At 34.6% G+C, this 139,892-nt stretch overlaps 1 protein-coding gene across 3 annotated transcripts; it reads right to left on the bottom strand.

The window, feature by feature from the left end:
* Window positions 1-18,205: 18,205 nt before the first annotated feature.
* On the bottom strand, window positions 18,206-132,814 carry ATP11B (ATPase phospholipid transporting 11B (putative)). Of its 3 annotated transcripts, none has more exons than XM_032875437.1 (31): window positions 132,542-132,814; window positions 107,600-107,716; window positions 102,586-102,675; window positions 100,851-100,931; window positions 96,091-96,198; window positions 95,771-95,899; window positions 95,043-95,146; window positions 91,618-91,665; window positions 89,497-89,561; window positions 86,439-86,520; window positions 79,844-79,994; window positions 78,520-78,717; window positions 71,698-71,940; window positions 70,948-71,123; window positions 70,453-70,521; window positions 68,992-69,065; window positions 68,812-68,915; window positions 66,252-66,433; window positions 64,815-65,018; window positions 60,865-61,018; window positions 59,587-59,689; window positions 55,879-56,024; window positions 54,636-54,695; window positions 53,002-53,129; window positions 51,797-51,935; window positions 40,702-40,767; window positions 40,064-40,167; window positions 39,690-39,855; window positions 37,128-37,213; window positions 25,963-26,096; window positions 18,206-21,829 (listed from the first exon to the last, which is right to left on the bottom strand). In XM_032875437.1, the coding sequence occupies exons 1-30, from the start codon at window positions 132,566-132,568 to the stop codon at window positions 25,994-25,996; spliced, it is 3,507 nt and encodes a 1,168-aa protein (XP_032731328.1). In that variant the 5' UTR covers window positions 132,569-132,814; the 3' UTR covers window positions 18,206-21,829; window positions 25,963-25,993. The 3 variants fall into 3 exon arrangements, with proteins under 3 accessions (XP_032731328.1, XP_032731327.1, XP_032731329.1); XM_032875438.1 differs by lacking the exon at window positions 18,206-21,829 and adding an exon at window positions 34,093-34,218 and having other exon boundaries at window positions 25,985-26,096; XM_032875436.1 differs by lacking the exon at window positions 37,128-37,213 and having other exon boundaries at window positions 132,542-132,813.
* Between the last annotated feature and the right edge of the window lie 7,078 nt (window positions 132,815-139,892).

Raw genomic sequence — 139,892 nt, 5'->3', positions numbered from 1 at the left:
TCTTTCAGAGGATGGAAGCAGACAGAATACTTCCTAACTCATACTATGAACCTAGCATTACCCAAATACCACACCAAAGACATAGAAAGAAAAACAAAAACAAAAAACTACAGAATATTTGTTATGAACTTATATGTAAAAATCAAAATTTTAGCAAACCAGGAGTGATGTCAGTGTCATAGGAGCATGTGTCTTTTTTTTCCCCCTTCAATTTACAACTAATCACACATCCATAACCCCCCCAAAAAGGGCCTCTGCATACAAAAAAGGGACACACCTCAAAGACCCATGAGCCTGTACACCTCAGAGGAGGCTGAGGATCCAGGGAGTGGTAGGCAGCGGCAGACCAGCACAACCTTTCTGGCAGTGGATGTGGAGGGTGGAAATGGTGAGTGGGGGTCTACTTGGCCACACATGCTGCAGCTAGAGAAACTTGTTGCTCTGAGGACAGCTTACAATGATGGGTAGGGAAAAGGAAGAATGTAAAGAGAATGTAAAGAGAACTGAAGGAATGCATTTCCTGCTGTCTGCCCTGGGATTATGGCAAGAAGACTGCCTGTGAACCTCTAAGAACGTCCTCCTGTGGGGCTGTGGGTACACCCAAAGCCACAAACATCAAACACACACCTCCTACCTTCCCTGACGCTGTTGCCGCCCACCCACCCTTCCTTCCTCTCTTCCTTCCTTCCTTTCTTTTTCTTTCCTTCCTTCCTCCTTCTCTACCTACCTTTCTTCTTTCTTTCTTTTCCTTTCCCTCCCTCCCTCCGTCCCTCCCTCTCTTCCTTCCTATCCTTCCTTCCCCCCTTTCCTTCCTTCCTTCTTTCGTTCCCTCTCTCTCTCTCTTTTTTTCTTTCTTTTTCTTTTTTCAAATGCTCCCAACCTTAGCAACAAGTCAGTGCTGGTAAAAGAAACTGAAAACTTGTGCTATCATGCCACCTTGTGGAAAACAAAAGAAAGGCTCCTAATTGCAGAACTATTGAGTGGTTATAATCAAAATAAAAAAAGGCTTACCTAAATATGAATGGTGTTTGTGCTACTTCAGATGTGGTGATAGAGCACTCTTCATCAAACACCATGAAAAATCACAAAAATATGATATCATAAAAAGAAAATGACATTTTTTCAGCAACTGAACCCAAAGACAGAATACTGTGATCTGATAAAGGCTTCAAAAGAGCTGTTATCAAGAAATTCAATAACATACAAGAAATTTCAGGGGGCAGTATAATTATCTCAGGAATAAAATTAATGAACAGGAGTACTTTACCAAAGAGATTGAAACTCTAAAAACAAAAATCAAATCCTGGAGCTAAAGAACTCAATACATGAGATGAAGAATGCATTAGAAAGCATTAGAAATAGAGTAGATCAGTTGGAAAAGAGAATAAGTGAACTCAAAGATAGGAATACAGAAATGTTTTGGATGGAAGAGAAAGATTTTTTTTTTTTCTTTAAATGACGAGACCCTAGGAAAACTTTCAAACTGCATTAGGAGGGCCAACACAAGATTAATGGTACAACGTAAGGAGAAAAGAGGAAAACAGGAGCAGAGAGCTTATTTAAAGAAATAATACCTGAGAATTTTTCAAACCTAGGGATGGAACTGGACATGCAAGCCCATGAAGCTAACAGGACACCTTATCTCAACACAAAAAGACCTTTAAGACACATTAAGTTAAAACTGTCAAAAGTCCATGATAAAGAATTTTAAAAGAAGGGAGGGGAATAAAGACCGTAACCTACAAAGGAACTCACTGGGCTACCAACAGATCTCTCAGCAGAAACTCTACAGGCCAGGTGAGAGTAAAATGATATATTCAAAGTACCAAAAAATAAAAACTTCCAGCCAAGAAGACTCTACCTGGCGAGTTATCCTTCAAATCTGAAGGAGAAATAAAGGCTTTTCCAGATAAACAAAAGCTGATGGGGCTCACAATGACTAGACCTGTCTTAAATGTTGAGGGGAGCATTTCAAGGGGAAATGAAGGAAGTACACAAAATGCCAATTAAGGTGATAGAAAGCCATAGTCCTTTTTTAGAATAGTATATTAAACAATTTATAACACAAAGGTAAAAGGAAAAGAACATTTAAAATATCATTACTAAACTTAGGAATAAAGGGTGAAAAAGGCAAATGAACATAAATTGCTATCAGCCAAAAAAGGGCCTCGGTAAGTTGTATGTAAGCCTTATGATAACTACAAAGCAAAATTCTAGAGCAGAAATACCAAAAAAAAAAAAAAAAAAAAAAAAAAAAAAAAAAAAAAAAAAAAAAAAGGGAATCTGAGCAAATTACCATTAAAAAGCCACAAACTTAACACAGGTAGAAACAAGGGGGAAAAAATGGAGAAATAAAATAACCAGAAGGCAAAAGATAAAATGGCAGAGGTAGATCCTTACCAATCAATAATCACCCTAAATGTAAATGGATTGAACTCACCAATCAAAACAGAGTGGCTGGACAGATTAAAAAAAAAAAAAAAGACTCAACTATATGTTGTCTAATGGAGACTCATTTTAGTTCTAAAACCACACACAGGCTCAAAATGAAGATGTTATTCCAAGCAAATGGAAACCAAAGGAACCAAAGGAAACTTTGTCATATTTGACAAAATAGGCTTCCAGCAAAAAAGGGTAACAAAAAACAAAGTCATTAGATAATGATAAAGGGGTCAATACATATCAAGAAGATATATATCAATATATCAAGAAGATATAACAATCATACATATACACATTCCCAACACCCAAGCACCAAAATATATTGAGCAAATACTAACAGATCTTAAGAGAGAAATAGATAACATTACAATAATGGTAGGGAACTTCAATACCCCACTATGAGCAATGGATAGATTAAGCAGACAAAATCAATAAGAATGTTAGAATTGAACCACATATTAAAACAAATGGACTTAACAAATACATACATAACATTACATCCAACAGCAGCAGAATGCATTCTTCTCAAGAGCACATGGAATATTCTCCAGGTTAGACAGGACACAAAACATTTCTTAACAAATTTAAGAATATTGAAACCATAATAACTATCTTTTCTGACCACAATGGTATAAAACTAGAAATTAAGAAGAGTGAGATCTACAAATATATACAAACTAAACAACACACTTCTAAATAGTCAACGAGTCAAAGAAATAATCCAAAGGGAAGTAAGGGGCACCTGGCTGGCCCAGTTGGTGGTGTGTGTGACTCTTGATCTTAGAGTAGTGGGTTCAAGCCCCACACTGGATATGGAGCCTACTAAAAAAGAAAAGAAAAGAAAAGAGGTAAAAAACTATAACTAAACATATGAAAATAGAAATAAAACATATCAAATATGGAGTACAATAAAAATAATTCTAAAATTTCAGAGCAATAAACATGTATATTAAGGAATTAGAAAGATCTTGACATAACTTTACACCTCAAGGAACTATAAAAGGAACAAATTAAGTTCAAAGTTAACAGAAGAAACAAAATAATAAAGATCAGAGTAGAAATAAATTGCTGCTTCCCGAGGGCGCATGGGAGAAGAATGAGGCACAAACAAGTCAGCTGCAAGAGAATGGGAGCAGGGGTCGGCAGTAGAAAAGACTGTCGTCCCAAACAACTCCTCAGTCCCGTATTTATTAGATACAAGATAACAACTAAGAAAGGAGCAAAAGAGGGCTATACATTAACCATATGCCTTGTAGATAAACAAGAAGGAATATGCATTATACATTGATTACAAATCTTACAGATAAGCAAGAAGAGTAGGATATATAGGGTCAAGCAGTACAGAATTTATAGTTGAGCAAGCACATTTAAGGGGATTATCTTGATTAACTGATTAACGGTAGGCTGTCTCCCGTGCAGGGGAGATAACATCAAAAAATGAAGCAGGCAATGTTCCACCCAGAGCCGGGCCAGGCGATCCCGGCTGCTCTGCTTCCTAGACATTAATCATCTTCTCCCCTAGAGACCTGTTGCTAATGCATGTTTTTCTTAAGGTAACATTCAAGCATCCTTGCCAGGCTAGTACAACTTCTCATGGGTTATATTTTAAGTAGTACATTGTTTTGAGAGATGGTTACAATAAATGAAAGACCAGAAAAACAATGAAAAGGATCAGTGCAACTAAGAGCTGGTACTTTGAAAAGATAAATAATTGACAAACTGTTACTAGACTAAGAAAGAGAAAGAAGACTCAAAATTAGAAATGAAAGAGGAGAAAATACAACTGGGGCTACAAAAATACAAAGGATCATGAGATTACTATGAACAATTGTATGCCAGCAAATTACATAATTTCAAAGAAACTGATATAGTTCTATAAACCTAGCAAGACTGAATCAGGAAGAAATAAAAAAAAAAAACAGACCAATAGTAAAGAGATTGGCTCTATAATCAGAAAACTCCAGGACCAGATGCCTTCACTAGAGAATTCTACAAAACATTTAAAGAAATAACATCAATGCTTTTTGAACTTTTCCAAAATATTGAGGAGGAGGGAAACCTTCCAAACTCATTCCACAATGCCAGCATTATATTGATACCAAAACCAGACCAAATCCCTGATGAATATAGATGCAAAAATTCTCACCAAATATTAGAAAACCAAATTGGAGAACATATTAAAAGGATTATATACACCACAACTGAGTGGAATTTATTCTAGGGATGCAAGGATGGTCCCAGGTATGCAAATCAATAAATATATCACATATATAAAATGAAAGATAAAAATCACATGATCAATAGGTACAGAAGAAACATTTGACAAAATATAACTTTCATGATTGAAAACTCATAGCAGATTGGGTATAGAAAGAACTTATGTCATCATAATAAAGATTATGTACAACAAAACTACTGCTAACATATACTCAATGGAGAAAAATCAAAAGTGCTCAGGAACAAGACAAGGATGCCCACTCTCATCACTCCTATTCAATGTAGTACTGAAGTACTAGCTAGAGCAATTAGGCAAGACAAAAAAAATAAAAGACACCCAAATCAAAAAGCCATAAAATTGTCACTGTTTGCTGATATGGTCTTATATATGGAAAATCCCGAAAATTTAGTCCAAAAACTGTTGGAATTAATCAATGATTTTAGTAAAATGGCAGGATACAAAATCAACATACAGAAATCAGTTGCATTCCTTTGAACTATTGATGAAACATCTGAAAAAGAAATAAAGAAAGCAATCTTATTCACAGTGGCATCAAAAACAATAAAATACTTAATAAAGTTAACCAAGGAAGTAAAAAATCTGTACAATGAAAACTACAAAATTTTGCTGAAAGAAATGGAATAAGACACAAACAAATGGGTAGGTTTCCATGTGCGGGCATCAGAATTGTTAAAATGTCTATTCTACCCAAAGTCATCTACAGATTCAATGCAAGTCCCATTAAAATATCAAAGGCAGTCTTCACAGAAATAAAAGAAACAAACCTACATTTTTTTAAAGATTTTATTTATTTGACAGACAGAGATCTCAAGTAGGCAGAGAGGCAGGCAGAGAGAGAGGAGGAAGCAGGACCCTGCTTAGCAGAGAGCCCAATGCGGGGCTTGATCCCAGGACACTGGGATCATGACCTGAGCCAAAGGCAGAGGCTTTAACCCACTGAGCCACCCAGGTACCCTGAAACAATTCTAAATTTTGTGTGGAGACATAAAAGACCCCAAATAGCCACAGCAATCCTGAGAAAAATGAACAAAGTCTGAGGTACTACACCTCTAGATTTCAAATCATACTACAAAGCCATACTAATAAAAACAGTATGGTACTGGCATAGTAACAGAAACCCTGATCAATGGAACAGAATAGAGAGCCCAGAATTAAATCCTAGCATGTAAACTAATATTCAACAAGGAAACAAAGAACACCCAGTGGGAAAATTATAGGTCCTTCAAAAAAGGGTGCTGGAAAACTAGAGGACATATGCAGAACAATGTAACTGAACGATTATCTCATACCACTCATAAAAATTAACTTAAAATGGGGGCACCTGGGTGGCTCAGTGGGTTAAAGCCTCTGCCTTTGGCTCTGGTCATGGTCCCAGGGTCCTGGGATAGAGCCCCACATTGGGCTCTGCTCAGCAGAGAGCCTGCTTCCCCCCACCCCCACCTACTTGTAATCTCTGTTAAATAAATATATAAAATCTTTAAAAAGTTAACTTAAAATGAATCAAAGACTTAAACATAGACCTGATACCATAAAATTCCTAGAAGAAAAATGTAAGGAAGCAGCTCATCAATACTGGTCTTGGCAATGATTTTTTGGACATCACACCAAAAACACAAGCAACAAAAGGAAAAATAAACAAATGGGACTATTTCAAACGCAAAAGCCTCTGCACAGCAGAAGATACAATTAATAAAATGAAAAGGCAACCTACAGAATGAGAGAACATTTTTGTGAACAATATATTGGATAAGGGTTTAATATCCTAAATATACATAGAACTTATACAACAAAAAGCAATCTGATTAAAAAATAGGCAAAAGAACTAAAAAGGCATTTTTTCCCAAAAGAACACCAAAATGGTCAATAGGCACATGAAAAGATGCTCAACACCACTAGTCATCAGGGAAATGCAAATCAAAACCCTAATGAGATGTCACCTCACACCTGTTGGAATGTCTATCATCAAGAAGACAAAGAGGCAACAGGTACTAGCAAGGATGTGGTGAAAAGGAAATCCTCATACTGTTGGTGGGAATGTCGATTGGTCCGATCACTATGGAAAACAATATGAAGGTTCCCCCCAAATTTAAAAACAGATCTACCATATGATTCAGCAATTCCCAAAGGAAATGAAAACAGGATTTCAACAAGATATACACATTCCCCTGTTTACTGTAGCGTTATTCACAATAGCCAAGATATGAAAACAACCCAAATGCCCATCAACAGATGAACGAAAAAGATGCAGTACATAAACACAATGGAATATTACTCAGCCATGAGAAAGAGGAGTATCCTGCCCTCTGCAGCAGCATGGGTGGACCTTGAGAACATTAGTTAGGAGAGATAAGTCAGAGAAAGACAACTACTGTATGATATTTATATGTGATACCTAAATGAAGGAACTATAAAATATAAAAAAGTCAAACCAGTTTTAAAAAAACAAAATAGGGGCATCTGGGTGGCTCAGTGGGTTAAGCCTCTGCCTTTGGCTCAGGTCATGATCTCAGGGTCCTGGGATCAAGTCCTCCATCGGGCTCTCTGCTCAGCAGGGAGCCTGCTTCCCCTCTCTCTCTGCCTGCCTGCTTGTGATTTCTCTCTCTGTCAAATAAATAAAATCTTAAAAAAAAAACCCCAGAAGATAAAATAAAACAAACAGTAAATGGTGATTATCAGGGGATGGAGGGGATAAGATTGATGGTATTTAAGGGAACAAAATTGAAATGAGTAGTAAATAAGCTAGAGAGATCTAATGCACAGTATAATGAATAAAACAATAATATTATACTATAATTATATAATGTGATATTGTTACAGTGACAGTTATATTACAATATATAAAAATAAATGTATCACCTTAAACTTACACAATGTTACATGTCAAATTTATTCAAATAAGATGTTTGTAAAAGTGGTTAAAAAATGGGCAAATCAAATATATTTATCTTAGGAATCAAAGCTAAATCAATATTTGAAAATCAATTAATGAAGTTAAATCATTATGCTGTATACCTTAAACTTATACATTGCTACATGTCTCTCATATCTTAATAATTTTCCATTTTTTTTCTTTCAGTTTTAACATAATCCATTATATCATCAGGCTAAAGAAGAAAAATCACATGATCTTTTGAACAGATGCAGAAAAGGCATTTGACAAAATCCAACAACCATTCACAGTAAAAACTCTCAGTAAATAAACTCTCAGTGAACTGTAGGAATAGAGGGGAACTTTCTCAACTGGATAAGGAATATCTATAAAAAACCTACAGCTAACATACTTAATGGTAAGAAATGAAAGTTTTCCCACTAAGATCATGTAGAAGACAAAGCTGTCCCCCTCACCACCTCTTTCAACACTTTACTGAAGTTCCAGCTAATGCTTTAAGAGAAGAAAGAAATAAAACTCTCTTTGTTCACAGATGACATTATTTTTTATGAAGAAAATCCAAAAGAATCAAACCAAAAAAAACCCTGGAATTAATAAGTGATTATATTAAACTGGCAGGATACAAGGTTAACACACAAAAGTCAATTACTTTCTTACTTACCAGCAATGAACAAGTGGATTTTGAATTAAAAACACAAAACCATTTACAATAGCAGAAATGGAGTACTTAGGTATAAATCTATCAAAATATGTACAAGATCTAAATGAGCAAACTATAAAACTCTAATGAACAAAACCAAAGAAAAAATAGATTGGAGACATATTCCATGTTTATTAATAGGAATAATAAATATTGTCAAGATGTCAGTTCCTCCCAAATTGATGTACACATTCAGTGCAGTCCCAATCAGAACCACATCAAGTACACAATAGAATGTTTAGAATGTACCAGCTACAGACTGTGTATTCTACAGGTGTGGAATGTAATGTTCTATAAACACTGATGTTATCAAGAATCCACTCTGAATGTAAGCAGACTAAATGTTCCAATCAAAAGACATAGGGGGGGTGCCTGGGTGGCTCAGTCATTAAGTGTCTGCCTTTCAACTCAGGTCATGATCCCAGAGTCCTGTGATAGAGGCCCACCTCGAGGCCCACATCGGGCTCCCTGCTCAGTGGGGAAGCCTGCTTCTCCCTCTCCCACTCCCCATCCTTGTGTCCCCTCCATCTCTGTATCTGTCAAATAAATAAATAAATAAATAATCCTAAAAAAACCCACAAAAGGGGCGCCTGGGTGGCTCAGGGGGTTAAGCCTCTGCCTTCGGCTCAGGTCATGATCTCAGGGTCCTGGGATCGAGTCCTGCATTGGGCTCTCTGCTCGGCAGGGAGCCTGCTTCCTCCTCTCTCTCTCTGCTTGCCTCTCTGCCTACTTGTGATCTCTCTCTGTCAAATAAATAAATAAAATCTCAAAAAAAAAAACCCACAAAAGACATAGGGTATTAGAATGATTAAGGAAAAAAAGAACACCCATCTATGAGCTGCCTATAAGATACCCATTTTAGACTTAAAGACACCTGCAGATTGAAAGTGAGGGGATGGAGAACCATTTATTATGCTAATGGACATCAAAAGAAAGCTGGAGTGGCCATACTTATATCAGACAAACTGGATTTTAAACCAATGACTGTAGAAAGAGACAAAGAAGGGGACAATATCATAATAATCATAATAAAGGGGCTATCCAACAAGAAGATCTAACAATTGTGTATTTATGTCCCCAATTAGGGAGCACCCAAATATATAAATCAATTAATAACAAACATAAAGAAACTTATTGATTACAATAATAGAGAACCTTAACACCCTACTTACAGCAATGGGCAGAAAATCAATAAGGAAACAATGGTTTTGAATGACACATTGGATGGGATGTACTTAACAGATGTTTTCAGACCACAATGCTATGATACTTGAAGTCAACCACAAGAAACACTTTGGAAAGACCACAAATATATGGAGGTTAAAGAACATCCTACCAAAGAGTGAATGGGCTAACCAGGAATTCAAAGAAGATATTAAAAAATACATGGAAGCAAATGAAAATGAAAACACAACATTCCAAAACCTCTGGGATGCAGCAGAAGCAGACATAAGAAGGAAGTACATGGTAATACATGTACTTCATGTACCTGTACCTCAAGAAGCAAGAAAAGTCTCAAATATACAACTTAACCTTACACCTTCAGGAGCTAGGAAAGGAACAGCAAATAAAGTCTAAAGCCAGAAGAAGAAGAGAAATAATAAAGATTAGAGCAGCAATAAATGATACAGAAACAACCCTAACAAAAAAACAGATCAATGAAAACAGGAGCTGGTTCTTTGAAAGAATTAATAAAATTGATAAACCTCTAGCCAGATGTATCAAAAAGAAAGAAGACCCAAATAAATAAAATCATGAATGAAATAGGAGAGATCACAACCAACACCACAGAAATACAAAAAAAATTATAAGAATATTATGAAAAATTATATGCCAACAAACTGGGCAATCTAGAAGAAAGGGATAAATTACTATCAAAACTGAAATAGGAGGAATAGAAGACTTAAAGAGACCCATTATCAGCAAAGATTTTGAATCAGTAATCAAAAATCTCCCAACAAATGAAAGTCCAGGGCCAGATGGCTTCTCAGGGGAATTCTACCAAACATTTAAAGAAGAGTTAATACTGATTCTTCTGAAACTGTTCCAAAAAATACAAATGGAAGGAAAATTTCCAAACTCATTCTGAGGCCAGCATTACCTTGATTCTGAAACCAGACAAAGACTCAATGAAAAAAGAGAATTACAAACCAATATCCCTGATGAACATGGGTGCAAAAATTCTCAGCAAAATACTCACAAGTCAAATCCAACAAAACACTGATCATTCACCACAATCAAGTGGGATTTATTCCTGGGCAGAGTGGTTCAAAATTTGCAAATCAATCAACATAATACATCACATGAATAAAAGAATAAGAACCGTATGACCCTCTCAATAGATACAAAAAAGCATTTGATAAAGTATAGCATCCATTCTTGATAAAAATTCTAAACAAAGTAGGGACAGAGGAGACATACTTCAATATCATAAAGGCTATATATGAAAGACCCATCGCTAATATCATCCTCAATGGGTAAAAACTGAGAGCTTTTCCTCTATGGTGAGGAAAAAGACAGGGATGTCCACTCTCACCATTGTTATTCAACATATTACTGGAAGTTCTAGTCTCAGCAATCAGACAACAAAAGAAAATAGAAGGCACCCAACTGGCAAAGAAGTCAAACTTTCACTACTCACAGATGGCATGATATTCGACCTAGAAAACACAAAAAATTCCACCAAAAAATTACTAGAACTGACACACAAATTCAGTAAAGTTGCAGGATACAAAATCAATGTACAGAAATCTGTTGCATTTCTATATGCTCCAAAAATGAAGCAACAGAGAGAAATCAAGGAATCACTCACATTTACAATTGCATGCAAAACCATAAGATACTTAGGAATGAACCTAGCCAAAGAGGTTAAAGACCTGTACTCTGAAAACTATAGAACACTTGTGAAGGGAATTGAAGATGACACAAATGGAAACATATTCCATGCCCATGGATTAAAAGACATTGTTAAAATGTCTACATTACCCAAAGCAATCTCCACATTTAATGCAATCCCTATCAAAATACCACCAGCATTTTTCACACAACTAGAACAAGCAATCCTAAAATTTGTATGGAACCACAATAGACTCCAAACAGCCAAAGCAATCTTGAAAAAGAAAAAGCAAGGCTGGAGGCATCACAATTCCAGATTTCAAGATCTATTACAAAGCTACAGTCATCAAGACAGTATGGTACTAGCACAAAAACAGACACACAGATCAATGGAACAGAGTAGAAAACCCAGAAAGGAACCCACAACTACATGGTCAACTGATCTTTGACAAAGCCTGAAAGAATATCCAATGGAAAAAAGACAGTCTCTTCAACAAATGATGTTGGGAAACCTGGACAGCTACATGCAGAAGAATGGAACTGGACCACTTTCTTACACCACACACAAAAATAAATTCAAAATGGATATAAAGACCTAAATGTGAGACAGGAAACCATCAGAGTCATAGAGAACACGGGCAGAAACTGTTTGACATCGGCCATAGCACTTCTCACTAGATACATCCCTGGAAGCAAGGGAACTATTGGAACTTCATCAACATAAAACCTTCTGCACAGTGAAGGAAACAATGCAACGAAAAGGCAACCTTTGGAGTGAGAGAATATATTTGCCCATGACCTGAGAATGGATTGGTATCCAAAATCTATAAAGAAATCAGCAAACTCCACACCCTTCAAAACCAAACAATCCAGTAAAGAAATGGGCAGAAGACATAGTCATTTTTCCAAAGAAAACACACAGATGGCCAGCAGACACATGAAAAGATGCTCAGCACCACTCACCACCAGGGAAATACAAATCAAAACTACAATGAGATGTCGCCTCACACCTGTCAGAATGGATAAAATTAACAACCCAGGAAACAGCAGATGTTGGTGAGGCTGTGGAGAAAGGGGAGCCCTCTTACACTGTTGGAGGGAATGCAAACTGGTACAGCCACTGTGGAAAACAGTATGGAGCTTCCTCAAACAAGTTAACAACAGAGCTACCCTATGACTCAGCAATTACATTACTAGGGATTTACCCAAAGGATACAAGAATACTGATTCCAAGGGGCACATGCATTCCAGTGTTTATAGCGGCATTATCCACAATAGCCAAATTATAGAAAACCCAAATGTTCACCTACTGATGAATAGATGGAGAAGATATGTCTATATATACAATGGAATAGTACTCAGACATAGAAATGAATGAACTCTTGCTCTTTGCAATGACGTGGATGAAGCTAGAGGGTAGCATGCTATGCCAAACAAGTCAGTCAGAAAAAAACACATACCACATTGTTTCACTCATATGTGGGATTTAAGAAACAACACAGAGGAACATAGGGGAAAGAAAAAAGGGTGTGTGTGTGTGAGGGAGACAAACCATAAAACAGATTCTTAACTATAGAGAACACACTGAGGGTTGCGGGAGGGAAGTCGGGTGGGAGGGTGTCCTAAGTGGGTGACGGTGCATTAAGGAGGGCCCTTGTTGTGATGAGCACTGGGCGTTCTATGTAAGTGATGAATCACCAGATTCCACTCCTGAAACCAATATTATGCTAATATGTTAACTACCAGTTAAATAACAACTTGAAACAAACAAAAAACTACAGTTTTTTGTGTAAGCGTAAGATTACCTTACACTAGTTAGAACGGCTAAAATAAAGACAAGAAATAACAGGTGTTGGCAAGGATGTGGAGTAAAAAGAACCCTTGTGCATTGTTGGTGGAAATGAAAACTGGTGTATCCACTGTGGAAAACAGTATGGAGGTTCCCCCCAAAATTAAAAATATCATATGATCCAATAATTCCACTACTGAGTACTTACCCAAAGAAAACAAAAACACTAATTAAAGAAAAACTAACTTAAAATAAGCATCCTATGTTTATTGCAACATTATTTACAATAGCCCAGAAATGGAAGCAACATAAGTGTCCATCAATAGACGGATGGACAGAAAAAAATGAAATCTTGCCATTTGTAATGACCTGGTTGTAACTAGAGGGTATTATTATAAGCAAAATAAGTCAATCAGAGAAAGACAATTATTATATGATCTCACTTATATATGGAATTTAAGAAACAAAACAGAGGATCATAGGGGAAGAGAGAAAAAAATAGAACAAGATGAAATCAGAAAGGGAGAAAAACCATAAGAGACTCTTAATCATAGGAAACAAACTGAGGGTTGCTGGAGGGGAGGGAGGTGGAGAAATGGGGTAACTGTTGATGGACATTAAAGAGGGTACTTGGTGTAAAGAGCGTACTTGGTGTAAAGAGCACTGGGTATTATATAAGACTGATGAATCACTGACCTCTACCTCAGAAACCAATACATTATATATTGAATTTAAACTAAAAAAATGAAAAAGAAAATGGATGGATAAGGAAAATGTGGTACATACATACACACAAACGGAATATTATGCAGCCATAAAAAAGAGATAGTGCCGTTTGAGACAACATGGATGGACCCAGAGGGTATTACACCAAGTGAAGTAAGTCAGACTGAGAAAGATAAACACCATGTGGTTCTACTCCATACATGGAATCTACTAAAGAAAAAGTAATAAACAGCACAATCAGGCCATAAATATGAACAACGGACGCCAGAAAGGAAGGGTGTGGGAGGTTTGGGCAAAATGGGTGAAGGGGAGTGGGAGAAACAGGCTTCCAAGTATGGAATGAATAAGTTATGGGAATGAAAGTCACAGCATAAGGAATATGATGTAATGGGACAGATGGTAGCTACACTTGTGAACATAGTATAATGTATAAACTGATCAAATCACTAAGTTGTACACCTGAAACTAATGTACTACTGTGTGTCAATTATACAAAAAAATCTGTAAGCCTCAGAAGACAAATATGGTCCTGCTCTCACATCTTAATTTTATTCCAGTGAGACTTGTGTCAGACTTCTAACCTACAGAATTTAGGATAATAAATTTTTATTGTTTGAAGCTATTAAGTCTGTGGTAATCTGTTGCAGCAGCAATAAAAAGTAACACCTACTAAAAAATATTCCTATAAATAAAAAATTCTAGGCCCATATGACTTCCATGGTAATTCAAAATATTAAAAGAAATCATATTACCTTTTCAAAAAACAGAGCAGGGAGGAATACTCCCTAAATTGTTTTTTGAGGCCAGCATAACCCTAATACCAAAACCTGATAAAGACATTATAAAGAAAATGAAATTACAGACCCTATATCCTTCATAAGCACAGATGCAAAAGTTCCTAATACAATATTACTATACCAAACAGTAATATATAAAATAACATTTGATAGCAAAGTGAAATTTATTTTAGGGATATAAAGTTAGCTTTACATTTGGAAATAAACTGAGGTAATTTACCACAATACTGAACTAATAAACAAACAAATATGATCACTTGATAAATGGAGAAAAAGCATTTTCAAAATTCAACACCTATTCACAGTTCCGACCACATCTATTTAATTAACATTCCCCAGGGAAGTTCTAGCCAGAGCAATAAGGCAATAACAAGAAACAAAGAGCATGAAGATTGGAAAAAAAATCACTGAAACTGTCGCTATTTTCAAATGACATGACTGTTTTTGTGAAAACTGAGAAGATTCTGCACAAAATTTAAAAAAAATCTAGAATTGAATGAATTGAGCAAGGTTTTAGGTTAGAGTCAGAAAGTACAAAACTTAATTGCATTTCTGTATTCTAGTAATGAGTAATTTGAAAATAAATGAAAGAACAATTCCACTTACCATAGCATCAAAAAACAAATTTTAGTTTAAAAGAGGTTTGCCAGATGTCAACACTGAAGACTATAAAGCATTCCTGAGATAAATTAGGGATGACCAAAAACAAATGGAGAGATACGTGTTTATGAATGAGAAGGCTCAATATTGTTAAGATGTCACTTGTTTCCAAATTGAACTATACAAATCAAAATCATATGATTTTTTGTTTTAGAAATTGATCCTCAGCTGATTTCAAAATTTACATGGAGATTAAAGGACCTGGGATAGCCATAATAATTTTGACAACAAAGTTGGAGAACCTTGATTACCTGATTTCATATTTCAGTATATAATTATAGTAATCAAGGGGCACCTGAGTGGCTTAGTCAGGTAACGTCTGCTTTTTCTGGGCTCAGGTCATAATCCCAGCATCTGGGGATGGAGCTCTGGCCTGCTCAGTGGGGAGTCTACATTTCTCTCTCCCCCTGCCCCTTCACCCTGCTCATGCTCTATCTCTCCCTCTCTCAAATAAGTAAATAAAATCTTTAAAAAACCCAAAAACCTCTAGTAATCAAGATATTGTGTTATTGGTACAAGGACAAATGAATAGATCAGAGAGCCCCAAAATAGATCCACGTTTATAGTCAGTTAATTTTAAAGTTTTATTTTAGAGAGAGAGAGAGAGTGTGTGTGTGTGTGCAGGAGCAGGGGGAGGGGTACAGAGGGAGGGGGGATGGAAAGAATCTCAAGCAGACTCGGTGTTAAGCGCAGAACCCCACAGAGGGCTCAATCTCACAACCCTGAGACCATGACCTTAGGGTAACCAACTGAGCCACCCAAGTACCCCTACAGTCAGTTTATTTTAAAAAGAGACTCCCAATGAATTCAATGGAAACAGAGAATATTATCAACAAATGGAGCTAAACCAAACAGCCTTATGTGGGTAAGGAGGAAGGAAGATCCTTAATCCTTGCCTTCTATCCTACATATAAGTGAACTGGAGATGTATCATAGACATAAACATAAAAGTGAAAACTGTAATGTTTTCAGAAGAAAACAGAGGAAAATATTTTCATTATTTTGTGTTTGACAAGTGTATTTTAGACAAAACACAAAAACCATATAAACATAAAAAGAAAAAAAAAAAAAGGACTTCGTCAAAATACAACACTTCTTCTGCAACCCAAAGTCACCACTAAGAAAATACCCCATGAACACCACAGGGGTCAAGGGCACTGACCTCCGATGCACTTGAATATCCACTTGTAACTCTCGACTTCCCAGAACTTAACTATTAACAGACTGTTGGATTGGACAGCTTTACTGAGAACATAAAGTAGATTAACACATATTTTGCATACGTATTATATATTGTATTCTTACAATGTTATTAAAAATTTAAAAGAAAATACATTTATAGTACTGTGAAATAGCCACATGGTTGATTCATGCAGTTCAAACCCATGGTTTTCAGGGGTCAACTGTATATAGGCAAGCCACAGACTGGTGGGTAAATGTGAGCAATACAGTCACCTGGCACAGGACTTACATTCTTTTAAAAAGGATTCCAGCCATTCTGTAATGAGACAAGCAGTCTAATGAAAAAATGGTCAGAGACTTGAACAGGCATTTCAGACAAAAACCCCAAAACAAGAAACTGCCAATAAGCATATTTTGAAAAGGAGTTAAGCATCAGTAGTTATCACACTACAGATATAATAGAACTGGAACTCTCTTAACTGCATACAAATGCACATAAAATGGCATATACAATAACTTTGGAAAACTTTTCAGCAGGTTCTTATTAAACATAAACCGAACTTGAGACCCAGAAATTCCAGTGATCTTAAAAGAGAAATGAAAACATGTTCAGAAAGAGTGCTCATAACTTTATTTATAATCATACCAAACTGTAAATAACTCAAAGGTCCATAAATAAGAGAATGGATAAATTGTATGGTGTTCATGAAATCAACACTACTGAGTAGCAAAAGAAACCAAGTATATATTCCTCAACAATGTTGAGGAATCTCAGTCATTTTGAGCAATGATGCCAGATGTAGAAGCGAACATGTATAATTCCACTTATATGAAATTCAAGAACAGGTAAAATTACTCTATGACAATAAAAAATAGAAAAATGGTTGCAAGGGAGAAAGGGAGAAATGAATTCATTGGAAAGTGGAAAAAGGGAACTTTCTGAAATGGTGTTAAGTTCTCTATCTGGATTAGGTGAGTATCACACAGATATAAAGATTTGTCAAAAATGAAAGAATTCTAAAATCTATGCAATCAACTGTCCACAAATTTTACTTGAAGACAAACCATTTCCCCTGATTTATCAGAGGGCTGTCTACCACTTCCAAAGAGTTGTTCACAGAGACATGTTTACTTATCTCCATTTACAAGTTTGTCCTTGAGTCAGCTCTTTAAAATAAAACTTCAATTGTTTCTGAATTCACTAAATTTTCTGGTGAAATGCTGCTCATAAAGCTTTATTTTTTGTCCCAAATTTCTAATTCAAAGAACATTACTCCTCACATTGTATCACAGAAGTTAAAGACTTCTATGTAACTAGGGTAACTTTTAAAGTTACCCTAAAGATAGTCCAAACCCTCAGCTACTTTTTAAATAAAAACAGATGTCTGGGTATTATTTATATGCCAGGATATGATTTCATTTCAGAAATAAAAAAAAAATATATCATACATTGTCACTCTTTGCATATATAACAGTTGGGCAAATGTAATAGCTTACCTTATAATAAACATATATTAAACAGTTTTGTGTGCTTTAAATGGCAACTGAGAAAGCATAAAGAAAAATAATTGTCATTAGGAGGTCAGAATATTTTATATGAAAATAGACATCATATCAGGAGTATTTTTTAAAAAGCACATATTTTCATTTCCAAGTTCATATTGGCTGGTTTTTCATGAGTGATGAGTTGAAGTGTGTTGGTCTTTACAGCTGGGACATTTCTATCAGGCCCCTTTTTAGGAGCTGTACTGATCTATAAAATCCGGGTAAACCAAAAACTTACAGATTTTTGACGGTGGAGTCAGTGAATGGCGTAATAGCATTCCTGTACCATATGGAGGGTAAATGTAATACAATTCCATCAAAAAAGTTTTTAGCAATGTTAGCTGTGACAAGCAGAGAGAGGCTTAAAATGCTTAAAGAATGAAAATGAAAAAAAAAACACTTTTAATTTTGTAGGAAAATTTTTATTCAATAAATATAATTTCATAAACTTTAAAAAATTACTGAGAGCTATACAATAAGTAACTACACTTACTGACAATGCAGAGAAATTTTAAAGGATTTTATTAGACAGCCACAGTGTCTGAGGTCCTCGATTTTAAACCAAGTGTTGCTACAGTATTTCCAGCTACTAATTCCCCATAAAAATCTAACAATCACCATTAATACAAACATAACATTAGTTGTGATCTATTTTTTTTTGTAGGAAAATCATTCAAGTGTTCTCACATAAACAGCACTTTAATAATGTTCTATTTTTATGAAAATAGATGACTCATTTCAAGATAGAAATAAAAATGTCTCAGAAGCGGGACCAAAATTAATAAAACATGTTTTACATAACTCTTTGGTGGTTTGTTTTATGAATACCTCCTTATATCCTACTTCAATGGGATCTTTACAGGAAAACACAAGCATAGATGATTTTCCCTGCCCCCAATAACTTCTAAGAGTAGCATATTTAAAATGTTTTTGGCATTAACTGTAAATTTTTTTAGTGGCTTTGACTTGTGCCTATCAGATAGGAGTCTCAAGCTTCCCACACAAGCCCAATTCCACAATTCACAGTCTTACAGCAGGAATGGCCTGGTCTGAGTAAAGGAATTTCCTGATGCGGTGATTTGCCTCAGTTTAATCTCCTACTCAGGACAGTGCCAGAGTTTGGATTAGGTCTGGGAAACCTGTGGACATCATGGAGATTGAGACCCAAGGAGGAAGGTAGTTAAGAGAGATTCAAACTGTAAATTCTCCCCTTCTTTCTTCTCAACTCCATGGCAAGCCTAGTAGCTGTAGTTCTCCTGGCCCATACTATAATCCTCCTAAGGTGAACCTACTGCTTGCTAACGCTGAGGCAGGGTACTGAGTTATCTTTTAAAGCAGCTGATGGGCAATTTCGAAAACCATCTTGGTGCTTGCTACTATCCTCAGGGCTACAGCCTTCAGACTAGGTAGGCAAAGGTAAGAAAGTGAGGCAAATAGATTTGAGACCATCAATTAGTAAAAATACACGTAGCATCTTACTCTGGTTTTGGCAGGTTTAAGAGTTAAGTTAATTCCCAACATCATACTTTCCGAAGAATTTTAAAGAAATATGCAAAGGGGACTTTTTTTGTGATTACTGGCTAAATAATAAGTTTTAAAATATGAGTATTAGCACTAGAAAACTACTTAAAGCTTATAGACAATAGTTACTTTCTTAAATAAACTGAAGAAAGCTCTTTTAACTTTCCTTTAAAAAGAGGTTTTCAACAGAGTAAGATGAGCGTATCAGTACATGCCATCTACTTTTTTTTGACATAAAGTTCTTAAATAACTTTAAATAGTCAATGCAGACAATTACATCAATCCCACTGTCAGCACCATATAGACTGGCTGACCTCCACTGCTGCAGTTGGTCAGAGACTGCTTGATGGTTTTGTGGTCCTTCTCTAGTGTCAGTAGTCAATTTGGTCAATGGCAAATAAACACTGTAAACTGTTAAGGAAGATGTAATGCAGGACTATTACATGTCATTTTGTTATATAAATATTTTATAAGACATTCTAAGAAAAAACAAATTCTGAGTTATCTTCCACTAAACTACCCTAACTGAATATTTTCTGCAATATTTTCCTCTTCTGGAACATGAATTGGTAAATGTATACAATGTACAGTGTATAATCCCTTTAATGTATTGCCAGAATCATAGTATATTCTTATATTCAATTCTGGAATATCTAAGTTAAAGAAGGGCTATTAATGAACATTAATATTTAAGCCGAAATTCATAATCTAATATCCTTGCATTATTGAAACAAACGTTATGTTAGCAAGAAAATAAAACTTAAAAAGTTTATCAGCAAATAAGGTAAATTCTTAATTCTTGACTCTACCATTCTTTCCCTACCAGCCCAATTCCAGAAGTCTTATATTCATGAGATGGGAAAGAGGTGGAAGGTTGAAGAATAAATCTACAGAAAGGAATTATTATATTCTCAAGAGAAAATTTTAGAAAACCTTATTTAACCATTTCCATACAATTTATATGTATATGTACACAATCATATACTTAGAGCTTGGTAAGCTCTTTAGCCAATAATCATTTCCAAATTTTAAAATGACATTACTTTTTACCAAAACAAATGACAACATTGATCATATGATAAACTCAGGATGGCAATTAAGTACTGAAATACAGCAATATGTACCTGATTAATCATTCTTAGCATTTTAATTTATGTTGCCATTACCCCTTGATTTAGAATTTTAAACTTTGTTTCATTTACATCCTCTAGGCATGCCTGAAAATATACCTTGTAATGGGACACTGGACAGATTTCACTTTACTGTGGTAGTCTACTGTAACTTAGATAACATATACTAACCTAAAACTAACAGGATTCTTACATGAAATCCTTTATTCTGAATGCTAGCTTACTGAAAGGCAAGAGCAATTCTAAATTAGACACAGAAAGAGGCTCTTATCTTTTTAATTACCCTAATATTTTGATTTATATGATTAAAAATATTTGCAATATTTAAATACTGTCCAAACTTGTTTTTTATTGATATAGTTGAACTTTACAACAGTGTCATAAAATACTATAAACAGAGCTTTCAGATAGAGAGGACAAAAAAGGCAAATTTAAATATATTAACCAGATTAAAGCATGCAAAAGATCCAGTGATAAACACATTAAATAATAATATGCTAATGGTATATAATTTACCCACTATAGGTTCTTTGTATTCCATTACAAAAATATTAGTAAACATCAACTTGAAATTTGGTGAATGGACTTGATTCCTGATTTATATATATAATATACCCTTTGCATGAATATACTTAACTTTACTGGTTGTGTTATAGTATTTAGAGAAGTTTGGTTTTGGTATATATTTACTACCCACAATGCAGTAAATAATGATGGGAAATGCATTCTCCTAATTTGCTCTGTGAACTTAGAAAGCACTAAAGAATTAACAACATGGGTCACCGAGGGACCAAAATTCCTTTCTATTCACATTAACTTTTCGCATGAAAAGTTTCAAATATAACTCTAATAAAAAAATAGAGTTTTCAAGGCAAACTTTTCAGCATAATTTACAGAAGCAGATTTGAATAGAAGTCTCGATAACCAAACTAATACTAAAAAATACAATTAGCTAGGAATTACCTCCCTTTTCTACCTTGATATTAAAATATAGTGGCCTTAGCAAGAGGCTGAAATGCCATTAGGAGTCCCATAAGCATGAGGGACAACCCAAAGAGATAGAAAATGTCTCTTTCACAAATTCTAACATGTTCAGATTTAAATGAAAGGGGTTGAAAGGGGGTTATGTTAATGCTTTTTATTTGTTTTCCATTATAACTCTGAGTGGGTATGAAATACTTGAGAAATTTTAGAAAGTAATTCTGCAGAACTAGTGTGGCCATTACCAGGATGATCACACTGAATTTTAGGAAAGGAGTTGAAATGGTTCCCACAAAGTACTACTGCCCCTTTAACAAGTAGATGAGTCCATTGTGGAGAGAGTCAAGATGCTCCTGTCGTTGGTATAGAAAGGGTCCGATGCACTCCAAGATCTAAAGTAACAATAAGAGAAAAGTTTGGCTCACCAGTACCTATGTTTTAAGTGAGACAAAAATTTACTCTAAAACTAAGGATCAAAAATGCAATTTGAATATTAAAATAATCACGTATTGATTCATTTTTAAGAGCTAGGAGAAGTTCTCATACTAGCCTTGAATGACCAGTCTATTTATATAATACAAAAACTTGGAAAAAATAATGCTCTAGTCATTATATAAAATGTTAGCCAAAATTCAGACATTCATTAGCATTAAAACAATTTCTGTAAGTAGTAAAGCAGGAGATGCTCTTAAAATCTTAACAATACAATAAAAAATAAGTATGTTATAAGAGTTATGCACAACCAGTTTTACTGAAAAGCAACTGGGCTATATTTTGACATTACAGAAGCAAACATACATTCCACTTACCAAAAGCTTTAGAATGAAATGGTAATATGTTCATATCATATTACACTATTTCTTTTCAGCTATAAATTCTATCCTAAAGATTTTAGCATAATTAGCTTGAATGCAGTAAATGGTTTATTCAATAGGTATCAAAGACAGCTGAGACTCAGTAGGGTTTTCACTTAACTGAGAACAAATAAACCTTCAATGGTCTGGAAAATTTAACTACTGTCTGAATAATAAGGCCTATAAGCAATTAATTACATAACGCTTTATTTGCAGCTCTAGTAACTTAAGCTAAAATAACTCAAGGCCAGAAATAGCCTTCCATGCTTACAAGAGCCTAACCCATTTCAAGGACAGTTATCAGGATTTCCAAGTCAAAGGTGGCTTTTCTTAAAGGACTAAAAGTACTAAACAATAAATACATTTTATGTAACTTTTTCCAGGGCTTCCATTTTCCTAAACAAAGACGTTAGAGGAAGAGACTAGCATTTAAAATGACTTAAATTCACTCATCAAATATCCACTGTTTCCTTGAGGTTCTGTATATAGTTTAAGTTTAAATCAATTAAGCAAGCACAGTGATAATGAAGTTTGGAACCTAGAAATTTTACAAAGTTGGCAAAGAGGAACACAAATAAGCTACAACTATACTGGTAGTTCACAAATTCTCTAATTTTATTAGTTTCCAGAAAACCTTAAACGCTGCAGTTTAAGAAAGGGCCTGTTCACTACTGTCTCTCTTTAGTACCTAGAACAGCAACTGGTACATAGCAGGCAGTATTTATAAAATAAATGAATGAAATGAGTCTATGAACATTTCTTAAAAGTATTTATCCAAGAAAAAGTATGCTTAGATAGATATGACAAAACGTAACTCCCAACACCCTAATTATCAGGAGTCAAGTTTCCATTCCCAAATTGCCAATATTTTATATTAGTTTTTCCTCTTTTCCAACAATTGCTTACACAGGAGAATTTTATTAGTTAACGTTTCTTTTTATCTTTCAAAGCATGCATGTGCATTCATATGTTAAATGTCATATTTGACTGAACATTAAATATGGACCTACATATTAACTATTAAGTCCTTTCAATTTAGAAAATAGGTTTGATTAGGATAAAGTAATTGTTGGTAAAATGCATAAAGAAAATCATTTATTGCTTAAGTACAGCCTTTAGTGTACGACATGGCATATCCTTCATATAGCATCATTATACTACACTTGAAACAAAGCCTGCAATATGGCATATTCCTTTGAAAACATCAATTAATAAAATGTAACAATTTTTGTGCCTGGATGGTAAAAGTTTTTAATCAGTGGAATAATGTGCATATGAAAGCCCTAGTTGTATTTCTCAAGTGATGTTTATTACCTCTTAGGTTTAATAGGTTAATAGAACAAATATCCAAAGGCTTCTACATCTTGTAACAGAAGTATTAGTCTTGCTTCACCTTTTAAGTTAGACATGAAATAGAAATGTAGAACAAAGGCTGTTCCAAAATCAAAACAGAAATGCCAAAAGTCTTTCACTAATACAAATATATGTAAAAAAACAAAACTCTACATATCAAAATGACTTTCAAATTTTAAAGATAATGTTAATGGATATATGGCAATTTCCATATAGTCCTTGGAAAAGCACCAAGTGGTTTTTCATAATGTATGATTTTTATCCACTAGGAAAAAACTGAACAGATCTTAAAAGACTTTTTAAATTATTCACTTGAGGAAAAAAGGAGGATAACAACAGTACTAACCAATAATATGACCTGAGATGTTGGACAAAACTGGTAAGATATTTATAGTCTGTCAAATAAGATAATACTGTTAAACATTTTATTAGAAAAATAAAAAATAAAATCTTACAGAAGAAAATATTATGATACAATTTTAAGTGAAAAAAAGTAGAGATGATAGGAGAATGTGCTGAAATAAATCTCCTATTTCCAGGGGCAGGTTCAAAGGGATAATGCAGTATAAAAATGGGGGCATATTACCTGAATAATGGATATCAAACAATGAGAATATATATAAAGCAAAAAAACATTTTTGGCTTATTTAAAATTAATTACAGTTTTTTAATAGTTAGTGAAGATGTATACTTTCATTAAAGAGAACTTCCTGTTGAAGCAGAAATTTAAAAAATTCTGTGGAAATTCTATAGCAGTCTCTTAGTCTAACTCCCAGTTTAATCCTAAATAGTACAGCTGTCTTAATAAGTAAAATAACACTATAAAGTAGGTCCTTCTGAAACTTCATTTGGAAAACTTGGTGGCCTAGGTACATGACAGAGCTGCTTTCTAGTAATGCATTTTATAATACAATTGTGTAAGTCAAAATACGTAAGTTCCAATAAATTTAACTGCTCATAGTAATTCTTTTATATAGAATAAAAGTACTACAAAATGATACCACAGCACTATGGAAATATTTTTGATCACATGGTATAATCAATAAATGGAGACTGAAAACACAGATGTTAAAGAATGTTATTTATAAATGCAACTGTACCTTAAAGACTCGGCCATAACTAAAGGCAAAGTGGGAACTAATAAGTTTGCCAATAAGTGTTACCTGAATTTTATGATACATGAATGATAATTACTCATTTTAAAAACAAAATCTAAGCAAATATTAAGTTATTTTATCAGAAGGTAATAATAGTTCATCCTCCATCCTCTATTCCCTAACCCTGGGGTATTATCCAACCTCTTCCATGCCACGGCACACATAGAAAGTGATTATTCATGTGGTACATGGTGGACAATGTACATCTATCTATCCTTGCCCATCTATATATAACTCTTCACGCACACTGGTGCACTGCTGCTCTCATTTTAGGAATATGATAGAATTCATCTTAAGAACATCAAAGCATGAAAAAAGTTATTTCTACTTCTTAATGTCCCCTGAATAATAATATGTCTCTTGGAAACTATATGAAGAAATGAATCCATTTCACTTTTAAATAAATTTAAGTGGCATTTACCAAAACATGGCATTTTCTGTTATGATCCATAGAAGCAAGCACTGGTAAACCTAATTCAAGAAATAGATTTGGGAGGGGACAGAAATGCTAAGATTCTTCTAAACCATAATTTAATATGCCTGTTCTAACTTACAAACTTCTAATTAGACCGTGAACACCAAGTTTAAAAAAAAAAAAACACAACTCATTTAAAAAAAACTCATTACAGAGATAAAATGGTATAAGAGAGCAGAAATACAGCCTTCTGTGTTTATAAATACCTTAAAGTCTCAAATGGATGACCAGAAAATATACAAGGAGAGTAAGAAAAGCAAAATCCTTTGATTTTACTATTATGTGTAGACTATTTGGTAAATACAAAAAGCAAACAAATAAAAAAATACAGAAAATAAAACAGTAATATATGGTATAATCAAAAAAGGAAAGTTATAAAAACTAAGTAAGTATCATATACACACTCCTATTCACCACATTATAGAAAGACTGCAAAGCAAAAATTTTTGTTCATTAGATGAAGTCTCTTCAAAGGTGCTTTCTCTTCCTTTGTTAGTGAAAGAGCCCCCTACCCCAAAACCGCAAAGTGAAATCTACCATCAAAGAGTGCTAATAAATAGCACACCTCCCGCTTCAGTTGGTAAAACCAGCTGCTGATTTATTAGGTATCTAGAGACGCAGGTTCATCCTGTTCCAGTTTACAGGACACTCATCTGCAGCAAAGGCTACTTAGAGAAATTTCACACCTGCTGACATGGGTTGGACTACATCTTCCTACTACTCGTTCCAGCATTCTTCCAACAGATGCGCACGCTGTTTCTCCCTCTGAGAAACAGCACATGGAGTCCAAGCACTTGATACCTGAATTTGTTTCAGTAAGCTGGAGGAGTTAAAGCAGAAAAAAATTAGTTATATATAGATCTGGATTTCCAAAAAACATTAAAAAAAAAAAAGACAAGCACTGTAAAACCAAAAGTAATGCATATAAATGTTTTCTATAATATGAAAATATATGGAAGGCTTTAAGACTAACATACAAAAATATTTAAAAGGCACTGTGTCCTAAATTAAAAGATGAATAAAATAATTACATAAAAATAAGTAGCTGGCTTTTATTTAAATCTATAAAGATTTTGGATTTTAATGTCTCATTTTAATAATTTATTACAGGCAAAATGATTTACATCAACCACTCAAACTCAATGAATTCTAATTCTTGAGTTTTTGTTTAGGTGAAATGCTCCTGTAATTTCAATGAAAAATGTTTAGCAATTGAGAAAAACAGAGTGTGAACCATTCTGAAGACTGGGAAATGATAACCAGGCAGGACCTAACCCCAATCTTCAACAACACCAACAACAACCGTAGCAAATACTTATGTAATGTTTTCTATGTGCTGGGTTCTAAGCACTCTACATATATACACTGAAGTAATCCTCAAAAATTTATTATAATTTTATAATTATCCTTGAAAAAAGCATCATTTATCTTAAACTTGCTAAGCAATTACTAAGTGCCAATTATGCCCATAATCAGCTTACCTTGCTTTTAAAAAATTTACCGATTAATTTAATTTACTGTATTGAAATCCACTAAACAAATGACTTACTACTATTTTCATTAATTTCTGAAGGTATGCAAGAGTCATACTGATTCAGGCATAAATAACCCAGCAAAATAACTTAAAGCCAATGCTACTAATAATCTTAATCCCGTTAAAATGAGGGGAAGAAATGGTATGATCACATAGCCCAATGAATCCCAACCTTGGTTTTGAAATGGTCAGGTGTACTCCTTAATTTCCTCAGGGGGTATAATTTTAAACTGTTTTTCATTCATTTTCCTTTACATGTATAACATACTGTATAACAAATCTTTGGAAAGTATAGAGGAAGGAGAACAAAAATAGATTTGTTAGAGTGCTGCAATTCACAAAGGTTGGGAATCACCAAGTGTTGAGTGTGGGCGTGACAACAGGGGACATTTGTGGAGACGCGCACAATGGACAGAAGACGGATATGATGGAACATAAATAAACTGGTGCTCAGAATATAAGGAACGGGTGAAGTCCTGCAAAATACCTGCTTACGGTAATCCTGCCAAAAGCAAGCAGTGTGAGACAACATGATTCCCGTCTGGCAATGACCTAACTGTCCCAATGTCCTAAGGTCTGCTGAGCACTGAGAAACAGCCAAATTTTACTTGTTCTTTCATTACAATATCCTTGGTTTAGGACTATTTATGTTTGTTTCTTAAACTGTTTTTTGAGAGATGTTTACAGATGTCTCATGAAAAAAAGTTCTGTGGCCAATTAAGTTTCAGAAACACTATTTCAATGATGGTCTAAACAGACTTATTGAGTAAAGGACTGTCAAAAAGTCAGGACACATGGTCAGTCTCCAGGAGGAGAGCTAGACATACTGCAATTCTCAAATTGTATTTTTTTTTCCCCAGTAAAATCTTGCCCCTGGGAATCAATCAACACTAGGAAGAACATTAATATCCAGAAGAATAGTTTAGGAAATTTTATATGTCTCCCAGTTTTCTCCTTGGGTCCTTGGGCTCTAGTTTCCTCCATCTCAAAAATCACCCTCTACAGAAGCAGGACTTGAAAGATCCCACATGCTCAAGGTGGAAGTACAATACTGCAAGGGGGCCTTAAGGCCCTTTATAACCTGACCACAGTCTGCCTTTCTTGCTCAACTTCCCAATGCTTCTGTACAGTCTTCATATAGCCAACCAGTGCAGTGTTCCTTGCCTTCAGGCATATGTCAGGGCCTGTCACCAATTATGGTCAGAATGCTGACCCCTACAGCTACTTCAGTTTAAATACCATCGTCTCCATGAAACCTCCCTCACCTCTCCAACTATCAGTAATCTCTCTCTGGATTCTATTACCCTGATTGTTTGCATAACTTAATGGTATGAGCCCTTAGATTCAACTTGTATTTATTAAGCAAGACACTGTGCTGGTTCCTAGAGGGGATGGCAATCTAGTGAGTTAATAGGATGGGAGATAAGTCAGGAACAAATAATGGCAGTTACATTAACGGAATGTTTACTATGTATGTGCCAGTTCCTATGTAAGATGCTTCTCATGGATTATTCTCACTGAAAACTTACAACAAATTTTTGGGATAAGCACCATATTCAGAAGCATTTTATAGATGAGGAACTAGAGAAGTTGAGAATTTGTTCAAGATCACCCTGCTGAGGCTTGCGTCTCGGGTTCTTTAATTCCAGAGCTCAAATCTATCATGCCATTATACTGCCTTCTTATAATTATGGTAATGAGGCTGAATACAAATATTAAAAAAGAGGAAGGAAGGCTCAAACCCAGCTGTTGTTGTTGGTATTGGTGGGAGGGCATGAAAGAGTTGATGAAAGAGCATCTGAAACACATTTTAAAGACTGGGTGGGATTTCAGTAGCTGGAGATGGGAAAGAAAGGGCATTCTAGGCTAAGCAAAGAGAATGAGTAATTATGTGTGGGTAGAAAAGTATGATGTGTATTCAGCACATGTTTAGCCTAAGTGTAAGAAAGTAGTTGTTACACCTGCCCCTTTCCAAAAGGACCAGGGTGACTCAAAGTGTGATCCATGGGTCAGTATTGGTCCAAAAACATTTGTTACTGGCCTATGAGGAGATAAGTATTTCTAGTCTGTATGAATAAGAGACTAAAACATTTTATGGCAATTTGACAATACTTTTATAACTATTGAATCTAATAATAATTTTAAATCAGGGCTTATTTTAAATATCTTTTAAATTTAATTTCCTAGTACAGTTTGACCCTTAAACAAGATGGGTTTGGACTGCACAGGTCCACTTACACATAAATTTTTTTCAACAAATACACATACACTACTATAAATATATTCTTTCTTCCTTTTGATTTTCTTACTTTATTGTGAGAACAGAGCATAAAGCACCTATAAGATACAAAATGCATGTTAACTGGTACTTTAGTATTATCGATAAGAGTCCCAGTAAACAGTAGGCTATTAGCTAGGTTTTTGGGGAGTCAAAAGTTATATCTGATTTTTTTTTAAATTTATTTGACAGAGAGAGGGATTGCAAGTAGGCAGAGAGGCAGGCAGAGAGAGATGGGGAGGGAGGCTCCCTGCTGAGCAGAGAGCCTGATGAAGGACTCGATCCCAGGACCCTGAGATCATGACCTGAGCCGAAGGCAGAGGCTTAACCCACTGAGCCACCCAGGTGCCCCTATATCTGAATTTTTTACCGCACAAAGAGTCAGCACCCCTAGCCCCCACATTGTTCAAGGGTAACTGTAACTCATTTTTATTTTATTTTCCCAAAGAAATGGTCCATCATGGACTGGAAATTAAAAACAAGACAAGAAAACAACAAACTGGTCTTTCACATTTGGCTGGGGAACACTAAACTAGACCAGAAACTATAGACAGCAAGGAGTTTGCCTGGTACTTCTTAATTTAACAACTTGTGTTTTGCTTGTATAGCTGGAGCTCAAATTTCAAGGATTCACTGAAGATGAAATCCGTAAGGTCAGCAGCATTCGAGTGACCACATATGCCCAGAACACAGCTTAGGTTTGGATCTGACTTTAGGTAATTACTGTTGCTTTGCACTCATTACTTCTCACTTTAAAATCTCAGGACAGGTATTAATACGTGGACAATCCCTGACAGAGTAAACATCTCGAAATATCAAAAATATTATAAAGAAACGACTTAAGATGACCTTTTGAACTAAGCAAAAATATATTTCCTTTTTTTCTCTAGAAAGAAAAAGACTCCCAGCTGCTTTAAAAATGCCGAATGCTGGTTAACTGTGCTTCTGTAAAGCTGCTATTTATGTAAAAAAAACTACACTGTTCTCCAGCAAACTTCCAAGCTCTACCACTTTCTCATATAAATATCTTTGATCTCATATTCAGGACCTGGGAGACCAGCCAGATACACGCAGCCAGAGCTGCCAATTAAGTGGGAGTAGGAAAAGGGTGGAGCATTTAAATCTCATTTCATTCAAAGTAAGGAGAAGGAATTATTACTTTTGCGTGTGTTTCTTTTTCTTTCTTTCTTTCTTCCTTCCTTCTTCTTTTTTTTTGACTGCTTATAAATACTAGACAAGAAAAAAAGCAAAGCAATGGGAATGGAACCCTATCTGGCAGCACCTTAATTTACCAGAAATTCTGATTCCTTGGTAAGACTCTCTACCACATCTTCCCAGGAATGACCACATATCTTAGAGCTGAAAGGGCGGCCAAGCAAAACAACTATGGAGATTCAGCATAATTATGTATGGCTAATAAAAACTTTCATCTTTCTAGAACTCACCTTTTGAAATAAATTCTGACTCAGTGCTCTTATTTCCATTATTTTCATACCAGTGCTAGGAAACATTTAAAAATTTCTTCCAGTGCTTCTACTTCTATCTCCTATCTTTCTAGAATCCTCTAGATGTTAGAAAATTATCATACATCTTTATTTAGTCTTTCCTATGACCTCCTACCTATCAAATCAAATCAAGTTTTTTTTTTTTTTTAAGATTTTATTTATTTGACAGAGAGAGATCACAAGTAGACCGAGAGGTAGGCCGAGAGAGAGAGGGAAGCAGGCTCCCTGTTGAGCAGAGAGCCCGATGCGGGTCTCTATCCCAGGAGCCTGAGATCATGACCTGAGTCGAAGGCAGCGGCTTAACCCACTGAGCCACCCAGGCGCCCCAAATCAAGTCTTTTTAAGTTTAGATAAGAATTATTCAACTATTAACCATATTTGTTCTTTTGTCTTTAAAACAGTTTTATAATAAATATATAATCAAAGTGAGAATCTTGTATAGCCTTAAAGGAGATATTTGGAAACTGTAATTATGGGGAAAAAAAAAAAGGTGTACAAGGAAATGTTTTTCTTTTTAATGTGAAATCAAAAGCCGTCAAAAAGTACTGATTTCCAAATTTGGTTAAGAATAATAAAACCCTTAAAACAACCCTTAAAACAAATAGCTTCAACTCATTATTCAGAATTGCAAGAGGTAGCTGATTAGCAATGACATTTAGAAGACTGCTATCTTTCACTCAAGGCCCATTTCTTCAAATCATGCCTCAAAAGCACATTCACTCCTCTATATTCTCTCCCCTCTTTCCTTTTCCTCAAGGAAAATAAACAACTTCGGAAGATAGTTATAAGTACCTCCATACCATCTTTTAGGGATCTCCAGAGAGGAGATTTCTGTACATGTTGCCTAAATTTAACTATGAAAATAAGCATATAATAAGAATTACATTTATCGGGTATGTTTATTTTAATAATTTGGTTTATTCTAGTTTCAGAAAGAACTGAGGCCCCCTTTTAATGATGTGGTTACATAAATAAAATCTGAAGTTTAAGAAGAGTATCAGTATCTGCAAAAAATGGTATAATCACCAATTTTAATGGAGAGGGTAAATCAGAATAGCACTAATTAATGAACTAAACCATGGTATAGCCAATGTTAAGAATTCAGTTTTCTAAAAAAAAAAAAAAGAGAGAGAAAAGAGAAAAGGAAAAAAAATCAGTTTTCTAAGTATGAATCATAATATTTTTCTTCACTTCAACCTCCAGATTTTGCTCAAAGAAGTCAGAACAGATTTGAAAATAACATTAATTTTGTAAAGTGGTGTATTTATCAGGTATACATGCAGGTCTTGCTACTCATGGCAGCCTTATTAGTAGTTTTTTTAAAATGTTCAATTCTATTTGTTCACAGAATTTTATTCAGGAAAGTATAGCTTTTACTGGCAAACCGAATCCAGGCCATTAAAGTTTTCTGTTCCTTTTGTAGTTCACTTTGTTAAATGAGAGAGTAGATGTAAGTATCTTTGTCACAGAAGAGGAAGGTGACTTGTAGTTGGTTGAAACTATTCAATTTTTTTTTTTTTTTTTTTTTTTTTTTGCCATAGGTGATGGCAAGTTTCAGGTCTGGGGCTTAGCAACCAGGTCCACAATGAGAAAGGTCAACGACCTTAACAGTCTGTTGATATCCCTATAGTTGCTAGGTATAGTTGAAAAGAGAGCATCCAGAGCAGGCCAGGAATCTAGGGAGAGAAACGACAAAAAAATGGAGGCCAAAGAGGCAGGTCACAGTGGAGGGAGATGACTAGAAGGTCCTAGACCAGGACAACATTTAGGGATCAGCATCAACCTCTGCCTGATTTGGCAAGGCTGACCACCTTTCCATTAGAGGAAACAACTGCCATGTCAAGACAGAAAAAAACAGAAGAGGGATATTACATAACACTTACTTTTTTGAAGTGATTTTTATTTCAAAATATATGCCAAAGGCAGAAATATATAAGAAATATATTCAAGGTATACTTCACTCAATGAATGAAAATTCAGTGATAAGCAGGAAAAACTGCAGGTCAGGGTAATACAATTTTACTAAAGTCATATTCACGGTTTCAGGGTTCTTCTAGCTTCTTGTTTATAGGAAGAAGGACCAACTATCACAGGATGATGAAATATTTTCACTCATCAACCTTTTGTAAAAGTAACCATAACAAGGCCCCTGTTATTAGGAGCGTTCTAAGAACCCATCTCTCAACCGTATTATACATTTTAATGGACATATTAAAGCAACACAGTACCAGATCCATGTCTTATGAAATATTCACTTGAACTTGACCCTTTGGGAAACTTTTAACACAGAGGTCATAGTTTTTTAGGGTTAGTATAGTCAGGTCCCAAGTGGATTATCTGCTTTGTGGATTATCCAGGGAATAATATAAATCCAGGCCAGCTCCCCCTCTTTGCCCAGCTCAACCAGGGCATATTTTAAAAAAACTAAAAATTTTTCCAATTTATCAAAGCAAAATATAAGATAAATTTAGAGTAAAAATAATCATATAGAGCATCTGAAAACAAAAGTTCTGAATTCTTTTGAATTCTTTTCAATTAATAATAATAGAGTTGATCTTCAATATTTTCAACATAGTTAATCTTCAACATTTTTCATTTAGGGCAGTTCACTGAAGGAATCTAATTTTAAAAATATGTCTTCCAGAATAATCCAGGGTTTTCAAATTACTGTATCTGTTCTATGCTCTGATTTCATGGTAGAGTTAAGATTTATAATTTTCAAGCAGTTTTGTTTGAAAGTTTTACCATTTATGATGTTTTATCTCAAATGAGACAATAGCACCTTACTGATCAGTAATTATAATATACAAATGGCAAATAATCCATAATTACTACCAATCAAAATATTTTACATGTTCCAATAAGGTCTAGAAGTGGTTGTTAGGATTGACTCCTCAAGATGTGAGTGAGTCAAGTCCTCATCAATTCATATTTTTTATTACAAAGATATAAACTATCAAAGTTTATGAAAAATAAGAAGTGAGAGTCTGATGAATATTAGTCAACAGAAAACTATTCAGTACCATGTCTAAGCACTCATTCATTGGATCATTTAACTCAAGAGCCAGATTTAGATAAGTAATTTGGTGTCTAACTACATTTAGATGTATAAAATGATACACAATTGCCACTTCAAATGGGAAAACGGACTTCAGAAATAATAGAAATAGCATGACATATTTTCATCAAAAGAAGTGAAAAGGAATTTCTTGAATATAAACAACAGGTTGTGAGAATACCTTACTAGGCTAGAATTTGAGGTGAAGTATGATTTCACAGTTTAACTCCAAAAGAAGACTAATAAAATATTCAGGGATGGACATATAAAAAATGTAAAGATCACAAAAAAGGAAGACAAGTGAACAAAAACAGTAAACATATGAAGAACAATGAAGGATTAGGAAAGTAAAAACTGAAAGTGAGGCCAGTTCTCCCATAGCATGCCCCAAGTATGAGAACTTAGCGGATAGGTCCCCAGGAAGGTCCAGCGCAGTACTACCTAGTGCACGCAAGAACTGTCCTGCTGGCTGCAAGCCTCAGCTAGCAGGTGCCTACTGTCCTCCCCTCTGTGCTTGCTTTCAGCAAATTCATATGCTGAGCTGACTGAACCCTTATCTTCTTCCATCTGGAAGGACAGAAAAGCATTAAGTCTTATATTACAGAACAATACTCTTCACTGTAAAATAGGTTTAGAATCAAAACAGCAAGTTGGGATCCACAATCTGTGAGGTACAAATGAATGTTCATACAATACCACATTCATTTACTGTCACAAAAGAGAGCTAACAGCAGCTTCTTAAGGGGAATACAACAAAACACACAAAATTAAGCCATGATTTTCCAGTGCACAAAGTTAGATTAAAACCAGATTTCCTTCAATAAAATTCAATTTCTTCTACTAAATTCCTTGCCATCGAGATTTAGGGTTCTTATTGCAAAGGTATGTCTGCCCTTTTTCACAACTCTTACACTCCCTTCTCAAAAGATGTCTCTACTCTAAGTGAACTTTAGCAGAGTAGAAGGGTCACTCGCATGGCCTTTCAAATGCTAGACATGTGGGTAAAGGGTGGGGTGGGTTGACTTATTCAACAAAATTAATTTAATCCTTATTTTGAAGTGTATCTTTTTAGTGAGTGCTAATTTACACAAATTTTTATTCTTCACTTTTTTTTTTCTTCTTCTAGGGAGTATGTTCCCATAGCCATGCTAATCTGGGCCTTTTTTAAATTGTAAGAAAATGTCTTCAGTGAACAAAAAACAAATTTTTTCCTCATTATGTGTTTTCTCAGTCTTAGGACTGACCAACAATTATTTCTATCAAGAAAATGCTACCATGACTGTCTTACATGTATAAAAAATTAAGTAGTAGAAGTCCTTGGTTTCAAGAGTACAATAAGCTTATGTGAAGATAGCTTATTATTATTATTACTATTATTATAGCTTTGCCTATAACACAGAGGATGGAAAAATACTCAAAATGAGTTTTTTTCCATTAAAAAAGTTAATAGTTTTGTGTTAATGGTTCTTAAAAAGTACTAAGCTGATTGAAGGATATTTTATATCTGCATAATCTTCCTCTTTGTCACAATAAACAAACTACCATGGATCACAGCCAGGAATATTGTTTAATGCAATTAAAAAAAAAAGATGTATTTAAAATTCACAGGATGCATCAATAGATAGATGTATGTGAGCACTTGTCCTGCATGCAGCTATGAGCAAATGCCCACCCAGTGGTCACTCACTGCTTATTTAAACAACTGGCATTTCTGCTTGGCCTTTGGTTGAGCATAGTATTTTTTCCTTTTGTTCTCTGATGCTGACAATAAATAAAGAGACCACAGTATGTAAAATGATTACCTGATAGGTGAAGAACCTGGAGGCTCAGAGAGGTGAAATGATTTGGTTAGGACACATAAGTCGTAGGACCAAGGGTATCACTAACACCCAGGCCTGCTGTCTCCCCACCAGGGCTCTTCTCTTCCTGATATACTACCTGATTGGAGAGTGGCTTGCAGAAAAGGCAACCTGACCAGTATATCTGGTTCTCATTGTGCTTTTTCACAGATGAATGTTAGGCTTACTACCTTATCACATTGTTACAGAAACTAGGATCTCTCTAATTTATGGTATTTTTACCTCATTTTTTTTAGTTTATTATTGCTAAAAAAAAAAACAAAACCCAAAAAAAAACCCAAACAAAAAAAAAAAGCCTACATGGCTTGATTTAAGCCAATACGATACATGAAAATATGATTTCATAAAAACAGTGAGATTATTCACAATGCAAAAATTATCTTCACTTGACCAAAGAGTTTGCCAGGTGTTTTTTTTTTTTTTTTAAATAACAAGCTCTTCTATTATCTTAGAGTTAAATAATTAGATGTTCAAAGGCACATATGGATGAATTGTGTTACATGTATTTGACTCAACCAAAGGTGAAGACAAATCCTCAATTTGTTTTGATTTTAGTTCTTGTTTTAAACATAAAATTTAAACTTAAACACCCATTTTTATATTCATATATTACACCTTTGTAATTCAAAGTAGAATATTTCAAAATTGTAGATGATAATAAGAATAAAATCAAAAAGTGTGATAGAACTTTGGAACAGCTCAAAATTGTGAACTCAGAGAGTTTTGTAAGACATTATTTAAGCAATGTTCCATCAAAGCCATTTGCTTGATCAAATGAACACAGATAGAAACCTTTAGAATAAAAAAAATTAAAAAAATATAATTAAGAATACACAAGATACTGACAAGGTAAGAAAATGAAGAGTGCCAAAAGTTAAAAAAAATTTTTTTTAGTTATGTAATTTTTCCTCTTCAAATTAGACTGGAGTTAAAGTTAATAAATAGTTCTGGTATCTTAATATCAAATGTTTCAGGATTTAAGCTTTCATTCTCTTCTATTGAAAGACATCTCTATACATTATTTTTGTGGAAACAGACAGAATGGATCTGTCTGTGGAGATAAAGATATATGTTTAAGAGATACAAAATATATTGTGCAATTTATAGATGCACTAAACAGTAGCAAGGATATGAAATGCTTCAGCAGCCATTACAGTATACAAAGACAAATACACACATGTACTTACAGCAAAAATAAGGCAAGATAAAAAATGGGCAACTCTCACTTCCAAGTAACTGAAACTTAAAACTTTAAACTTTATGATGAATTTCTGTAGCTTAAGTTATTCAACATGCAGGAGTATCCTTAGTTATGAAAATAATATGACAAGCAGAAGCATTAGAATTGTACTATAAAAGATAGTTAAGGTGTAAAACATATAAGATACAGATCTCTGTCCTGTTATGCTGAATTTTCATCTGAATTTTCTTCTCAAAGAAGAAATGGATATATATTTTAAATTTTAATATACATATTAGTAAAGGTCAAATTAAAGACAGAGCTGTGCTAACAAAAATGCCCCACTCTTAATTCATGCCTCTGCCCATCTTTAAATATTGTTTCATTGACCTTTAGCATGCAGAAGAGTTAACAAGGTTCTACTTCTCCTACTCTACCTAAGTTTGCTCAGCTGATTCCTTGCCCTCGACAATGGCTGCAGTGCGATGAATTCGTCACTTAAAGCAACTGTGTTGGAGTACATCTATAAGTGGACAGAAAAGGGATGGTACATACAACAAGTCAGTGAACTGTATTCATCACCTAAGAGACAGACACAGGACAAACTTTGTAAAGACATCTGTTCCTCCAAGAATAGGAAATATCATACACGGTACACATACATGACTGACATTTGTAGGGCTGTTGGCTTTCTTATCAAAATAATTTATTCTTCACTCTTAATACCACATGATTATTCTGGAGAAAAACAGCTCAAAATAAATGCAGACAACTCTTTTTTTGATTTTTTTTCTTGCTACTTTTGGTAAACAATGAAGTAGCTGATCATTTAAAATCAGTGGTAATACTATAAGTCTGAAATAATAAATACTATTGCATGTAGCAAAGGAATGATGTCACACATAGGATATGAACGGACCATATACTGTTTCAGCAAAAAAGAAAAAAAACTCAAAAAACCCTTTTAGCAGTTTAGAAAATCTCTGAGTGGAAGAAGAGATTTCCTCCTTGGATTAGACAACAATAGAACATCTATCTGGGTCAAGTTATTTTAAAAGTGAGTTTAGTGGGACAAAAGGGAGATTAGCTTTCACACCCAGAAAAAATGATTAGGTTACCACACATTTCATTTTCAATCACTTTTAATCTCTGGTAAAAGAACCAAAATATATATAAAGTATTTTTAACTTTTTCTTGTCTAAGGGTCCACTTTAAGGCAACAAATATTTCCTATGTAATCCTTTAAAAAGAAGCTATAGGAAAGGTAGCAAGAACTAATATCACTTTCTTTTATCATTAAGAAAGCTCTATAAATACACCTAAGTTTGCAAGTGCTCTAACGTAGATTTCTAAAGATAAATGTAAATAAACTTGATTATTTACTTTTATAAAGACTTAAGCTTTAAAAGTGATGTTGTTAATATATTTTGGTGAAATATAACTTTATATAGTCCAAGAGGGGGAGACAAATGTGTTATTACTAAAGATCTAGAAAAAGTATAAGAGACAATATATTAAAAATAGTACTCTCTTACTCTAAATATTTGCCTGAAGATTAGAAAAAATATAGGCAAAACTATCTGATATATATTTAAGCAATATACGACAAAGTAGAAAAGTTAGTAGCATATTTATATAAATATATGCATAGGCAGAGTAATCAGTTATGCAAATTTCTCTAGCCCCATTTGGAGATCAGTATCATAGAGCAACATCCTTATTGTCCTTACAGTTATGATACGTCTACTGAGGACTCACTTCATACAGGCCCAGGGTTGGGTGCTTATATTATCTCAGCAATTACATAAGGTAGGAATTACTATTCTGATTTTGCAGAAGAGGAAACTGAGGCTAAGGGATGTGACTTGATTAGGGACATATATTTTACAAATGGTAAAACTGTATTTGAATTAAGTTTTTCAGGATTCAAGAGGCCTATGCTGTTTCAATGGTGTTAAAATGTGTATTGGCTAGTACTGAGTTACCAAGGCAAATAATTGCTAAAGCAATGCTGACATGATCAAGTGAAATCAAAGCTAATACCTCGTTTAGGAAGCCTAACTCAGATCACTAAATACTTAGGGAACAGTTATTCTATTTTTGAATATACAACTAAATTTTCAAAATTTAAATAAAATTTGCTAGGCATATAGCAAACATGCAGAAAAAAAATCTCAACATTGTATAAGTCAAAAAATCTCAACCATGTACAAGTCAAATACATGAAATGGCACATTCAACTGATAGTTACTATTTCTTGAGCATCTACTTTGTTACTGAACATTATTTCATTTAATCCTCATTACAAAGGTAATAAAATAGATATTTCTATCATAATTTTACTACTCATGAGGAAACTGAGACCTAAAGTTACAGAGCTACCAAGTGGTAGAGCTGGGTTTTGAACTAAGAATTATCAGGCCCTAAAGTCTATGTCTTACATACTACGTGATATACTGTTAATATTTGCTGTAGCTTAATATTTATTGATAAATGTTTAGTAAGAAAATGTATTTTACAAAAATCCATTCTGTAAAAATTGTTTAGGTTAAAGAACTTATTTCATACTCTTGTTGAAAATAATGTACCCTGAAAAAGTTTTACTAGAATTCTAATGTTTCTAAAGACATGGCTATATATCCCAATTATTTACCTCTGATAGAACACTGTGATAATGTTACTTAAAACATATTTACTATTATTATCTGGATATAACTTGGTAGTCTTTTTTTTTTTTTTTACTTGATAGTCTTATATTTAAAAATCTGGAGTTCCATTAATAACAATTAATTTGTCAGGACTCAAAATTAATAGAAATAAGAAACAACTTAAAAATATCATATTTAACAATATTTGTTTTGCAAAATACTTGATAGAAGAATGGATAATTTCCTATTCTGTGATATAAGCAGATTTTAATGACAGCTTTTCATTGTTACAGAACAGTTGTTACAGAACAATTCTAATTTAAAAAGGTACTATATATAAAGAACGGTTACCTGTGCCTTTTCAGTATTTGTAGGATGGAGCTGTCGGTCAAATACTTTCTTCACAATATCAAGAAATAGACACATAACAACCATGAGTATTATGGCAAACCAAGCAGAACCACTTGATAGGAGTTGAATAAATACAAAGTACATATTCTGGGAGCCCAAAAATGGCCTGCAAAGAAAAGAGGTAGAATATAGTCGATATTCAGTATTTGTTAATTTTTCTTCTCCCTATCAGTAAGATCAACTGAAGAAAGTAAATTTATTATCAACGAGACCCATCTCATCAAAATTATTCTGAGCAGAATTTGTTCATAATATAATCTATCACAATAAACAGAACTGAATCAATATAATTAAACTATAACATAGTCACTCACCAGAGAATCCCTCCATAAAACAAAGAGAATATAAAATAGAATATAATAGATCCCCAGGTAACAAGATGGTTGATCCAGGTCCAAAAATGAGTTTCCAAAGCCATCTAAAAAAAATTTTTTTTATATCCTTAATACAAGATAATAAATATTTACTTAAATTAAACCTCTCAGATAAAATTCGAGAATAAAATGTAGTAATTTAAAGTGCCTAAGCTTTCTATGGCAAAGTCCCTCAGCAGGTAAATACTAATGAAAGGTTCCAGTATGGAATTGAACAATTTCAAGTTTATAATGTTTTTCTTCTATGAGGAAGAAGCACTGAAATTTTCATGAGTACTTTATGCTCTACTCCATGGCCTAAAACAACCCATGTTGTCTATATACAAAGAAGTAAGATTTCAGAGATGAATATTGTGGGGTTAACCTTTACTTGACCATAAAAATCAGCTAAGGCTTTCCAAAATAATGAACTTGAAGTTTTTTTTTTTTTACAAAAATTAAAATTAATTATTAAAATAGCAATCAATGAAATTATTCATGACTGAAAAAGGAAAAGTAAAAAGGGAAAACTATCTACCTACAAACCACGTGTTACACAGATGCAAAATGTGTTCATGTTTCTAATCTCTGCACCATACCTTTACTGTGACTGTAATAACCATGACTGTGAAAACCAAGGTGCCAAATGTCCAGTTTCCAAACATCTAAACAGAAAAAAAAAAACAAAACCAAACCCATTACTGCATTATGTTAACATGACGCTAAATCAGATGTAAGGCAAAAAGTACTAAAAATCACTTGCATTATTTAAACCAGTTACATTTGAAATCTGTGACATTAGTAAAGTTAAAGCAATATGAAAAAACACCATACAGCATTATTATGTTTATCATTATCATGTAAAATGATCCTTTGGATAACATTATCAGATTGGAAACCCAAAGATGGCTTTAAGCCTATATGACACAGAATGCTTTTAGTTAGAATGATATAGTTGTTAGTGACTGCTTTATTCTGTCAATCATAATTATTTTCTGAAACCATTCCAACCAGATGTTATGACAGATCACTTGACACTGTATTTATGGACACAGCGTAGGCAAAGCAGGAGAAAAGAAATTTACACACAAAACCAACACCTGAAAGGAAAGATAACGGCCAATGGAATTATTTCTCAAAGAATTCTATGTAAAAATACAGTTAATGCCAGGCAAAGTAGTCTTCTGGGATTTATAGCCAAAACTTACTAAGGTTTATCAGAAGTGCTGAATCCCCAAATAGTCAGGATTTAATTTCCACAAATAAGAACAGAACCCGAAGTTTATTTTAATTAAATGTACAAAATAGTCGGTTTTTACCACTGGTTTAGAAAATTATTTAAAAGGCTCTGTTTCTTTTTATTACTGATGTCTAACAATTAGCATTTACTTGAAAAATTACTTAACCTCTCTGTATCTGACTTTCTCACTTGTAAAATGGGGGAAGAACTTTACAGGTTTCTATAAGAATTAGGATATGTAAACATGACAGGGTACCTGGTATATATAATAAGCAATCAATAAATAATGGTTATTATCATCAACAATGAAACATCAATTAATAAGCCTTCATTTGAGGGTATATTAGGAGTTTATTTTCAAGAGTAAAGGAATGGAAAAGTCATATTGAACCCCTCATTTTTCTGCTTTTGTCATTTCTAGAAATAGATATTTGATGCAGCCAAGGAACCTGTGCCTGGAAGTGGTAACATCCACACGTGCCCATCCCTCAGTTTTCTGGTTTTACTGGGCCCAGATTTAGGGCTACTGGTATCTTCCCTAGAAAGAGGGGATTTAGGGCTCCCTCTTGAATTCAAGGCCTCAGAGAGGGCTGTACAAACACATTCACATGGTCTTTTTTGTTGTTTTGTAAAATAAGCAGAAGTAATATATCTCAAACCAAACAGATAAGACTCCTGTTTCTTTCCATACTGACTTCCACTTGAGCCAGTTGGTGATAAAGTGAATGCCAGAGGGCATTTTGAGATCAGGGTACAGAGAAGTTGAGTAGGGCTCATTACACTAGCCTTTGATTAAGTGTGATGGAACTATCTACGTCACTCAGTCATATTCATGTATACTTATGTTTGTATTTATAGTTCTATTTTTTTCCCTTAAAGAGGGCGTGCCAAAATGTGTAATGTTTAGACTTTCCTAAACCTGGATCTACCCGTTCAGAAAAGAAAGATGCTCAAAACCCTTTCTATCACAATCTGCTTGTTTTCTAGATTACTTCTTCCAGCTGAATTTGTTACCTAATTATTTAATAAAGCCAAATCTGTATTCCAAATTAAAAAGGATTATTCATTATTTATTTGAATACTCCACAAATAGTAACTGCACATCTTTTACATACTAAGTACCATTCCAGGCCTTGGGAATAAAGCAGTGCTAAGAAAAAGTGCCTGACCTCATGAAGCTTACACACCTAGATATATATAATAATATATAATATACACACCTAGAAATATACTTTTAGGTAGAGATTAGTGCTCTGAAGAAAAATAAATGTAGGAGAGGTGGGAGTCAAGAAGTGATGGAAGGTGAGGGAGGTAAGATTTTAATGGAGTGGGCAGAAAGGTCTACTCAACCCAGTAATATTTCAGCAGACCTAAATGAGTAAGGGAGTCGGTCACTTGCCCACGTGAGAGAAAAGCACCCAGGTAGAAGAACAGCAAGTTCAGAGGTCCTAAGTCAGGAACAAATTGATCTAGTCAAGGAACAATGTAACTAGTACAGCTAGAGAAGAGTGAATAAAAGGAACAGTGGTAGAAAACACAGCCCAATAGGCAGATGGAGTCAGGATGGATGAGATTTTTATACTGTAATTAGTCACTGAATGATTTTGTGCAGGGCATTACATATGCAATCCAGTTTTCATTTTTAATAGAGCACCTGGGCTGCTGTGTAGAGGAAAGGTAGTTGAAAAGGAAATAATAAAAGCAGGAGCAGGTAGAGGCAGTTACTATAGTCCAGGAAAGAGATGGTGAGATCTGGACTATGTGGAGAGAAGTGGAAACATTCAAGATATATGTGACTACAAGAACCAATATGATTGCATATCACTTGTGAGAGATGGGAAATAAAAAATGATTCCTGGACTTGCATGAGCAGCTGGGTAAAAAGTGGTTATTTTTGTTAATACAGGGAAAAGTGGAAGGGAAATGGGTTTGCAGAAGATATAAAATTCTGTTTAGCTGTGTAAAATCTGAGATTCCTAAGTGATTTGTTAATTGGAGAAGGCAGTTTATTTGAATCTGAGGAGAGACTGGCAGAGATATAAATTTAGGAGTTCTCAGCATACAAGCAGTATTTAAATGATGGGAAAAACAGTTTCACCCTATATATGAATAAAGAAGAAAAAATGTCTTAGCACTGAGCCCTGGGCCACTGTTCCATTTAGGACAGTGGTTCTCCAGTGGGGTGTGATTTCTCCTCCCAAGGAACATTTGGCTGGGTCTGGAGACATTTTTTATTGTCATAACTGGAAAGGGCAGGTGTGTACACTACTGATATCTAGTGGGTAGAGGTTAAGTATGCTGCTTAACATCCTACAATTCATAGGATGAATCCCAACAATAAAAAATTATTTGGCTCAAAATATAATTAGTACAGAGGGTGGGAAATTCTGATTCTGAGGGTAGGAAGAGAAGACTGAAAAGGAATAGTCAGTAAGAAAGCTGAAGTAGCCAACAGAAGCTGAGAGAAGATAATGTGGCAGGTAGGAAGGCTTTGTAAATTGAGTGCAGTGGTTGAGTTCATAAGGGTTGAGGCATGCTCTTGGATTTAACAATGTGGGGGTGGCTGGTGACCATAAAGAACATGGTTTTGATGGAGTACTGAGAGTGAAAGCCCTAAAGGATTATGTTCAAGGGAGAAGAGAAAGCAGGAAGTAGAAATAGCAAAAAATAACCTCTTCAAATTTTGCTCTAAACACACACACACACATACAGCCAAAGCAGCAGCAAAGCAAAGTTAGGTCAAGGAACTGGGGTTTTTATTAGAAGATGGGAGATACTGAAACATGTCTGTATGTGACTGGTTGGCTCTAATAAAGGACAACAGATTAATGATGAAGGAAAGAGAAAAGATAACTGCAGAAGTAAAGTCCTAGGTTAGGCAAGAAGGAGTTTAAGAATAAACAAAAGATGAAAACTTTTCTGTATTAGGTTCAACTTAACTATACAGTGACCTATAAGTGATTACCTTCTTTGTAGTTAATCAGTTGTTCAGTTCTCCACCAGTACAAACTCTCCTTAGTATAGATTTTAAACATTTGAGCAATTGCTGGATACCATTAGAAGCAATGTTTATTTTTCTGTTCTCCTCTAATGCATACTACATTTCATTTTCTATCAGTTGTCTGGAATATTACTAGTTCTTTAAAAATCTGTCTCATGAATAAATTAACATTCAGGGAAATTCCATAATGAACCAGATAATCAAAGTCATATTAATCATATAACCTTTCATTCAAAGAAATCTGTACTTACTTATAGGAATTGCATTGCATATGTGTACTTTGAATGACCTGACTGGTAATAACATTGGTTAAATCATTTACATTAAATAAAAGATACTGTATTCTCTGGAGAATACAGATATAAAATGGTAGATTTCTAGCCTTAAAACTGAGCTCTTATCATTTGATGGTTAGGTTTCAACAACTGATGACATGTATAGCATGAAAAAGAAATTAATTAGGGACAGGAAATAAGGGGAAACTCATTATAATTTTAAGAAAAAAAAAAAACCAGTATTAAAGCTTTATCCTTCTCTTTCTCTCAAAATTACAACCTGAAATTTCATCAGCTCATTCTACCTTGTTTTGCTAATTAATCTGGCAAATGGTCCAGACCTACAAGGTTTGATGAAGGGGTGAATTACTTTTTCTTCCTTAACCCTTTCTCTCTCATTAAATAATTAATGTGGTGGAATACTATACAATATATATTTTAGAAGGGTACTAAGGCTCTGATAATTCCAACATCTCCACTGGAGAAGTCTAACTGGCATTAGAATATTCTAATAGCTTTTCCCCTTTTCTCCCAACCCTATATTTTTGGAATTTCAATTATTTTAGCTTTGGGGTATAATTGGGTATAACTCCATAAAGAGCAAAAATCATTTATGGTAGACGTTTTCCTTTGAGTTCCTGTAGACTTCAGTAGAACAAAAACAAAATAAAAAAGCAAATTAAAAAAAAAAAACCTTATTTGGGCCAAATATAATTTTAAATAGTAGTTACCTAATTTGCAATTTTCACATCAGACTACTGAGATGAGTGGAGTAGATATTAGAATTTGAGTTCCTGAGGTAACAGGAACTATTTTTCTTTAGTCTTTCTCCTGTGAAGCCTTTGGCTGAAACTACCAGAGAAACAGAATGTCATGTAGGGTGGGGGTGGAAATTCAGCTACCTCTGAAACTCTTCTGATATTTTCCTCCCCACATCACAGTTTTTTTTTTCACTTTCACCATGCCTACAATTGCCTCCTTCCTGTTTTCTTCATTGTAGTGTTTTAGTCTTTTGATATGCTTTTACACAAGCCAGAATGCCTTGCCTTTGCATCCTATAGAAGTCTGCTTTAACTGGAGGTAATCTCTCTCTCTCTTTTTTTTTTTTTTTTAAATGGAAAACCCAAAAGACTCCACCCCCAAACTACTAGAACTCATACAGCAATTCAGTAACGTGGCAGGATACAAAGTCAATGTACAGAAATCAGTGGCTTTCTTATACACTAACAATGAAAATACAGAAAGGGAAATTAGAGAATCGATTCCATTTACTATAGCACCAAGAACCACAAGATACCTGGGAGTAAACCTAACCAAAGAGGTAAAGGATCTGTACTCGAGAAACTACAGAACACTCATGAAAGAAATTGAAGAAGACACAAAAAGATGGAAGACCATTCCATGCTCTTGGATTGGAAGAATAAACATTGTTAAAATGTCTATATTGCCTAGAGCAATCTATACTTTTAATGCCATTCCAATCAAAATTCCACTGGTATTCTTCAAAGAGCTGGAGCAAATAATCCAAAAATTTGTATGGAACCAGAAGAGACCCCGAATCGCTAATGAAATGTTGAAAAACAAAAATAAAACTGGGGGCATCACGTTATCTGATTTCAAGCTTTACTACAAAGCTGTGATCACCAAGACAGCATGGTACTGGCATAAAAACAGACACATAGACCAGTGGAACAGAGTAGAGAGCCCAGATATGGACCCTCAACTCTATGGAGGTGATCTCTTTGACTCTGAATTGTTCCTCCACCTTCTTTCCTACCTATAATCTTAAGTAGCATCTTCCCCATCTGTAAAAATTTTAAATAGCTTTTTCCCTGAGAAAGTTACCTTGCTGAGATCCCAAAAAGACAATATAAGTTATTTCCAAAAATACTCTAAACAGCAACATTATCAGAGCAAGTGTGTCCCAAGATGAGATGACTTACTTTGTAGAGATCAACAGAGGAAGACATTAATTCTTCTTTAAAAAAAAAATAAGCCACAGTCATTAGGTACCTCTTAATCTACTTAAATAAACATTCTTCATTGGTGTTTACCTCCCAATTAATTAGTTTGGAAAAAGTGACTTCATAGGTAGTCAAATTCAAAGAAACAGAAAGTAGAATGGTGATTTCCAGGGGCTGGGAAGAGGGGGAAATGGGTGGTTGTTTATAGAGTTTTGGCTTTTCAAGATGAAAAAGTTCTAAAGATCTGTTGCACAACAATATGAATATACTTAACACTATAGAACTGTCCTCTTAAAAATGTTAAGATAGTTTAAAAGAAAGGTCAGATTCTTCTACAAAGCAGGAGAGAATATCCAATGGGAAAAAGACTGTCTTTTCAACAAATGGTGTTGGGAAAACTTGGACAGCAACATGCAACATAAACTGGACCACTTTCTTATGCCACACACAAACATAAATTCAGAATGGGTGAAAGACCTAAATATGAGACCTGAAACCATAAAAATCCTAGAAGAGAACATAGGCAGTAACTTCTTTGAAATTAGCCTTAACAGCTTTTTTCTACATATGTCTCCTGACACAAGGGAAACAAAAGCAAAAATAAACTGTGGGGATTGCATCAAAATAAAAAGCTTCTGCACAGTGAAGGAAACAATCAGCAAAACTAAAAGGCAACCTACAGAATGGGAGAAGATACTTGCAAATGACAGAGCCAATAAAAGGTTAGCATGCAAAATATATAAAGAACTTATAAAACTTAACACCTACAACACAAATAAGCCAGTTAAAAATAGGCGGAAGACATGGACAGATATTTCTCCAAAGAAGACATCCAAAGGGCCAAGAAGACACATGAAAAGATGCTCATCATCACTTACCATCAGGAAAATACAAATCAAAACTATAATGAGGTATCACCTCACAACTGTCAGAATGGCTAAAATCAATAACACAAGAAACAAAAGGTGTTGGTGAGCACATGGAGAAAAAGAACCCTTGTGCACTGTTGGTGGGAATGCAAACTGGAGCAGCCACTGTGGAAAACAGTATGGAGGTTCTTCATAAAGTTAAAAATAGAGCTACCCTATGATACAGCAATTTACATTATTGGGTATTTACAAAGAATACAAAAAACTAATTCAAAGAAATGCATGCAGCCCTATGTTTAAAGCAGCATTATTTACAATAGCCAAATTATGGAAGCAGCCTAAGTGTCCACTGATTGATGAATGGATAAAAAGGAGGTGCATATATACAATGAACTACTATTCAGTCATAAAAAAAGAATGAAATCTTCCCATTTGCAATAACATGGATGGAACTAGAGAGTATAATGTTAAATGAAATAAGTTGGTCAGAGTAAGATAAATACCATACGATTTCACTCATGTGGAATTTAAGAAAACAAAACAAACCAGTGAAGGGGACGAAAAAGACAAAACAAGAAACTTCATTATAGAGAACAGTCAGAACAACCAGAGATGGTTACCAGAGAGGAGATGGGTGTGGGGATGAGTGAAATTGGTGATGGGGATTAAGGACTGCACTTGTTATGATGAGCACTGGGTTTCATATGGAATTGTTGAATCACTATATCATACACCTGAAACTAATAGAACTGTATGGTAACTAACATATTACTGTATGGTAACTAACTTGAAGTAAAAATGTTTTAAAAAGTATCAACTTATATGTGTGTGTATGTGTGTGTGTGTATTATACACACACACACATACACACACACACACACATATATTTATTAGAGCACATATGTACACATGAGAATGCGTGAGCAGGGGAGGGGGAATTAAGGGGAAAGGGGAGAGGGACAGAATCTTAAGCAGGTTCCATGCCCAGCATGAAGCTGGATGCCAGACTCAATCTCAAGACCCTGAGACCCTGAGCTGAAATCAAGAGTTGGACATTTAACCAACTGAACCACTCAGATGCCCTTCAAATTATATATTTTTAGTGCATTTACTATATATCAAATACAATTCAATCAAGCTGTTTTTATTTTTAATTTATTTTTTAAAAAGATATTATATATTTATTTGTCAGAGAAAGAGAAAGAGAGAGAGAAGGAGCACAAATGGGGGTGGGGGGCAGGCAGAGGGAAAAGCAGGCTCTCTGCTGAGCAAGGAGCCCAATGTGGGACTCAGTCTCAGGACCCTGGGATCATGACCTAAGCCAAAGGCAGATGCTTAACTGATGCTTAACAGATGCTTAACGCCCGAGTGGCGTTCCTCAATGAAGCTGTTTTTTAAAAAAAATGTTTTCATGGAAGTCAGTCTTTCTATTACTTTTGGGGGACTTAAAATTTTTTAATTAATTTTTTTATATTCCTAAGTAATCCCTACATCCAATGTGGGGCTTAAATTTATGACCCTGAGATTGAGAGTCACATGCTCTACTGACTGGGCCAGCCAAGGGCCCGTGGAGAACTTAAAAATTTTAAAAGTTATATCAAGATCTGATTGACTCATTTCACTTAGCATTATGATTTCACTCATTTGTACAATTTAAGAAACAAAACAAACAAGCAAAGGGGAAAAAAGAGACAGGGAGACAAACTAAGAAACAGACTCTTAATTATATAGAGAACAAACTGATGGGTTAAGGGAGAGGGGTGGGAGGATGGGTTAAATAGATGATGGGGATTAAGCAGTGCACTTGTGGTAATGAGCCCTGGGTGAAACATGGAAGTGCTAAATCACTATATCGTATACTAGAAACTAATATAACACTGTATGTTAACTAACTGGAATCAAAATAAAAACTTAAAAAAATAAAATAAAACCAAATTTTTGTCAAAAACAAAGTAACATCAAGTTTTTTTTTGTTTTTTTGTTTTTTTTTTTTAAGATTTTACTTATTTATTAGAAAGCTAGAGAGCACAAGTAGGCAGAGCAGCAGGCAGAGAGAGAGGGAGAAGCAGGCTCTCCACTGAGCAGGGAGCCTGATCTGAGGCTCGATCCCAGGACTCTGGGATCATGACCTGAGCCAAAGACAGCTGCTTAACCCACTGAGCCACCCAGGCGGCCCAGCATCAAGATTTCTAACAAGTATTTTATAGAAGGTTTACCTTCTGTCAAAATTATTTAAATAAAAAAAAAAATGGTGATCCTGTTGGATTACAGAAATAACTCAAACTTTTATGTTAAGCTCATTTTTAGCTTTGAAAATAAAATGAGAAGATAACCCACATAATATATTCACCATATAACTAATCTGTGACTTTTGCCCAAATATTTGTGATAAGATGACACTGCTGTATTTTAAGAGAAAATGGGAGAAGAACCTTAATTTCCCCTGAACTGTCCTACCCTCCCTGGACTCCAAACTATTTTAACTCTTCCTTGCTCCTCTCTCAGGATCACTTATTTGCATCAACTTCATCTTGACCTTGAGCCACTTCTCTCCCAGGACTTCTACCTAATAATGTTTTCTACTTCAGGTTTACAACTGTTTGTTGGGCATAAAGAATAATTACTGGAAAATGAAAGCATTCAAACACATCCAGTGCTGAACAATGAGACATGGGCTAGATGTCTAAAGAGATTTTCAGACCAGGAAGATGTAAGAGGGTGCAAAGGACAAAGCTCTGTGGACTCAACCCTGAAGAACTGATAGTCAGTCGTAAGAGAGACTTTGGGAATTTCTTCTAGAGGAAATGTAACAATGGTTTGGAAGGAGAAACGAGCACTGCATGTTTTCAGAGAGCCAGCAAGGACAGTTTAACCCACACATTTAAAGAGGGGAGATTCTCGGAGAAGTAGATCAGAAGGGATTGGGAAGGATGGGGTCTTCGAAATAATGACTGGATGGTAAAAATAACAACTAACACTGCCAAGACTTATTGAGTACTTCTATATGCTAGTCACTGTGCCTAATGCTCTACATATATCATTTCATCCTCAAAGGAAACCTATAAAGTAAGGATTATATTCCTATAATTTTGTGGGCGAGGAAACGGAGTCTTAGAGGGTTAACTAACTCATCTCAAATCACTCAAAAAACTTCTGGATGTGTCAGGATGTGGCTCCAAGGCACCTGATTCCAATGTAGGCTTCTTTTCCACTGTACCTAGTATTGGTGGCTGGGACTAGTAGATTAATTTCTAGTGGTATATATTAATTTCTAGTGGTATGTATCTGAGTGGTAGAACGGGTAGGCTAAAAGGGAAAAGAAGTTAATGATTTAAACTTGAGTTTCAAAAAAAAAAAAAAAAAAAAAGGAAACCGATAATTAATACATGGTAAAGAGAAAAAAACTTTTGTACCAGAGGCCAAACAATTTACCTTCATAAAGATTTTACCTTTGTGGGCACCTGGGTGGCTTGGTCAGTTAAGTATCTGACTCTTGATTTTGGTTCAGGTCATGATCTCAAGGTCTTGAGATCAAGCCCAGCAATGGGCTCTGCATTGGGCATGGTGCCTGCTTGATAGTCTCTCTCTGTCTCTCTCTCTCACCCTTGCCTGCAACCACCACCCCCCGCCCCAACCCCCGGCTCTGTACTGAAGAGTAAGGAGCACTTCCTAAGCATACAAAAAAAATTTTTTTTCACAGAATTAAAAGCAAAAACTAAACACCAAGTCCTCATTTCTCATATGAAAAATATGGGTCATAATCTCTCTCCAACAGGATTATTGAGAGGATTAATGGAGATGAAGCATGTAAAGCACTTACCAAAATATTAAGCACTAAATAGACAGTAATTATTATTAAAACATAATCCTGAAGTGAACAGCATTCAGAGGTATAGTCCCTTGTGTGAATTAAATTTTTTTTTTAAGATTTATTTGAGAGAGAGAGAGAGAAAGATTGTGTGTGGGAGGAGGGGCAGAGGGAGAGAATCTTCAAGGAGACTCCCCACTGAGCACAGAGCTTGATGTACAGCAGGATCTCATGACCCTGAGATCATGACATGAGCTGAAATCAAGAGTCAGATGCTTAAATGACTGAGCTACCCAGCTGTCCCTGAATTAATTTTTCAATATCAAAATTGTTTAGTAACTTGAGTTTCATATTAAGAATACATTGTATTATATTTGTTTTAACTTTTATTTGAAATCTTTTTATAACTGCATTTTAATTTAATATCTACAATTTTATAATTTGAATTGAATTTTACTTTTTTTTAAATGAAAGTTATGAAAAATCAAACTTAATCAGGCTATTAACAAATATTCTTTAAAAAATGATATATTTTACCTGGCCATTTCCAAGCAGAGATATATCTTCTCCTATTAGAAAATAGGATCCAAAAAAGAAAATAAAGGCATGACTGAAACCCAGGATGGTCCAATAAAGAAATGTTTTAATGCTTAGTTGACGGTTTTTACTAATGTCTCTGTATATTAAAAAAAAAAAAAAAAAGAAAGAAAAGGAGCATATTAGGATTCATATTTATTATTTACCTACTAAATGATTACTACAATTTGACAGTTAAAAAACAAGATGGATTTTTAATTTAACATTGCTTGAAAATATTAGCAGAAAGAATAAACCTGAATTTACAAATCACTGTTTATAATAATATATATCTGTGTAACAGCTTACAGTTTACCTAATGTATTCAAATACCTTTTCTCATTTAAGAAAGGAACATAACATAGACAAAGTAATTCAGTTTAGTTGTGAAAAGTTGATCTATCTGTATTATATTCTATTGTTAACATTCAGTCACTCTGCTAAGACTGTCACTTTTTTTTTAGTGGAGTCATTTTAGTTTTGCTCAGCACTGAGGCTCCTAATCCATTTACTATCCATCATCAGCTATTATGGGAAGAACAGCCTATCCTAATCTTAGGTCAAGCCCAGTCCTAGGTATCCTGGAAAATCAAGGTGAGTTACTGCCATTTCTGGATGACTGAATACCTCTGTAAGAGTGGACATCAGGTTAATGAGGGAACCATAAGCTAGCTGGTCCTGAGGAATAGTTCCACAACTCTGTGATCACTTACTTGGTTTGGAAGAAAAAGTGATAACCCAAAAGATCTGGAATTGGAATTAATGTCTTCAATCCCACATTTTGCACTGATTATGACTCTAAATTTGTCAATGGTACAACATGAACTAATTTCTTAGGATTCTAGAGATAACCAATTACTGAATAACTTCTTTTGTGCACATAAAATGAAATACTACTGGTTTTCAACAGTAAATGCAAATTACACAATTGCCCAACACATTCCTAGTATGAAAGTGCTCATTCCTAAAAACACTGGTAAAGTTATTCAAATTTTCTTTGATGTTCAACAATTACAAACCATAAACTACTTTCCTTAGTAAAGTATTATCACCAAGACACTACCTAATGTATTTGCTTATTTTTAAGGTGCTTTCAAAAATTGATAACTATAATAATTATTTGCAATCAAAAGTGTTATGGACATATAACACTGGAAAATACTTACCGATAGAGGGTGGGCTTGCTCTGTAATACATGAGGATCTATATGCTGTTCCAATAGACTATATATCAGAATAGGTAGGGAAGTAAAACAAATATTGTATAAAGTCAGGTACACGCTGTCATATAGTGTCTAGAAAGAGAAATTGGTAGGAATTTTGAGATTCTAAACTATGTATTACTGTTATATATATAATCACAAATAAGTATATTAAAAATATACATGAGAATTCTATAGCTTTTTCAATTTACACAAAAATCAATTTTAATAATTCTAATTTGTTTCTTATATAGACAAACATACAATATTCAGATTTATATTCTTGTGGGAATTGGAACATTCTGTTATGTGAAATGATCCATATTTATAAGTGACTTGCACCTACATTTCAAGATTCTTCACAATTTGGTCAGTGTGATGTAATTTTATACAATTCTCCTACCTGCATCCCAGGCTTTTTATTATTCCTTTGATATACTACACAAATAGTTTTGTTTTTATGGCTCTGTCTTACTATCTAAGTCCTACATTTCCTTTAAGGCATGATCTAAAGACCAAGCAGGTATTTGGAATTGGAAGTTACAGGTTGTCAATAGAAGTGAAAACAGTGATTAAGGATAGAGACAACCCATAAAAAACCAAAAATAACTAAATCCTTATTTATTTTTTAAAAACATTTTTATTTATTTGAGAGTGAGAGCATGAGCAGGGGAAGGGCAGAGGGAGAGAAAGAAGCAGACTCCCCGCTGAGCAGGGAGCCCAACCCAGGGCTCAATACCAGGACCCTGGAATCATGACCTGAGCAGAAGGTAGATGCTTAACAGACTGTACCACCCAGGTGCCCCAAGCTCTTATTATTTCAATTAATTAGAATAATAGTCTTGATCAATTAGGGATGGATAGTGTGGTACATGAAAAGGATGCTCAGTTAGCCAAAAGTTGTAGGACCTAGTATGGTATAGTTGTTAGCTATGTGATCTTGGGCAAGTTACTTAATTTCTGTGGATTTCCATTTCATTTTCTATAAAATAAGAGTAGATCAGGAATGGCAAATATGTGACATGTGTACAACCACAGACCCACATGTGCTCATTATAGCTTACTACTAACAAATTACAGGGTTTTCTTTCTGAGCTTATAGCTTTAGAAACCTTTTCAATGTAGCATTCTTGGTCTGGTGGTCTCTATCAATTATTTAGAATTAGCTTCTGAGATAAAGCCTAAATATCATTCCTGGACTCAGCCACTAAGCTTTCTTCCCAAGCCAAAGAAATTCTGTCAAAAAATAAATGAGGTAATCTCCCTATTAGTTATCCTGATATCGCTTGATACAGAGTTTACAGAAGTATTACACATAAGTTGAAAAAAGTTACCCAAATTCTCTCATAAGCTGTTTAGAGTTAGTATCTATTTTACAGAAAGCATCCAGAATTAAAATATATTTTGGTATTAACATTCACTTCAACTTGAAAATCAGAATAAATATTATCAATGTTATACTGATCAAATACACTAATTAGGGAAGTTTTGTCTATTTGCAGGAATAGGAAAAACATAAAAAAATCCCTCCAACTATCAAAAACTGAATACACATACCTTATTCTAAAAAGGATAAATCAAAAGCTTCTCTTTACTTACTTGTTGAGAAAACAAACAGTAGAACTGATATAAAAATTGGGGTGTGATAAAGCACACATTCTGAAAAATAAGATTAAATGAAAATAATTAAAATATTTGGGTCTAAAAGAGAAATGATTTCTAAAAATAGCTATTAAAAAGCCAGAAACACAATCCCAGCAGACATGTAAGTAGAGGATCTGCTCATAAGAACTTGTCCCATCATTTAAAAATGTCTAAAAGAATTCTAAGCAGTGCCACAAATGTCAGAATGAAAATACCTTTGACTTTTATTGCTAAGCAATGCCATAATTTTGAATTTAAAACCTTCCAGATATTCTTCAATACTTTTCATATACAATACAATAAGTATAGTTTATTAAACTTTAGGCAGTAATAGCTTTAAAATTAAAAAAAATGTTTAAAACAATAAATGGAACTAGGGAAATGTTTTTCCATTTCAGTATATTTACATCACAGCAAAAGCTAATAAGGAAGAGAAAAATTGCCACCATCATTTATTAGCAATATGCAATCTACCTGTGTTTTTTCATTGGCTTGTAGCTATTATTTATAGAACATATGCAACACAGGATACTCTGGTGTACTAAATGCCTTGGTACCCAGCAGCAACTAACATGGGTTCCACTGAAGATCACCTTCTCCAAAGGGGTTAAGAGATAAAACAGTATTTCAACATAATTAGTTTTCTTGTAATCCAATGTTTTTACTTTATGCATTTAAGGCCCCTTTAATAAGTAGTTTATATATCTCGCTAGAGTACCAAAAGGTCACTCATGGCACAAAAAAAGGAAGAACCTCTGCTTTAAATCAGTGTATTGGACTTAACTTAAAACTTATTACTAATTCAGGACAAAATAACATGGAAGAAATAAAATTAATTACATTCTAATTCACACAGGATGAAACATATCAATTTTAAGTGTGAATTCTGATGCTGACAAATGTATATACTCATGTAACCACCCCCATAATCAAATCAGAGAACTCTATCATCCAAAGTTCTCTTATATACCTTTCCAGTTGGTACTATCGCCTGAACCCTTGGCCTCAGGCAACCACTGATTTGCTTTCTGTCAGTAAACATTATATTTATAACAAAAATCTTGATATATTCCATAAACTGTTATTTTTACTTATGAAAACAATTTTTAAAAGAATAATTTGAATTGTAATTGCATATAAATTGAAGCCTATATTACTATGTCAGTAAACGATTGTAAAATATCTCCATGAAACTCACCTTATAAAAAAAATACTGTACAAGGGTAGCTATTCTAATATAATAAAAATGACCATGAACAAAAAGCAATTTGGAGAGGAATTTAAATCTAGCTATTGCATAGTCACTATTTCTTGCAGCTTGTCTTCCTTCTTTACCCATGATTCCTGTAATAAAGAAGACAAAATTGCAAGTTCACTGATAACTGTTAAGTGTGATTTTCATGATTTATCTGCAATATCTTAATTACCGATAGCAGCTGAACCTGAACTTAGGATCACTATATCCTAATATATAGCAGAGAGTAGACTCCCAAAAGGTTGTTCAACTTAATTAGGTAATTAATACAAGGCACATAACATCAAGTTTCAAAGACTCAGCATATAATAAAATACAACTAATATAAAAATAATATTGAAAGTTCAGGATCTAATAAGAATATCGAGTTTTACATTAATAGACACGAAGTACTAGTTAATAGATTTCTAATGGAGAAAATGCTATATAATGAACTGAGGGTCTCAGAAGGGAAGGGTAACAGGGTGATGGGTATTAAGGAGGACATGTATTGTGATGTGCACTGGGTGTTGTACCTAACTGATGAATCACTGAACACTACATCAAAAACTAATGATGTACTAACAGTGGCTAACTGTAATAATAAAAAAAAATAGCTTTAATCCAATGAACATAGAAAAAATATCCAAATTGAATGATTCTAACCTAGCAAAAATAAGCATGTTTAATGGTTTTAAAACTTTCACACACAAGTCAAACAAAATGTGCTCTTTATTTATTTATTGAATAAATAACTTAATTATTTAAAAAGGAACTGCTGATTTTATTATTGGGTTCAATAGGCATGAACTATTTCAATAAATATAACTGGAACAAACATTATATGGAGCAAACAAAAAGACTTAACAAAAATTGTATATAAGGTATGCTAAAAATTCTTGCATAATTAATAGTGAGTAAAACTATCACACTCATAACTTTTTATCCTTCCACAACTATACCTAAATAAAAAGTTACACATGAAGTAGCAACTCACCATATTAAATGTCTGTTTATTGTGACTACATTGCTCTCTACTTGTTATTTTATCTAACTGAGGCTGGACAAAATGTGCTTTTTAAAAGTGTACAGTATCACCTGAAGTCAGTACATAATTTTATCTGGTAAATATGACTACATTTTAAAGATTACAGTAATTCTTTAGGTTTCAAAAGAGTTATTATAAGCCAACTTTATTTTTTCAATCTGGAAACAGCTTTGAAAAATGATTTTTCAAAATTATAATTTATTTTCATCACAAAAGGATTAAAATTTTCCAAAATGTATAGGTAAAGATAATTACATTTATAACACCTAGAGAAGACTACTAGTTTTGGTCTATATCTTTTTAGAATTTTTCCTTCTGCATTTTTTGGGTGTATATACAAATATGATATACAAAATGAGATTATTTGTTTTGTTATATATATATATACAAAATGAGATTATTTGTTTTGTGATCTGCTGTTGTCATTTAATACATTATGGACACTGTTTATAACATATGTTTTTGTCAACATATTCATTTATCTTTCTCAAAAAAAATTCCTGGATACATAATTGCCAGGTCAATAGGCACACATTTAAAATTCTGTTATACATAATAATGCAGGGTATACCAATTTACACTCCTGCTAATATTGTATACAAGGATTTGTTAATTCTATATCTTTGCTGATTCCAGGTTTATCATTTTTTGTAATTTTTGCCAACCTCATAGGCAATTTTAACTTGCATTTTTTTGATTAGTGACTGAATACTTTTTTCAGGCATTTGGTCTTCATTTTAGATATTTCCTTTTGTGACAACCGATGACACATCCTTCTGCATATTTTACCAAAGTGTTTTCCTCATACTCCTTAATTTAAGACCTTACATACCAGAAATATTAAGACTTCATCATCTGTTTTGCAAATATTCTTTATTAGTTTCATGTTTAAAATCTGCATTTGGGGGTATTTACTTCTGCCACACATACTGATGTCTTCCTTCACAGTGCCTTGCTTTCTTTAATATTTCTACTAAAAAGATCCTCCAATACCTCAAATTACAAGATTACTCATTAAATCTTTTCTTCTATTACTTTTTGTGGTCTTTAAAAAATTTTTTTAAGATTTATTTATTTATTTGAGAGAGTGAGAGAGCACATGGGCAGAGGGACAAAGAGAGAGAAAGAGAATCCCAAGTAGATTCCCTGCTAAACATGAGTGCAGGGCTTGGGGCTCAATCTCACAGAGCCTGAGATCATGACCTGAGATGACACCAAGAGTCAGATGCTCAACTGACTGAGCCACCCAGGTGCCCCTCTTTGAAGTTTTTTTAAAATCCTTAATCCATCTAGAATTTGTTTAGCTATAAGCAATGGAAAAGAATCCAACTTCTTTTTTTTCCTGAATAACCAAAGCAGTTATACTAATATTTTTTTATCAAGTAATTTGTTCCCCTACTTATTTGAAACATCTCCTACGTTATAAAATAAATTTCCAGATATTTGAATCTATTCTGTTCATGGGTCTGTTACCATCTAGACTCAAACTGTTATAAATACTGTAGCTTTTTATGCTTTAATGTATGGTATAGGAAATTATCATCAAATTGTTATGGAGATTTATGGGAAACAATAATACAAGTTAGAAAGAAAATTAAGTTATCATAATGAAGATTTAATTAGCTCAGAGAAAGGAACTGATTTGAGAGCTACACTGGAGATATTAGACCTGAGAACTACTTCACAGGACATTATAGTGGTGATTCCAGAAGAGGCATCAGCTTCTTTTCTAACTAAAACTTTATTTACTTCATTAAAAAAACCTTCATACTTTTCATCTTTGCTTCTGTATTTGTATAATAAAGTTATTTAGGGATACAGGTCAGAATATGGTTTAAATATGAAATGACTGATAAACATAATAAAGTGGTATTAGTATCCTAAATCCAACAAAAATTTTAGGCAAAAATAGAAAAGAAATTAGAATAAAGGTTATTAGATTAGAAAATTATTTGAAATTTTGTATTTATTATTTTAGTTTAATTTCTTATTTCTAAAGTTGTCATTAGAATGAGTTATAGAATCTTTAGGTTGAAAAATAGAGTAAGTAATAACACTCTAAAACAATAAATTGAAACCATGAGGATAACTATGTAAATCACAAATTTAGAGTTTAAAAATGATAAAGTGATGTGAAAAAGTACTTCACAAGTACTTCACAAGTGAGAAAGTACTTGCAAAATGGCAAGTAAAAATTAAATTACTTTATTATGAAGGGGGCTTGGCAAGATAAAATCCACTAACACGGGATTTATTTCCTTGAAATTTTGTAATTAAAATATCCTAGGGATGCCTGGGTGGCTCAGTCAGTTAAGTGTGTGCCTTCAGCTCAGGTCATGATCTCAGGGTCCTGGGATCAAGTCCTATAAGGGGTTCCTTGCTCAGCTAGGAGCCTGCTTCTCTCTTTGCCTGCAACTCCCTCCGTTTGTGCTCTCATTTTCAATCTGATAAATAAATAATCTTTAAAAAAAATCCTAAATATTGGGCTTAATGTGGGAGATACACTGATCTATTACTACATTGCATTCATATATTTGACACTGCACTTTAGTCCACGAAAGGAAAATTCAAAGTCACCAAATAAGTATACCAACTTTAAAAATTCAAGTAAAAAAATCAATCACCTATGCCGACATGTGCTTCTTGTATCATGCTTACATCATTAGCACCATCACCAACAGCCAATGTTATAGGTTTCTCAGGTGAGATTTTTATCAGTCTTATTACCTGAAAGATATACAACTAATTGGTTATTTATTTTAAAATTTCAATTTTCTTATAGTAGTCATTTATCTGAAATAACAGTTATAAGAATAGTTGAATAATGAAAAAAAATTAATTTTGTATTAGACAATAATATGCCCTGGGGTTCATTTTCTGAGAATTTAGGAATGTCTTTCAAACATGTGACAGCAAAAAAGAATATTATCTTTGGATTTTATGATGGGAATCAAGAATCTTAAATACTACTTAATAACTGTGTTAGAAAATAGTTAGACATAATTGAACTTAGGCAAAATGTTCTCTTTCTCAGGAAATTATTCTTTTTGTTTGAAGTAGAAGAAAGATAATTACTTTCTCTTGTCATAAAATTTAAGAAATTTTAAAAAGCAACAAAGATTAAATTCAATAAAGTCAAAAGAAAGGTTTCTTTGGAATTCTTGAACATACTTAAAGAACCTAGGCATTAGCTCTATTTGGTCTTCAGTTTTAGTCTCCACAGACCGGGGTACATGATTTATAACAATATAGGCATTTTAACACTCACTTGAATCATAGCTGAAATTTAAATATTTCTTATATATAGCTTCAAACCACAAGAACTGACTTTTTAACTTAAAGTTTCATCACTTAATAGCCACTTTTAACAAAGAATTATCACTGTATGAGAATGCAAAAATTAGCAGAGATCCACAGAACCACCTGGAGTGGCAAAAGTCTAACAGGTCCTCATTAGCTAAATAACTGAAGAAACTAAGTTATCATAGTTCAATTTCTGTCTCAGCAAAATCACAAACTGATAGTCATCAAAGACTTTATAGGTCATTATGAATAGTTGAAACTAATAATCACTCTGAAAATTTCAAAGGTCATTAGACCAATATACTTGGTTAACATTCAAAATGTGAGAGGTGACTCACTTAGTAACATTCATACACTACATACTACCAAATAGGACTAGATAAGGCATTAACTTTAAAGAATAATTTTTCACTTTTTTTTTTAAAGTAGGCTCCATGTCCAGCATGGAGCCCAATGCGAGGCTTGACCTAAAGACTCTGAGATCAAGACCTGAGCAGAGATCAAGAGTCAGATGCCCAACTGATTGAACCACCCAGGAGCCCCCAAGAATACTTTTAGATCTAAATATCTTTCTGCAATGTTTTATAACACAAACATACCTTTGCTTTTTGCAGTGGTGCCATACGACAGCATAATACAGCTGAACAATTTCTGCAAACTTCCATAAATAGTTTTTCATGCTCCCTGAGTGCAAGAGACAGACTGGTCCCATCCACCACCAGCCCGTGCTGAATCACATGATCCTCTTTAATTCTAAGAGAAAATTATATCCTCTGTTAGATACATTGAAGCCGTATTATTTATACTTAAATTTAGCAAACAAAAATTCTTACAAAAAGATGGACCATAGACTTTATGGTTACAAAACTGATATACCAGGGAAGAAACTAAGTTATGAGATTAAGCAGAACTGAAAGCTGAGATTAAGCAGAACTGAGAGTGACTTATATGATGAGTAAAACAGATGATATTCAGTTTTACAATGAACTGATACAGATACAGTTACTATATTTTCTAAAATGTGAATTATAACACTCAATCAGAGGTTTTTCCCCTAATTTTAGTATGAAAAATCATATAAAAATAAAAACATTATTAGTTATACATGTAGAAAATCCTAATTTTAAAGAATTAAATGCAATTAACAATGTTCAGGAAAATTAGTAAGCTAGATTCCCTATGGGAGCAGGAAGGAATAAAATAATCAAAATTGTCTTTTGATATTAACCCCTTCTATGTAACACCAGATATTCCTATGGTGGAACATGAATAACACTCTCTGTGGGCATATGCTATATGAGTACCACTCAAAGTATGATCTGATTACTGACAGCTGGGTAAACTGTTGCCAGGAAGAGACAAAAAGCTTGCATCAATATGTGAATCAACTATAATACTGGGCAAACTATTTTGTTCAACTGTTTCTCCCCATTCTCCCTTAATAAAACTTTCATGATAAAAGAAGCAGCATCTGGATTTATATTCTGCTGCAAACATCTTTATGTAGTTGAAGGCCAGCACTCAAAGTAGCATTGTGTTACATCCATAAAGAAAATACTATAGTTCACCACAGTATAGCAGACTGCACGAGAAATATCCCTTCGTTTTTTTTAACTTAGTGCCTTTTAAAAATTTTATTTAAATTCAATTAATTAACATGTAATATATTATTAGTTTCTGAGGTGGAGGTCAGTGATTCATCAGTCTTACATAATACCCAGTGCTCATTACATCACATGCCTTCCTTAATGTCTATCACCCAGTTACCCCATTCCTCTACCTCCCTCCCCTCTAGCAATCCTCAGTTTGTTTCGGATGCTTAAGAGTCTCTTATGGTTTGTCTCCTGATTTTATCTTGTTTTACTTTTTCCTCTCTTTCCCTATGACCCTCTGTTTTGTTTCTTAAATTCCACGGATGAGATATGATAATGTCTTTCTCTGATTGACTTATTTCACTTAGCATAATACCCTCTAGTTCCATCCATGTCATTGCAAATGGCAAGATTTTATTTTTTTGATGACTGAGTAGTATTTCACTATATATACCACATCTTCTTTAACCATTCATCTGTCGATGGATATATCCCTCCATTTTTCTTTCATTTTTCCCCGCTTTGTTGAGATACAGTGGACATATAACATCATTTAAGGCATGCAATGTGATGATTTGCTACACATATATATTGCAAAATGATTACCACAATTAGGTTAGTTAACACCTTCATCCCCTCACGTAATTACCATTTTTTGATGTCGCAATTAACTTAGGATCTACTCTACTAACAATATGTAATACAGTACTGTTAATTATAGTTATCATGCTCTACATTAGAATTCTAGAACTTATTCACTTTATATATAAGCTAGAAGTACTTGTACTATTTGACCATCATCTCTCCATTTTCCCCATACTCTGGCCTCAGAAACCACCATTTTACTCTGTTTCTATGAGTTCAGCTTTTTTATATTCCACATGTATGTATTTGTCTTTCTTGGTCTAACTTACTTCACTTAGCATACTGCCCTAAAGGTCCATCCATGTCACACACGATGTGGGGCTTAATCCCAGGACCCTGGGATCATGAGCTGAGCCAAAGGCAGAAGCTTTAACCCACTTAGCCACCCAGGAGCCCTTACCCAAGATTTTTAGAACAGACATTTTCTGGAAGCCTGTAAATCAAAATCCTATTGACTTATCTGGTTATTTCAGGAAACATATTCTACCAAAAAGATGGTATAAACTTCATATAGCCAGCCTAAAAGAAAGACTGTAGTCTTTACTTTATCATATAGCTCTTGTACAAAAAGGGAAATAAACAATATCCATAATAATAACAGAGTCATTAGAAGCGTAAATTTAGAAGACTTAAAACATTCTAAAATACAATAATTATCTTTAGATGTCTGTATTATGTTATGTCCAATCATTTCTTCTTTATCATCTTCAGTATTTTTTAAATGGACACTTACTACTTTTAAAATCAGGATTAATATTCTGGAAAGCATATATAAAGTAAATGATTCTGAGCAATTAATTTCTATGTTTTAGGGAGTTCTTGTTGATATTATGGTATTTAAATGTTTAAGTAGCCACAGTGATGGTGTCACTACTCCCAAGCTATAGTATAATTACCTAGATCAACCCCCTTTTTGAACTCAAGCAAAGAACCTTCTGAGAGTTGTACTATCTCTTTAAAACATCCCTTAAATAAGTTTTCCTTTGATGAAATTGTGTTTAGTACCACATTAATGCCTGCATATCAAATCTGAATATAGCTCTGAAAATATACTGATAACTGTGGTACTGTCTTTTCACATTTGTTTTTCTGTATTAGCATCACAAGACCACAAATGACAGGTACCTGTAGGAGACCTAAGATGCCTACATATGAGCAACCCTGATGCTTACACTGAAGCAATCCTAAATTCACTGTGAAAAATCATAATGTTAAAGGGAGCTCATGAATAAAGTTATCTGTCTACAAAACACAGACTTAGAAAAAAAAAAGAATGAACTTAGAGTATAAATACTTGGGTAATTATCATAGAACAATAAAATGCAGATTAATTTCCCAGTATAGTTAAATAAATTAGATTTGACAAGTATTTTCTGTAATGAGGTAGAAGTAAATATTTTTAATTTTTGGTTTTGTGGGCCAAGAGGTTGAGGATATAATATAGGTACTTATACTAAAAGAGAGGAAACAGATTTTGACAAAAATTTTTATTGACTAAGTAAAAAATGTAGTAATAGTAATTGAGCACAATTTTTAAGTAACATAAATCTACCAATGAGAAGAATGGAAATCTTTGGGGGTGGGAGTATAAAATTTTGCTTAATTGGGGTTTAAAGTTTATGCTCCCTACCATCAAAATCAATTGCAAATGTCCACCTTTTAATGATGAACTATAATGAGATTTTACATTTTAACACAATAGAACTATCCTTAATGAGATTTTATACTTCATCTTTGAATATGTCTCTTCAAACAGGTAGTCTATTAAAGTGTCACTGATTAATAAATACAATGCCATCTAATTTGATAATAAAATAATCAGTACTTCACTGTGCATTAAAAGTATATTAAAAGTCCATTTTTCTTTTGTTTGAACATGGTAAATACTGATAATAAAAATACAGTAAAATACCATAGGGCAATATGGGTAACACTCAAAACATTACTGATTTATAATGGTGTCACAATAATCTGTAGCAAATCAAGCAGCAGTGAGAAACGGTAAGTGTTTCATAAAGTCTCTGTCACAACTATCCAACCAGGCTATTGTAGTGCAAAATCCTTTACTGATGATACGTAAATGAATGAATGTACCTGTGTTTCAACAGAACTTTACTTACAGACGTTTAAATGTGAATTTCATAAGTTTTCACATCACAAAATATTACTCTTCTTTGGATTCTTTCTTTTCCTTTAGACAACATAAAAATTATTTTGAGCTCATGGGCTATAAAAAACAGGAAATGGGCCATCTTTGACCCATGGGCCATAGTCTGCTGACCCCTGAACTCATGAGATAATTACATTCTTACCTTCTGGCAAGCTGCCTCAATTGTTCAGCACATTCGCCATCTGATTTCTGGTTTACAAGTTCAAGGATGTTCATGGTTCTGTGAAAATGTCCACATGATAAACTCACACTAACAGCTGTTTCATGTTTATCACCAGTTAGTACCCATACTTTGATACCAGCCATTCTCAGTGCTTCAATAGTTTCTCGAACTCTATCTTGTAGCCTGAAAATAAAAGAAACATTAGCAGTAGAGAATACTTCTTTGACTATTTTAAATATAAACCAGATAATACATGTAATGTTAATTTTAGACTCCCTGATGTCTAAACACGGTAACTAATGTTATAGCATACTGATATAACCAAATTTTTTCCCATTAGGGAAGAAACAGGAATAATCAAATTAATGATCATCTGGTTAACATAACATCTGCAAATTTGTATTTTAAGAATATATCTTCAAAGTTGATTTTTATAGAACCACACTAAATATATGGTCTTCATAAACTCCTATTTTATTTAGAAAGTCTTAAATTTGAAATTAGAAGATTTTTCTCTTTTTTCATAAGAAAATTTCTCATATCAGTAGTTTAAAAACCAAAATATGTATAAAATAAATAAATATGATAATGGAAATTTATCCAAAATATAGATAAATAAAGGATGATGTAATTTCAGGTGAGTCTCAGAAATCTCATTAGGACAACTGAAAGGTAAATGAAAACCTATTATTTAAAAAAAAAAAAAAAGAAAAGAAAACCTATATTTTAAAAAATGCAAACACTCTTAGAGACAGATGGTAGGGAACAAAGACTAAATGGACCTTAAGGAATTCACAAACTAACAGAGGAGAAAGTCTTTAAAGAAATACTTGCACTGCCACAAAAACAACATAGAACTACCTACAAAACAAAATACTTCACAAAGAGAATTTTTAATCCTATTAGGGGTAAAGAAAGGACTTAGTGGAGTGGGGGTACTATCTGAGCTATACTTTGTAAAGACATTCACAAATGGATAAAGGAAAAATTATCCAGGCAGAAGGCACAGCCTTGCTAAAGAGAAAAGGCACAAAATAGAATAGTTTTAGCTACAGTTGTTCAGAGAACTATATATGGTTTGGTACTACTGAGCAGAAAGTGGAAGCAGGCAGTGGTGGGAAATGAGGCTGGAGAATTAAGCAGGTGCTTAAAGCCCCTGTATGGCACACTGAGGAGTATTCTAAAAATTGCCTATAAGCAAAACTATACACAGCAGAATTCTCTCATCTATTTAAGATATCTGCTAGAATAAAAATTGTATATACTGACTAGGAAAAATTAAGACTTTAATTATTTTGATTTAAAATACATTATTATAAGATGTTAATAAATGGAATTTATGTCATAAATTAGAAACACTTGGCTAAGAAAATTCTTATGAGAGAAAAGTCAATAGCCTGTTTGTCTGATGCCTACCTGTCTTCCACTGCTGTAGCTCCAAGTAGTATCAGGTCTTTCTCTATGAACTGGAAGACATGTGCCAATTTCTCTTCCCGTTGTTGCAAGGCAGTCCTGGCTTCAAACAGACGTCTATCTATTTCTTCATACTCTTTAGATGTCAAATGTTTATAGGCCATACACAGAGTTCTTAGCCCTTTCTAAAACAGAAAAATCAAAGACAAAAATTGAACAAAAATAACTAATGAGAAATCAAGAAGTCACTGAAATAAACTGAGGCTGTCTTACCAAAAATCAATTACAAATAATTTAAAAAGTACTATCATTTAGTAATAAGAAATAAATGAAGTGTCACAAAGCCCTCATGACCTCAGTTATGGGACACATATTATCATAGCTCTTTTAATTGCTGAGGAGGTCTTAAAAAATTGCTTAAAATAACTGAAGTTTTAAAATTGTAGAATATTAGAGCCTAGACAGGATCATAAAGATTATCTTACTGTGGTTTTAAAACTGTTTTACCTGGAAAGCCAGAAAGTTCTATAGGGGTAACTTCAGGACTGCCAAGAGGGAGGTAGCCCCAGGTTCTTCTCTGTTGTTCTAACACTTACAAATCCACTTTTATGTACTTTATAAGAATTTTTTTTGAAGCAAAGGAGACCATAATTTCCTGAGAGTTCTTGGTATAATGAATTTATAGTTCAATAATGAAGTCTGTGAGGCGGCCCTTATCAAATAAACAATACTTTCTATAGTCGCCAAATGATTTTAAACCACATCATTGTATAACTTCACTAGTGAAATGGAATTATACAACACTTAGGAATATATATTTGATTATCTAATTCTCCTGGGCACAAATTTCTCTTACTGCGTTCTATTTAAAGTTCGTGTCTATAACTAAAAGCTATACAAGTTCCTTCTCTTGCATGCATTCTCCTCAGAAAAACCCAAAATAAATATATTTCTTAAAAGATTTTATTTATTTGTTTGGCAGAGAGCGTGAGAGAGGGCACAAGCAAGGGGAACAGCAGGCAGAGGGAGAGGGAGAAGCAGACTCTGTGCTGAGCAGGGGGCCTGATGCAGGGCTGGATCCCAGGACCCTGGGATCATGACCTGAGCTGAAAGTAGATGCTTAGTGCCTGAGCCATCCAGGCGCCCCCCCAAAATAAATATTCTAACAATAGAACTTGGAAGGGTACACTTTAAAATACTACATGACACTATTCAGATTCCTAAATAATTTATGTTCCTTGATTTACAAATGACCCACACCGATAAATAACTGTTTTTCTTAAAGAACAGTTAAGGGACCAATGAGTGTTATTAATATATGAAACCAATTCATTTTACAACAAATATTTACTGAATGCCAACTATGTGCCGGTATTGTTCTGGATTAAAATGAGTGTAAGGGAGAACAATGTCTTTGTTCTCATGGATGTTACAGTGTTACAGATGAACTAGGTCAGAAACAATTAGGAAACAAGTAATGGGAGAAAATAAACTATAGGTAAGTAAAGGAGGCAGGTGAGCAGAGAGGAGTACAGAGCAATCATTTATAGAAATGCAGAAATGAGAGATCATGAGTTCTTAAGACTAAGAACTGCCTAAAAATCTTCCTCTTCAAATGAATTGCAGTATGTCATTCTCGTAAGATTCTCTTTCACTCTTCAGGTAAGAGAGAACTAATTCACAAACCATAAAACTGACTCCTTTAAAGCATACAATTCAGTGGATTTTAGTGTATTCACAGAGTTGTACTATTACTACTATCTAATTCGAGGACATTTTCATCAACCCCCAAAGGAATCCCACATCCATTAGCAGAGATTTCCCTTTTACCCCTTCCTCTAGCCCCCGGCAACCACTAATGTGCTTTTTGTCTCTATAAATTCCATTATTCTGGTTATTTCATATAAATGGAACATGTGACCTTTTGTGACTAGCTTCTTTCACTAGGCATAGGAACTTTTCAAGTTTCACCCATGTTATAGCATATGATTACTTCATTTATTTTAATGGCCATTATACGAATATGACACATTGTTTAATTCTTGCATCAGCTGATGGACATTCAGATGTTTCCACCTTTTGCCTATTTAGGAATAATGCTAAGTTTTTATGTGAACATACATTTTCAGTTCTCTTGGGTATATAACTAGCAGTGAACTCCTGGGTTATATAGTAACTATATTATTCTATGTTCTATGAGGAACTGTTAAACTATTTTCTAAGGTATTTGTACCATTTATAATCCCACCAGCAAAGTATGAAGGTTCCAGTACCTCCACATCTTTGGGATTTCCCTATATTCTTTAAGTAAACTCCTCTTTTTAATATATTAATTTAAATAGTCTTTGCAGCCAAAAAAGCCCTGACTATAAGGTTCAAAGAGAAGACCTGTATTTTAGCAGGTTAAAAGTTAGTTTTTAACCAAAGAATGTAGGAGCCAACACATAAGGTAACAGAACTGCAGAATTTCCATACTTTTGATAAATTACAATGCAAAAATGAAGCCTTAAATCTTACATATGTATAACTTTTAGAGTTTTAGATCTTAGAAATTTACACTCACCAAAGCAAATTCATCTACATGAATTCTGGTTTTTTCTATTTCTCCACCTACACATTTAGGAAGAATTGATGATTCGGCTCCTTTAGCAAATAAAAGCTTCTCACCTAAAAAAAAAAAAAATCAGTTATCAAACTCTTAATATTAGATAAATATAAATTCATAAAAGTTTAGGTAGGTTACCTGAAGGTGCCTGAACAATTACACTCATTCTCCTACGATCTGAATCAAATTCGAGAATATGAAGCAGTTTGTAGCTAAGGAAAAAAATAAAAAAGACCAAAAGTTTACTTTTTTTGGAAAGATATTAAGTGAATATTTGAAGAAACTCTATAAAGGATAAGATTTAGAACAAGAAATTAATCTCAACTACAATTTCAAGATGATGGATTATGCGTCATTAATAACAACACAAGACAGAAATAGAAGGAACTGACACATACTGAGTACTTACAAAATCCCAAGTGTTTTATATACTTTATGTCATTTAATACCCATGAGAACCAAAGAAGGTAGTTCTTATCTCATTTTACAGAAGAAGACTATTCAATTCAGAAAGATAAGTAATTTTCTAAAGTCAAATAAGCTTGTGAGTGGCACAGCAAAGGACTGGAATCCAGATCTGCCCAGCTTCATGTTTTTCTCACTAAAAATGTAATTGATTCTCAACCCTCTTTTCTGCCCAAACATACCTGAGAAATACAACACACTCACATTAGTAATGGAGGATCATTATAGCAGTGATTCTGAATCTGACACAGTGGACATATGTACAGGTCGGGGAGCAAATGCCTTTATAAGGAGTAGTAAAGGAATTTGTGTGGATAAGTCAGGTGTGGCTTAAAGTTTTCTGGATGGATTTATATAGTGATATACATATAGAATGATGTGTACATCTCAAAAAAACCCACACAACAAACCAGAGTGGTATGATGGTTCATAAGTTGATGAAATGAGCTAGACAGGCTTCTCCATGAAAACAGCCAACGAATGGGCTCTATTTTAGAATTTTGTCTATTATTTAGAAAATTATTATGATTTCTATTTAGAATTTATTCTATTTTTTGGAAAAGCAGAGTTTGGAAAAGGACAGCTGGAGGTGAGATATGACTGGATTCAGTAAACCCCTGAAAGGTATGAATAGAACAGGAATGGATCAATTTATCAAGCAGTGTAAATATTGGAAACAGGCAGGTGTGCCCTAACATTTGAAAAATAAAATCACAGGAAATATAAACAAGTTTTTTTTTAATTTAGTGAGAACTCATGAAACTACCCCAGGAGTGCATAAAAATAAACCTATGAGTAAATTCAAGAAACACTAAGCTAAAATACAAATGAAAGATTCCGAGTAGGATACTGGTATTCCTGTGATGAAGTATAACATAGTATTACATCATTCTACAACAGGGGTCAGTAGACTTTTTCTGTAAAGATCCAAATAGTAAATATTTTAGGCTTTGCAGGCCATATATGGTCTCTGTTGCATTAAAAAAAAAACCACAACCTTTAAACTATGTAATGAAGTTTTTTGCAGGCTTTATAAGCCAGCTGTAGGCTTATAAATATTACCTATGGACCATAGTTTACAGATTCCTGTTCTATATTAATTACATAGAAAACTACAGAATAGAAAAAAATTACCGTTCCAGTTTTCCAAGTGTTCTAACTTCCATAGTTTCTTCAGAATTGCCAATAAATACAATGCCAATTCTAGGGATTAAAAGATAAAGAAATATAAGATTTAAGGATGATATTTCATGTTTCATAATATGTCATTATAACTTAGCATGAATAAAAGTATACAATTAAGATGTATTTTAAAATATTTCTTTGAATATGGCAATGTTTTTAAGAATGTGAAGAATCAGTGTAGGTGCAAAACAATACATACACAAGTATTTCTCACAAGTTATATTATTCATATTTCATAGTAATAAGATTTTTAAAGATCTCTTCAAAATATGATTCAATGCAAGCTTGACAACAAAATTAATAACACGTATTTACAATTTAAAGTATACTTCTACCTTTATGTGTTTATGAATTTTGTTTGACAATTTCAAGTAATTTTCTAGTATTTGCACTTTTTAATTTAAAAGGTGTTTTTCTGAAGATTTGGAAATTAGATCAAACTACCTTGCAGCAGCTTCCACTAGAGCCTTTTCATCTGGTGAAGACGCATAGTATTCCAACTGGGAGGGTGCAAAGTTGGATTGCCAGGGACCATCACCAATGCCATCAGTCTGAACATTGCTAATCTGTACAGTGTGACAGAGACTGACTGCTTTAAAGAAGAGATCATGTTCTTTAATCTGTAGAAGGATAATATTCTCAATAAAAATACCATTCCCAAGTAACTTTTAGAAAACTGTAAGCCGAATTGGAAAAAAAGGTGTCAATAAATACAGTTAGAAATTTGGTTATCTTAGATCTACAATAGGAGTGCTATAATCCTGAATTGCCTGAATATTAGCTCATTGCAGAATAAAATGTCACATTTGCTAATGACCCTTCAACACAAGAATATCTTTTTAGGAAAGAGCCAAATTATAAGTAAAGATGAAAACTCTTTTGTGGAAAAAGTGAGATCACAAAAAGTATTAAATACATTTAAGCTCTATTTCTTAACAAAGTCTTATTTAAGGCAGTAAGGGTTCTCTACTTAGTCTCATTTAAATACTCAGAGAATGAAGGCAAGCAACATACTAATTTGCAAGTTAAACTGGATTGTGACTACAAATTCTCAGTGCTGAATCAAAGGATATACATTTTAAATATATATTCCTTGCTCCACTGACTCTTAAATTTTTTCTCCTACAATCCAGCAAATACCAAAGAGAATTACTTCAAATGAAATTCCAATTTATTAATTTAAAAGTTGCTTACTAGCTCAGTTTCATTTTCCGGACTGGTTCTAAAAGACGAGCTGGTTGTAAGATGGGATAAGTTGTTAAGATGGGATAAACTATTAAGATAAGATAAGCTTCCTTCTGAAGAGTCTGGTGTTGGTCCTTCAGATACAAGTCTACCATTGATTTCTTGGTATTTAATGCCATTAATTGAACATTCCCGAAACTGCATCTCATTTTCTGTCAGTGTACCAGTTTTATCTGTAAACACATACTCCACCTAGAGATGGAAGATAGAAGAAAATAAATTTTTGTGTTTATGGTCTTATGTTAAACGAAAAAACCTTGTCTTCCTCTGTCTCCTAAAGTCAAGCTTACCTATTTTATACTGATGCTGAGATTTTTTTTTTTAATAATCTAAGCGTAAATAAATTAAGATGCACAGAAACAAAATAGGGTAACATAAAATATTTCAAATCTATATAAACTTTGAAGTTCGTGGCATTTTTAGGTCCATGTTCATCTGTAGAGTTGACTGATAATGTGGGATTTAATACTTTTTTCCATCTCCTGGATAAGGTGTTTTGAGGTAGTAGGACTAAGAATGATCTTTGAGCAAGGTGGAAGGAATGCTTAATAACCTAGAATGTGAAAGAGTTATGTGGTCCAGAAGAAATGGTACAGAACTGGGAACAGGAACACAAAAGTAATAGCAACACAAGAAATCAGAGATGGAAAGTTTTCTAAAATATTAGAGGGGGAAATTGAAACCAAGTGTAGAAAACAAGCTCAGTGAAAAGGAAAGTATTTAAATGAAAAAAATATATATTTTAAAGATCTTATTTATTTGAGACAGAGAGAGACAGCACAAGTGGGAAGGACAGAGCAGGAGGAGAAGCAGACTCCCCACTGAGCAGGGAGCATGATACAGGTCTGGATCCCAGGACCCTGAGATCAAGACCTGAACAGAAGGCAGACACTTAGCCAACTGAGCCACCCACGTGTCCCTAAATAAAAATATTTTTAAAAGTAGATAAGAAAAATAATTTTACTACTCTTTTGAGAATAATTCTGGAAAATTAACCCTATAAGAAGGCAGGTCCAAAAAGAGAAGGATGAAATAGTCAAGTCTTGATACAACTAGAATTATGCTGAGGATCTGATTGATGCAACAGTGATCTGAGAAAGTTGTCATTTAAAAAGGGAAGTACACATCGCAAGGAAAAGCAACACCTAAAGACCGATATCCCTTAGGAAAATAAACACAAACCAAATCTAGAAACATAGAAAAAAGATACACCATGAATATGTGGGGTTTATCCCTGGAAGTCAAGATTGGTTCAACATAAATCAGTCAACGAAACCTATCACAATAATAAATTGGTATTCTTTATTCTATTATTAAAATGATCATCTTGACACATTCAAGAAAAGCATTTAACAAAATCCAATACTCTTTCATGATAAAAACATTTCAACAAATTAGGGATAGAAGGCTAGTACTTCAACCTGATAAAATGTATCTACAAAACCCCATAATTAGTATCTTATTTAATGAAGAAAGACTGAATGCTTTCCCCTAAACTAACTAAGTTCAGGAATAAAGCAAAGATGTCTGTTCTTGCCACTTTTATTTAACATTGTACCGAAAGTTCTAGCTTGGGTAATCAGGCAAGAAAAAAGAAATAAAAGGTATTCAGACTGGAAAAGAAGTAAAACCATTTGTAGATAACTGACCTTGTATATAGAAAATCCTAAGGAATCCACTAAAAAACTGCTAGAATAAATGAGTTCAGCAAGATTGCAGAATAAAAGCCTCAATATACAAAAAGGGAGGCAGAGTTAAAGCTGGAAAAAATTGCCTGGACCAAGAAATAAAATGTGAAAATATACCTTAAAGTTCATTTTCTTGCAAACAGTAAAGATACCTAAAACATCTGAGATGCAGGAATTCTGCTATGTAAAATAGTAATAATAAAAGCCAGTAATTGTGTAGCAATCATTAGACTGCCAGCACTGCTAAGTGTTCTAACTCATTTAATCTTCTCAACAACTCCATGAGGTAGGTACTATTATTATTTTAGAGAAAAAGAAACAAAGGAAGAGTTGGGTTAAATAACTTACCAGTCATAGAGCTAGAAAATGTTGAAATTAGAAATAAAAGATGAAATAGTTTACCTTTGCGATGTGATATTATAGACTGCCCACTACTTACAGCAAATGTTGAATTATAAAGATGGATACAGAGAGATGTCACTTACCTATACAAGTTAATAAGAAACTTTTAGATCAGGAAGAATAATAAGGTAAAAAAAATTATGATATAAAATATATCAGCAGTCAAACAGAAATAATATTTCAAAGATGATTAGAATAGACACAGACCTATCAGTCATGGAGGACTCTTCAGAACTTAGATGATAGAGATAAATAAATTAACTTTGATTTTTAAAAATATATTGGGGCACCTGGGTGGCTCAGTGGGTTTAAGCGTCTGCCTTTGGCTCTGGTCATGATCCCAGGGCTCCGGGATCAAGTCCCACATCAGGCTTCCTGTTCAGCAGGGAGCCTACTTCTTTCTCTCCCTCTGCCTGCTGCTCTGCCTTCTTGTGCTATCAAATAGATATATATATATACACACACACACATATAAACAAGAAGTTTTAACTTTTAACTTTAGTTATAGAGAGGGCACTATACACCATCATAAGAGCAGTTTCTTCGGTAGTATGGAGATGAAATGACACAGAATATGACAAAGTAGATTTCATTGGTATAAAAACAGATAAAAGAGGGGCGCCTGGGTGGCTCAGTGGGTTAAAGCCTCTGCCTTCAGCTCAGGTCATGATCCCAGGGTCCTGGGATAGAGCCCCCTGCATCAGGCTCTCTGCTCAGCAGGGAGCCCGCTTCTCCCTCTCTCTCTCTCCCTACCTCTCTGCCTACTTGTGATCTCTGTCTGTCAAATAAATAAATAAAATCTTAAAAAAAAAAACAGATAAAAGAATAGAGGCAGTAAACATATTATGAAATACTTGCAGGCTTAAAAGTAAAAAGAGAGACTTAGATGAATTAGAAATTTTAAAAGTTTATCACTTAACATGTCTTAAAGAGAAAGCAAGTATGGGTATGCCTAAACAGTGTGAGGTTCCAAAAAACAATATTCTAACATGAGGACAAGAGGAAGAGGGGAAACCTAGGATGGAAAAGGTCAAAGGAAAGAAAAAATGGGGGAGAAAAAGTGTTCAAAGAAGTAGTAGAAACAGGCTTTTTAGGTCTTGAATATGTGATACATAATTAAAGAAATGTGACATGAATTAATATTTAGCATAAATTACTATAAGTCTCTTAAATGCTAAAAATAAATGGATCAACTTCTGGTTAAAAATGGTAGGTTAAGCAAATACAATTATCTTTGTTCCTTTTGAGACTTTACTAAAATAAGAGTAAAGGAATTAAAAAAAAAACAAAAATAATGGCAGATGAGACAACATGAGAAGGGAGATATGACAAGTTTGGAAGACAAGAGATGAATGAGTGGTAAGTGACTTAACAAAACTTAGAATATGAAACCTAAGCAATGGGGGAAAACCCTTTTCCAAAAACTCTCAGGAAGTAGATGTACCAGCTACTACTGAATGTGAAAGTACAGGATGAGGCTGAAAATGGAGGTACCAGGAACAGTATGAAACCCGAAATCCCCTTATAACTTGCAAATCTGAGACTGCCCTTCACCTATCTGAGTAATAGTTGGAAGACTTATTCTCTAAGACCAGGACTGAACCAGAGAGAATCTGAGCCCCCCGGAAAGCTGAAAACAGGTGTGAGACAGCTGAAAACAGAGAAGTGTGACAGTATGCTAAAAACAGGGAGACTTCTACTGGATGACTTTAACAATCACAAGGAGCAGAAATACTAACTGTGGTAATTCTCTCTGGGAAAACTGAGGAAAGACCAGTATTGACACTAGGGAATATGTCGAAAAACAGCAGGACGGCTGGGATTTTCTAGGGAAGACTTTTAGGCTTGTAAGGAAAACCCAAAGATTTGCTTTCATTTGAAAATCACTCCTTAAAAGAAAGGTAGAATCTAAAACAAATTAGTTAGTTCTGCTATAACACTGTATTGAATCTATAACATGTTAAACATATTAAACATAACATATTAAAACATGAATCTGTAATAATATAACTGATATATAAGGGAACAATTTGAGCATAATGTGGACTTTGCATTTGGTTATGCATAATTTCCTCTGTGAGAAACAGCAGCAAACTGCACACAAGGAACACATGAAATGTATACAACGCAAACAGCTACCAGCCACCTCAGGTCATCATAGGTGGTATAAGACACACCCCATCTACTTCTATTTTCAGATAACCTTGCTTTTGATACTTCACAATGACACACAGGTTGCAACACTTCTCCTGGTCACTTCCACATGTGGTCTTTTTCAAGACAAAATGCTACATATATTAGAGTATTTATGTATTTTAAGATTTATTTATTTATTTGAGAGAGAGTGAGTATGCACAGGTGCGCACATGAATGGGGAAGGTAGGGCAGAGAGAGGGAAAAAGAGACTCCTCAAGCAGAGTCGCCACCAGTGAGGCCTGGGCCCCTGAGATCATGACCTGAGCAGAAATCAAGAGTCAGACCACCCTCTGTCAGACAACTGACAGAGCCACTCAGGTACCCCAGTATTTATGTATTTTTTTAACAATTTATTTTAAATGTATTACTGATAAATTTTTTGTTGCACTCCTAATTCCATTAGGCCTGTGGTTTTTACTAAGTAATTTTACATAGCACGGCAATTTTTAGGAATGCTTTGTCACATTGTAGCAGAACTAACTGTATTGAAAAAGGAACTAGGAGCAAACAGAAAATGCAGGGAACAGAAGACTTGAAAAAACCATCATTAATATCCTGAGAGAGCTAAAAAAACAGATGATATTCAAGAAAAGGAATAAGATGCGATTAAAAGGAGACATTCAGATATACTAGAATATTAGAAATTAAAAATATTATAACAGAAATTTTACAAAAGTTAGGTAGAAAGATAAAGTTGACAGATTCTCCCAGAATTATAAAAACAAATAAGTCAATGCAAGTTGAAAGTCAAAGAAAGAATTAGAGAATCAAGATAAACAGTCTGATATATCTAAATACTAAATTAAAAAAAAAGATGTTATCAAAGAAATAATGTAAGAAAAATGCCTAGAATTGAAGTACATGTATTTCCAGACTGAAAGAGCTCACAGAGCTCATTGTCCGATGAAAGAAAAAAATAAAAAGACTCACGCCAAGGTATATCATCATGAAATTTCAGAATTATCACATAAAGAAAAGATCTTAAACATTTCCATAGATAAAATAACAGATCACACATAAAGAACTGGGAATCAAAATGACACTGAATTTCTCAACAGCAACACTGGAAGCTAGAAAAAAAATGGAGAAATGTTCTTAAAATTTGGGGGAAAACTAACTTCCAACCTGGGATGCATTACACAAGTGCATTAATTAAGTGCAAAAAAAGGGATAAAGAAAAAAAAAGGAATAAAGATATTTTCAGCCATGCCAAGCCTCAAAATATTTTCCTCTCATGCATCCTTTGCCAGGGAGTTATTAGAACATGTGTTCCACCAAATTGAGAGAATAAGCCACAGGTGAGCCAACATAGGATCCAGGAGATCCAAAACAAGACAGAGGTAAAGGAATTTGTAGGGTAATGGTATAGGGAAGTCCTTGGGGGACAGCTGAGAAGCAGGCTCAGACATAAGTCCATACTGAAAAAGACAAAAGACTCCAAAAATGCTGCCAACAAAAAAAGAAAGAGAAAGAGAGAAAGAGAAAGGAAATCCTAGATTACCTGATGTGTTTGAATATGTAAAGAGATGTTTCATATATTGATCAGAAACTTGTTTGTGGTATACAAAAATTAAGCAATTAAGCATAAAAAAACAGAGCAATTAATTCTAGGGAAAATAATATATAAAAACAAAAATGTAATTGTAGTATCATAAGGCATACTTGAAGAACTCGAAATTAGTGAGCAATACTAAAAGAGTCAAAATAAGGTCAATAAATAAATATTTATTAAATCCCTAATTGTGATATAAAAATATTAGGGGGGCTATGGGAAGGCAAAGTGGTTATATATCTGGGTATGTATATATAAAACAGTAGCATAAAATTCTATCTTTATATTCCATAATAAATGCCTAAAATTGGGGCACCTGGGTGATTCAGAGGGTTAAGCCTCTGCCTTCAGCTCAGGTCATGGTCTCAGGGTCCTGGGATCAAGCCCTACATCGGGCTCTCTGCTCAGCAGGGAGCCTCCTCCTCCCCAACCCTTCCTGCCTCTCTGCCTACTTGTAATCTCTGTCTGTCAAATAAATAAATAAAATCTTTGAAAAAAATTAAAAAAAATAAATGCCTAAAATTTAAAAATCAAGAAAGAATACTATGTAGCGCTAACATGGAAGAAACGATTTCAGGTTTAAAAATGGGAAACAAGGGGTGCCTGGGTGGCTCAGTGGGTTAAGCCTCTGCCTTCTGCTCGGGTCATGGGATCGAGCCCCACGTCGGGCTCTCTGCTCAATGGGGAACCTGCTTCCTCCCTCTCCCCTACCCCCACGTGCCTCTCTGCCTACTTGTGATCTCTGCCTGTCAAATAAATAAATAAAATCTTAAAAAAAAAAATGGGAAACAAGAGTTAGGCGTGGAGGAAAGTAGGACTATTTTGTTGTATAAGCCTCATAACATTTTTCTTTGTACTTGTATTAGTCTTTGTACATGTACTGTTTCAAGAAAAATAACAAATTAGAAAAACATATTAAAAAGAACTTTATACCTGTCCAAGCTCTTCATTCAGATCAGAAGTATTGACTTGAGCTTTCTGACCTGATTCTTCATGATAAAGATCAAGATCCCAGCCAATGAAAAATGATCCAAGAAATTTCTGCATTTCGACTGTCACATATAATGAAATTGGAATGATGAAATTGTAGAGTACCAAAAAAGCCAGGAAGTCTGAAATGAATCTCAGAATCTAGGGAGAAAAATGATTGTTTGATAAGAGAAAACATGTAAGAACTTCCTTAGTAATACTAAAGAGCATTATCAGAAAGTTTCATGTCTAAACAGACCATCAACTATATTCTGAAGCAGAAATCTCATGAATTAAAATTCATTATTTGAACTGCTGCTTTAATACATTTCTTTTGTTTTATTGTTCATTAGGATCCTGAACAAAGTAAAAGAAGAAAGGTTAAATTTGAACTACTTGTTACTTTTCAGCAGCTACCAAAAAGCCTGGTGTGACTGAAACAATCTTTAGCAAAATTATAATTGTAATCCCTGGAGTATATTTACCATTCTATTTGCACCTTTTAAAATCACAGATAACGAAAAATTGACTGCAATTAAAAACAAACAAACAAACAAACAAACAACTATTTAAGAACTGTTAGTCCAGAACTGCTGGGCCAGAACTGCTGGAAATGAAAACACAGATTATATAGTAATAGCTTACTTCAATAGCATAGCAGTATCACATTTTAACATGTATTCTGTGAAAGGTAAAATACATAATTATGTATCATATGGAAACTATGTTCTGTGATCTGCTTTGTGGTTTCTATTGTCTTCCAATATTTGTATTTTAATCAAATATGAAATCTGGAGAATAATTATTTACCAAAATTGCATGTTAAATTTTCCTGCTAGTCCATATTCAGTTTAAAACTTAATATGACATATTTTGTATTATTTCACACCATCAGTAGACTGACAGTAAGACTCTTTGAATTATTCTGACAGAACTGGAAATCAATTTACTTTTTTATTCACTTACAACATACAGTAACAGAATTAAAAAAATGAGTTTGTAGTACTGAAGAGGAATGTCATTATAGATGATTTAAATTTTTGTGATCTCTTGTAACTACTCAAATCATGCCATGGGGAATACAACTGCTTTTGTGCTAAAACGCAAAGAGCATACCAGTATAAACATTCTGGCCACTCTTCACTTACAGTGTCGTTTTGTCATCCTTCAGTAGTAATGGTTTTAGAAGAGCTCAGTGGTCACTCCTATCAGAAGTCACTACCAAAACAGGAACTGTGCCAAAGAATAAAGTTTCCTTTATAGCAGAGTCAAGAACACCATAAAATACCTTACTACTATTTCTTTGATGTTCTGTTTTTTGGTTATACCAAGGTTCATCCCATTTTTCTTCAGCTTGCCATGTATATTTCAAGATAGTACTGATGATGGCTTCAGAAATAAGGATTATTAGATAAATTATCAAAAATGTGTTCATTGACCTGAAATGAGAAAAAGAAGAATATAAAACATGTCAATTATGTGTTACTATATTAATCTGCCTGGAAATTTTATACTGGTATTAAATAAGATATAAAAATATGTAAAATATCACAGTAGCTATTTAAAGGAAACAATCTTCGTATTTTAAATGACCATTCAACAGAATCTGTTTACTAGTGATAACATAACCAATACATAAGATTATAAGCCTACTTGAATTAGTTATATTACTGTTCAAAATGCTTAAGTAAATGACAGCTTTGGCCAGTTAGTCTTGCCATAGGTAATTATTCTAATTTTTAAAAAATTTTCAGGATCTAATTTTAAGTGTAAATATAACTAACATTTGTTTAGTATTAAGATTTTACAAAACGTCGTTACAACCACTCACTTGTCTAATCTTTCTAAAACCTCTATGAGGATATCACTTCCTTTTTAATGATGAACATCAAAGCCCCAAAATCATCCTATAAATTTACCAAAATCACACAAGTCAGGAACTCACTTTAGAATCCCTGTTCTTTTACCAGGCAAGCTTGTATTATAGTATTTCACTAGGCAAGCTTAACATTACATCTCTGATTCTTCCATCAGCATTTTGTAACTTTTCAGCACACAGATCCTCTATGCATTTCATTAGATGTACAAGTAGGTATTTCCTTTTTTGAGAATGATTGCAAATGGTATTGTTTCTAATCTCAGTGTTTGTCCTTGGTGTTTCTTTTTATTTTTTTTTTTTAATATTTAGTTATTTTAGAAGAAAGCAAGTGCAAGCAGCAGGAGGAGCAAAGGGAGAGAATCCTGACTCCCTGCTGAGCGCAGAGCCCGATGTGGGGCTCAATCCCAGAACCCTGGAGATCATGACCTAAGCTAAAATCAAGTCAGTTGCTTAACCGACTGAGCCACCCAGATGCTCCTGGTGTTTCTTTCCTGATGTAAGTATTTAGTTCTGTGATAGTTAATCTTGTATGTCAAATTGACTGGGCTAAGCAATGCCCAGACAGCTGATAAAAATAATATTTTTGGGTGTGTCTGTGAGTGTGTGTCTGAAAGAGATTAGTATCTGATTCAATAGACTTAGTAGAGAGATAGGTCCTCACCAACGTAGGTGGGTATCATCACTGATGACCCCCCCCAAAATACAAAAGGCAAAGGACATTTTCTCTTTTCTTGAGCTGGAACATCAGAGCTCCAGGTTTTTTAGTGGCCAGCTCCCTGGTTCTCAGGCCTTTGGATGCTGACTGCATTATACCATCAGCTTTTCTGGTTCTCCAGCTTGCAGATGGCAGACTGTGGGACCTCGTGGCCTCTACAACCCATGAGCCAACTACTATAATAAATCTCTTCTTATATATACCCATATATATCCTACTGGTTTTGTTTCTCTGGGAAACCCTGTCTAATACAAGTGCTATAAATTTCCTTCTCAGCATTGCTTTAGCTTCATTGTATAAAATTTGACACTGTATTTTCGTTAATTTCTGGATATTTTTTAAAATGTTCTTTGAGATTTTCTCTTTGACCCATTGATTATTCAGAATTTAGAATTCCAGCTGCTCCATATCATTGCCAATATTTTTTGGCTTTTTAATTTTTGCCATTCCACTAAGTGTATATTGGTATGTATCTCTTTGTAGTTTTAGTTTGGATCTCTCTTATGACTAATGATGTTGTATACTTTTTCATGTTTATTTGCCATTTGTATATTTTGTGAAAATTTCTCTGCTCCAGTCGTATATCCACATTTTTTCATTGCACTGTTTTTCTTTTTATTATAGACATCTTATAGACGTATGAGCTCATAATGTATTATGGATACAAGTTTTCAGTTAGATGTTTTATGAATAAGTCTCTCAGTTTGTGGCTTCCTTGTTCATTTCCTTAATTGTGTAGTGTAACAAGTTCTTAATATTGAGGAAGTACAGTTAACCAATTTTTTCCTTTGTGATTATTGGTTTTGTGTCCTAAGAAATATTTACCTATCCCTAGGTTGTGAAGAGATCTTCCTAAGTTTTCTTCTAAAAGTTTTATAGTTTTAGCCTTTACAGTCAGGTATATGACCCATCTTCAAAAACTTTTTAGTGTATGATATGAGGTAGGAATTGAGGTTTATAATTTTTTTCTCATATAGATATCCAGCTGTTGTTGCATCACTTATTGAAAAGACCATCATTTTCTTTATTTTTTAAAAAAAGATTTTATTTATTTGAGAGAAAGAGAATAAGAGAAAGCATAAGCAGGGGGAGAAGCAAAGGGAGAGGGAGAAGCAGACTCCCTGCTGAGCAGGAAGCCCAACGCAGGGCTTGATCCCAAGACCCTGAGATCAGTACCTCAGCGGAAGACAGACACATAACCCACTGAGCCACCCAGGTGCCCCAAGACTATCATTCTCTTCATTGAATTTACCTAACGTTTTGACTAAAAATCAATTGACCATATGTAAATGGATTTATTTCTCAACTGAAACATGTTTCTACTGAAACATCTTTTTTGCTAATACCATACTACATTTACTGTAGCATTATAGTAAGTCTTAAAGTCAGATATAATATAAATTCTCCAGGTTTCTCAAGACTGTTTTCTTTATTCATTCTACATACGTGTTTTATTTATTTAAAGATTTTATTTATTTATTTAGAAAGAGGGAGAGAGACAACACAAGTGGGAGAGGGAGAATCTCAAGCACACTCTGCTAACCATGGAGCCTGAGGCAGGACTCAATCCCACAACCCCAAGATCATGCCCAAGCCAAAATCAAGAGTCAGACGTCTGACTGACCTAACCAGGCAACCCCAATACGCATTTTGGAATCTTGTCAGTTACCACAAAGAAGCTTGCTGGGATTTTAATTAGTATTGAAAGAATTTATACTCAGCTGACAGCTTAACAATACTGAGCCTACCAATCTAATAATGTGATTTCTCCATTAAACAAACATCTCTCACCATGTTTTGTAGTTCTGACCTTGCTAAAACTCACTTATTTATTCTAATAATTTTATTGTTGAGTACACTGTCTATATGAAAAATCCTGTGCCCTCTGGTAAGGACAATTTTCAGTATTTATGCCTTTTATTTCTTTGTCTTGTGGCACTGAAAAAGGCTTCTAGGATAATGTTTAAAAGAAGTGGTGAAAATGCATGCATGTTCTCGATATGAGTCCTTACAAAATATGTGCTTTGTAAATATTTTTCCTAATCTGTGGCTTCTCTTTTCATTTTTTTTTAACAGTGTCCTTTGGAAATGTAGAAGTTTCATTATTATTATTATTATTATTATTATTATTTAGCAGTGACATACAGTGTTATATTACTTTCAGGTGTGAAGTTTTAATTTTGATGAAGTTTAATTTACAATTTGTGGTTTTGTTTTTTATTACTTTTTAATATATTTCCTATCTAAGAAATCTTTCCTTAACCCAAGGTCACAAATATTTTCTCCCATGTTTTATAGATTAAGTTATGTTTGGGTCTTACATTTTAAGCCAGTTTTTTGTTTAAGATTTATTTATTTGAGAGCGAGTAAGAGAGAGTCTCAAGGGGGCTCCACACTCAGCATGTGGCGCTTGATCTCATGACTTTGACATCATGACCTGAGCTAAAACCAAGAATCAAACACTTAACTGACTGAGGCACTGAGGTACCCCAGAGTTGTTCTTGTATGTGGTAGGAGGTAAGGGTTAAGGTTTGGTTTCTGGCATTTGTACATCCAGTTGTTCCAGCACTGTGTGTTGGAAAAGACTATCCTTTGGTGTGGACCTATTTTTTAAAAAATAATAAATTAAATCTCTTTGACAGATAATAGGGCTATCTAGACTTTGTTCCATCCTGTGTCAATTGTGTAAGTTGTATTTTCGAAGAATTTACCCATTTCATCTAAGTTGAAAAACGTAGTTACATAAAGTTGTTCAAAATATTTCTTTATCTGTGGATAAAGTAACCACAGTAGATAGGATCTGTACTGATATTCTCTCTTTCATCCTTGGTGTTGGCAATTTTGTAGTTTTCTCTCCTACCATTTCTTTTTCCCCTTAATCTTTCAATCTAGGTAGAGGTTTATCAATTTTGTTAGTATTTCCAAAGAAACAAGTTTTGGCTTTGTTAATTTTGTCTATTATTTGTTTTCTATTCTATTGGTTTCAGCTCACATCTTTAATATTTTTTCTCTCTCTTCTCTGATTGGCTCAAATTGCTTCTCTTTCTCTAGCTTCCTAAGGCAGAAACGTAGATGACGGATTTTAAGCCTTTCTTCCTTTCTCATATAAATACTTATAGCTAGAAATTTCTCTTCAACTTAGGTTTTTTCTTGAGTCCACAAATTTTGATTTGTTGGATTTAAATTACTACTGTTTTTTTCTCAAATTTTAGAGATTTTCCATTATTATTTTTTCAAATAGTTTTATTCTACCCCTTTTGTTCTCTTCCTCTTTTGGACTCAATTAGACAGAGAGCTTAGTATTATTGTCTCACATGGCTCTGAAACTCTGTTCATTTTTCCTCAATCATTTTTCTCCCTGTTCTTCAGACTGAATAATTTCTACTGTTTTAAATTCACCAACAATTTCTTCTGCTTTCCTCTATCTGGTGTTGGGCCCATCTATTGGCACTTACATTTCAGTAATTATATTTTCAACCCAAGAATATGCACTGAATTCTTTTTTTATAGTTCCATTTCTTCCTCCAAGTTTTTTATTTAAATTCTACTCAGTTAACATATGGTAAAACACTAGCTTCGGGTGTAGAATTTAGTGATTCATCACCCACATACAACACCCAGTTGCTCACCACAAGTGCCCTTCTTAATTGCCATCACCTATTAACCCACTCCTGCCCACCTTCCCTCTGGTAATTCCCATCAGTTAATTCTCTATAGTTAAGAGTCTGTTTCTTGGTTTGCCTCTTGCCCACCTGCCATGTGCATTTATTTTCTTTCTTAAATTCCACATATGAGTGAAATCATATGGTATTTGTCTTTCTCTAACTTATTTTACTTAGCGTATTACTCTCTAGCTCCAACCACATTGTCGCAAATGGTAATTTCTCATTCTTTTTATGGCTGAGTAATATTCCCTTGTGTATATAAACCACTTCTTTATCTATCCATCAGTCAGTGGACACTTGGGCTCTTCCCATAATTTGGTCTATTGTTGATAATGCTGTGATAAACATCAGGGTGTATGCATTCCTTCAAATTGGTAATTTTATATCCTTTGTAGTGCAATTGCTGGATCATAGGGCCATTCTATTACTAACTTTTTGAGGAAACTCCATACTGTTTCCTACAGTTTCCATTTCTTTGCTGATATTTTACATGTTTATTCACATCTTCCTTTAGGTTCTTGAAAATACTTACAATATCTGCTTTAAAGACCTTGCCTGCCAATACAAGATACAGAACGTTATGGTGACAGTTTCTATTGAATGCTTTTTCTCTTAAATACAAGTTACATTTTCTTCAGATGTCTACTTATTTTTTATTATTGGATTTTATAAATAATGGTCGTACAGATTCTGCACTCTTATGTTCCTCAGAAGAGTGCTGATTTTCATTTTAACAGGAAGTTAACTTGGCTAGGCTCAAATATCAAAGTCTGTCTCCACTGCAACAGGCAACAGCAAAATTCTCTCTTCTGTTCTTTCAGCTTCCTGATACTGTTCTTGTGCCAAGCCCACTGGGTCTCCTCTGCACATGTATAGTTCCAACAATCACCAAAGATTTGGGCATAATTTAAGTGCAAGTTTTAGAGTTCATTCCCTTCTGTGGCTCCATCCCTTACCTGGTTTTTCTCTGTCCAGCTGTTCTTCCAGCTTTAAACCCTGTCCTCTAACACTTAAATTTTGTAAAGCTCAGGCTCTCTGATGCCCTATGCAGCACATGAATTGGGGAATGCCTTTAGACAAAAATCTGCATTCTTTTTTTATTTATTTATTTGACAGAGATCACAAGTAGGCAGAGGGGTGGGGAAAGTAGGCTCCCTGCTGAGCAGAGAGCCCAATGCGGGGCTCGATCCCAGGATCGAGCCTCTGAAGGCAGAGGCTTTAACCCACTGAGCCATCCAGGTGCCCCCAAAAATCTGCACTCTTAAATCTTTCCCCTTGCTGCTGCCATCTTTCAGGAGTAGACTCTGCCATTTTCTGTCTGTTTTGTGTCACTCTCCTGTATTTTCAAATACATGTTTATGTTTTTGTCCAGATTTTATAAATTGCTATCTGTAGGAGGGCTGGTCTGATCAAGTGATTTCATTACTATCCAACAGCATTTATTTTAAAGTCCTAATGTAACACCTACTATATGCTAAACATTGTGCAAAATGCTACATGCATATATCCCTATCCTCAAGGATACCATCTTTTGTTGACTGACATATATTTTTATATAGTATTTTAAACATATATGGATACACAGACATATTCATGTGTAAATAAATGAAAGTAGTTTTCTTACTTTTCTACTGCAGATCGTTTCTGTGACTTGCTCTTATAATTTAATGCCATCTTAGTTTCCATTCCAGTGTAGATAGCAACTCCTGCAAAACAAAACAGTTCTTTAAAATAATCTGCTGGCATATTTCAAAAGAGAGATATACTCACTAGCATGAAAGGGAATGTATTATCTGATTATAGTATAATTTGCCTTCAAGTCTTTTTGGAGTTTTTAAAAGGCTTTCCAAGTCCAGTTCTGGGGAACTCCAGTCAGTCAACCTGTTGGATGGGAAAGGCATGAGGGTTGTATTTCTGAGTTATAATTAATATACCTGAATGAAAGAGATGTTATTAGAGTTGAAACTGATGAAGGAAAAGGATTTGGAAAGGTAAAGATAGCAGGGAAGGCCATTTAAATAGAGTAAACACTGTTAACACAGAAATGGAAAAGCACTTTGAACAATGGAATGTAGTCAGAGTTTGAAAGGCCTTGAATGCCAGAATCTAGGGTCAAGACATAATTTTCTACCACTGGATAGATAATATGGGAATCTGTCAGAGGAAATGAAATAAACAAAGGTGCTATTTTAAGAATGTGTGCCTATGTGAATGACAGATAAGTAAGAATGACAGTAATAATGGCCTAAAGTTGGGGAGTGAATGAAGTTAGGTAAGACCAGCTTTATAAGAAACTTTGGAGTTAGACCTTACCTTAGACCTTACCTCTGCCACCTATTAGTTCTGGATCCTTGGGCAAGTTATTTAATCTAAGTCTCAAATTCCCCATCGTTAGATAGGAAAAAAATATCTCAGAATTGTTGTGAGGTTTGTATGACAAAATAGCAAAATGTCTAGAAACAGAGATATGGTCAAGGAATATTCACACCCATCCTTAAATAGTGAAATCTGAGAAGCAGTGTAGGATTCATCAAGCTCTCTTTCTAAAGATTTATCCTGGAATTTTCACCAGTACTCTTTAAAGGCAGGGTGACAACGGGAACTGAAATTACAGAAATGTGAGAAATCAGCCAGAATGATATGCAGTATAGAGGTGGTACTGAGGCAGACAACAGCAGAACCCAGCTAACGGCATTCAAATATACATTTTATTTTAAGAATGCAAAAGGTGTTCCAGCTACAGAGATGTATTAAAATATAGCATTACATGAGGGGGTCCAAAAGCCCTGGAGATGTTCTTTGGTTTTGGGCATCAGAACATGATTATGGTTTTCTTTTTTTTTAACCATAATAAAATATACATTACATACAGTTTACCATTTTATTAATCTCAAAGTATACAATTTGGTGGCTCTTTGTACAATCACAAAGTTGTGCAACACTCGCTAACTTGACATTTTTATCACCCTCAAAGAAAACCCTGTACCCATTAAGCCATCATTCCCTGTTCCCCTCTATTCCCCAGCCCAAGAACCACAAAGCTACCTTCTGTCTCTATGAATTTCCCTATTCTGGGTATCTCAAGTAAATGGAATCATACAATATGAAGCTTTTTGTGTCTGGCTTCTTTTATTCAGCATGTTTTCAGTGTTTACCCATGTTATAGCATGCATCAGTACTTCATTTTTTATGGATGAATAATATTTCATTATATGGGTATCCTACATTTTGTTTATCCATTCATTCGTTGATGGATATTGGGCACTTTCTACCCTTTGGCTATTGAAAGTGCTGCTATGAATATTCCACACAAGTCTTTGTTTGAACACATATTTTCAATTCCTTTGGGTATATATCTAGGAGTAGAACTGTTGGATCATATGTAGAATTGCTGGATCATACAACAATTCTAGGTTTAAATCATTGAGGAACTGCCACACTATTGTTCACAGCAGCTGTGACATTTTATATTCCCTCCAAAACTGTATGAGGGTTCCAAGTTCTCTACAACCTCACCAACACTTGCTGTTTTCTGTTTTTTGTTAAGGATATACATATCTTTATCAGAGAGCCTCATACTGAGAGATAAAACATAGCAGTTAATAGGAAAGAAGAGAATGAAGACGACACCCTCAAAAGCTGTAAGCATTCAGTGAATAACACAGGCTGGGCAGTATATGAAAGGTCATTCCTAAAATGGGAGAAGCTAGCTGACAAAGGTTATCAGGACTTCGCAATTTGTCTAGAGTTGACTCAGAACATGTGAATTAACTTAGATCTCTAACACTAGAGCATTATTTATTCATCCTTTTGATATAGTCAGTATACATTCCAATAATACCTGCCATACAGTCATAGGTCAATAAGAATTTATTGAATGAATGGATGAAAGAATGAGTCAGTGGTTTTATTAATCCAATCTAAGAATCATAATGGAAATTATATAGGTGGTTATTTAACCATGTTGCCCGATTATATTGGTCCTCAACCACCATAAAAATCAGAATTTCTTTGCAATGTTTCACAAGTATCCACAAAAAAAAAAAAAAAAAGGAGCAAGGTTCTAGTCTGTTATTAAAAAATAGGGATTAACAACAACAAAAAAATAATACATTTTATTACACAGTCTTTGCAAGAAAATTATTACAGACAACATTTGACTAAGTAAATTATCCAACCAAAAGACCACAAATGTTATGCTTTAAAAAATACTTTATATAGGGGTGCCCAGGTGGTTCAGTCAGTTGAGTGTCCAAGTCTTGTTTTCAGCTCGGGTCATGATCTCAGGGTTGTGAAATGAGCCCAGTGTCAGGCTCTGTGCTGGGATGAAGCCTGCTTAAGATTCTCTCTCTTTCTTCCACTGCCTACCTACCCCCACTTGTGTGCCCTCTCTTTCAAAAAGAAATGCTTTATATAAAGCATTGACATGAATCTATAACTTAAAATTTTCAATATAGGGTGCCTGGGAGGCTCAGTCAGTTAAGCGTCTGCATTTGGCACAGCTCATGATCCCAGGGTCCTGGGATTGAGACCCATATTTGGCGGGGAGGGTTTCCTTGCCCAGCAGGGAGTCTGCTTTTCCCTCTCCTCTGCTCCTCCCCACAAGTGCTTACTCTCTCTCTCTCTCTCTCTCAAATAAATAAAATCTTTAAAAAGAATTTTTTTTTTAAATATATACAAACCAAAAATTTCTTTTGTGTTTTTTAACCTGGCTCCACGAAGCAAGAGACTCTCTGGCCCCAGAGGTCTAGGGAAAAAGAAAAGCATTAAATATATTAAAAATGCAATTAAATTCTAAAATGGCATCTTCAACAGAAAAATCCCTGAACTATAGTTACAACACTGCTTCCATATAAAACCAAAATCTTGGTTACCATAAAGCTGTTTAGGTCAATTATGTTAATGACCATAACAACAAATATCTGCTTTAGCATCTCAGGTACTCAGTGGCTCAGAAACAAGATTACACCTAGAAGTAAACTCACAAAGCCATCAGTTTCAAGATTTTTAAACATAAAACACAACAAAAGATTAACCAATGATTTTAAAATGTTTAACATAATGAAATTTAAAAATGTTGTGCAAAATTGAAGTTTTTAAATGGAAAATACAGAATTAAAATGCAATGTAAACATGAATTGCAGTCTACTTTGTATATAAATGCATCAATTCTCCATGATCAAAATTACACTGGATAATAAAACATAATGTAGTAGTGAGTTAGTACTTTCTCTAGGCAAGACTGACACTACAACTTGACTACTTGCTACACACTACGTACTCTTTAGAGCAGGGGTCTTCCTGCTGTTTGAGTTTTTCTCCATAAAGGAGATGTAAAATGAGAAGGAATAACTAGAAAAGAAATTGTATTTTCTTAGTGATAGCAAAATGATAAGACTGTTATGGATAAGTAAAGAAGTCTTAATTTTGTTGATAATCTTTGTTTTTCTGAAACATACATACGCAGTTACCCAAATCAAATAGAATCTGAATCAATTCTGAAGACGTCTGCAAATCCAAACACTCTAAAAAAATCTAAAGAACCAAGAAGGATCAGGTATTTGGGACATGGTTAACAAGTATGGTTTTATTAGAAAGTCATATTTAGAGCACATTCCGTGGATATTCCAAAATTAATTATTCAAAAGGCATAAAATAGCTCTTTTTCACTTGGTGTTGGTTCTAACAATGAACAAAATAACTGAGCTCACATTGATATATAAAACTGGGATATGATAATGGAAAGCTTCCAAATTAAAAGATAATTCATCAGTTCACTCAGATTGCTTTAGCAAAGAACATGGCTGATCTTTTTAACCATTTTAAGTGCTGGGTAACATAACTGATCTTTTGATTTACCAGCCACAATATCTTAATAAATTTGGATTATGTATCCATATATATATCCCACTATGTCACTCTAGAAATCAAAATAAAACCTAGTCATATTCATTTTATTTTTCATTTTCATTTATTCAGCAAGGGGTCCTATACTTACATAGACTTTGTTCATGAGTTTACTGAATGTGCTCCTGTATTAATGTTTATTAAAAATGTTAACTGGTGCTGAAGTATCATGATATTTGTGGTGCCTTGTTTTGAGGACGGCATTTAAAAAATGCTCTACTCTTCTTGTTAGTGACTTATTTCATGCAGCCAGTATTAACTGAACACATCTCCAGAAAAGCAGTGGAATGCTAATTGGACTAGAAGTTCAAAGTCTGATTCCAAGATTTATTCTCAATTTGGCTTTGCGGTCATGAGTAACAATATAATCTCATCATATCAACACATTTCTGAAATAACTTAAAGCCTTTCATGCAGGAGCCAGAAATTAACCTAAATATTGAGGGCAAACACACCAAAACAACCAACTAAACAAAAAAAAACAACCAGAAGATTAAATAAGAGGTTCTAGATTGGCCACTACATATGACATTTATACCTGTCACACATTATGTAAAACTTTTTTTTGGATTTTAGACTACGTGTGGTCGTTTAAATATGTAAGAACGTGAACAAGAATGGCTGTTTCCTTTTATGTCATTACCTAAAACTACCAGAAAAATACAAATACACAAATAATCTTACTAAACTACTTTGATATCACTTCATGGGATATTTTTTTTTGTCCTTATTCATTGCTGCTACAAATTATTAGAAGATGAAACGTTAAATGCTTTTAAATGAAACCCTTTTCACAATGTGCTGCTTACTTACCTAATCTCCCTTTAACTTGATTTTAGTTCCTCCCCAATACAATTATCACATAATAGTAATTGGACAATGCAAATTATTCTTACCTTACTATTTCTTCCATTTGTTGAGTTATTATCATTCGTCCCATGAATCTATCAAAGAATTCACCATGTTACAAAAAAACCAATGATATTTACTTATAACATCAGTGGGTGAAAAATTTTTGATAGTTTTGACACTATTCTTATACATGAAACAAAACTAAACTTTTGTATTTGGAATGGTCCATTCTTTATGTTAGAAGTTACATAAGTAAATACTTATCATTCAGTAAGCTTTAAAAAACTGATATTCTTGCCATTTCCATTCCAGTTATGAATGAGGTAACAAATAAAAAAAAGTTTTCAAAATGGCAATAAAAATGTCATAGCTTATTAAGTTTAGTCATCATAATTTACAATTTCTACACAAAGATGCATATATTATTTAGCCAACAATGAATACTCACACATACCATAGTTTATTAAGTAAAGTCTCCTGACTAGAATCATTCACTCACTAATTGACTTGGGCATGCATTCGTAAATATTCACTGAATGATGACCATGCGTTGAGTTAAGTGATGGGGATAGAGTAGTAAGCAAAAACCTATCAGTGAACTCCAGACCTTCTTTAACTTTTGGTTGCCTGAAATCTAGAGTAAGTAGCCTGTTATCATAATGGATTTTCACAGCCTGGCCTTTCAGATCCAGCTTCCACAACCAGAACAGCTCCATAGCACAGAGTCGATTCAAGTGTACAATCACTTTCTACTAAATTCTAAGTTGAAGAACACTTTAGACAGAACTTTCATATTAATCATCTCACTAAGCAAAGAAATAAGCATTCCTTTCTAAATGTTCCTATTATCCCATTGCCAGGTCACAGATGCTTAGACTTTGGCTTCATTATTTCTTGCTAATCTCTTATTTCTACTTCCTTCACCTCCTTGTATCAGGGAGCACCACTGAAGTTTTTTTATTATCTCCACTTAATGGAATTTTATATAGTCCTGATTCCGGCCTCAATTTTGGATTTAGATTCAAAGAACCAATTCAGCTGCTATTTCCCTGGGTATCTTTTGGAGATGATGTGTGATCACTCTTTTGATTTCCCCGAGCGAAATTCCATTAAGAGACCTATTTTTCTTCATTTCACCTGTCCTGTGTCCCTTGATTCTAAGGTACTCCTATCTATTTATGCAGGTTCCATACTGGATTAACTCATTGCACTTTCCCTAGCCATTTCTCCAAACACACACTTTAATTTGATTCAAAATGGAAATAGTTTCATTATTCTCTTTTCTGATTAGAAAGACTACCTACACTGAAACACTCACATTTTATAAAATGATTTAGTTTAAAAAGACATCAAGAGGGAAATAAGAATCACTGGTAATCCCACTACTCAAATACAAACACTGTTAATATTCTGGAGTACCTTTTCCAGACTTTTTTTCCATGCATATATCTTAAAAACAAAATGGAATCATGCCATAAATACTATTGGTAACATTTTCCCTCACTTAACATGTCCCGTCAAAAACATAGATCTACATCATTATTTTTAATGGCCACATACAGCACTGTATTTTGGAGATTACTGCATAATTTAAATAACTCACTGCTGAGTGTAGGTTTTTTCCACCTTATGGATAGTTTAAACAATGTAGCCCTGAACAACCTTGTGTATACATCTTTTCATATTTTCATTAGGATACATTCCTAGGAGCAGAATTTCATTATTTCATTAGAAAAAATTTCTAGAAGTGCAGGTGCTGAATCCAAGTTTAAAAAATTAAGAGTTGTAAAAAATAGAAAAAACTAAAGGAGCAAAGGTGCCCATCCCCCTCCCAACTCACCTCTGACAATCACCAGTTTGTTCTCTGTACCTAGAGTCTGGTTTTATTTGTTTTGTTAGATTCCACATATAAGTAAAATTATATGGCTTATTTCCTTTGGTATAATGTCTCTACAGGTCCATCCATGTTGTTGCAAATGGGAAGATCTCATTTTTTGTTTTTAATGGCTGAGTGATATTCTACTATATACATATACCACATCTTCTTTATCCATTCATCTACCAATAGATACTTGGGTTGCTACAAATGATACTTTATCTATTCATCTATCAATAGATCTTGGCTACTATAAATAATGCCATAGGGGTGGCATATATCTTTCAAGTTAGTGTTTTCATTTTCTTTTTTTTTTTAATATTTTATTTATTTATTTGACAGAAAGAGTGATCAGAGTATGCAGAGAGGCAGGAGGAGAGAGAGGAGGATGCAGAGCTTGATCCCAAGACCCTGAGATCATGACCTGAGCCAAAGGCAGAGGCTTAACCCACTGAGCCACCCAGGTGCCCCTGTTTTCATTTTCTTTAAATACCAAGGAGTGGAATTACTAGATCATACAGTATTTCTATTTTTAATTTTTTGAAGAATTTCCATACTGTTTTCCACAGTGGTTGCACCAATTTATAGTCCTACCAACAGTGCATGAGGGGTTCCCTTTCTCTTTACATCCTTGCCAACAACTGTTAAGTCTTTCCTTTTTGATACCAGCCATTCTCCCTGATGAGAGGTGATACCTCACTGGGGTTTTGATCTCCATTTCACTCATGATTAGTGATGCTGAGCATTTTTTCATGGGCCTGTTTCCATCTGTATGTCTTCTTTGGAAAAATGTCTACTCAGGTCCTCTACCCATTTTATTTATTTATTTATTTATTTTAAAAGACTTATTTATTTGAGAGACAGAGTGCACTTGAAATGGAGTGAGGGGTAGAGGGAGGAGAAGGAGAATCTCAGGCCCTCCCACCCCTTAAGTCCTCCCACCCTCCACCCCTAGGGGGTTGGGGGGAGGTAAACAGGGATGGGGCTCAATCCCACAACCCATGAGATTAGGACCTGAGCTGAAATCAGGAGTCAGATGCTAAACCAATTGAGTCACCCAGGAACCCCTCTTCTACCTGTTTTTTAATTTTTTTTTGGTTTTTTTTTTTTTGGTGTTGAGATGAATTAAGTTCTTTATATATTTGGATATTAACCACTTATTAGGTGTATCATTTGCAAATATCTTCTCCCATTCACTAGCCTCCCTTTTAGTTTTGTAGATGGTTTCCTTTGTTGTGCAAAAGTTCTTTATTTTGGTGTAGTCCCAACAGTTTATTTTTGCTTTTGTTTCCTTTGCCTGGGGAGACATATCTTGAAGTATGTTGACAGAAGTGATGTCCAGGAGATTACCGTTTATGTTTTCTTTTAGGAGTGTTATGGTTTCAGGTCTCACATTTAGGTCTTTAATCCATTTTGAGTTTATTGTGTGTGTGTGTGGTGTAAGAGTGGTCCCTTTCTAAACTTAGCTAATGACAATAAAAATTAGTCCAATGTTTGTACAATCTGTCAAAGGTCATAGATTAATTATAATCCAACAATTCTACTTCTGCAGCTCTGTCTTTTCTTGGGAAATAATCTACTACTATACCATACCTGTATAAGTCTGCTTCTGGTTGCTGACATTCTATCACAGCTATGAGTGTGTCCAAACTGGCAACTGTTTGTAATACTGCTGTTTCTGGAACTGCCACATGTGTCTGGGAAAATTAAAACAAAACAAAACAAAATTAAAAAAAGATTACACTGCAGTTTCAGGATCCAAAGGGGACCTTATCATCTATTTCAAATCTCTTTTTGGATGAAATCATGGTACACTGTAGTTGAGAGCACTTAGCTAGACAGCAGAGAGGAGAAAGATTACAAAATAACAAATAGGAAAGGAGCTACTATGATTACTAGTCTAGATAGGCCATTTGCATATAAAAAAATTAAGTCTGTATTAACAGTCATTATTTGCTCAAAGTTTATTATAAAGCAATTTAATGGGAAAAAATACGACTTTTCACTTTCATATGTGAAAACTGAGAACAATTTAAAGGTGTCTCTTATCTAAAAAAGCAGCAAAATATTAAAGGATTACATTTTTCTTAAAATCACTTTACATTTTTCTTTAACTTGATTAAACTACATGAGGTTACCCTTGAAATAAATATGTAAGATTATTTCTTATAAAAAACTTCTAATTTTTAAAAGCTTCAGTGGTTTAAAAGATTTCTTCCTTAGCAAGTCAAACAAAGGAAAATATCACTATAACCCAAAACCATTTTGTTCACCCAGAGCAACACTTATACATATTCAAGCACAAACACACATGTACAAACCTTCAGGTTAGTTTCGCCATCCAAACTAGCAGTTGTAACGTGACAAGAACCATCAAGTCGATCTGAGGATAGAAGCACCAAATCTGCAGGAAAAATTTCATCTTTGGCTATTCGAACAATATCACCCACCTATAAGGAATTATGGGAGAAAAGTAAATATACAGATTTTATGAGGCAGAGACTTATTTTGACTGAGTTTTAAACAGGTGGCCTATCAGAATATTTTAATATAGGAAAGTAGGCTTTTAACTAAAGTATGATCAGATTATAATTTGTGCTACCAAAATATAATTGATTTCCATTATTTACTAAATGCATACCCGAATGTTTTTTGATCTAGTTTTTACAAGGCCACCACTTCGAACAACATAAACAGGAGCTCCATTTACTTCATTATCTGAGTTATGTCGTAACCAATCTTCATATCCCTGTAAATACCAAAAGAAAAACAACAAAAAAATACCCTTTTTAATGTAATTAGAAGATACTTTTATTGCATGAGAAAAAGAAACAAACACTTTCTCAAAACATTTATCTCAAAACATTTATTTAAAAAAAAAACCAAACAAACAAACAAACAAAAAAAACAAAAAACATTTTTTTCATTTACCAGAATTACATTAGACTAGTTTGATGCACATAACTCATTGTATTTGACATTCATTCCTACTAGGAACACTCTTCTCTTGGTGTCATTACACATGTTCCTGGTTTTCATAGTACTTTTCTAGTTACTCTTCAATTTCCATACAGGAGACTCCTTGCATATCACCTTTATGGGCCCCTTTTACACCCTTCACTTTCTCACTATAAGATTTCTTCTATCCCCATGTCTTCAAAAAATCCCAAAATTTATCTCTATATCTCTCTTTTGGACTGTGAACTTCAATATCCAACTGCATTCTTAACATCTCCATTTTGATGTGTCACTAAACATTTCAAAACTAAACTGACGATATCCCTCCAAATCTATTGCACTTCCAATGTTTCCCATCTTGACAAATGACATCAACATCTACTGAATTGCTCTTAGCAGAAATCTGGGAAATCGTTCTTGATTCTTACCTTTTCCTACACCTACTTAATCTGTAAGTCCTATTGCTTCTATGTAAAAATGATGTTTTACTCATAAAAATAAATTCACAGAGCATTACTACAACAACAGTAAAAAAAAAAATGAATAGATTTTGAAACTGAGGTTGAGTTCTTTCACTTTCGTAACCAATAGGCCAACAGAATTAATTATAATATGTACTTCAAAAAAATATGATAGGCTACATGCGTTATCATTAAAAAGGGGCACAGACATAAGCATTTCAGAAAGGAACCTTTGATTAAATGTTTAAGGAGTGGCAATTTTTTTAAAGTGGAAAAGGCTTTTTGTGCTATTTTATTTTATTTATTTATTTTCAAAGATTTTACTTTTGTATTTGACAGATAGGGAGAGAAACAGCACAAGCAAGGGCAGGGGCAGAGGGAGAGGGAGAAGCAGGCTCTCTGCTCAGTGGGGAGCCTGAGGCAGGGCTTGATTCTAGGACCATGGGATCATAACCTGAGCCCAAGGCAGACACTTAGTTGACTGAACCACCCAGGTGCCTCTTCTCATGCTATTTTAGAGGAAATTCAGTAACTCAGGGGTACAGCAGAAGTACAGATAATGGAATGATATTCAAGAGATAGCATTAAGTGATAAAAATGAGGTACAGAATTTATAGTGTTCTATGCTATCATATATGAAAAAAAATGCCTGACTACGTGAATATTCTGCATAGATATCAGGACTAATATACAAATATATCAGGAGAGGAAAACAGGGAACTGGGAGGGGAGGTTAGGAATATAAAAAACTTACTGTATGCTATTTTGTACTATTTCTGTTTTTGAAAAATATGTGAATCTATTAACTAAAAATGTAACATTATAAAATATAAAGCAAATATTAAGGATTGCTTCGAAGGTCTCCCCCCCCCCCCCAGGGAGAAACCTTTTGGGAAAGCATTCTTTTTTTTGGGGGGGGGGAAGCATTCTTAAGATACTTAAATTACACTGACCTCATTTAAGATTTGGTACGTCAATTTTAGAGACATTTAACTGAGAGTCAAAACATCTTTTCTGAAACTGTCAAAAAGCACAATCCCTTTTATAGTCAGATAACATTAACAGCTGAACAATGATAACATTATCTTTTAAAACACAAATTCTAATCCACCTTATATGTTACTGCCAGATTAATGTTTCCAAAACATTGTTTTAAAATTCACTATCTTGGGGCACCTGGGTGGCTCAGTGGGTTAAAGCCTCTGCCTTCGGCTCAGGTCATGATCCCAGGGTCCTGGGATCGAGCCTCGCATCGGGCTCTCTGCTCAGCAGGGAGCCTGCTTCCCCCCACCCTCTCTCTACCTGCCTCTCTGCCTACTTGTGATCTATCTCTCTGTCAAATAAATAAATAAAATCTTAAAAAAAATAAAATAAAATTCACTATCTTGTTCAAAACCCCCTCAATAACTCTCAATGCTTATAGCAAAGAATCTTCCAACCTCTTTAATTTAGTATCAACCTGCATTTCTGTATTATCTTTTAATACTTCCCTCTACAGGGTCAAACATTTAGTCAGATATGTCATTCCCCAAAACAGGTCTTGGCTTTTCCTGCATTTAGCCTTTGCCTAAGTTGTTTGTTTCTATCTCACCTTCTTTACCAACTGTCATTTTACCAATACTCCAAGTTTCATTTCTATTATTTATTCCATAAAACCTGATTATCAGATGAAGTGTTCCATTCTTTCTCTGAATACCTACAGCTCACTATCTCTTACTAGTACCTTATTAAACTGTAATTACTGTTGTATTTGGTCTTACCTTCCCTACTTCATAGGTTTTAAGTTCACAGAAGGCAAAGACTTTGATACTTCAGAGCACTATAGTCTTGCATTATACAAACAGAGAGAAAACTTAATATGTAAGTATGACTGGAAGAAATTAAAAAACAAAATAACAACTTCATATTAAAGTATAAATAACTAATAAGGCTTTTTCTATTTTGATAAAAGTGCAAAGGCAGACTAAAAGGGGAGAAGACAAGGAGGGAAGACTGGAACATGGCAACTTTCACTTTGTAATTTTTCGAAAATTTGTTCCACTAATCTATAGTGATGGATATATAAACCTGAACAGTACATACTCTGGTAAGTTTATTGAATGAAACTTAGGAATAGTTACTGCACAAGAGAAAATTCTTGAGTTCTGAAATCATTTCTGAAAAAGGGAGAAAAAAATCTTTATAGATCAAATTTTCTCTTTGAAAATTATGACCTTTCATATTTTTTCTTTTGCTTTAGTTGTCAAAAAGCTCTCAAGTAAATTTAGTATTCATCTGCAATAACCATACTAACACAGGTTTGAGGTATAATCTTTCTACTTCCAATCTTTAGATTTCACATGTTTTACTTAACTCTTTTTAGAGGAAGACAGATTGTTAATTGTTATTATCCTATTAAACTCTCTCATTTTGCAGATATAAACTCACCACAATTTCTCAACTCAGTTAATGGCATCACTTTTCAATTAAATCCAGTGTATATTTGGCCAAATATATTGGGAAATCAGGGCAAGAAGTTTCACAACATTTTACATTGAATTTACATTCAATAAGTTTATTCATTCATTTATTTATCTATCAACAAATGTTTATTATTGTAGGCCCATTTTTTACATGACTTTGTTTTGGTCACTGAAAATAATCTGGTATATAAAACAAATGTTTAGCTCCTAGAGCTAAACATTCAAATGAAGGTAAGAGATAAATAAACATTTACTCAACAGAACAACAGGTAGTGACAAACGATACCAAGAAAAAAGACCCGATCAGGAAATGAGAGAGTGACATGGTGGTCAGGAAAAGCCCAAGATATCCATGTGGAAATGTTGCACAAATATCTGTATATGTGTGTCTGGAGTTCAGGGAATAGTTTTAGGATACATATTGATTTGAGAACCACCATATAAATGGTACTATAACCCACTAGACTAAATGAAATCACCTAAGAAGAAAAGTATATATAGAAAAGAGTTCCAAGGGACAAATATGTGTTACTTTGAAGAAATAAGTGACATCTACAAAACCAAGTAAATATGTAACTGTATGAAGTGATTTGGATGCTTACTGAGTTGCACAAATTCTAGCCTCCAATAAAACAGTAAAAGGAAATCAAACTTAGTGAAAGCAGTAGCATGGTATTCTGACACACCAGATTTATAATGTAACTGTTAATCCATAGATTCCTCTTATCCTTCTATGTAAGTAATAAAGAATATACTACATCCCAGAGTTATAAAATGTTGTCAATTTTATTTCCGTGTCTAATTTAAATCTTATCCCTAAATCTTATAAAATTCACCATATTTACAATTATGATTCAATTAACTCTTTCAGGTGGAAGAGTCATCTATTTAACTGGGCCTCATCTATTTAACTGGGCCTCAAGATTTTTTGAGAAGTGATAGCTATACAGACAAGACATTTCTATGACTTTATTTTTTATTCAGCATGTGTATCTAATGATCTTACTTTTCTACACCTACATTTTAATACCAATTCAAGATTTGGTTGACGTTATTTCGCCAAGGGTATTACTTTATATAAAAATCAACATTACCAGGGAAAGTAGTAGAAAGCGGGAAAACACTATACAATTTTTATTCAAAATGGTCATGTCAAAAGTACATGCTTCACTCCCAAGAAATATACCTCTTTTGAATTGTACTTCCTTTAAATATTGCCAAACCTACAAAGATGACTATAATAATTAATCTGCTTCATATATACATTGGTTTGTACATAAAATGCTTGTTTTTGGATGCTTCCTAGGTGTGTCAAGGGAACAACATATTTTAACAATGGTAATCATTCCATGAGTCCCTAGTACCTGAAATGCAAAAGTGGCTTAACTCAGTTTAATTTTACCATATTCAATACCAAATTTGTTGCTTATGGAAATTAGTTTCACAAAAATGTTAGTTTGAGGTGGAAATATTTATCAACTTCTAAATGACTTGGGAGAAAATAGAAAGTATTGTCATACCTGCTTAATGGCAGTTACTGTTATCACAAAGAATAATGGAAGTCCACTGGTAATTGGACTGGTAGGTGTATCAATCATAAGCTAGATTTACAACAACAACAAAAAAAGAATGCAGAATATTAATATTTTTATATTGTATACATCACACTATTAACATCTAAAATCTCATACTTATTGGGAACTCTGAAAACACTATAGGAAGTATGTATCATGATCCAGAGTAAAAAACAGGAGAGAGATATCATGCAAAGAGTTTATTTCACAGTTTCACCGAGTTCATTTTGTTGGCTATTATATGAAGTTAGTAGACTCTATTGCATATCCACAAATACTGCTAGAGTAGACTCAGTCACCTCTGCCTTTTTAACACAGAGTACTTAAGGTCTTCCTCCTCAGTATTTGCTTATAAGCAGAGCTACAGCTGCTTCAGAATCTCATTTTACATTTCTTTGCCCATCCTGGTAAATGCTGAAAAGTCTGTCAGCAATTTTTATGCTGGAATTCAGAATAAATTCACCACTTATGAGGAGAGAACAAGGAAGGGACTAGGAAAAGGATTTTTTCTACAGTGATTTTGTTATATCTACGGAGCCAGAGGGGTAGAGCTCAGAAAATGATGCCATAATTACGATCTAAATCATACAACTGAGGTTTCAATAAATTGCTGTAGAAGTAATTTTTGCAGTAATTATGTTTGGTTAGTTAAAAAAATGGATTTAATGGTTTATTAATGTTGCTTTACCCTGAATAGGCCAATTAAATTTGTTCTATTCCACAGACAAGCTGAATTCCTGAACTTAGCTAGTAATTTCAAAAATGCATGTGTTAGTGGACATGGTTAACATAAATTCTCACTTTTCCAAAAACAAAAACAAAAACAAAAACAAAAACCAAGTTGATGTTCTATTGACAGAAAATCAGAAGTTCCTTCTCTGTTCATGAAAGAAAGCAATTTTTTAAAAAAGTAAATGTTTCCTCAAGCTTTAAAGTAATCACTTGACAAGTTTTTTTCTTCTGAAATTCCAGGTTCTATGAAAGAAAAGTTCAGTTTATACAAAACTTCAATGCTACATTGAAATAAATTGCTAATGTATCATCAGAAAAGAATAATCCTTTTAAAAGAAAATGGCTTAAAATCCTGACTTATACTCAAGTTTTATAAGCTGTTCTCTTGACACTTTGATATTAGAGAAAAAAAAGGAACAATGTGAAAATTAAGAAATTGTAAAAGAGTTTATAATGCATACAGATTTAAGAAAATTGTCCCTGGATTAAAAATCTATATTCGTGGGGGGTTCTTAAAAATTTAAATTAAAAAAAAAACTTAAAAGTAAAATTTAAACTGAAAACAAAGGAAGAGCCAAAGAAAGATTTTCATGGCCAAAGATGGTTCCATAGGGAAAAATGTGCCAAAAACATGTGCTGTATATTAAAAGCCAAAATATTTTTGTTCTGAGGCAGAGCAACTGAAATGTAAAATTGGTTTTGATTATGGGTATCAGCACCACAGCATATTAATGATGAAACAAAATAAAATTAATCTTAAAATTCAAAGGCTATTTTTTAGAAATCTGCATGTGGTTTAAATCACAATATTCACAGATTACAAAGGGGAAACTCTGCAGGAAAAAAAAAGTCCCATAGTCAAATGATTTAGAATGCAATGTAACTTTCCCCTGAAGACATAATTTTAGAAATCATTCTATAAACTTAATCTATTGAGAAATAAGCTTACCTGAACCAAAAATATAATAAGAAAATAAAAGTTTGCCACTCTTCTGAATTGTTCAAATAAATTTTTTGGAACAAAATTCCACACAGTATACTAAAAAAAAAGAGAGAAATGGATATATTAATATTTAAAATAACATACACTATATCCATGTAATAATAAGCAAAATGAAATCAGATTTACTAAGTCCTTAGACAAATTACGTAAATCTTGATGCTACAAAAACTACCTAGCTTTTAAGAGTTTCAGAAGTTTTATTCTATACTTTTTTCTTTCTTATACTATTTATTGCTAATTTTAGTGTAATTTAAACAGATGAGATAAACTGGAACCTACCAATTTTGCTATCAAATTCTTGATTTTTTAGAAGTTGTAGATGACAGATCTAAAACAACATTTAATAATTTATTTTGGACTCTGGTTACACAAAACTGAACTAATGTTAAAAATAAATAAGAGCTGATAAAAATGCTCACACTAGATACAATTTATTTCCTATTTTAAATAGCTCAGTGTCAGAAATAAAGGAAATGGTATAATTATTTGATTATCCTTTGTTAAGTACAGAATATGGAAAAATAACTTAGAATGTGAAAAAGATTAAAAAATACTTTACATAAATGATCACTGGTATAACCACCAAGAAAATCTCATAAAGGCATGAAAATCTGTCACAATGTCAATTTTTAAAGTAGACAGTCAAATGACCTTGGACTAATCTCTCTGTACCCCACTTTGTGCCTCTATAAAATGAGGACAATAATAACATAGTGTATAGGGTTGTTAAGATTTACATAGCTAATATATTTATGAAGCACTTAGGACAGAAACTGGCTCATATTAACCGCTATGTATCTGTTGTTAGATTACTAATCAGCATACAAGCCTAGAATGCTATATTATATGGGTAGGGTAAAACAGTACAAATTCTACTCGTGTCACTAACTGCTCACAACACAATTTCATACATGAAACAGGAAAATACTTTGTAGCACTGTTACTTTATCTACATACATTCTCTCAACAGAATGTAAGATCCTTGAGGCTAGGGACATGGTTTTATTTACTGCTGTATCTCCAGCACTTAGCACTACTAGTCGGCACATAGCTGAAGATCAAAACTTGAGCAGAACAGAAGAATACACACATAATGGGTACATACATACATAAGGCTGAAATGCATTTTTTTTAGATAACTATCCTATCTCAAGGCAATGAACCCTTAATGGTTATTGACCATTTCAAGATTTGTAAGAGGCAGTTTACCTAATTTTCTCTGGTGCAATGTAAGATGATTCTAATTTCTGAATTATCTTATTTAAAAAATTCACTTCTTCATCAGTTGTTTGAGACCTCAAATGTCCTTTCCCATATGAACAATTTTATAAATAGGGTTAAGTCCCCAAAAGAGCCCACAAAAGCCTGTTTGACCCAAAGATATATAAGCAGTACAATACCTAACAACATTTCTCTCAGGTGAAATTATATTTTTAGTTCTAATCTCAAATATCTGAAACATATTTTCCTGTGGTAGTGGTACCACCAGTGGCTCCAGAATCTGGGAGTGGGGGATTATGTTCAGGGCTCTGGAGAAGAGATGTAGATGCTTTCTATTCACTGCTCAATGTGTAAAAATGAGATGGTAACTTTGGGTCATATCATCTCCAGCTGATCTTAACTGGAGTAAAAAGGCAGTTGTCCCTACAGGGGTCATAGTATTCCAGGTAACTCCCTTAGTCACCAAATCAAATATATAAAACTTCATAGGAATCAAGTTGGCAATGTCCTAAGTTTACAACAATCTATTTAAATCATAACAATGACAATATATTTTGTCTTCCAGAATCTCAAAAAGAACAATTACATAAATTGGAATTAGGGTAATTTGTTTCAGGGTATTTTCTTTGGCTAGTTCAATAACACATGGAAAAACTCAGAATAAATAAAAATTTCTTACGAAAACTAGCTTACAAATATTAGTAATTGTTATTTCCACATTTTCTAAAATACAAATATATTAATAGACTGAACGAGTCTAAATTCTGTGCTTATCCTATCATATGTAAAGGAGGAACTACAGAATAAATATTAAACAATATGAAAATATTCTAAGAAAAATAGTGATTTATTATGCTTTAAAATTATTTTAGTTATTATGTAGTAATGGTCAATAAAAATAAATTAGAAGTATAACTTCTTTAGAGCTATGTATATGACTATACAATTGACATTTTTTCCTCAAATTCTGACATCAGTAAGAAAACCAAAACATAGTTATGAAATTAAATCTTTTGCAAAGAAGTTGAAATTTAAGATAAGGTAGTTACTATGGTAAATTAAACAGAGATATCAGGTACCTACAATGTGCAAGACACTTGCACTATGGGAGGAACTAAGAGGTTTTAATATTAGAGGAAATTAAGAACAAAATATCAATAGCTATATTCAAAGATAAAGTAAGTGAAGGAATAGATAAAGAATTAAAATGAAAAGCAGTCAGTGAGAAAGAAAAATTTAATGACAAAGGTCATATTTGACAGGGGCTTTAAGAGGGGAATATTCAATAGGCTGAAAAGAGCGGGCAATTAGAGGAAGACCATTTCAGGAAAAAAAAGACAGCATGAACATAGGCAGAGAGGAGGAAAGTTCATCATGACTCTGTGAGATAGATACTAATACAGTGTGGAAGAGTTTAAGGAAATACTAAGGGAGTATAGTTTGTAAAGGGAACTTAGAAAAAGTCAGCCTCAATATGGTCAGAAAAAAATGGACACTGTCTAAATAAGTACCCACATTTCTGAATCTGTGGTCAAAAATGTGAATTTTACATTTCCATAAAAACATGAAATCTACAATCTCTGCAGAAACATAAAATCTACATTTAAAAAAACGTGGTTATCAACACAACATCATAGCAAAGGCATAGTTGGAAGTTCAACACGTTTTTATGGAATAGCAGGTAATCTGGTTTGCAGGAAGTATGAGAAAACAGTAGTGGAATAATAAAGGAGTAATGAGAGACAGAGTCCTCTCTATGCTGAAAAAAAAAGCAGTGTTTATTTAAATATCTACATTTTTGAAACTGTGGTCAAAACTATAAACATAATACTTCTGCATATGAATACAATCCTATAAAGATACTTAATCCCAAAAGTTTTCTAGGACACTCAGTTTTCAATATTCTCAGAAGACTAAAGGGATCCTCTAACTCCCAGCAGATAAGAATGACAAAAACTAGATTTTAAAAATGTATTCTGGAAAGTATCCAAAATATGGATAGACACTGGAAGAGTTTTTAATTTTAAAAAAATGTAAATGGAGGGAATATAAATTGTGAACTATGGCTTCTTACCCTGTAGACACTATGTAACTCTCACACCTATGGCAGCAAACAGTAGGGGAAAACTATACTCTTATCACAAAATATGACAGAGATTTGAGTTCAGGGCTGGAAAAGTAGATGGAAATTTAAGGGGAAAGTATTGGTAGTGAAAGAACCATGCAAGGAAAATGACCCAAATTCAGAATGTAAACCATCCAAACTTAGGCTGACAGCTAAACTCTGCACCAAAAAAGAATAAACTGCAGATATATGCAATAAAAAGATGAATCTGGATTATTGTTACATCAAAAGAAGCCAGACACAGAAGACTCATACTATATGACTGTTACTTATATGAAATTCAGACAAAACCATAGTTATAGAAAGTATATCAGTGGTTGCTAGCACTGGAGGTGAAGAGGAAAAGAACTAGCTGCTAATTTTTTAGTGATGGATGTATTCTGTATCTTGATATTTGATGGTCACATGTTGTTACACATTTGCTAAAACTCATCAAATTGTACACTTAAAATTGGTGAATTTTAGTGTATTTAGATTATACCCAAATTAAAAAAAATTTTTTTCAAGGACTTTTTAAAAAGGATTTTACTTATTTTACTATTTATTTGAAAGAGAGAGTGTGTGTGCAATAAAAGATGCTTCTTAAGGTGGTCTATGAAGCAAAAGAAATGATCTAAGGAGCACTCTACTCTTAGTCTCTTTGAATCACATCTCTAACAACACTGTCCAATAGGTAACCACTAGTCACATATGACTGACATTTAATTTAAAATAAATTAAAATTTAAAAATTAGGTTCTTCAGTGGCATTAGCCACATTTCAGGGCCTAACTAGTCCTAAATAGCTACTGGCTATCATAGCATACAGCAAACATTTCCTCTGTCGGGAGAGAAAAGTCTATTGGGACAGCATGGCGCTATAATCTTCAGTTTCAAGATAAACTAAGATATCTTAAAAATGTCATAGAAAGGGGCGCCTGGGTGGCTCAGTCAACTAAGCGTCTGCCTTCAGCTCAGGTCATGATCTCAGGGTCCTGGGATGGAGCTTTGCATCAGGCTCTCTGCTCAGAGGCGAGTCTGCTTCTCCCTCTCACTCTTTGAGGTCTCTCACTTTCACTCTCTTTCAAATAAAATCTTTTTAAAAAAGTCATAGAAAAAAATGAAATGAGGAAGAATATGTGAGTGAAGCAGTACCTTGGTACTATAAAATGTACCAATCTTACAGAAGAGTGGTAAAATTGGAGGAAGTCAGGTTTTAAAGTCACACAGAACTGAGTTCAAACTCCAATCTTGTCACTTACTTGTATGCAACCCTGTAAATTATTTCCCAACACTTTAATTGAAGAAACAAATATAAAATGAGCATAATGCTTTGCAAAAGCTACCTCAGAGCTGTAAAAGAATTAAATGATATGAGATGCACATAACATAGTGCCTGGCACACAGTACAAATATTAGTTCCTCAGTTTAACTGCAACTAAGGATAATTTCGGTTACCTGGTATTAACAACTGGCAACTCCTTTTACGTTACAGTTCACAATTTTGGTTAAGATAAATTTGCCAAATCCATTTCCTTGATTTTTTTAAGGCTATAAATGTATACTAGAACACATAAATCACTTTTCAGAACAAAACTGAACATATCTATAGTTTTAATATTGTGTTAATGCTTACCTTAGATGAAATGATCCGGTTATCTATAAATTTCTGAGGTGTGTAAAGGCCATTCTGGGGAAACCTGTTGGCTATGTAAATAGTTCTTGTGTCACTTTGATGTGGTGGGTCAAAACCCTAAGACCAAGCAAAAGAAAAATAATGATCAACAAGGTTAGTTGTTATGATTTTTTACTGTTGGTTTAACTAATCAGATTGTACCTATTATTACTAGACCTGAATTGCATATAGGCTCAATCTATGTAATTATTAGCAGAGTTAAACATATATTTTTTTCTTTCCCAGGTAAACTAGTATATTATCCTCAAGTATAAACTAACTAGCTTATACATCTGGTAATGAAAAATGATCCATACTCTGTTAGAAATGCTTCCATAAAGGGAAAAAAATCATAGAGAAGATTTACAGAAGCATCTGAGAATAAGACTTCTTTCCTTCCCTTTCATTCCTGTGGGTTCCTTACCTTTCTTCTTAATATGGATTCCTACTCAGTGATGTGGAAACCCCGTGTAGCAATGGCCTAGCCAGAACCTACCACATCTGATGACAAGGTTTATTATTTTATTCCTTCCACAACCAGATCAACTTGGTTTCAAAGAGCTTTGATCCCACAGGCCTCACAATGCACCGGGTAGGGTCTTGCCCAGATTCATTCCACATAATCTTCTCTTTGCGTTATATAATCAAATCCCTGAAATATGGATATATAATTCTGGCCTGAAAATTAGGATACCATCTTTCAAGGTACATTTAGTAATGATCTCCAGTGTAAAAGTTTTCACTGGAACAAAAATACTGATACTTTATTCCCAGAGTATTTTACTATTTTCCTAGGTGGCAACTGAATCTTCAATACCCGTTTGGCAGATCTTGGAGATCATTTGACAGGCTGAAAGCAACCACCAAAAGCAAGGCCTTTTGGTGGGGGTTCTATCTGGCAATGATTTGAAATTTCTCAGATTTTCATTTTTTTCATGGTGGTCAATGGCTATTTACTACTGCTACTAAGTTACTAAAAAGTTAACTAAAGTTGGTATTCTTGACTATAAGAATCCACTTATAGATATTAAGGACTCTAATTCAGTAATCTACTAAGTAAGTGATGTGGCTGCCATTCAACATTCAGCATCCCTGTAAAATTTCCATTAAGCTCATACATACACAGAAAGTGGAAATTCCCCTATTACTTAGATGTATATTTTGTTTAGTACATCAGAATATCAACAGTGTTATGTATAAGTGTCAACTGCTGTTATTCTGAGTTATAAAAAATTTATTCTGTGATCTTAGAAACAGCTAGTACAAAACTGTGAAAATTAAATGAATTTGTACACACCATAAAAAATCATGAAGTTTCATTTTATTTGTTTATTCTATTTATAGTGATGACCACATTTTGTGGATGTGAATGTGCCATTATGTGTCTGATTTCAAAATCAGTTTAAAGATAAAATGTGGCATGCATATTTATCTTCCTCATAAATTTTCCTTTAAACATTTCATAATTGTTCCCTATAATAACTCATGAGGGAAAAAGGCAGGTCTCAAAACTGGAGCTGTAACTCATTGCTCTATCTAGAATATTGCAATCATCTAAAAGATATATGCCATTTATCCATTCAACAAATATTTACTGAGTTTAAGTAGCAGCATGTTAATCTATGTAGGATTATGTGATTTGTTAATTACTCAAGCAAATCACAGTATGCTCCAACTAAATAAATAAAAAGGAATGAACAAAGAGTTTGCATGCTACTCCTATAATCTATTGCTGTATTTCTCAAAGGGGGTTCACATGAAGTTTGCCAGTAAAGTTCATAAAGTTATAAGAGAGATAGACACACAGGTAACTGGAACATTGGACCGCATGAAGCATATTTATTCCACATCCACTCTGTAACCATGTAAAAATAATAGCAAGTTACATACCATGTATGTAAGCTTTAGGGATAAATTAAATTAAAAAAAATAAATTTATGGTTCTGAAAGAATATACAAGTCTTTTTTTTTTTTAGACAGAGAGCGAGCGAGGGTGCACGTGCGCACATGCCTGTGAGGGTGCGATGCGGAGGGAGAGGGAGAAAGAATCTTAAGCAGGCTCCGTGTTCTGTGTGGAACCTGATGCAGAGCTCAATCTCATGACCCTGAAATGATGACCTGAGCTGAAATCAAGAGTCAGATGACTGACTGAGCCACCCAGCTGCTCCAAAAATGAACAAATATTTAAGAAGATGTCAAGACAACTGAGACTGGGAACTACTGATACAGAATTTTATTTTTTGCTAAATTCCAGCAAGACTAGAATGTATTACTATGTACGTCTAAAGTTATGAAACATAAAGCAAAAAGAAGGACTCCCTCAAATTACATATGTTATTTATATATCTTACTATTGCAACACCTCATTCATGACTTTCCAGGAAGCAAATATTCATCCTTTTCCATTCATCTCTACTGGCTTTACCAGTAATCACATTCTAAAGTTTTGAAACTCCTTAGATTTCTATAATTATTTTAAGGGGATATACTGAAATATTTTAAAAAAGAAATCAATTTTAAATTAAACTAAATTTTAAATGCAGTATCATTACATTCCAAAATACCATAATTTAACATAATTCCAAAAGGAGAATGACAAGTTTTTCCTTATTCTATAAATCCACTTATACATTTTTCAGTTGTAATTAATTCACATGATCTGAATCACTTTACAATCAATGGCATGTCTGTATGTGTGGGTGTTTTTTTTCTTAAAGATTTTATTTATTTATATGACAGAGAGAGACACAGTGAGAGAGGGAACACAAGCAGGGGGAGTGGGAGAGGGAGAAGCAGGCTTCCTGCTGAGCAAGGAGCCTGATGCGGGGCTCCATCCCAGGACCCCAGGATCATGACCTGAGCTGAAGGCAGATGCTTAATCATCTGAACCACCCAGGTACCCAGGTATTTTTTTTTCCACACAAAATAGTTACATTTTATATGTATGACTATAAATTTTATATCTGGGATAGCTAGATATCCCTTATAGAAAAAACCTCTAACATCGGTTCATTAACACTGCCTTCTCTGCAACATATTAAGTCAGCCACAAGCAATAAAAATAAAAGAAAAAAACTGTCAAAAAATAAAGGAAGTGACTTAGAGCAGGATCCATAAATGGGCTTCTGGTCTCTGAATCTCTGAAACTGTATGCAAATTTGCATAACATGTGCATTTTTCTGAGGAGAGTGAGCACAGGTTTCACTGGTTTTTCATGATGTAAAGAAGCTTAAAACCACTTACCTAAAGTCTTGCTTTATAATCAGTTCTCCATCTCAATATTGCAGATTTTAAAAACACCAGACAGTCTATGCTCTACTCTTTTTAAAAGGAGTCAAAACAAACACACTATCAAAATTAACTGTATAACTATACTGTTAGGGTGAAGTTCAAGTATTCCACGCTTTTCTAGCAAGCATTAACCACAATTCATGGCACTGAGAAAGATATACAGTCTGAACTTCCTAATCACTAGAAGGGCTACATGCCCGGGGTTGGCACACATTACATTCTCTGTTGTCATCTCAGACTAACCATTCACACCTTTCACTCCTAAGTGCTAGCCTGCTTTGCTCTCCTCTGATTTCATCTTGCCCTGGGCAAAGAAACTGAGATAGATTAATGCTATTCTAGTCATCCTGATTCTATTTTAATAGCATGTAGAGCTTTGGAAGCATACAAATTTAAGCTGTTTAAAAATAAAAAGCTCCCATATTCTATAAAAGTCTGAAATTCAAAACCTCTTTTCAGTCTAGATTTGTGAGCATATGTGAAAATCACAGGTATTAAAAAAAAAAAGTGGGTAAGGTGGAAAAAATCTCAGGATGGTTTCTTGGGGAAGAACTGACAACACACAGAATTGGTTTGAAAAAAGAGACTCCTTTTGTAACCATAAACTGATGAGACCTAGGGAAACCAAACAAGTAAACAGCTTTGTAATTTTTAGAGTTAGTCTTTGGCACAGAGCAGTACTTGGAAATGAATCACAAGATTTTGCATTTTCATACCAAATATACCAGCCTCTCCATAATCTTAAAAGCTCAAAGATTTTATGAAAAATACAAACATTACAAATAAAAGCACTAACAAGAGACTAAAACCATAGTCCTATACCTAAAATTGTTACACTTCTTTAACATAACTAAGAAGACATCATCTTTAGGGTTCACAGTGATCAAAGTAAATTTGTGCTGCTTATTATTATGTGATTTATTTCCTCTAAAATATAAAGAAAAAAGCTTCAAAACAAACCACACACCAAAAAAACCATCAAAACTCAAAAAACAACAAAAAAAGAAGATTCAGATTCAAAACTGCAACACCCACCGTTATTAAAATAAACGAACAAAAGCTTTATTTACGTCACAGACTTTATTATATGACAGAAAGTTATTTTTGTTGGCTGTATGCTCCAATGTACATAGGCACATGAAAATGGCCTAGCAAAAATATGATACTGGGGAAGAACAGTGTATTTTAATCTATAAACTTAATTGTGAATTAAGTTTGTGAATTGTAATTTATATAATTGTGAATTTTGAATTAAATAGACTTTAAATAAAATACACCTGTATGAAGGTACTATAAGAGCAAGACAATTTTACACTGTTAACAGAACAAAGGAAGGTGATAGAGGATAACTTAAAATGTCCGTGACATAAACAAACACAATAATTATGCATTTTTGTTTCAAGTTACATAATTTTCATTTTAGGACTTAAGGTTGATTGCCATCTATCAAACCAGTCTGGGCTTCTAGGAACTTTGGTTTACTGCAGGGTTGGGTTAGGACTGGCTTTCTAACTATATGATATAAAATACAGAGTGATCTTTGATTCTAAAATTCTTAAATCATCTGTCAGTACTTTACTACAGGAAGGTCATCTCTGATAGCTTATGGTATTACTCCCCAAACTTGATTTCCTATTACAACACACACCTTCAGTAAAAGCCTCCTCATCCTTTAAGTTTCAGCTTAAGAGACCTTCTCAGTGGAGCTTTACCTGACAGTCGTTTTTCCCAGAAACAAAGGCAGGCATCTGTTATTTATTATGCTCACCAAACCTTTTACACACTTTCACTACAGATTTTATTACATGGAATAGTAATTGCTTGACTGTATATCCATCTCCCCGCTCCAGACTAAAGATTCTTAAAGGCAGCAAGTACCAATTATTATTTAATGAATATTTAGTGAAATGGGCTAAATTCTCCAGTTTTGAGGTTCTAGATTTAGTTTTTAAATATCGTTAACCATGACTTTTCTACCAAATTGAATTTATATTCAATGATATTTAAATGACTGAGTCTGCAAAGTGAAATCTACCATTACTAGTAAAAGAGAAGCTAATAAGAAGCTTTTCATTCTGTTGTTCCTAGATTTATCTTATTCTCCTCAAAGCCATTTGTTAATAAAGCTTTACAGTTGTTTGGGGTTCATTTCTGGATGTCAAAGAAACCAACTTCTATTAGGGAAATGCAACCACAATGAGTTACCACCTACCGCCCATCAGGATGGCCATGATCAGAGAAAAAAAAACAAACCAAACCAAAACAGAAAACAATTAGTACTGGCAAGAATGTGGAGAAATCAGAATCCTTCTGCACTGCCAGCAGTAATGTAAAGTGGTACAGCCTCTGTGGAAATATGGAAACTCTTCAAAAAAAAGTAAAGACAGAATAATCATATATGATCCATCAATTTCACTTCTGGGTATATACTCAAAAGACATGGAAGCAGAGACTTGAACAGATATGTGTATACCCATGTTCAAGGCAGTATTATTCATAACAGCCAAAAGGTGAAAGCAACATAAGTGTTCATCAACAAATGAATGGATAAACCACATATGGCGCAGATGCACAATGAGCTATTATTCAGCCTTAAAAAAGGAAATTCTGACAGCTGCTACAACATGGATATACCTGAAAGACATTATGCTAAATAAAATAAGTCTGTCATGAAAGAAAAGTATTGTATGATTCCTCTTTTTTTTTTAAGATTTGAGAGACAGAGAGAGAGAGTGCACATGCATGCACATGAGCAGGGTAAGGGGTAGAGGGAGAGAGAGAGAGAGAACCTCCTGCAGACTCCTTGGTTAGTAGGGAGCCTAAGGCAGGGCTTGATCCCACGACCCTGAGATCATGACCTGAGCTGAAACCAAGAGTCAGACACTTAACCCACTGAGCCACCCAGGGGCTGGTGTATGATGCCTCTTATACAAGAAATAGCCAAATTCAGGTTGTTAGGTGTTTAGTGAATGGGGGAATAGGGAGTTTGTGTTTAAAGGTTATGGAATTTCAGTTTGGGAAGATAAAAAAGTTCAGGACATGGATGGTGGTAATGGCTGCACAATAATGTGAATGTACCTAATTAACCTACAGAACTGCAGACTTAAAACTGGTTAACATGATAAATTGTTTATGTTATATATATATTACCACAATTAAAATATCAATTAAAAATCAATTTCATCCATTTGAAATCTTCTAATGAACAGAAGAGTCCTATTTGGTTATAATTCAACCATTATAATAATGAATGTCTTTTGTTTGTTAGACTGGTGATTTCCATGTATGGCAACAGAGACATTTATGATAAAAATAAATGTGTGAGGCTGTTTTAGTGTAGATCAAATTCAAAAACAATAGACTTAGGGTTCCTGGATGGCTCAGTGGGTTAAGTTTCTGCCTTCAGCTCAGGTAGTGATCTCAGGGTCCTAGGATCGAGCCCGGCATTGGGCTCTCTGCTGATGTATCAGGGAGCCTGCTTCCCTCTCTTTCTCTGCCTGCCTCTCTGCCTACTTGTGACCTCTCGCTCTCAAATAAACAAAATCTTAAAAAAAAAAAAAAAAAGACTTTAAAAATAATAGACTTAAAAACCCTAAATTTGATTTTGTTATTGTTCTGCCTATCAGGTTGAACACTGATTAGACAAGAAGTGAAGCTGGTAAATCTTCTAACTGTGGTAACCAAATTAGTTGTTGTGGTTGTACAAAGAAATTTTTTTTTTTGGTACATGCATGAGGCAGCGAGTGAGCGCACACACATGCGAGCAAGGGGAGGGGCACAGAGAGAGAGAGATTCTTAAGCAGGCTCCATGCTAACATGGAGCCTGACATGAGGCTCCACCTCAAACCCTGAGATCACGACCTGAGCCAAGATCAAGAGTCTGATACTTAACCAATTAAGCCACCCAGATACCCCTAAAAAGAAATTTTTACTCAGGTTTCTCAAATACTTCCGAGCCTTCTCCTTCTCCCTTCACAATCATACACAGCAGTGCAATGACGATGGTTTATATGTCCTCCTTAGAATATCAGAAGCAATGAGTTATAACTGAGACAGGCTGGAGATATGTTGTCAATCAAAAAGCAGATCTTTTACACAGTATATCCAAAGTCTAATATTTAAAAATATCAAGCACAAAGACACAACCACAAAATTCTAAAGAACAACATGAAAAAGCATATTGAAGTCAAAGAACAGAGACTTGGGTGAATCCTATTTAGTTATTTAGAAAAGAATTGGCATAGCCACTCCAACTTCTAGCAACCATCGCCCTCATCAGTCAGCAGCCATCAACATCCAGGCAAGACCCTTCACCAGCAAAAAGATTATGACTTGCTGAAAGCTGAGATTATGGTTAGCATTTTTAGCAATAAAGTATTTTTAAACAGAGGTATGTACATAGCTTATTTAGACATATACTGCTGCACACTTAATACCGTATAGTATAAACATAAATTTTATATGCACTAGGAAACCAAACAATTCATTTGACTTGCTGTATTGTGATACTCCATTGTGTGTGGTGCTCTGGAACTGAACCCACAACACCTCCAAGGTACGCCTGTGCACTACACTTGCAGCAGTCTGCATTAGTAGCCACGGATTCACAATGATTACACCATTTGAATATTATGTCTACTGACATCATGACTGCACATTTACATAATGAAATAGGTATTATTGTTTTTAAAGATTTTATTTACTTATTTGACAGAGAGAAAGATCACAAGTAGGCACAGAGGCAGGCAAAGAGAGAGGCGGAAGGAGGCTCCCTGCCGAGCAGAGAGCCCGACACGGAACTCCATCCCATGACCCTGAGACCATGACACAAGGCGAAGGCAGAGGCTTAACCCACTGAGTCACCCAGGCGCCTCTGAAATAGATATTATTTAATATAAGTACTTTCAAATTTTTCCTTCATATAACAACCAGTTTTGACGTTGATTTTTTAAAGAAGTTATTAAGTAGTCAGGTTACATATTTAAAAATTTTATCACAGGATAAGAAGGGATGAAGCATTTATAAAATACTTGTGAGGGTCTGATAGGGTTGGAAAAGCAATTAGGTACTTGGGAGACCAAAATATACATTATGTAAGTATTCAGTTTTAGGTCTATAATAGGATCCCTTAAATTAGAAGCTGCTGCTTTTACAATGAGCTGTACAGTATAGGCAGTATTCATACCAGGAAACCACAACAAATATTTCCAAATAGATTTAAACAGGGTGATGTATTTGGTAAAAAATTATAAACAATAACAACATAAAAATATGTTGAAGTTAAAGAATAGAGATGCCAAGTGAATTCTACTTAGCTATATTAAACAAGAATTAAAACAAAGAGTAGAAAACAGCAGGGCAGAAAAACAATAATTATCTTATTAATTTTATCTGCTGGGAACCTGAGAAACATGTAGAAGAAAATAAAACACGTCCATACAAGGTTAAACAAACAGGACCCAGCAAATCTTAAAACTATTGTTACAAAAATTTGAAAATTAAACTTTAAGCAGAGAAATTATTTAGCAACACTGAGTTGACTGACATAATTTTAAAAATTTATTCAAAAAACCCCACAAAAGAGTATTTTAGTTTACTTTCAGTTCTTCCAGGGAGCAAGTGGTTCATCTACCTTGTATAATGACAATTAAAATTGTACTGCTGATCTGCAGTTCTTGACTTCTACATGTAATGAAAAGAATTTGCTTTAGCATTCAAAGAGTACTTATTGAGTACTTTTCTATGTGCTCTGTAGTAAGCTAAGGACCACGGGTGATAAAAATAGATGACTTAGTCCCTGCCCACTTGGAGCTGATAAAACCTTAGTGATTTAATCCTTATTTACCTTAGATATGGCCTAAGTTCCTATTTCTACTAATGAATTTAAGGTCAGACTAGAATTATTTTCTGATTTCAATGTGGGACTCCCTACATAGATATCCAAAAAGCAACTGGATATTTTTGTTTAGATGTTAGGAAAGAGGGTTGGACTTGAGATTGGAACCCAGCAAGCATAATGATGATAGTTAAAACAAAAAACATGTATGAGACTGCCTATTATGAGTGTACAGAGGAAGAAGAGAATAAAAGCAAGAGATGGAATTCTCAAGGCTATCATTTAGGAGAGAAGGAATAAGCAAAGGAGAAAGATTACCAGACAGGAAGGAAAACAGAGAAGAGGTATGGCAGGAACACAGGAAGAAGCTGCAAGAAGGAATTATTTCATATGCTGTAAAGAGAAAGGAGAACTGGAAAAGAGTATCTAATTTAATCATTAGGAAATCATTGGTGGCTTTTGTCGACAGGCTAAATAAAGTTAAAAGGGCTACAATGGATTGACTGAATGGGGTTGAAGAGGAGAGTAGGGAAATGGGGATGGTGAGGAAGTGGGGTTAGTGGGGAACTGGGGACTGTGATTAACCACAGCTGTATCAAATGAAAGATTTTTTTTTAGTGTAAATAAATAATATATTCAGATATGAAATGAAGGATATGATAAAGAGAGAAAAATAAAGCTATGAAAAAAAAATTATTGAAGATCAAGGAATTACTAAACATGGTATGTTACCCCAGATAGAAGAATATTAGTGAAAAAAATAACATCTGAATAATGTATGGAGTTTAACTAATAATAATGTATAAATATTGGTTTATTAGTGTAACAAGTATAGCCTAGTAATATAAGATGTTAATAATAAGAGAAACTGGGTGTGGGGCATCTGGGTGGCTCAGTCAGTTCAGCATCCTGCTCTTGATTTCAGCTCAGGTCATGATCTCGGGAGCCTGAGATCAAGCGCTGAGAGCCCTGCATCTGTCCGGCTTGGCACTCAGCAGGGAGTGTGCTTCTCTCCCTCTTCCTCTGCCCCTGCCCCAGTGCATAGGCTCTCGTGGGTGCTCTCTCTCTAAAATAAATAAAGAAAATCTTATTTAAAAGAGAGAGAGAGAAAAAAAAATAGGTGAAGGATATCTACAGGAATTCTGTATTATTTTTGCAACTTTTCTGTAAATCTGAAACTATTCTAAGATAAAAAAGTTTGTTTTTTAGAAGTTAAAAAAATACTGTTCACAAAAACAAGTACATCTACAAATTTAAGCAAATACACATGCACACAACACACACACAAGGCCATAGGTGCATTACAATAACCTAGTTTTTCTCATTTTGCAAAGATCACTGACAAATTTATCTCAATCTATAGGAAACATCATCATTAGGGAACTAACGGTCTAGAAAACATTATAAAGATTGTTAAAAGCATCTCAGATTACTTAAGAATTTGACTTTCACTGTCTCCTAATAAATTCCTAAGTTTCTTTCTTTCTTTCTTTTTTTTTTCAAATTCTGCAAATATGTGCTGGAAAAAGGGCTGATCAACACTGGCACATAGGCACTGCACTAATTTCCTTTAAATGTGCATAAAGAGTTGGAGCCACAAAGTCAGAGAGAGGATCTCCGGAATACCTAGAGGCCAGTGCCTTTACATATAGATTTCAATAGGAAAACACACATTAGAGAACCATTTACCTATTTTTCAATGTAAAGAATCAAGTCCATCTTCACATCTTTGTTAGCATTTTTCAGATTTGTATATTAAAGAATACAGTGGAGAGCTGAGATAAACAAGAATATCTATATTCCCTTTGTAGTTCGGGAGATGCCAAGAATGAAGAAACAATTTCCTAGGTAACAGATAATTAAGGCCGGAACCGACTACGACTTAAGCTTTATCTACCAACTGTACTCATCACAAATGACTCTTCAAAGCAAAATCTTAGAATACCAATATGTAACACAAGTATTTATCAGGAAAAATGTGCTTGATACTAAATGAAAGACTGTACCAAATTTCAGTAAAAATATCTGAACATTCTGAAATATCAAGCTACTTAGTATGTCATTTATTAAATTATCCTGAATTTAATTTTTAAAAATTCAATTTATAAATATTATGAGCATTGACTATATACTAGGTATTATGCTTGGTATGATGGAGATACCAAAATAGAAGTCAGGGGTTCTGTTCTGGATAAAGATTCATTTAGAAAAAAATAAGGCCTCTTAATGAGCACAAAAAAAAGACAAACAAAATATCAAGTAAAATTAGTAAAATTCTGACTGAAATAGTAATAAATCATTAGACAACTCACTTTTTCCCCTATAGAAAATTATCAAATACATCCTTCTGAATAAAATTAAATGTATGATGTAATTTCATTATAGATGTAATAAAAGTTATTAATAAAAATGGAGTATATTTTTCAGCATTTCCGATTTCTATTTCAACGCCACAAACTTGTCAAACTTCGAAATAAATTTTTGAGTTCCCACGGTTCAAGACAAAAAGGAAATTAAAAACTTGAAAAACTTTCAAAAAATTTGCCATGGTGTTCAAAACCAATTTAAGTGTATTGCAGTTTATGGTAGATAACATTTTCAAGAGGAGATACACATTAAAGTACAGGCAAGTCTTAATTTTTCTGGTATCTAAAATATTAACATTAACTTAAGAATAGACATTGCTGAGTAAAAGAACTCTTGATCACTTCTCTCCTTTTCCTCTACAAACCTGCCACTCCACAGTACCAATGCCATCTAGAAATTTCCCCAACTCATTTTCTAGCCTTGCCTCACTCTTGAGCAGATTTAAGATGGCAGGACTGGGAATGAGAGATATAGGGAAAACTGCTGCTGTTGCTTATTCTCTTCCATACAGCTAAACTCCCTGGAAAAACTCCTGGGTTCAATCAAGTCTTGCCGCTGGAATTCCAAAGTCCAAGCTTTGATCTCTTCCCTTTTCTTTACAAAAGCAAACATGGATAAAATATATTTTTTTCTTTAATCAAGAAGACTTAGCTAGCCTCAAAATAAGATAACCATTTTTTTATAATCAGGGGCTGAGCCTTGGGAATCTGTGTCTAGAGAGAAACAGTCTGAAGTTCAGTTCCTATGGCATGATAAGGATTAATAGCACCCCTTTGTACCTGGGTCCTACAGTCAGGTTCAACTGAAAGGAAGCTGAAAAAAAACTGTGTACTTTTAAATCTGTAAAAAACCTCCAAAGAGATAATAATATCTACTTAAAAAAAAAAAAAGAAAATATTCTGAGAAAATCAAGCAGATACGCATCAAAAACAAGCAGAATTGAGAGATCCAATAAATTTTGGAAATAAAAAAGTTACCTACATTAAAAATTTGGAGGACAGGATGAACTCTAGGCTGAACACAGGTGAGAGAATTAGAGAACTGGAAGCTAGAACTAAGGAATTCACAGTGAAAGCAGCACAGAGAGAAAACAGATGAAAAATATGAAAAAGAAGAGCCATAGAAGACAGACTGGTATCAAGCAAGAGTTCTAGACTGAGAAAACTAAAGGCTGAGAGGCAATATTTAAAGAAAAAAAATGGATGAAAATTTCCTGAACCATAGCAATGAGAGCCTTCAGACTGAAAGCAAATGCAAGTGCTGAGAAGGAAAAACATGAAAAAATATGATAGATACAGCAAAATAAAATTGCAAAATATCAAGGACAAAGAGAAACTTAAAATCAACTGGACACGGATTACCAACAGTAATGGCAGTTAGATTAAAAACATATTTTGTACCAGCAATTATAAATGTTCAGAAAGCAATGGAGTAAGTAGTATCTTCAATATGTTAAGTGAAAGTAAATGTTAATCTAGAATTCTGTATCTACTTAAATTAGTGTTCAACAATAATTATAAAATAAAGACATAAAAACTAAAACAGATCATTCTTTCAAATCCTTGCTTAAAACTTACTAAAGGATGCATTTTATTTAAAAAAGTGAACCCAGAGAGAGAAGGTGGTATGCAAGAAACAATGGTGAGTAAAACAAATTACTAATTCTTCATAGAAAATAAAAATGAGTAACTGACAAAAATTTAGAAACTGTTTTGAGAAGAAGAACTAGAATACACATTATAGGAAAAAATATTTGCAAGCCATATAGCTACTAAAGGTCTTGTATCCAGAATATAAAAAAAAAACTTTCACAACTCAATTAAAAAAAAAATTTTAATGGATAAAAAGATCTGAATAGTCATTTCTCCAGAAAGGCTTATAAGGACATGAGAAGATGTTTGAAATCATTAGTAATTAGCAAAATGTAAATCAAAACCACAATGAGGTTCATTCCCACCATGAAAGCTATAATTAAAAAGACAGACAAAACCAAGTGTTGACAAGGATATGAAGACATTAGAATCCTTATACATTGCTGGTGGGAATGTAAAATGGTGCATCAACTTTGGAAAACAGTTTGGCATTTCTTCATAAAGTTAAAAACAGAGTTACCATATGACCCAGTAAATCCACTCTTTAGGTATACACACACAAGAGAAATGAAAATATACATGGACACAGAGACTTGTACAACAGTGGTCAAAGCAGTGTTATTTCTAAGAGTCAAAAAGTGGAAAAAACTAAATGTCCATGATGAACAAAATGTGGTATATCCATACAATGGATTATTTGACAATAAAAAGGGATGAATTACTAATACATGCTATGACATAGATGACCCTCTAAAACACTATGCTAGGTGAAATATTATGCTAGAGAAAAGTCACAAAATACCAAATACTATATGATACTATTTCTATGAAATGTCCACAGTAGGCAAATTGAGAGAGGTGGAAAGTAAATTAGTGACTGCTTAGTGCTGGGGGCTAGGGATTTAGGGGAATGGAAAGTGGGAGTCAATTGGAAGGGAGTTTCAGAGGGTATAAAAATGTTCTAGCATTGGACTGTGGTGATGGCTGCACAATTCTATAAATATATTAAAAAAATTGAATACTTTAAATGGGTAAACTGTATGGTAGTGAGTTAAGTCTTAATAAAACAGATAAAAGGAAAAAGTCGAACTAAACTGTTACACAATAGTAATGTGGAAGGTGAGAGAAGAAATACCAGAGTTAAAACTTAAATCCCTGTATTATCTGTACGTGAATAGAGATACTCAATATAAAGGTATAGGGAGAAAATGATGACATACAATCCATAGCTTCTACCGCATCAAAGAAAAAATATGCAAAGGAACTTAATAAATTCAATACAAAGCCAATCAAAATCCTAGAAAGATTCTCCACAGAATTTGACAAATTGATTATAAATAGCATATGGAATAGTAAAGTTCAATGCAATTCTGAAAGAAAAAAGAACTGGGGGTTCTACTCAGCCAGCTATCAAGACTTTAAAAAATACTATAATTAAGACAGTGCATAGCACTCCACTTAACATCAATGGATAGATGATCCAAACAGAAAATCAACAAGGAAACTTGTTGGCTTTGAATGACATATTGGGCCAGATGGATCTAACAGATATACTCAGAACATTCCGTGCTAAAACAGCAGAATACACATTCTTTTCAAGTGCTCATGGAACATTCTCCAGAACAGATCACATATTAGGCCACAAAACAAATCTCAACAAATTTAAAAAGATCAAAGTAATACCATGCATCTTTTCTGACCATAATGCTATGAAACTAGAAATCAACCACAAGAAAAAACCAAGAAAGCACACAAATACATGGAGGTTAAATAACATGCTACTAAACAATGAATGGGTCAACCAAGGAATCAAAGAGAAAATAAAAAAAGATACATGCAGACAAATGAAAATGACAACACAATGGTCCAAAATCTTTGGGATGAAGCAAAAGCTTTCTAAGAGGGAAGTTCATCGCAATACAGGCCTATCTAAAGAAAGGGAAAAAAATCCCAAACAAACAACCCAACCTTACACCTGATGGATCTAAAAAAAGAAAAACAAACAAAACCCCAAATTAGTAGTAGAAGGAAGGAAATAATAAAGATTAGAATAAAAATAAATGAAATAGAAACCAAAAAAAGTAATAGAACAGATCAATAAAACCAGGAACTAGTTCTTTGAAATGATAAAAAAAACCCGATAAACCTTTAGCCAGACTCATTTTAAAAAAAAAGAGAACACACAAATAAAATCAGAAAGGAAAGTGGAGAAATAACAACCGACATTACAGAAATACAGAAGATTGTAACAGAATATTATAAAAAATTATATACCAACAAATTGGACAACCCAGAATAAATGGATAAATCCCTAGAAACATATAACCTCCCAAAACTGAATTAGGAAGAGAAAAAATTTGAACAGACTGATTACAAACAGTGAAATTGAATTAATCATCAAAAACTCCCAATAAACAAAAGTCCAGGACCAAATGGCCTCACAGGTAAATTCTACCAGACATTTAAGGAAGAGATAATACCTATTCTTCTTAAACTAGTCCAAAAAATAGAAGAGGAAGGAAAACTTAATTAATTCTAGGAAGCCAGCACTACCCTGATACCAAAACCAGATAAAGACACTACAGAAAAAGAGAACTATAGGTCAATAATCTCTGATCAACATAGATGCAAAAATCCTCAACAAACTATTAGCAAACCAAATCCAATGATACATTAAACAAATGATTCATCAGAATCAGTGGGGCTTATCCCTGGGATGCAAGGTGGGTCAATATTCACAAGTCAATCAATGTGATACATCACATCAATAAAAGAAGGGATAAAAACCATATGATCATTTCAACAGATGCAGAAAAAGCATTTGACAAAGTATGACATCCATTCATCCTGCAACAAAGTAGGATTAGAGGGAACATACCTCAACATAATGAAGTCCAATATAAAACCCCACAGCTCACATTATACTAATGGGGAAAAACAGAATATTTCTCCTAGAATCAGGAACAAGACAGGATGTCCACTCTTACCACTGTTATTTAATACAGTACTGGATTTACCATAGTACTGGAAGTCCTAGCCACAGCAATCAGACAAGAGGAAAGAATAAAAGGCATCCTAATTGGTAAAGAAAGTAAGACTTTTCACTATTTGGAGAAGACATTATATTATACACAGAAAACCCTAAAGACTGCACCAAAAAAGTACTAGAGCTGGTAAATAAATTCAGTAAGGTCATAGGATATAAAATCAACTTACAGAAATTCATGGTATTTTTAAACACTAAAAATGAAGCAACAGAAAGAGAAATTAAGAAAGTAATCCCATTTACAACTGCACCAACGTTAATAAAATACTGAGGAGTAAATTTCATCAAAGAGGTGAAGGCCTACTTTGAAAACTATACAACACTGATGAAAGGTATTGAAGACAACACAAACAAGTGGGAAAATAGCCCATGCTCATGTACTGGAAGCACAAATATGGTTAAAATGTCCATAGTACCCAAAACAACCTACAGATTTAATGTACTCCCATCAAAATACCAACAACATTTTTCACAGAACTAGAACAAATAATCCTAAAATTTATATGGAACCACAGAAGACTAAACCTCCAAAACAATCTTGAAAAAGAAAAACAAAGCTAGAGGCATCACAATTCCAGATTTCAAGTTATACTACAAAGCTGCAGTTATCAAAACAGTATTGACCTGGCACAAAAATGGCCCATTGATCAATGGAATACAAAGCCCAGAAACAGACCTGTTAATATGGTCAATTAATCTTTGACAAAGGAGGAAAGAAAATGCAATGGAGAAAAGACAGCATCTTCAACAAATGGTGTTGGGAGAACCGGATGGCTATGTGCAAAAGAAGGAAACTCGACCACTGGCTTATACCACCCATAAAGATAAAATAAAAAATGAATTAAGGGGTGCCTGGGTGGCTCAGTGGGTTGAGCCCCTGCCTTCGGCTCAGGTGATGATCTCAGGGGTCCTGGGATGGAGTCCCGCACTGGGCTCTCTACTTGGCGGGGAGCCTGCTTCTCTCTCTCTCTCTCTCTCTCTCTCTCGCTCTGCCTGCCTCTCTGCCTACTTGTTATCTCTCTCTGTCAAATAAATAGAATCTAAAAAAAAAAAAAAAAAGAATTAAGGACTTATATGTGACACCTGAAACTATAAACATCCTAGAAGAGAGAAAAGGCAGTGATTTCTCCAACATTGGAAGTAATAGCTTTTTCCTAGGTATGTCTCCAAAAGCAAGGAAAATAAAAACAAAAATAAACTATTGGAACTCCAACAAAATGAAAAGCTTCTGTATTCCAAAGGAAACAACTGATAAAACTAAAAGACAACCTGCTGAATGGGAGAACATATTTGCAAATGACATATCTGTTAAAGGTTTAGTATCCAAAGTATATAAAGACCTTATTCAACTCAACACCCATAAAACAAATGATCAAATTAAAAAATGGGCAGAAAACATGAATAGTTTCTCCAAAGAATACAAATGGTCAACAGACACATGAAAAGATGCTCAACATCACTTGTCATCAGGGAGCTGCAAATCAAAACTTCAATGTGGTATCACCTCATACCTATCAAGAATAGCTAAAATCAAAAACACAAGAAACAACAGGTGTTGGCAGAAGATGTGGAGAAATAGGAACCTTGTGCACTGTTGGTAGGAGTGCAAACTGGGGAACCCACTATGGAAAACAGTATGAAGATTCCTCAAAAAGCTAAAAATGGAACTATCTTACAATCCAGTAATTGTACTACTGGGTATTTACCCCCCAAATGCAAAAACTCTAATTCAAGGATACATGCACCCTTATGTTTATAACAGCATTATTTACAAAAGCCAAATTATGGAAGCAGCTCAAGTGTCCATCAATAAATAAATGGTCAAAGAAAATGTACCTATATACAACAGAATATCACTCAGCCATAAAAAGAATGAAATCTTGCCATGTGCAACAAATATAATGCAAGTATAATATTAGCAAGTATAATGCTAAGCGAAATAAGCCAGTGATAAGAAGACAAATACTATATGATCTCATTTTAAAAACAGAACAACTGAGTAAAGGGAAAAAAAGGAGAACGAGCCTAACTAAGAAACAGACTCTTAACTATAGAGAACAAACTGATGATGGGTGGGAGATGGGTAAAATAGGTGAAGGGGATTAAGAGTACACTTATCATGATAAGCACTGAATAATGTACAGAATTGCTGAATTGCTATATTGTACACTTGAAATTAATATAACACTGTATGTTAACTATGCTGGAATTAAAATTTTAAACTTAATTAAAAGATAGTGCATTAGGGGTGCCTGGGTGGCTCAGTGGGTTAAACCTCTGCCTTCAGCTCAGGTCATGATCTCAGGGTCCTGGGATCAAGCCCCACATCAGGCTCTCTGCTCAGAGGGGAGTCTGCTTCTCTCTCTCTCTCTCTCTCTCTGCCTACTTGGGATCTCTCTCTGTTAAATAAATAAATAAAATCTTTGAAGAAAAAAAAAGATAGTACATTATTGGTGCACCAGATCAATAGGTAAATGAAACTAAATAGGGGATTTAGGAAGCGAACATGATATATGAAAGAGAATGCGGATATGTAACAGAAAAAACAAACAACACCCATTAGTGGGGAAAAGGTAGCTCATTCAAGAAAAAGTACTGAGACAAATAACTTTCCAGATGGGAGAAAGTAAAGTATATTCTCTATTCCATAAATAAAATTCAATTCTAGATATACTAGAGACCTAAATGTTGAAAAATTAAATTTTAAGACACTTTGAAGAAAACACTAGAAAAATAGTTCTATGATCACAGGAAAGGAATATCTAAACAACTAATAAAAAAAAAAAAACCAAAATCACTACTCTTAATAAATTTACCTACAAATAAATTTGAAATTTCTCTATCAAAAAAAGACACTATCAACAAAGTTAAATACATAGAAGGAAGGAACTGGAAGAAAATTTTTACAACCACAACAAAGAATTAGAATACAGACTACAGAAAGAACTAATAGGGAAAAGACAAACTATTCAATAGAAAAATGAGCAATCTAGTCATATGAATGAAATACAGGACACTTGAATTTCATTAACAATCAGGAAAATGCAAATAAAAACAAAACAAAATATAATTCACACTCATCCAGACTGGTAAATTTCAAGTCTGACAGTACAAAGTGTTGACCAAGAGGTAGGTAAAGGGGAACTCTCACATTCTGGAAAATAATTTGGCAATACATGTAATAGTTATAATGTACACACCCTGTTACCGCAATTCCACTTCTAAGTGTTTCAGTAATAATTTAAAAAAACCCATAAACATAAATAATGGACACTGCAACATTTTTTGTAGTAGGAAAAAATGACAACAATCCAAATACCCATTTGGGAAGCAGAGACTCTCAGAAGACTGAGTAGGAAAGGGTTGCCTTATTTTGTAGTTTGAGAACCTAGCAACATGCTATCACAAATTAGGTGTTCAGAAAATGTTCGAGTGAATGAGTAAATAAATAAAAAAAAAAATAAACGAGGAACAGTTCTTGTCATACGGAGAACTAAAACTAGACAAAAATCCTTGCCTTCATGAGATAAAGGAGACAAGTAAATTGTAGAGTATGTTAAATAGTGCTAAGTACTTAGAGAAATAAAAAGCAGGTAAGGGGGATAGGGAAGTACTGGGGAGGGTTACAGTTTTATACTGAATGTCCAGAAAAGGCCTCAATGAACAAGTAACAATTGAATAAAGACTTGAAGGGAGTAAAGGAACCAGGAGATAAGGGGATGGGGGAGTTGGGAGGGTGGCATTCCAGGCAGAGGTAACAGACAAGGGAAAGATCCTGAGATTGAAATACACCTGACACTTCTGATGAATTGCAAGGCAATTGTGGGTAATTGTGGGTAAAGCAAAGTGAGAGAAGAGTGATAGGAGATGAGAAGTGGTTTGGCGGGTCAAAGTAGGGAGAGTGCGCATATGGAGATACAGATCAAGCAAAGACTTTGTTTTTTACTCTGAGCAAGAAAGCAAATCCTTAGAAGGTTTTAAGCGCAGGAATTACATGATCCAACTTGTGTTTTTAATAAGATCACTGTGGCTGCTCTGTTGAAAACAGACTGCAGGGATTGAAGGGATATTTAATGACAATAATAGCAGCCATAAGGTTCTTTTGGAGGAACTAAGCAAGGTCCCTACTTCAGTCCTACTGGGATACTTGGGATTCCTCTAATGCTTGACCTCCCTATTAAATGAAAAAAGTGGGTATCTAAGAATATGTGTCTAAAGGTAAAGATAAAAGAAGCAAATATTCAAATATCTGGTTTCTTAAACATTAATTCCTGAGGTTAAAACTTACTTAGCTCCACCAAATACTACCACCACAGGTCTGTGCCTCCTTTTCCTACTCTTGAGAGAAAGAAAAAGAATACAGGTACTCCTAAACTGACACTGAAATAAATATGATAGTCATTCATCAATGCAACCAATATTTGGTGGGTGGGTATATACAATGAATGGGCCAGCTGCTGTCTTGAGTACAGGGGATATAAAGATGAACAAGATATGTCCCTGACCTAAGATATTTACAGTCTAGTGAGTGAGATACCTAGACTTATATTGTGTGCTATACAGAAACACAGAAGACGCTTTTAGTATTACCCAGAAGCACTAACAGAAATATAACATGTGTCACAAATGCAAGCCACATATACAATTTAAAAATTTCTAGTAACCATATTAGAAAAATAAATAAAAACAAAACAGGAAAAATTGAAATATTTTACTTCACCCAATATAGCCTAAATATTAACATGTAACCAACAGAAAAATGGAGATATTTTACATTATTTTCATACTGTTTTTGAAATCCTGTATTTTATACTTAAGAATATCTTGATTCAAATAGCCACATTTCCAGTGTACTGGACAGCACAATTATATAGGACAGATCTATTTTCTAGAAAACTGAAAAGAATTTGACAGTTAAGAGTCCAGGACCAAATAAAGTAGTAGAGGGAGAGTTGAACATTCACATAATGAAGGACAAGACTAGGGTAAACATACTATAGATAATGCAAGGGAGTGTGGAGAGTAGGATGAAAGAACAAAATTAAGAGCACAAGTGGACTGGTTAGTTTGGAAAAGAGGATAGTCACCTGCTTTTTGTTTTTGTTTTTTTATGACAGGTGGAAAGGGAAGAGTTAAATACAGATATCAACAAGTTTAGTAAGTGTGAGAGAACAGAAAGTTGAGAGTTTAGTTTAAGAGCTTGCCATTTTTCTCAGTGAATCACAAGACAATCTCACCAGCCTTTTCACTATTGCCCATACAAATCTGAAGGCACTACTTTACAGAACAATTTAAGAAACAGTATCCTGGTATGACAAGATTAAGTTGTATTTTTGTAAATTACAGTACTTTTCTAGTTTTTTCTGGAGGGGTCAATCTCGAATGTTGTCATGTTATCTCTAAACACGGAAGCAACACTATGGATTCATTCTTTCTTTCTTTCCTTACCTACTCATTTATTCAGCAAACATGTACCCAGTGTCTACTCTATGTCAAGTATAGTGAGACACTGAACATACAGAGATGAATAAGGCCTACATTTGTATCTCCAGTATTCAGCATTATAATGTCTGCGCACAGTAATTTCTTTAAAAGCACAGCATTACTTTGTCCTGTAAAGAAATATCACACGTCAACTAAAGTATACATTAGCAAAGGCTTTCATTTAAAAGTCTAAAGAAGTGGGGCACCTAGGTAGCTTAGCTGGTTAAGCATCCTACTCTTGATCTCAGGGTTGTGAGGTCAAGCCCATGCCTAGCATGGAGCCTATTTAAAAAAAAAAAAAAAAAAAGTCTAAAGAAGTGCTGTCCAACAGAATTTTCTGTGATAATGAAAATGTTCTACTCTGAACTGTCCAATATAGTAGCTAATAAGCACATGAATTTTTAATTTAATTGAATTTTAATTTAAATAGCTAATGTGGTTAGTTAATGGCTACCATACAAATCCAAACATTAGAATACAGTGAGTAGCTAATAGCATTAATACTATTATAATCAAGGTGCTGTCATCTCTAAGGGATTAATACACATATTATGCTGTCAGAAATGAGTACACTATGAATACTAATTGTACCAGAAAAACATGGTAAGAAATTCTGCTTAGAATTTTCTTAGTATAAACTAACCTTAGCACTTTGAGCCGAAAAAACAAAGAAAGAACAAAAGAAAAAGAAAAAAGATATACCAATCTTTTCTTTTCACTCTACTTCCCCAAGTTGGAAAACAGCAACCTTCTTTGAGTTTTCTCATTGTGTAAAGAAATGAAAATACTTGGGGCACCTGGGTGGCTCTTGGCGGTTAAGCGGCTGCCTTCAGCTTGGGTCATGATCCCAGGGTTCTGGGATAGAATCCCACTTGGAGCCCCAGTCGGAGCTTAGCATCGGGCTCCTTGCTGAGCAAGGAGCCTGCTTCTCTCTCTCCCACTCTCCCTGTTGGTGTTTCCTCTGTGTCTCTCTGTCAAATAAATAAATAAAATCTTAAAAAAAAAAATGAAAATACTTTGTGGAGATAAGGAGTCAAAGTTTTCTTAAGTTATAAATTACTACGGTGTGGGAATTACTTTTTTTTAGCAAGACAATCTAAGTTGCTGAAAATCAGGATTCACATAATGAATAAAGTGTTTATAATTAAAAAAAAAAACCCTGTCTCTGCAATTTAATTTCCCCAGATTTGTCCCACTTACCTGAATTTTTAGAATGAACCTTTGGTTAAAAGACATGGTGACAAAATCCATTGAGCAAATGGAAGTATACTCTAAACTACACTTTGAGTTGAATAATTCCTGGTGTAGTAACTAAAATAGCTTTTTATGCCAGAGATAGCAAATATACTTTCATTACTCCATGTATCCACTATCCATAATGTATAATTTAAGTGAGTGTACAAACTTAATCAGAGATACAAAGTCCTAACATTGGCACAGATCTGATTATATTCTTAGAAGATCTGATAACTTAAAAGTAAAACCAGTGAGGTGAGCAACTAAATGTCAGAGATAGCATTTTTTATGCACAGCAAGTTGTTCAACTTGTTAATCACTCAGTAAGGCAGGTGTCTTGTAAAAGAACCATACCACTTCCTGCCCTTCCTTTTAGTTGTGTTCATTTGAAGCCATTTAAAAAAACATTACCAGATTGCCTGTCTTGAAGATGAGAGTGGTTACACAACCCGGAGATTTTATTCAGGTTAACAGAAATACCTAACACTTAGAAGCAGTATCTTAATCTACTAGGAAAAGCTTTAAGAAAGCCACTTTAGAATGATCTTCCTACCACACAAAAACAGCATTAGATAAATCTTTTATACATGGAGACTGGTAAATCAAAAGCAGGAGCTCAGACCTGTAATAAATAACTTTCAGAGTCAAGTTGTGCTATGGGTTATTGCAACAAGGCCAAGGTATTACAGTATAGTATTATAATGACATCATTAGCTTAGTTTCCTAATAAGGCATATATATATATGGAATACCTGAATTTACAATTAGCTAAAAATAGGAAGCCAACATCTGTTTGAGCGGCAGGCAGTTCCAGTTTTATTTATAAGATTTTTTTCTGAGTGATGCCCTTTCCAAAATGAATTAACAGAAGGCTGGCTCTGAAACAGAATTAACATTAAAATGTTGTTCTAGAGCAGGGAAAAAGAGGTATAAATGCTTCAAACCCACAAAATCTTTATAGTGCCACAAAAGTCGTTTTTGCTGCATTGCCTTTTGAATCAGTAAATGAGAACACTGAACTGTAGAAGCATTAATTAATGCGATTTAGAAATTAAGCAGCAACCAGCAAAAGACCTCATCACAGAGATAAGGTTAAGGCTTCTTCAGCCAGGAACAATTTCTGTCCTCATTGTCACTGTCGCCTTACTGCTGTATTTTCTGGGCTGTAGTTGCCAGGAGGCAGGAAAGATTTTTCTCTCTGAATTAATTCTGAGAAAGGTGGCGCTTTTCATATGCCTTAAATCACCCTTTTCTAAAATTTCTTTTTTTCTCCAGATGTTCCAGTAAAACTGAGAAGTTAACCACTCGTTCCAAACCTGTGTCGTTCAAACTGCCTTGAGAGAACGGGAAAAAGTAAGGTTCACAATTCAAAAGTTTGACTTGGGGTGAGGTAGGGTGAGGACAAGGTAAGAGGAGGAAAACAGTCCTTCATAACTTTCGTACACCTCTTTTCCGAAAACAGACGGAGTGTTGGAATATTTTCTCTTTCCCTCACCTACGGCTTGAGTAAAATTTCTGTCGAGGCGAGGGGCTACAGTAGGGAAGGTACCCCCCTCCTTGATAACTAACGCAACACTGAATCGTGACACCTAACTGAAAACAGTGACAAGAGGGAGCTGAAGAGAAGTCCTCCCCTTCCCGTTCCCTCAAACGTGTCCCAAATTGTAGGAGCAGGAAATAAAAGCCTCTCGTCTCTCCCCTACACCTACTCTCTTTCCGTTCCCTCGCCGTTTCCTCAGGGGGGACGCCGAGCCCGCTCGGGACCCCCGCCTGCGGCCGTCGCACCCGGGAGCGGCGAGAACCGAGGAAACCTTAGAAGTGAGGGCAGGAAGCAGCCGCCTCCCGCCGGCTTCCGCGTCCCGGGGTCGGGGACGAGACTGGTGCGGGAGCTGTGCGGGGCTTTCCAGCTCCGGCCCCGCGCTCGCCTCCGCCGCGGCCTAGCCCGGCGCCCGCGCCCCGGCCTCGTGGCTCCGAGCAGCCCGCCCTTCCCCGCCGCCCGGGCCCGAGAGGCCGCGCGGCGGCGGACGGCCGGGAGGAGAGAAGGCACTTACCAGCTGCTGCCGGACCCAGCGCCACATGCCCCCGCCGTCGCCGTCCCGGTCCCGCGGGACGCGGGGGCCGAGGGGCTGCAGGTGGAAGCTGACGAGCCAGAGGGGGAAGCGGGATTGCCCCTCTGGCTGAAGTTCCGCTCGCCGCCGCAGCCACCTCACTCCCCGCGCCGGGTCCCCATCTCGCCTCGCCGGCTCCGAGGTCCTAGAGGCGCGGCCCCGGCGCCGCCCCCGCCCGGCGCAGCTGAGCCTGCCGCCGCGCCGCAGCCACCTTCATTATCGACCGTTGTCACCCGAAGCACCACCACAACCCCACCCCCGCCCAGCCCGGCCCCCCAGCCCCACCCGGGCCCTCCCCCGGCGCCCCGGCCCGCCCCCGGACGTGACGAAAGGGACTGTGGGGACCGAGGGGCACGGCGCGCCCAGCAGCCGTCTGGAGCTTGGGGTCAGCCGGGTGGGCGGGGCCGGCAGCCGGTCTGGCCAGGTGCGGCTTCTCGAAGGCGGCTTCTTCCTTCTGTCCCCCTTTCTTCCCAATTCAGGGATGGGATTAAATCGTGTCTGTCTACGGAGTCTGCAGCCTCTTGCCGACTCCTCTGTTTCTACCTCCTGTTGCAGGGCTGTCGCTGTCTGCCTTCTTTGGTCTCCCGGTCCCTCAACACGCATACGCACATTCTCGAGTGTAGTGACTGAAAGTTAATCCCCAGGGGTCCAGGGGGGTTCAATTAGATTGTCAAAGTCTTTTTTTCAATGCATAACCCAGCCCTCTTCTTAAGCAAATGACTGAACTGGAGCTAGGGGAATCTTGATTGCTGCCTCAAAGTAATTTCGAGAACGGTTGCAGCTGCCCTGTGCCTGATCCAGTCTGGACCACCATTTCCCGAAGAATGGACGAGATACTCTGTTTTGCTGTGCTAAATTGAACAGGTTGGCGGAAGGAAGGGGGATGGGCAATATTTTGTATGGGAAGGTATGTTAACTCCTGCAATCAAAACCACTCTAGAAGTAGCAAGACCTAGGTAAGATAACGGTGTGCTTAAATAAAGGTAAGGAGGAATGTAAAAAAAACAACTAGAACAAGGCTTTGACTTGGAAGGCTGACACGAAGCTGTACATCTCCTTATTGTTCAAAAGCAGCCCCACCTACATCTTGAGTGTTATGTTTCGTGTGCAGTATTTTTGCCGAATTAAAGAACTCTTCACCAACATACAGGTGTTTGTTGTGGTTGAAACAAATTTTTTTAAATTAAGAGAAGACAGAAATGAGAGTAAATGACCAAGCAAGTTATTGCATTTATACATAATCTTTTAGTTTGAATAAACATTCCGTATTCTATAATGATTATCTAGTGCCACAAATAGATCCTTTCCTTAGGGATATTTATGATCTATAAAACTAGCAGTGGAATTTTATATTATAAATAACCCGAGTACAGAAATTAGCTAGATATTTAAAGAAAAAAGTAGTCTCACTTCTGTTCTTATGATTGAAACTTGCTTTCTGACCCTAAGAGGAAGTTTGAGATATATTTACTTATTGTTATAGTAATAAAGCATTACTACCATTCTTGGAGCACTTGTGTGTCCCAGGCCCTGTATTAAGCTCTTTACTTGCATGGTCTAATTTAACCCCTCCTCTACCCTTTGAAACTGAAATGATTATTTCCAATGTATGGGTACAGAAGTGGAGGCTCAGGTCAAATAAACTTGCTCAGCTTAAGTAACTTTGCAAAGCTGGGATTCAGATCCTGGATGATCTAGCAACAAAGCTCATGAACTTAAGCTACGTAAAGAAACAAAAAATATGATCATACCTATACCTACTTAGCGAAACTACTTTTCTTCATCTGCAAGTGGTCTGATTAAAATTAGGTCTGGAAATTTTTATTTATTTGCCACATTTGCCACTGACTTTTATCAAGACAACCTAAGATGTAGAAATCAAGAGGATACTTTTGTGCATTATTATTTAACTGTGCCCTAAATTTCAAAAGATAGAAGTGGGATGAGGACTTGATTCTAAATGCTATCGTGGGATGTGGGGAGAAGTGATCTCAAGATAACTGAAAAGATCGTAATTGTCGGTCAGATTGTCAGGAACAGAACACTCAAAGCGCTGTTTTGTTCTCAAAGCACTTGTCAAGGGCAATATTATGTTACCTCATATTAATCCAAGGAGCACAGAGTATTTTTAAAGCAGAGATTATAACCCATTAGTAGTAATGAAATCAATTTAGTGTGTCATAATCGGTATTTTAAAAATAGAACAGAAAACATCAGAATATATTGCACAGTGTAATATGTATTGTTTTGTGAAACTTTTGTACAGACACACAGGCATACCAGGTCATAATATAAAAAGAATTTCTTCCTATTGGTTGTAGCTGGAAAGGTTTAAAAAAGCATTGACATGGGAATAACAAGACTTAAGGTAGGCACCAGCTATAAAAGAATGAAAATGTGTTTCGAGTCAGTGGTAATTTATTCATTTCACAGTTGTTTCTTAAGTATTGAGCACGAAATGTATGCATAACAACTGCCTAAAACAGAGAAGACACAAATGGAAATTTAAGGTGACCCTTTCTCACTGGATGGAGTTTGCAACCTAGTTGGAGAGAGAAGTTATAGAGAGTAATCAGTTAAATAACTGCAGGAGCAAGTACTTAGAGAGTGGAGAAAACTCAAGGTGTTTGAGGTACGACTAATAAGAGTAATAGGTAGAAACTAAGAGGTGGAGTTGGGTGAGTAAGGATAGGTATAGCATGGAAAGAGTTTCCAATTAGTCACAAGAGCTTACAGGACGTAGGCAATTCCCGGAACTTTCTGAACAAGGAAATGATGGGATGAAATCAGAATGCTATTCCATAGATACTATATGTGATAGGCAGGAGAGAGAAGAAAGGTGAGATATGAAATTATTGCTAGAGTGAAACACTGAGTTCAAAAGTGTTGGACTGGCAAAGAGCCAGAAGTAAATAAAGCATGTTGTAGGGAGTTGTGCTCTGGTGACAGACAAGGAAACCTGAAACTTCAATCATTCCAAGTGAAGTGACAGACCTTTCAAGAGAGTACGCTTGCCAGCATTAAACAGTCACTGAATTAATGGTAAACAGGTTTCCTTTTCTTAAGTCAACTTGTTAATATAATTCTGTGCTACTTATACTTGTGAAGTATGTTTAATCCCAGGGGGAAAAGATATATATCTCCTGGTTTGGTGTAACAGGTATAACAGGGACAAAACAAAGGGGGATATTTTTCTTGATTAGAACATCTTGAACTATGAATGGAAAGCACAGGCTATGAGCTTGTTAAGGTCAAAATTCCTGGCTCATTCATTTTGGTACTTACGGTGTCTTAAAGGTACTCAATGTATGTCTGTTAAATAATTAATATCAATAAATGAGTAGTTAAGGAAAAAAATACCTACTTCAGGTATATCAAAGTAATATAAAGTGGAGCATAAAGAATAATTTCAGTAGATCCCAGGCTCTGCAGTTAAGACCAGTGGCCATTGTTGCTTGGACTCAGGATACTCTCTGTTGTGTGCCTCTCAGAACTCTTCAAGGGTCAGTCTGACTGGAGGACACTAAGCCTTGCCTGTCTTTTGTCTTAATGCCTTAATTATTTCTTCAGCAGTGGGAGCCATCAGAGGGGCCCTAGAATCTGCTCTCATTTTTGAAAAGGGCACTTTCCATTTTTCTCAAAATCACAAATCTAGTAGATTATACATTATTCCACTTGAAAAGTGATTATCACTTCTGATAATTATCTGATTAGTTATCATTCCAGAATTTCTAGACCAGACTTCAGGCTGAAGGAAAACAGACTTCAGGCAAACTTTTCCAGTACTGACCAGGATTATATATTTATCACCTTATGACGAAATTCATCAGGAACAATATCACATTACATATTTGCAACTTCTCTTGAAAATTTCTCAAAACCAGTATCTGTTGTAGACTAAGTTGTATAAATAGAGTTTTAATTTTTGGCTATTTATGCTTATATAGAACCAGATCTCAAAACCATGGTGAGAGTTAGGATCCATAAAAATGACCTTTCTTGAAAAGCTCAAGCATGCAAAACAAATGTGTTCTGCACCTTCCTCCTTCCTTATTTTTTTTTTAAAGATTTATTTATTTATTTTGAGAAAGAGAGAGAGGGAGAGAATTGGGGGAGGGGTGGAGAGGTCAGAGAGAGAGAGAAAGAGAGAATCTCAAGCAGACTCCCTTCTGAGGATGGGGCTGCATCCCAGGGCCCTGAGATCATGACCTGAGTCGAAATCAAGAGTCAGCCGCTTAACCAACTGAACCAGCCAGGCACCCTCTTTCTTCCTTATTTTTAAGTTGCCGTTTCATAACTCAATACTACTTTTGTGTTAACTAGATGCAGTGTTCTGTCACTTCTCTTGTTAAAAAAAAAAAATGTAGGGGCGCCTGGGTGGCTCAGTGGGTTAAGCCGCTGCCTTCGGCTCAGGTCATGATCTCGGAGTCCTGGGATCGAGCCCCGCATCGGGCTCTCTGCTCAGCGGGGAGCCTGCTTCCTCCTCTCTCTCTGCCTGCCTCTCTGTCTGCTTGTGATCTCTCTATCAAATGAATAAATAAAATCTTTAAAAAAAAATGTAGAAAATGAACTTGTGTACCTTTTGGACTTAGTTTTACTTGTCATAATATGGGAGACACTCAGACAAGCGCCTGTGATTGAATTATTGACAAAAAGAGTGATGGCCTCAGATCAGCAGCAGCAACACCAAAGCTGCTGTTGTTAATTAACAGTCTCCAAACCTAACCAACTTTTGATTACTTGTGCCACATAATCAAATTATTTGGCCATCTAGAGGCATTGGTTTTTGTAGCATTTTAACTTCTGGATATCACACGCAAATTTCACGGCTTGATGTTAGATATTTTATGAATGCTTTTCTTCCTGATTAAAATGACTACATTAGGTCAGACTCAGAGAAGGTAGAATGTTGATTTCCAGGGGCTGGGGAGAGAGGGGAGACGGAATGTCTTGTGTAATGGGTACAGAGTTTTAGTGAAAAGAGTAAAAAAAATTTTCTTTGAAGATGAAAAGGGTTATGAAGATGGATGTTGGTGATGGTTGTACAACATTATGAATATATTTAATATCACTAAACTGTACACTTAAAATGGCTAAGGTGATAGACTCTGTGTTGCTCTTACCACGATAAAAAAAAAAATGGGGAAAATTGACTGCAGAGGTAGGTTTCTGGTAATAGCCGCTTCATAGATTTTGTAGGCTAAACCATCACAGGTGGTTTCAATGGCAGAATCTTGACATTTGCCCTTTTATCTGTATTAGAATAGATCCACAGTTGTTTTCTGAGGAAAATCTTGGTTTAGTCCTTAAACTTTTATAAAACAATGTTAATCCTATCCCAGTTCTGCTGAGTACTAATGGGAATGAATATGCCCTAAATTGCCAGAGCATCTGTGTGCTTTGCAGATATGATCAGAAATGCTTAATGGACAGAGGTAGTGTTAATGGAGGATTTCCTGAAAACCTTATTCACTCTTTGGGTGATCTAAGTTTTGTCTTTAAAAGAAAAATGATCGAAATCTGTTTCTGGAAAGTCTGGCTCCTCTGTGATTACGTTCACTGACCTGCAGTTTAGGGCCATATGAACAGCTGGAGTCTAGGGACCACAGAGGTGCAGCCTGAGGAATCCGACAACTGTTTTTACCGTGTAAGTGCAGGTGAGAATGTTGCTCATTGTGTTGTCTTGACAAGAGCCTGCAGAAATTCATTACCGCAAATGACTGTTTTTCTCTTGAGCAACTAGTTTGTTTTATAATCTGCACATTTGGATTATGTAATAGAATGTGCTTCCTTCCATCATGTGTTCGTACTTTAAAAATTTGGAGGCTTCCTTATGGCAAGTGCCCAGACTCTACACTGTACATTTTGGGAATTACTTTTGCCCTGAGTTCTTACTTGTCTACTCTTAGCTTCCCTTTGGTTAGTTACTCCACTCCCTTAACATCTTATTGTACTGTATGTATTTCATGAGACATCTTCAATCTTTTCTGAATAAAAGGGATAAAGGATGGGGCGTCTGGGTGGCTCAGTGGGTTAAAGCCTCTGCCTTCGGCTCAGGTCATGATCCCAGGGTCCTGGGATCAAGCCCCACATTGGCTCTCTGCTCAGCAGGGAGCCTGCTTCCCTTCCTCTCTCTCTGCCTGCCTCTCTGCCTACCTGTGATCTCTGTCTGCCAAATAAATAAATAAAATCTTTAAAAAAAGGGATAAAGGAAAATATGACATAACTATTTGTTATTATAAGTCATAAAGATTAGTTTTGGGGGGTTTTTTGTTTTTATTTTATTTATTTTGGGGGGGTGGGGAGAAGCTGAGAGAGAGAGAGAGTCCTAAATGGATTCTGTGCTGAGTACAGAGCCCAACATGGGGTGGGCTTCATCTCAGGACTCTGAGATCACAACCTGAGCCAGAACCAGGAATCAGTCCCTCAACTGACTGTGCCACCCAGGCACCCTTGTTTGTTTGTTTTTCCCATGAAGATAAGTTTTAAGATGAGACAATGAATTCCAAGTAATTTAATCTGAAGATTATGTGATTTCCTTTAGCTCCATAGCAATTCCGTATGTATTTTCACCATCTTCCAGTGACTATAAATGTTAATTTGTATGAGTAGCAGATTGACTGGAAGCAATGAGTAAACATTCAGTGAGCAAAAACTGAAGCTAGGTAAGGCAGTGTATGAACCGGGGAAAAAAGTGAGCGAGAAGAAGACATGCTGAGTCAAAGTGAAATCAAGAACAATGTTCATTAAGATTGCAACTAGGAGAATGGTTTGGAAGTTGAGCACTGAAAAATGCTAGTTCAAACAGACTTCTGTATGGGAGACAGGATGAAGGTGGCTACTTGCCGAAAGCACTAGCTTGAACATCTGATTTTGGTAATAGCTTATGACTATTGGAAGGAAGAGTGTACGAAATTCTCATAAAGGCAAAAAGCCTGTTGTTTCCTTAGTGCTCAGACTGGCTGAGCAGAAGGGCACTGGGATGGACCGAAGACAGGAGCTGGGTTGGTTTGGGATTATAGGAGATGGATGCTGGGACAGAAACGAAGTGTAACTAGGAGAAGCCACATTTCTCAGGGAATCAAGTAAGAGGAAGATCTGGGCTGGAGAGAGCTGAGATCCAGCAGTAGATCCACAATAACCTAGAGGGGCAGAAATCCTTGGGTATCTCCAGTGCTTAACCTAAGGCCTGGCACATAGTATGTATTTGAAATTGTTCTGTCATATAAATAAAGCTGGACCAAACTGAATCCTCTATGTTATTGTGATTGCCCATTTGTGGTTAATGTCCCAA

This window comes from Lontra canadensis, unplaced genomic scaffold, assembly GCF_010015895.1.
Source record: "Lontra canadensis isolate GAN:19392208 unplaced genomic scaffold, GSC_riverotter_1.0 scaffold56, whole genome shotgun sequence".
Taxonomy (NCBI): domain Eukaryota; kingdom Metazoa; phylum Chordata; class Mammalia; order Carnivora; family Mustelidae; genus Lontra; species Lontra canadensis.
Note: the sequence above shows the minus strand (reverse complement) of the source record. Positions and strands in the feature narration are given on the sequence as shown.

Coding starts and splice junctions, on each gene's coding strand:
- ATP11B (XM_032875436.1), bottom strand. CDS start 132,568: ATGTGGCGCTGGGTCCGGCAGCAGCTG. Junction 89,562..91,617: donor CAAATGGAAGAAATAGTAAG/GTAAGAATAATT, acceptor CTTTTTCCCTAG/ACCTCTGGGGCCAGAGAGTC. Junction 53,130..54,635: donor ACTGTTTGTTTTCTCAACAA/GTAAGTAAAGAG, acceptor TTCTCTTTCTAG/ACACTATATGACAGCGTGTA.